General features: G+C 46.1%; 2 protein-coding genes across 2 annotated transcripts; both read right to left on the bottom strand.

Annotated features, from left to right (window-relative positions):
• Nucleotides 1-51,843: 51,843 nt before the first annotated feature.
• DHX35 (DEAH-box helicase 35) lies at nt 51,844-117,822 on the bottom strand. Its single transcript, XM_037498780.2, has 22 exons — nt 117,742-117,822; nt 113,237-113,370; nt 111,304-111,396; nt 104,353-104,430; nt 98,970-99,074; nt 97,201-97,262; nt 96,313-96,382; nt 89,461-89,520; nt 83,808-83,920; nt 82,800-82,896; nt 81,827-81,985; nt 79,405-79,615; nt 77,516-77,640; nt 74,132-74,186; nt 70,811-70,906; nt 69,021-69,115; nt 67,414-67,491; nt 65,843-65,972; nt 65,061-65,142; nt 64,301-64,372; nt 63,834-63,945; nt 51,844-53,065 (listed from the first exon to the last, which is right to left on the bottom strand). Exons 1-22 carry the CDS (start codon nt 117,779-117,781, stop codon nt 53,021-53,023), a joined length of 2,112 nt encoding a protein of 703 aa, XP_037354677.1. The 5' UTR covers nt 117,782-117,822; the 3' UTR covers nt 51,844-53,020.
• Nucleotides 117,823-121,450: 3,628 nt separating this feature from the next.
• FAM83D (family with sequence similarity 83 member D) lies at nt 121,451-142,962 on the bottom strand. The gene is made up of 4 exons (XM_037498767.2): nt 142,486-142,962; nt 129,835-130,002; nt 126,352-126,476; nt 121,451-123,614 (listed from the first exon to the last, which is right to left on the bottom strand). Exons 1-4 carry the CDS (start codon nt 142,960-142,962, stop codon nt 122,627-122,629), a joined length of 1,758 nt encoding a protein of 585 aa, XP_037354664.1. The 3' UTR covers nt 121,451-122,626.
• Between the last annotated feature and the right edge of the window lie 1,217 nt (nt 142,963-144,179).

Raw genomic sequence — 144,179 nt, 5'->3', positions numbered from 1 at the left:
TGCTCAATATTTTCGTGTTGAATACTTGAATGAATTTGACCAAGATTCTAAATCAGGTAACTCAAGATGCCCCACAAACAAGACATTGGTCTCTACTGATCTTGTACCAACTAAAATCAGGGTGTTGTATTAGAAACAAGTGGAGAGAAAGACAAACAGACCACTGAACTCTATTGTAATAATTGCTACCATGGAGGTTGTTCAAAGAAGGTGAGTACATGGGCATGGAGGGGACTTAATTCTGCACAGGCAATCAAGGAAGACTTCCCATAGGAGGCAGAACCCAAGTTGGGTCTTAAAAGGGAAATCTGCTGCACAGATAAGCAGAGGAAGGCAATCCAGGCAGAGGGAGCAGCATGATCAAAGCTATAAAGAGCCAGCACCCAGCATACTCAGAATTCCAAAGCCTCCTAGCATGAAAGTTGCAGTTATGTTGTCTGACCAGGGTGTGGCGTGAGAGGCAGGTATGTATGTGACCAGAGGGCTGGCAAGACTAGTGGGTCAAATTATCAAGCAGACTTGGGCATTTAGATTTTGCCCCCCTTAGCAATGGGGAGCTACTGATGACTTCAAAGCTGGGGAGTGCAATCAGATGGGCTTGCTAGAACTATCCCTTGGGTGGTTAGCCATGCAGGCAACATCTTAGAAAAAAGCAGGAAAGCACAAACTCTGGGATGTTTGGACACACTACCCCACGCAGGGGCACAGGTTGGCAAGCCTTTTTGTTTGTGATAAACTTTACCTGAGATAGCAAAATGATCCATTTGTCTTTCTCCCCACTTGTTTCCAGCATGACACCCCAATTTTAGTTGCTGCAACATCAGTTTGTTGGTTTTCTATGTGGCATTTTGGGTTACCTTTAGAATCTTGGTCAAATTCAGCACAAATGAGCAGCCCAGCCCCTACCCCTACCTAGCACAACAGCCAGAATTGGGTAGAAGCCTAAAGAAAGAGTGAAATGTACAGTTTTCCATGAAGCTCCTCAGCTACCACTCTGGGAAAGATGACACTTGTATCCTGGGTACCATCACAGGACCCACAGTTACCACAGCAGGTCCCAAAAGAATGGCAGGAGACAGTCCATGCTGTCCCCAGCCTACAAGGCTAAAGTTCAGGAAAAGATTGACTCCTCCAAGTGGGTGGGTCTTCAAAAACCCCAGAAGTTCAAGGCTGCAAGTGTATGAGACAGATTGATTAAAAAAAACTATTTCTCCCATCACCTTTGTCATTTCAAACGCTACTGCCCTTTGACCCAGGAAGAGATTCCAAATGCATAAATGTAGAGCAATAATCTCCAGCATCAATGTTTTGATAAAATGAAAGGGGTGGGGGGAACGCACATTATAACCACCACCTCCGGGAAGCACAGTCAGAAAGAGTTATTAAACATTCCGTCACAAGCTCAGAAGACAGCTCTGTCCACCCCACCCGGCCCTGGGTTCCTAATAAAGGCGGCATGTTGGAATTTGTCACTTTTGAATGCATAATTCACTAGTCAAAAAGCAGCGGTAATACATTGCATTTTCATAAGGGGCTCCGAAGCTGTCTAATTTCCCTGAGCCGCAGGACGACAGGAGGCTGTGGCCACTCATGGAGACCCCTTTATGCATTATGGATAGAGACTTTGCAATTCAAAGTGACAGCTCAACCTCCCCATCTCCCGCCCCCTAAAGCCCAGCTACTCTTGGAAAGCCTAGAACTAAAGGAGATGTTTGCCCCCCCAGCCTGTAGTCTTTTGGTGTTTGGGGTGGGGTGGGGGGGGGGAGAAGGGGAAACAAAGAGAGATGGGAAAGGAAGGGAAAGAAGCAGCTGAAAAGGGGGGGCAGGGGAGGGGAGGGGAGGGGTACATGGGGCCAACCAGCCCTGCAGGCATAGCCCCTGTCCTGCTCAGCCCCTGAGGTTAGACAAACACCGGATTCCGAAGTCGGCAGGTATGGAACGCCGCCCGATTGCCTTCCTTGAGGACCTGCTGTCAGCGGACCAGGCCGCAGGAGCCAGAGCTGCGTCTCACACAAGGGGAGCTGGGTCTGCACAGGGACCAGGGCAGTCAATTTAGCCAATATCAAGAGAAGTGGAAAATAGCAACATCCAAGAAGAAGGAAAATATCTCATTTTATCCTATTACCATCCCGGCAACAACAGTTTTCATCCTCGCTGTCCGCCCCGGGTCCCCAGTGCCTTGGTGGTGACAGGCAAGCGTGGAAGCATAACAGCCAGCACCTCTGGGAGCAGGGGCAGACCTCCTCGCTGGAGATAGACAGTGAGGACCCACAGGCACAGCAGGGAGCCAACAAAGGAGAGTAGCTGGACTCCTCTTGTGTGACAAGGAACAGAGTGTTTCTTTTCTTATTATTTTTCCTTTTTTTTCAATTGAGTTAATGTTGACTTAGAATGTTGTTTGTGCCTTAGAGGAATAGGATCTCCCCCTTCAGGTGTTGTTTCCACACCACACCCACCACCATCACACCCGTAGTCCCCCGCCAGACTCCATGGTCTTCCCCCTACTTTGTTCTCTCCCTCCTCCTTCCCCCCCAGTAACCTCTGTTCTACAGTCATATTTCTGGGGTTTGTTATTAGTTTGGTTTTATCTGATCCTTTGTTTTGTTTCTCTATATTCCACATGTAAGTCACACCATCTGGTACTTGTCTTTCACCTTCTGACTTATGCCACTTTGCACGTTCCTCTCCAGATCTATCCATGTTGTCACAAATGGCAAGTTTATCTTTTTGACAGCTGAGTAGTTTTCCATTGCATATATTCCACATCTTTCTGATCCACTCATCTGTCTGGGGGCACTTAAGGTCGTTAGCATAACTTGGTTATTGTAAATAATGCTGCAGTGAACACAGGAGTGCAGATACTCCTTCAAATTAGTGTTTTTGTATTCTGGTAGATACCTAGGAATGTGATTGCTGGGCCATATGGTAGGTCCATTTTTAATATTTTAAGAAACATCCATACTGTTTTCCATAGGGGCTGGACTGGTCTACATTCCCATCAATCTTGTAAGGGGTTTCCTTTTTCTCCACATCCTCACCAACACTTTTTTCTGGTGGGTTTTTTTTTTTTTTTCCAATATGGGCCATTCTCTCAGGTGTAGGTGGTATCTCATTGTGGTTTTGATTTGCATTTCCCTGATGATAAGTGATGATGAACATTTTTCATGTGCCTATGGCCATATATATGTCTTCTTTAGAGAAGTGCCTATTTTTAGCTCTTCTGCCCATTTTTTTCACTATATTATTTGTTTTCTTTTTATTGAGTCATATGAGTTCTTTGTAGACCTTGGATATCTGTCCTTTGTCACATGTATGGCTTATAAATTTTTTCTCACATTCAGTAGAGTATATTTTTATTCAGTGATAGTTTCACTGTGCAGATGTTTTTGAGTTTGATGTAGCACCAATTGTTTATAGTTTCTTTTGTTTTCCTTGTTGCTGGCAATGAATCCACAGACATCTCAGAAACCTATGTCGTGGAGTGTTTTGACAGTGTTTTCTTCTATGTATTTTATATTTCCAGGTCTTATATCCAAGACTTTTATCCATTTTGAGTTGATTTTTGTGTCTTGTATGAGACAGTGGTCTAGTTTCATACTTTTGCAAGTTGTTTCCAGTTATCCCAACACCATATATTGAAGAGACTTTCCTTTCTCTGATATATATTCTTGGGTTCTTTGTGATAGATTAACTGTCCATATATGTGCGAGTTTATTTCTAGACTCTTAATTCTGTTCCATTGTTCTGTGTGTTTGGTTTTGTTCTAGTATTATGCTGTTTTGATTGTCATAGATTTGTAGTATAGTTTGAAGCCTGGATGTGTGATGCCACCATGCTTCTTCTCTTTTGTGAGGATTTCTCTGGCTAATCAGGATTTTTGTGGTTCCATGTGAATCTCAAGGAGAAACAAAGAACTTAGGATTGTTTTGAATAAAATTTAGAAGGAAGTTCTAACTAATCTTATCTAGAACTCAAAGAACCAAAAAAGGCCAGTTGATGTCCCGGGTTGTTCAAATCATCTCCATCCATATGGCCCACCTTGTCAATGGATAAGAAGCAAAGGACATTGGCAGATAAATGAAAGGTTTTCAGGCCACATGGCCGTAAATCTCCAGAAAGGGAAATGGCATGTTCACAGCATACAGTCATAAACAGGCATCATGTTTGAGGGTGGTGGCTGGTCTGCATAAGAGGGCAGACCAGAACAAATTAACACACGCTTCACTAAGTAGTTAGAACTCCAACTAGAAGAAAGTGAGGAGTTCTTAAAAGACTTTCCTGAGTGACCTGTCATGACCAGACCCATGTTATAAGATGTTCAGAAGAGAGAGGATTCTAGAGGTGCAAAGGTAAGCCCAGCATCGAGCATCCTCAGGAACAAACACAACAGAAACAAAAATAGACAAAAGATCTGAACAGTCAATGCAAAAAAGAGAGCATACAAGTGGCTAATCAGCCTCTGAAAATGTACTCAGTGCCATTAGTCATCACAGAAGTGTGAGTGAAAACAACCATATGGATTCAGTGATAGGATCAAAAAACATATGAGTGACAAATACCAACTTCATGCCAGCCTTTGCTCTGGGAAGAAAGGAAGGGGAACTGGCATCTGGGAGAATTCAGTAGCTTTCAAATGTTTAATTGCTGAAATAAATCTAAAGCCAAAAAATGGAAAATGTTAAGAATTGGTAAAGCTGACCAGGTACTAGGTACATGAGCATTCATTTTATTACTCTTCTATCTTTTTGAATTAAGTAACAGCTCATAATAAAGTATCTTTTAAATAAGTGCTTATCTTTCTGCCTTTGTGAAACATTAAAATAAAATAGTTCCTAGAAATGGGAAAGATGTGGGAAAATGGAAATTTTCAAGTCTTCCTGGGGAAACAGAAATGGCTCTATTTCCAAAAGACAATTTAACAATACCTATCAAAATTTTTGAATATTTTTGAAGCCTCTTGTGTATTGATTCCCCAATGGGGATTTTTTGCAAGGAAGTTGCCATGGATGTACCCCAGAGTTATTTATAGTATTAGAAATAATATAAATAAATATAAACGTGTATCATACTCTGTGGCATATAGGCTGTAGAGAGATGTCTATTACATGTTAATAAATAAAAGAAAACATTGATAGATCAGTATGTACATAAGATTCCCTTTTTGTTAAAGCAAGTGGGTACATACACACAGACAGGGCACTGGAAGGACACACAATAAAAATCAAGAACAGCCTTTTCTGGGTGGGGTAATTGTGAGTGGATTATGATTCCCTTGCTTCCACCTATCTTTTTCTTATGCAATTTAACTAATAATAACTGTATAAATTAAAATGGCGCATCACAATTTTTAAACATAGCATCTTTGACCCTGTATCAGTAAGCTTAGACTGCCATAAAGAATATGTTATAAAAAAAAAAAAAGAATATCATAGATTGGGTGACTAAGAAAATAGAAATTTATTTCTCACCTTTCTGGAGACCAAGAAGTCCAAGATAAGGATACCAGTAAATCTGGTTTCTGTGAAAGGCACAATCCCTCTGACTACTCTGGAAACCCAAGGAAACAACGTGAAACAGACTTTCAGCATTATCGTACTAAAGGATGAGAATCTGGGATATTTATCCTCCAATTCCCACAGGGTAGGCTGGATAATAACTCCCAAAGATATCAAGCCCTAATCCCTGGGACCTGCATATGTCATCTTAAATGGCAAAAAAAGAACTTGCAGATAAAGGATTTTGAGATAAGGAGATTAGCCTGTATTATCCAGGTGGCTCTTCAATGTAATCACGTGTGTCTTCATAGCAGGGAGGCAGAAGGAAATGTGACAAAACAGAAGAGAAGACCTTGCAAGCCTGGAGGCAGAGATCCACTGCAAGTGGCCACAAGCCAAGGAATGCCTACAGCCACCAGAGCAGGAAGAGGCAAGGGTCCGGGGAGGTACCAAGAAGCATGGCCCTTCCTACACCTTGATTTCAGCCCACTGATACTGATTTTGGACTTCTGGCCTGCAGAACAGTGAGAGAATAGTTTCTGTGGTTCATCATAAGGTTTATGGTTATTTGTTATAGCAGCCACTAAAAACTAATACTCCCCCATAGAGCATTAATTGTCCACATTTCCTGCTGTCCCCAGAAATGGCAGAGACAACATCATAGATACCAGTTAGCAACTCCTGAAATGATGAATTCCAAGAGCATATGGGCAGGTCACAGAATACATCTGTCTTGGGGCATTGTCTGTATTGGGTGTACCCCTGATTTAACCCTGCAGCGGGAAAGAGCAGGGTCCCCTGAATGGGCTTATCTGGGTGGCTACATGGTTAAATCCTCACTGTTCCCTGCAAGGAGGCAGCCAAAGTGCCCAGATGTCAGATGCTAGAACCACAGAGAATCATGGAGTTAGAAAGCTCAGGGGACAGAAATGGGGGAGAAATCACCTGCATCTTATGAGGGAAAGCTTGCACCCACAAAACAGATCCTCCCTGGGTACCAGACCTGCCCAGGATGCTACTAAATAACCATCGTTTGAGTGATGCCTTCAGAGAAGGAGTTTGTCAGTTGCTCTCACCCCAGTTATTAATAATTATTATAATAAAGAATATTCCATGGTCAAGCAAGTTTGGGTAAGGCAGATGAAGCAAGGTTAAAACGGTGCACTCAGGAGAGGATGGTTATGCAATTTTCCCCAATTTGGTTGTGTGTTTATGTAGACTTTTATTTTTCTTTTTTGCAAATTATCTCATGTCATGGTATTTGCTTCACGAGACACCCTAGGTAAAAAGCACCCAGTTAGTTGATCAGATAGGACACAGCAGAGCCTCGGGGGGGCAGGAGGGAGTGGGCTTAGAAAGAGGCCAAAGTGAAAGACATGGCTGCTGCCCAGCCAGAGTATTTATGGACTAAGGGCTGTGACCCTGGTTTGAGCATTTAGACCACTGTCTCCCGACCCCAAGCCCTACCCCAGGAGCGAGGTGCTGTGCCCTGTTTTATAGGTGAGTAGGTGGAACTTCGGAGAAATAAATGAGATGGTAGGGCTGAGCAGACTGGGTAGGGAACCCGTAGTAGAGGGGGTGGGTGACAACCACCCCTACTGGATGGGGGTCACTGAGGACGATTCAGAGAGTCAGGTGAGCTCAGTAGGGTAATCCATGGGGTTCTCCCAGGCCAGCTGGTGGCTAAGAATCAAGGGTGCAAAGGAGATCCTGGCTGAGTGATGAGAAAAAGCGGGTCAGCCTGATCTGCTCCCTTCCACACTCGTGAGCAAAGCCCATCGGCCCCCACAATGTTGCCTGGCTCCACTAGACCAAAGGACCACGAACCCAAAAAATGGCGGTGGGGACTTCCTGTCTCCACTGGTCTTACCTCTGCTTCATCAGCAGCATGAAGGAGCTGAAGGAGCTGCCAGGTGCCAGGAAGGTACATGTGACCCATGGCCTGGGTGGTGCACCTACATGCCGGCTGCCCAGAGGAGCCCAGAACACTGACCTTCCACCATGGCCCTTGATCCAGCCTCTGGTGAACCCAACAGAGCCGTCACTGCAGCCTGCCTGCCCTCAGCCAGTCACCTGCTGCAGCCGCTTCCTACCTCATTAAAGATCCACTTACCCACCAAGAGGCAACAGGATTTCAAAACGGCACCCACTAAGGCCGCATTCACCGTGTCTGATCCCAAGCACACGTGCTTGCAGGTTTGGGCTGAGGTACCTGGGAATAATTAAGCCTATAGAGTCAGCTGAGGTTGGAGAACCAGATAAGACCAAGTTGCAGAGATGTTAGGAAGGGTGAACTCTGCCCTGCAGCCCCAAACAAGAGCCCCAGAGGAGGGGACATGGTCTGAGCAGACTGGAAACAATGACACTCAACCCACAGAGTCAGAATCTGTGCTGGAACAAGCCGCCCAGGGAATCTGCAAGTGTTCAAGCTCAAGAAAGCTTCCCCTCACACCCACAAGCTTCTCTTTCACAGGAATTGCCAGGAGGCAGGACGGAGAGAATTGCCTCGCCCCCTTCTACACATGGACTTTCTGAGCTGGCTGATGGAGCCTCACCCTTCCTTCTGCACCCCCACTGTAAGCCACTTGCGGGGACCCCTCAAGGGATCACCTGGTAGCCCTCTTCTCCATCACTTGGTTGAAGATCTGGGTGGGAAACCTGCTAGTTCTCATCAGCAGCCCAAGTTCACACCAGCCCCTGGTTGGCTTGTGGGTTTCTCAGGCCCCCTGCCTCTCTCTGTCTGCCAAGAGGGTGGGGGCCATCCCTCCACCCCAAACTTTTGTGTCTTTGTAAAATGTTTAGCAAAAAACTGCCGACTATGTAAATCAGAGATCATTAGAGGTTGGGTTTTTCCTTAAAGAATGGATTCAGCAAAATGCTGTTTTCTCCCCGGCTCTGGGTCTCTATTTAGGGGATTGGAGCTCTGTTTATTTATTTATTTATTTATTCATTAGCTGGGCCCACAGTCAAGGAGAAGGGAGCAGGGCTATTAATCTTTCCTGTCATCCATTCACAGATGTGGAGTTCACACCACAGCAAATGTGAAGTCAGCAGTACACAACCACAAGGTGGAAATTTCAAGAGAAACAAGCTTGGAGGAATAAAAAAAATAAAAATAAAAAGGGAGTGGGGGTGCAGTGGGGGAGGGTGCAGTGCAGAGACAGAGTACATTGAAAATAGGAGCCTGCGCTATCCTGGGAGCCTGTGTGTGCCTGAGAGTAATCTTGTTCCCAGCATGGAGGTGCCATTGATATGTTAATAATAATTTTCTTTTCTCTTCATCCTAAAGAAATGAAGTTTGCAAACTGATTCTGATGAAGTAGATCTCTGTGTGTGTGTGTGTGTGTGTGTGTGCATGAGTGTGTGTACATAGAGCCTGAAACACACACTCCTTCCTCTGCCTCTTTATGGCATCTATTTAGTAGATTCTGGAACTCTCCATGGAAAGGCATGTGGCAGGAAGCTGTGACAGTCTGAGGAGCCATTGGGTGTCCCTTTTGGGAATGACGTGACTGCCTGCTCTTGGAGGTGGGCAGTTGGTGGCTGGGCTGCAGTAGCCAGTGCCATTTGCTGGAGAGACAACCTGGCAGAGGCACAGGCAGTTCCTGGGGAGAGCTCAACACAGAGAGGCGCCACTGTCCAATGTCCCCGAATCAGGGCTGGGCAGGGTGGGGGTAGAAGCATCACCCCAAGCTTTCAAGAGTCTTTCTAAAGCTGGGTGAATCTGCAGGGGCCCACCCTGCCTCAGCTGGACTGGCTGCTCCTCTGACTCAGTTTCCTTCTTGCTCTGCTCCTGTTTTGGGAGCTGAGGCCCTGATACTTTAGCTCTTTGCCCCACTGTGCCTGGAGTGGAACCAGGGCCCTAAAGTACACAACCTAATTAGAACATTCCAGAGAGCCTGGGACTGCTGTACCCACTGTTCTAGCCAGATGCACTGTTCACTGATCCCAGCCTGGCCTGACTTAGACTCCACCTTTTACCTTGAGCTGCTGCCACTCCCCTGGGGTCCACACCTCTCCCCCACTGGACTGAGTTGTGGAGTCCTGGCCATAAAGACACATAGTGGGGGGTTGGGTCTCCAATGGAAAGACTGAGTCTAGAGAAGGGCTGCTGCTGCTGCACAGGTAGCTGAAATCCTCTCCGCTCATCAGCATGGAAGCTCCTTAGGGCATCAAGACCATGCTTATTCATCCCTGTTCCTGACACTGAGTGGATTCTCGGGAACGTTGTAGAATAGTGTTGAATTCTGGGTCAAAAGCAGAATTGACAGAAAGACTGGCTGCCTGGGAAAGAGTGATGGGTTTGCGCTGAAAGTGCTGCAGCAGCTTCTCCCCTGGACTAAGGGCAGAGGAGAAGCACACTGGCAGGTGGGCTGGGTGGTGCAGGGCTACAATGAGCAGGATTCCAGGGCTGTCTGGACTCTGGGAAAGTCTGGAACTCCCATAGCCATTTCACCCTGGGTGCAAGAGCAGGAGTGAGGATGTAGGTGGCTCACATTCAGGCTTTGAAGGGTGCCCTCAGAGTCACTGAGTTTCTTCCCTAGAGTGAATTGCAAGTTGTATTGACTTCAGAAGAGCTAGATCTGGAGGACAAAGGTCAAGGTTTGATGGGAAGTGGGGGGCGGGGAGCAGGGAAGAGGGCAGAGCCCACAGCTCAGGGAGCCCTGTCCCAGGCAGGGGCCGATGGGAAGGCAGAGAGCGGGCACAGGACTCTGTGAAACTGGATTGTCTCGAAACACCTATCACAGGGATCCCCAGTTAATCTTGGTCACTTGGCAGCCCAGAAGCAAAATACAACCCTAACTTTCTAGCCAGAGCCCACTCCCAGTTCTCACAGAAGTGACAAACACACTTGAAGCATCTTTCCATCCAGCCCTGCCTCCATAAATGTCACTTCCTTTCCTGCCACGTCCATTTTCAAATCTGTAAATTGGAAACAATAAAATCCAGTCTGAAAAGGAATAAAGAGCAAAATGCAGTCACATCATTAGCACAGTGAGGAGCACACTCACTGATGATAAAAGCCGACTTCCTCAGCGGTGACCCCAACATGCTACCAGCACTACTTACAGACTCTTCCACCTCACCATTAAAACCTAGCTCTATATTTATCCAGTGCTTGGAAAGGCTCTGAGCTTTGGAAAGCTTTTTCTTCACTTAGTTTTGACTTTCATTCATTTTTAACAGACTATGACTATGGAGCTCTGTGGAGTCTGCCTCAGTTTCCTTCTTGCTCTGCTCCTGTTTTGGGAGCAGAGGTCACTGTAGTTTTGACTTGGAACCTTCCAAGGGTGAAGGAAAAGACAATGGCATGATGGCTCGCATTAAGAAGGCAGGGCTCCAGGATAGAGCTAACCTCGAGTCAACTGCAAATGAATGAGGCATTAATGGCCTTAATTCTGTGATTCCCAGCACAGTCTAGTCCTATAGGTGTGATCCAGAGCCTCTGAAACTTATCAACTGGGTAAGCCCATCAGAATGAATCCTAATGCAAATCTTGTGTCTAATAGGAAAACCTTTCAAAAGTTGTTATGATGGATATTTGGGAAATGGTGCTTATCATTCACTTCCCGATATCTGCAATTTGACTTTGCAGGTCATCCTAGTAAGTTTGGCCAAGACCAGAAGAGCCACCCAGCTGAGCTCAGCCCATTTTGCAAACTCAGAGAATCATCAGCTGAATAAAGGTGGGTGAGGAGCCAAACTGATTTTGGGGTGGTAATTATGCAGTCTAACTGATATAGTTGTCATATTAAAAATACATTAAGACTGGGCCTCCCCGGTGGCGCAGTGGTTGAGCGCAGGGTTGCGAAGCTGCTCGCGGCCTCTGCGGTGCTGGTTCGATCCCCGGCTGCTCCCCGGCCACCAGAGGAGGGTCCCACATGGCGCAGACCTCTCCTGCCGCCCGCTGCTCCCCTCAGCAGTGTACTTCGGTCCCTCTGCCTGCTCTGCTCCCCGCTCTGGCTCTGGTGAATTCACTCACCCTCTCACACTTCTGACTTTACCCAGTGCTTGTATAAATAAACAAACAAACAAATTAATTAATTAATCAATTAATTAATTAATTAAAAAAATACATGCCTCTTTAAAAAAAAAAAATACATTAAGACCACTTAGCACCCAACAGGATGGGTACTACCAAAAAAGAGAGAATAACAAATGTTAGTGAGAATGTAGAAAATTTGGAATCCTTGTGCATTTTGATAAGGATACAAAATAGCGCAGCCACTATGGAAAACAAGATGGTGGTTCCTCAAAAAGTCGAAAGTAGAATTACCATACAACCCATCAATCTCCCTTCTGGATAGACGTGCAGAAGAATTGAAACTAGGGTCTGGAAGAGATGCCTGCACCTTCACCTTCATAGCAGCATTCTTCACAATAGCCAACAGGTGGAAGCACCCTAAGTGTCCCTCCATGGATGAATGAGAAGCAAAGCGTGGTCTGCTCATACAATGGAATCATATTCGGCCTTAAAAGGAAAGGAAATTCTGCATAGGCTACGAGATGGATGAAATTTGAGGACACTCTGGTTAATAGGCACAGAGTTTCAGTTCTACAAGATGAAGAGTTCGGGAAATAGGTGATAGTGATGGTCGCACAATGCACACATATTTAATTTAATACCTCTGACATGTACCCTTAAAATTTAAGATGGTGAATGCTATGTTAGGCCTATTTATCATAATCAAAAATAAAGCTAAAGTCACTAGTTGGGAGCAAGTAGTATTCAGAGAACCTATAGCCACTGTATGAAAAAGCAAGGACTTCAGGGAGAGAGGGAAAGAGGCATAAACACACCCAGGAATGGCAGGGGAGGAGGGCTCATAGGGGCCCCCCTCTATCTAAGGATGGAGGAAGATGATGTTAGCACTGGATGTTGAAATAGTCTAAAGCAAAATATGAAATGTGCTGCCATAGCTGGGAGAGACGTGTGCCTGAGCAGCTCACAGAACTACAGAAGGGCCTCGCCAGCAAGACCAGGCCATGAGGCTGGCTCCCTGCCCCGCATCTGTCTCCACTCTCTCTGGCTGCAGTGGTCCCTCACCTCCCTCCAGCTCAGGGACCCCAGTAGGAAACAACTTGTCCTCCAGCCCAAACTGAAAAATCCTGCGGTATGGACTAGTTCGACATGGGTCCCAGGTCCACCTCTGGACCAAGTGTGGCGTCTGGGGGGGTGGGGAGTTTTCACTGGCTGACCTGGGTCACGTGGCCCTGTGGTCAAGGCTGGGATGACCTTTGCTCCAATGAAGGCAGATGGGGTGGCTGGCTGGGCAAACGCGGTTACTGCTGACCAGCACGGGTGCTGTTATATTAGAGTGGGGTTATTTGAAGATGTCAGCTCACTGCCAGGGGAACCCATACACCCAGTTTCTCCATATGGGGGTGAAAAGCCCAAGATTTTCAATTGCATCACCAACAGCAGTGTGAACTCGGACAAGCCCTTAAATTTCAAAGCCTCCAATCCCCCACTTACAAAACAGGCTTATGACGGGATTGGTGTAGGTTTCAAATATTTGCATGTTTATCTGTTTCCTGCCCCGTCTTATACCTTGTAAGCATCAAAAATTAAATTTAGAGTAAAAGCAGTAGTAAGTATTACTGTTCTCTGCTGTCTGCCCCGTGGGGAGCTGGGAGGCTGCTCCCTGTGGCTGGCCAGTGCGCTGTCATTCATTTGCTCCCCACCTGGCTCACTGTGTACGGGATATCCCTTCAGGGGTCAGGGGAAGGAGGAGCCTGCAGGGTCATATCTAAGGAGGACCTCTCTCAGTCACATGGGGGCAGGCTCAGCCCCCTGAGCATGGGAGGCACCAAGTACTGCCTCAGAGTCATCTGGAGACCTCGTGAACAGTGTCTTCTCGGGCGAGTCCTGGGCTGCAGAATCCGAGTATCCGTGGGCAGGGCCGGGACTTAGAGAAGGTTCCATTCCCAGGGTTTTCTAGTGTGAGCCCAGACCTGGGCTGGAGACTGGCTTTTGGAACAAGGGTCTTTCATGTCAAAACACTGGGGGTTTCAGAACACGAGGATTTCCCAAAGAGGTATCGGGGTGCCCCGGGGTGGGGCAGTGAGGCGGACCCTGCTCCTCAACACTTCAAGTGAGTCTAAGCTTAGTACATATTGACTTTCACAAAGGATGTCATTTGATTAAAGAGTCCAATTGCCCGATGAAAAGAAGGTCGGAAAGGGCCGGGTACCGTGGAACAGGAGAGCTTGGGAAAGCCTCCAATAAACTCTTCCTTTCTCTCCTTTCTGCAGAGGAAGCCTGCTCTGGGGCTGCAGGTTGCCCCCTCCCTGCCTGGCTGCGAAGAGTAGCTGGACTTGGCCTCCCTACCAGGCCCCAGGTCCAGCTGCCCCACTGCCCTCCACCCTGCCCAGCCCAGCCACAGGAGTGGCCCAGGAGAGCCTGAACTCAGCAACCCCAGGGCTGGCTGGCTCACTCGGAGAAATTTCTGGGCTGGGTTGGGGGTCAGGGTGGGGAGAAGTTTTAATTAGCCACACTGGCCTCCTCTCCCACCTGGAAAGTCTGGGCCCCCAGACTCCCTGCGGGGAGTCCTACTTTCTACCAGCCCAGTGATTGTAGTAGAAGCAAGTCAAATTCTGGGGATTAGAGTGGTCCCCTTCCGTGTGCAACAGGGCCCAACCCAGCTGGGATTCCTCCTGTGGTTCCCTTTTCTGGCTTAAAAGGCCAAGAAGATTTATATTTGATCTCATTTTTTATAAATATTTTTCTCATAAATTTTGAAATGTCTCCAAATTTCCTCTGAATTGTCCGTTAAAAGCAGTTAAAACATGTTATTTCCACGCTCCTGAGCTACGTGACCTGGAGACAGGACTTCGTTCCTGGTTTCAAAGCCACTGACTTCAAGGCTGACCTCACAGCTTAGTTTCACTTCTGCAGCTCAATTGTCTGACCCTGGAATAAATACCTAAGGGTTTGTGATGGGATATTGTTTTGGTTTGTTTTGTGTGTTAAGAAATGAACCCCCAAAAGCAAAGAATTGCAATGGAGAAAGGCACCTCCATGAATAAGCAATTGATGAATGACTGCCCCTGTCACATGCTCCAGGGCAAAACACCGCAGGAAAGATGAGTTCTAGAAGTGCTCAAACTCTGCCGAGGCAGTGACCGGCCACAGCCTCTGACAGAAGATGAAATCCTTTCCTAATAATGAAGCAGAAATGGATGAGATTTCCAAAAGAGACAGGAAAATGATTTGACACTATGTATATAAGCTAATTCAAATCATGGGCCCCTAATCGACATTTAATTGATGCAATAATGTTTGTTCATGATGGTAAATAAACAAAATATATAAACAGAAACATCTTCTTTGCTGTTTAATGACTGCTTAGCAGCGATTTGGGTCAGAGCTACTGAGCCCTAATAAACAAATGCTTAATAATCAATTGAAATGCATTTCTCTGGTTATTGCCTTATTAAATCAGGATCCTTCCACCAGGAAAGCGGTTAGAAATGGAAGAGGTTTGCAAAGACAGTCTCGCCTTTGCAGTGAATTAAAAGGAGGGGTTTCTCTCTCCACCCCATGATCAGGGGGCGCGCCATGGAAAGGCTCAGCTTTCCTTGCACGTTCCATGGGCTTTATTGGGCTCAAAATCTATCACCTCTTCAGGCTGATTTTCCTCTGAAATCCTCTCCTACTACCTCCCTCATGGGAGAATCTATCCCAATAAAATAATGCACAGGAAGTGCCTGGAGCAGTGCCTAGCACAGAGAGAATGAGCACAAAAATGGTTACATTATTACTCGCCACCTTCATCATTATTATTCTTCTAACTTATCACTGCTCTCTGAACACCTGCGAAATTCATTCTTGGTCACTTCACATGAGCTTTATTTGTTGTTTTTTTTTGTTTGTTTGTTTTTTTGTTTTTCATAAAAGTTAGCCTCACTTTTCTGTGCCCAAGTTAAGCCACAGCCTGCCGTGCAGGCGGCAGCTCCATCAGCCTCTGAGCCCAGGCCGGGAAGGGCCACAGGGGCTGCGCTCTGGACTCTGGCTCCAGCTCAGACTCCTTGCAGCTGATGTCACCTCTGGGTCACCTTTGACCCTCACGCTTACAGGAGGTGAGGCCTGTGTTGGGGGACCCAAGCTAGGCAGCCACATTCCCCCATGGATGATCGTGCAGTTCCTGTTTCCCAGTCCTAAAGCGCTGGAGCTCAGCTCCGGGGGCTGGGTTTACAGAGGGCAGACCTCACAAGTAGCCCCTTTCTTGTGGCTGCAGCCTCTACCCCTGACGGTCCTCTCCTCTCCCTCCCTCCCTCCTCTCTGCTCCCCTGCTGTCAAGCACAGCCTGCAGTACGGGAGGGAGCCGGAGCCAGGAGCCGGTCTGGCCAGGACAAGCAGGAGACGCAGCAGTCTACTGCCCAGGTGCAGGGATGGGGCGGGGAGGGGGTGTCGGGGGGGAGGGCACTGATGACGCTGGCAGAGACCACTCAGTGCCGTGGAGCATCTCCGGGAGAGATGAGCCACTGGTGACCGTGGCCCAGACGCCCGCAGGAGAAACTGGGCCTGGGCTTGATGGTCCCAGGGTGCCATCGTGTGGCCAGCTCGTGTAATAACCAAAGGGCCCTGTCCAGGGGCCAAGTGTCTCCCTTGATCCGTAGCCAGGAATAAAGTTGTACCCCAGTCCCAGACCTCAAGAGCCTGACTGCTCCCCTCGGGGAGGGAGGAGAATACAGGAAGAGCCGGGAGGGGAAACAGAAGCAGTGGTGGGGCAAGGAAGCAGAAAGGGCGCCCGGAGAGTCTGAAAGGCCTCACAGACAGAAGCGGATCTGAAAAGACCAAAAGCTCCTGGAAGAAAGGATGTCAAGATGGAGCGCCCACGGGGATGGCAGGACAGCGGCAAGGACAGCAGCCCAGAGGGCCTGGGCTGGAGCTCCGGATTCCGGGACACTGGGGGCTGGGATCTGGGGAGAGGAAAGGATGACCCTCCCTCCCCTCCAGGGGTCAGTTGCTCCTCCTCTCTTCCTCTTCCCCTGCCCCCCTGCTCCTCTCCCCACCCAAGCCCACAGGTGATGGGATGGTGAGACACCCACCGTGGAGATAGAAAGAAGATCCACAGCTCTGAAGATCCACCACCCCCGCATTTACCCCCAGGATCCGGCCATGTGTGTTCCACCCCCTTTTACTGTCATTCTCGTTGGTTCCAGGTCAATGTGCTGACCTTGGGGAAGTCACACTCAAACATTCAGCCTTGGGAGTCAGCCTGCCTATGATTCTGTCTCCACTCTGTACCTTTACTGGCTGTGTGACTGTGGACAGGTTGCTCAGCCTCTCTGAGCCTCCATTTACAGATCTGTAAAACGGAGAGAGTGCAGTACCTCCCTTCTAGGTCATCATGAAAGTAAGATGAGATGACATATGTAGTACTAGACACTTTCACAAGCAAGGGTAATTCAGTTCCCCAAATATCCCCCAAAGTACCCATCACGGGCACTACCACCCCCATTTACAAGGGAGAAGCTGACATGACTGGCCAGAGGTCATGCTGGCAGGAAAGAGCAGGTGGGACTGGAGTCTAGGTTTGCCCAATTTTAAAGTCCGAGTGAGTTTCCTGGGGTGTCTCCCCCCACCCTTCCCATCACACCGTGAGCTTGCTGAGGGCAGATACTTCATCGCGACCATCTCTGTCCGCCCCTGAACTCATGCAGGTGACTGGCAAGAGGCAGGGGCTCCATCAACTTATGTTCCTTGATGAGCCACATCAGCACGGACTTGCCAGCACAGCCAGCTCGGATAGCCCTGGACCCTGCAGCAGCCCAATGCACCAAGCGGCCTCCCCTCTCCAGCCTTGCGGGAGCTGTTCCTCTGTGGAGACACGCTTCCCTCTAGATTCTGCCTGGAAAACTGAGGCCCAAGCCCAAATCTCCCTCCTGGAGGGTTTTCTCTGCCCCTCTAGGCACAGGAAGGCTCCAGGGAAACTGGCCCAGAGCTCAGAAGTGTGTGGATCACAGGGCAGCAGGCCCCCTGCCCCCTGCTGGGTGCTTGAGAGCTTGGGGTGAAAGGGAGGGAGGGAGGGAAGAAGTGGAGGGGGACAGCTGCCCTACTTCTTGCAGCCACCTATGGGGGCCCTTCATGGGCAGAGAGGGGGGCCCTCCTGGCCAGGCAGGCAGGCAGCTTGCTCCCTGTCAGCCACCTGGCCGGCTCCCAGCGCTTCCTTCCAGCCAGCTCTGCCCCTTGCGGAGGCCAGTGCCCGCGCCTGACTGGAGATTCTCCGAGTTTGCATTTTCCATCCCATTCTGGAGCCCAGGCGGCTCAGGGAGGGAACACACCTGCCGCCTGTGCTGACGCGCAGCTTTTCAGAAAACGAGAGGAAGGCGGGCAGCCTGGAGGGCGCTGGGGTGGGAGCGAGCCCGCCAGCCCCCAGGCTGCGAAAGCGGGTGCTGGAGCTGCTCTGAGGGGCACCCACGGAGGAGTCGCCCACGCCCCAACCCACACACTGCCCTGCCCCTCCGCGCACTGGGCTGGAAGAGGTGGGCACCTGGTGCAGGGAGGAGCAGAGATTGCACTACCGGAAAGGGGCTTCTGCCCCTCCCCTGGACAAACTGCCATGGCAGCCCCCTCTCATCCCCTGCAGACAAACCCTCCAGAAAGGCTGCAAAGAAATGGCAACCAAAGTTCAGCAGCATTAGAGCAATTTGATGAAATAAAATGCCCTTTTAGGAACATTCTATTAGCCTGCTGCATTCTCCGCAGATGATTTATTTGGATTTTGTTTCTGCTAAAGCAAAGTTGGTGTCATATCTTCCTTGAAATGATGAGAGACAGTTTTGCTCCTATAGGTCTGGGGGAGGGAAAAGGGACTGTACAAATGCCCAAACAGAACCCCAAAGTCTGAGCCTCAAACATCAGGCCCAATCGACAAGCATAAGAGTAACACGAAGCAATAACTTCTTCCACTTATTGAGCTGCTGCTACATGCTCTGTGCGCATTACTGAGCCGAACACTTGAATCATCTAACCCTCCCCCAAATCCCATTTTACAGAGGACAACTCAGAGAAGTGGGAATTAACTTGCCCAAGGTCACACAGCAAGTAAGAGATGACTCAGAACGGAAACTCAGCCCACGCCCTGACAATGAAGGTATTCTATATTTTTCTCTTTTCCTCCATAAAAAAAAAAAGCCAGGCCTCCCCAGTGACGCAGCGGTTGAGCGCTGGGTTGCAAAGCTGCCCGCAGCCTCTGCAGCACCGGTTTGATCCACGGCCACCGGCGAGGGTCCCACATGGCGCGCAGACCTCTCCTGCCACCCGCTGCTCCCCTCAGCAGTGTACTTCAGTCCTTCTGCCTGTTCTGTTCCCCGCTCTGGCTCTGGTGAATTCTCTCACCCTCCTGCGCTTCTGACTGTACCCAGTGCTTGTATAAATACATAAAAAATTTTTTTTTTTTTTAAAAAAAAGAAGCCTACTGGGGAAGGCTGGGAAGATTCTGGTGCAGAAAGAAGCCAAGTTCCTCCACCCGGAGGCCATATTAGGACAGTTAAGTGGCTCCGTAGTCAGAGCCCATGGTGAGGTCAGAGCAAAGCAGGGGCCACAGGCTGGAGATGGAGGCGGGGAGCAAGGCTCCCCAAATGGAGATGGGGTCAGAAGGGCATGAAGCCCACTAGGAACTGTCCTTTCAGATTTCCGTAGGTGGGTCACCCGAGAATCAAAGGCACAGCGGAAACATGGTGGTTATAAGCCTCAGCAGAATCTGGACCCCCAGCATGGGCAACTCTTCACCCCTAGGAATGCAAGCCCGTGTCTGGGCAAGGACAGTGATAATCTCAGCTAAATTACAGAGATATTGCCATGAAACAGGGATCATATTAACCCTGGAAATGTTCTCATCCATGCATCATCTGTGGTCTATTGGCAGTGGCTGCTGGAAACAAGGAAGCTTTCCTGGGGCTCCATGAGGTCATGTACCAGGGATCAGCGAGTGATGGCTGAGGGCCCCATGAGGATGTACACCGAGATCAACTAGTGATGCCTGCCAAGGCCAAGACCAGGGCCTCGCATTTGCCAGCTCTACAGTCAGCTGCCTTGTCCATTATCTCACCAAAAGGATCATAGGAAAGGGACATTTTGAGGTGATGGAATATGGAGCTGTCTAATTTAGCCACCTCCACCAGGGGTCGAGGGAGACTCCTGTGAGTCACAGTGTCACGGGTTTACCCAATACTCACTTAATAAATTCCTTTGCTGGTGGCAGAACCTATTTTCTCCTGCCTGACCCTAAATAAGAGTTCTAGTTGACATTCTTTCTCTTCATTCCTTCAAGACTTCATTAATACAAGATGGCTATATACAGAGTCTTCACAGAGGCATATGGGAAAGAAAACAATTACAGAACTAGGAACAACCTCAAGTTGAATACTGGAATGCCATGATGGTTCCTTAGACTATATTAGCCTGCCTCTCTCTCTCTCTCTCTCTCTCTCTCTCTCTCTCTCTCTCATCTTCTCCTTTAGTCCAAATCCTCTCTGTTCTTGTTAATATCAACATAGACTCTTATTAATATCAACATTGTTGCCCCACAAAAAGTCCCTGAACTCACACATACGCTCTTCCTCTATCCCCCTCCCCGAAACAAGTACCCAGATCCTCTACTTCCTATGCCTGATAACCTACTGCCTATGCCTAACCTCTGCTTCCTGTGCCTGCTAACCCCCTTGGGCCAAGGTCAAGGCCCAAGAACATGACTTGGCCTTGAAGCATCCCCTGCTGTCCACACACAGACAGGGTGAACCCCACCTCTAACTTGCCCCTTCTCTATAATATGAAGTCTTAGACTGGAGTCCAATTTCTGTACTTGTGCAACTTTGGATGAAGTTAAAGAACTTTTATGAATTTTAACTTTCTTTGCCATAAGAAGGTTGTAGTGGGTTGAATGATGGCCCCCAAAGACATGTTCATGTCCAAATCCCTAGAATCTATGAATTGTACTTTATTTAGTACAAGGGTCTTTGCAGATACAATTATGTTGAGGATCTTGAGATTAGATCTTTCTGGACTATTCAGATGGGCTCTAAATCCAAAAACAAGTGTCATTACATGAGACAGAGAAGACAGCAGAGAAGGCGACATGAAGATGAAAGCAGTTATTGGAGAGGTGGAAATCAAGGAATGTCACAGTCACCAAAAGCTAGAAGGGGCAAAGAACTAGTATCCCTTACAGCCTCTGGAGGAAATGTAGTTCAGCCAACAACTTGACTGCAGAACTCTGAGGTAATTAACTTCTGTTGTTTTAAGTCACCCAGATGGTGGAATTTGTAGTAGCAGCTTCAGGAAACTACTATGTAGGATAAGTCACTGCACATCTTAAGTGAGCAAACCCACAGAATGTGCTGAGTACAGCACCTGTCACCCAGTAAGAGCTCAATAAGGGTCAGACATCATCATCACCATCACCTTCATCATCACAATCATCACCACCAGCATCATCACCATCATCATTGTCATTCTCCTTATTGTCATGATTGTTTCTGCACCCGCTGAAAATGTCTTTCTCCATAAATCCTATTTTTAGGGCATCTGAGCTTTCACTATAGAATACCAGTTTCCCATTTGCTCCAATATCTTCTACACGACACAGGTGATGCTCATATGTGTGCACCATTGCCCTCTCTCCTTTCTTGGGAGGGTTCTACTTAATTCTCAAATCATATTCCTCCCTCAGTTTTTGCTATTAAAATATATTTTGTGTGAACTGATAATGGTAATGGTAATAGTTCTTTTACAAATGTCCACATCCAGAAAAGACGTGGCCTCCCCATGCCAGTCTCCCATGGGTGTCCTGCTTGTTTAATTTTCACTGGTCTTGGGAAATAGAAATCTGGAAGCCAGGGCTCTGGCCTCTTTTGATGTCCCCTACACCGCAATGTGGCACATGAGTGTCACTGGGGTACTTGGGGAACTGGGGGCCTAAGAGACAGTGCTTATATCTGCTTGGGATGCACAGAGAGAGGAGATCCCATTTGAAAGCGGCCTCCTAGCCAGAAAGAATTGAGTCAGGGCGGCACCAGGACCAGAGCGAAGGTCTCCATGCCAATGTCCTGCCCGAGCTGCCTAAGAGGAGCTGAGCTCCCAGGAAAGCCCAGGAGAGCTCCCCATGCCCAGGGCCCCACAGCCTCCTGATTTTTTCCCCTCCCCTCCTGCAGAGCAGGGGTCCAGCACTGCTCACCACCTCCATCTCTGAAGTATGTCCTGGAAATCTGGGCGGGGATGATTGCACTGCAAAGCCGCTGCCGTGACAGGTGTGTAATTATGTACTGAATAGCTTAGCAGGCAGAATCCCTTCATCTTCCCTTGGTGCGCGGGGCATCCAAGCTAAGTATGGGAGGAAAAGAGAGAGGATTTTGTGGCTTCTGCTAAAAATTCCTGATGAGAAGCTAGAAAGGCCAATTGGCCATCCCAAGGCCCGCCCAGACCCCAAGGGGAGGAAAGTGGCCACACCCCTGCCCGGCCAGGAGAGACAGCGAGATGTTCGGGGCCCTGAGCCTGCTCCAAGGTGCTCAGGGGACGAGGTGGCAACTGAGCCCGAGGGTTCCAGAGAAGCTTGCCGGAGGGAGAAGAGACCCAGGAAGAGGGGACAACGTCAGCAGCCACCTGGAGGCACGAAAACGCCCTTGGAGCTGTGGGCAGGCCGTGGGCAGGCCAGAGGGGCTGACTTCACAGCCAGCAAAGGCAAGAGCCAGAATGTGCCTTTGAGGGGACGGCCTTGGGAGGATGCTGAGCCCAGGAGGCTGCTCTGCAGAACGAAGACCCTGGGTCCAGACATTAGAAATGAGAAAACAGGGTTCCCCACTGTCCGCGACACTCGGGAACACCTGTGCTCCGACAGGGGAGGCGGCGCCCACCTACATGTCCCGACCGGGTTCCCCAGACCCACAAGCCTGTCCAGCTCAGAATTAGGGCTCCAGGACCCGGCAGGGAGCCGAGTCCACACTCAAGAAAATGTCAAGCCAGAAACTTCTGGATTTGGGTACAGCTTGAGGGGGGCAGGGGGAGGAGGGACCCACTGGCTTCCCGGGTTCTTAATTTGAGGCTCCAAAGGAAGAAATAATAACAACAATAACCATCCGGCTGCAGCCACAGCACTTCCCGCCCGTTAAGGCGTCCGGAAAGTGCTGACGGGGACGGCTGACAAGCCGTGCGCATTGTAATTCACACCCTAACAGCATCTCCAGGGCTCATGGATTTCTCATTGAAAAATTATGTGATGTCTTTTTGGAAACCCAATACTGAGTTATTGATATCGTGAAGGCGGCCGGCTCGCCACTTCCAGCTTATTAACTTTATACTTTCTGAAGGACTTTTACCCCTCCCACAATTTTCAACTTGGTTTTCCCTTTTCGGTTTAAATTGGATCACTGTGCTTGAGTGAGCGTCTGGGGGGTGTTTAGCTGGGGAGGGGGCGTTCCGTGCACCTGGGCGTGAGCAGCCTGATGAGCGTGTCAAGAAGTGGGTGACTGGGGCGGGTGTGCACGCACCCCTGCATACCTAGCTGCGGGGGAGGACGGTCAGCTGTGCGTCCCTGTGGGCATGTCCATGGCAAAGGGGCGCCCGTGTGCATGCCCCATGTCTGATGTGTATGTTGGGGGGGGCAGGTGTGCGTGCAGGTGTGTCTAAGGCTATATATAGGTGCAGGAATGTGTGGGTGTGACCTGTAGTGTGTCTTCAGATCTGCCGTGTGGATGCAGGCTGTGCGCTGCCTGTCTGCACATACACGTGGATCTCTGTGTGTTTCTATGCATGTCTGTGTGTGTACACACGTCCCCGCCTGTCTCGGGGTGTGTACATGTGTGTGGGTGTGAGGCAGAATTGCCGAATGTGGAGAACCTGAGTTCCAGAACCGCACCACCTGGCGACCAATCCTGGTTCGCTGCTTACCGGCTGTGTGATCCTGGCAGCTGTCTTTACCTCTCTGGGACCAAATCCTCATCTGCAAGGGAAGGCACGAGGGGCCTTGTGGAGTATTCGTGAGCACGCGCGTGCCCCAGCGTGCGCGTCAGAGGGCAGCCGGCACCAAGGAATGAAACCCTCTGTTACTCTCTCATCAGCTCGAGCTCGGGATGCCGCTGGAGTCAGCTTCGTGCCCGGTGCCCGCAGCATAGGGCCTTTCCAAGGATTCCGCAGTTCATGCAGAGCCGCACCGCTGGCTGCCGACTCACGGGCTGGGGACGGGTCAGAGCGAGTCAGGCATGTGCTGCGCCCCAGAAGCAGGAGCTAGGAGGGCCCAGTGGGACGATCTGGAGTGGAATATGCAGGGAGGGAAGGTGCTCTGAGGCCCCTCGGAAGAGGCCAAGGAGTGCGGCCCCCAGGGTGAAGAGGGTTGCCATGGAGATCCGGGAAGCCTTGGAGAATGAGGGGGCTGCCTTTCCCCCTCGGTGTCCTCCGGGCTCCCTGGAGGCAGGCAGGTCTGGGGGCCCAAAGGCAAGCGGTCAGCATCCCAGCTGTGGCAGTGTGGTGGGGAGACAGCTGTGTGTGGGAACTTCCCGGATGAGAGGGCAGAGGGCGTCTTTCAGGTGGGCTTCTCCTCAAGAGGTGAGTGCACCCTTGGCACTGAGCACCCAGCTCCTTGCACCCTTGGCAGTGAGTCTTCAAATTCTGGCATATATTTTATACTGACAGGCACGCAATTCACTTCTCAAGGGCTCAGTAGCCACATGCGGCGTGCGCCTTCCTCTGCATGGGCGGCGCAGCAGAGGCCCATTTACCAGGCTGACCTGGCCACTTCTCTAGGCAGCCCCATGCCAGTTCCATAGGCTCAGGCGCAGGCAGCTGAAGGACCAGTCAACCCCAGCCCCCAAAGCCTCCCATCCCCCATCCCCACCCAGAAGCAAGGAGATGGCTCCCCTTCCCTCCCGCCAAGGCTGTAGCAGCCGGGCAAGACCCAAGTTTGTGTCTCAGCGCTGGGCAGGTGGGCAGAGTGGAGGGCAGGTGTTCTGGCTGCAGCCAGGTGAGGGGGGCAGGAGGGCGGGGGAGGGAGGAGGGAGCTGACGGCGGGATCAGGCAGCAGCAAGGTCCGTGCTTGAGATGGTCATTTGGGCAGATTCTCAGGACTGAAGGAAGGAGAGGTGAGGGGAAGGGAGACAGCAAAGTAGGAAAAAACCTACTGTGTGCTAAACTCCATTAAAGTGACGCGGCCCAGCTCACCTCATTTAGTCCTCCCATCGCCCCCAAGGATCTGCTACTTTTAATTCAAAGGCAGTGTTGGGGAGCATGTGGGGGTCTCACCATGCCTAGCAAGGGGCAAAGGAACAGTCACAGATCGTCCCACTCGGATGCCAACAGTGGGCCCTGTTGAGAAACGCTTTGAGGAACGAGCCTTAGTTTACAAATGAGGAAACTGAGGCTCAGAGCAGTCAGGCGAGTTCTAGGCATGTGGTAGAGGCTTAGTAAATAATTGTGGAAAGAATGAGTAAAAATGACTCGGCTACTTACTTCAACCCCAGGGACAATTCTGTACCTTATCTCTGGTCACCTCCCCAGGGACCCCAACATCTGAGGGACACCTGTACCAGGGTGTCCTTTGACCTCCTTTACATTAATGGCCCTCTTCTCTACCCTACCCCATAGTCACCACTGAGCCCCAAAACCTCCTTTTCTATCTGCTGCCTACTGAGGGCAGAGTGGGCAGAGGAGAGAAGTTCTCAACTTGGAATCCAAAAATCTGGGTTCAAATGCCAGCTCCTTAGTTAGGTAGTCTTGGAGAAATCCACCCAGCCTTTCAGTCGTGCAAGCAAGCATTCATTCATTCCTGCATTCGCTGTGTGTGGTAAGGTTAAGGGCCCTGGAGCGAAACAGTCCTTAGTGATAGCTTCACTTGCCACTTACTGGCTGCGTGAACTTGACAAAGTCCCCTAACCTCTCTGAGTCACTAGTCCTCCCTCCTCCCTGCCCTGGAACAATGTTCAAACAAGAGGCTCCAGGTGATGACCAGCCTGCTGGCCAGACATTACCCTGTGCGTGTCTGTGGTGTCCTGCGGGCTGGGGCTCAGCGTGAGCAAGATAGGGGATGGACCCCACTCTCAAGGGGCTGCCATTCTAGGGGGTGGTGGGGAAATAGCAGTTTCCAGGGAGCCCATCCAGTGATAAGAACAAGCGGGGCCTGCCTGCCCTCCCCTCTGACCCCTGAGAACCTCCCCTGCATCCCGTACATTACAAGAGGGGTCTCCATGGCTTTCACCCCAAACTGGGGTAAGTGGTAAGGGGAAGCCAATTTCTTTACCTTGAACATGAGAGAGATGTTTTGGAGGCGAGGGCACCAGCAGCAAGTGTGTTCAGTCCTTGGGGACAGACAGACACCAAGGCCACCTGCTCTGATCCCAGAGGGTCAGACCCTGCCCGGCTCTTCCCACCCAGCCCACACCCTCCAATATTCCAGAATCAACGGCTTCTCCTACCCTGTGAGACATTGCTCCAACACCGATAGGGAAAAAGAAAAATGTCCTTTTTATTGGATTCCCTCTGATACCCCAGATGGGAGCACACGAGTACACACTCACACACACACACACACACACACACACACACACACACAGAGAAAGAGAAAGGCCCCAAGCACTTCGTGGAAAGGTGTTCCATGCTGTGCCCCAGTAGGCCTGTGTGACTGAGTTAAAATGTGTTCCTTTTTTTATTAGATGAATTGCATCATTAAATTACATTATAAAAGCTAAAAATGCACCATTAATTTTCAAAAACAATAGTAAATACATCTCATTTCTAATACATGATTCTGCATTTAATTTTTGCCCGGGGCCTTGCCTTTTTTTTTTCCCAGCCTCACTGTCTCCCTTTATGCCGACTATATAAATGGATCTAAATTGCCAAAGAAATTTTTGCCAAATGTCCGTAATGTGAAAATAAATGAATTTCTAATTGGCTGTTGCAAAAAGAAAAATTACTTTTTGATCTCAGCTCAGCCAAGCAAAAATCTACCTAGCTGGAGTAATAAGATGCAGGCACTGAACGGGGAGACAAAAGGCCCAGCGGTGCCTGGGAATGGCTGTCTTCTCTCTCCTCCCAGCCTCTTGCCAGCCCTGCAGCGAGCCTGGCCTCTGACAAACCCAGGGGAGGGGCCCAGCCTTCCAGAGGGCAGCTCCAACCTCACCGTGACCCCCGGACCACTGGACTGAGCAGATGCAGCCCCCAGCTCACCAGCCTCCCAGCACCCAGCTCACCTGCCTCCCAGCACCCAGCTCACCTGCCTCCCAGCGCCCAGCTCACCTGCCTTCTGCTCCACCAGGCTCAGCGAACCTGAGCAAGTTGCTGACCTCTCTTGACCTCATTTGTAAAATAATAATCGCTTCTACCTTGTGTGGGCTTGTCAGGAGGTGTTATGGGTTGAATTGTGTACCCCCAAGATCTGCATATTGAAATCCTATCCCCCCAGTATCTCAGAATGTGATCTCATCTGAGGATCTGGTCTTGACAGAGGTCCGCAGGTGAACTGAGGCCAGGGGTGGGCCTTCCTCCAGCATGAGCAGTGTCTTTGTGAGAACGGGAAATCTGGACGCACAGAGAGGGCAGGTGATGACCTCCCTCGTGATTTCAGCTTACTCTGTCATTTCGGCCTCTCGATCTGTGGTGCTTTGTGACAGCAAAGAAGCAGAGACCTGACAAACAGTGGGGGCCTCTGGCCATTCCTGCGATTATCCCAGAGCACGCCAAAGCAGGACACTGGATTCTGGGGTCACTGCAAGAGCTTGGAGCTGAACACCCAGTCTTGCCTTTGTGCCCAAGTCAAAAATACCACATGCCCCGGGGACCGAAGTGCACCCCTGGGGCCTACTCCAGGCCCAAGCACCTCGTGGCACCAACCCACCCCTCCCTCGGTCATTCTTGCTAGTAGGTAGCCGGGTGTTTAAGCCCTTCAGAGTCGGGCTGCGGCCACTGTGCCCAGGCGAGCTGTCCCACAGAGGGTCATCCTACAACTGGTACAACTGGTTGATTGCTTTCGAAATTGATTTTTGAGCATGTGCCCTCTTTTCTCTTTCTACCTTCCCTCTTTTTTTTTTTTTTTTTTTTCCTTTCTCCGCATTTTGAGCCTGTACCCAGAGGTTTTTTTTTTGGTCCTCATTCCTGGAATTTTGTAGGAGGAAAAATTCATCCCCGCCCATTGTCTCCTGGCTTTAATGACAAGCTCAGAGCCAAGGGCGAGGTGACCCAGAGAAGGAGGGGCAGGGAGAGCTGCCCACTGGAAGGGAGGAGAGCAGGTCCCCCGGGGCTGCAGAGGAGACTCATCCATAACCACCACACACAGCCATGACCACCAGTGACGGCCCACGGCACCGCGACTTGGTGTGCTGAGCCCCACCACTGGGGCAGGCCCCATGACACCCAGTCAGGACACCGACGGGAGCTCCAGGAGGAGAAAGCCTCTGGTTCACAACCAGAAACTCCCAGGTTCTGAACTCCTGCGAGCTCAGACAAGGACAGAGCGGTGGAAGCCCCCTGGATAGCAGACTGCAGACTCGGCCCCGTTGTCACGGCCTATCCAGCCCCCTGGAGTCTGGTAAGACCCCAGAAGGGACTGGACCCGAGTGCCAACTGGACCTGAATTTCCTGCCAATTCAGAGGACCAGGGATAAGCGTCAGAGCCAGTTGATTAAAAGAAAGATCTAACTCGGTGGTTTCTCCACATCCAAGTATCTGCTGGGAACTTCAAAACAGCACACCCTCCGGGGTCACCGCCCACTCCTGTCCCCTGAGCCCACAGTCAGTGCTTTCCCTCCTACTTGTCATGGGATGTTTTCTCTGCCTCAATTAATGTCCTTTCTTTCTCCCTGGCTTCCCTTGAAGAACTCCTATTCACCCAGAAAACCCCATCTCCAGGGTCCCCTCTGCTAGGAATGCCCCTCTAGCTGCCACAGGCTGGGTCAGCCACTCTCCAGACTTCCCAGGGAGTTTCTAGAAGGCAGGGTGAGTCCAGCGTGCCCAGTTATTGTCTTTCCAAAAGGCTTTGAGGCCGCTTTCTCCCACTGTACACCTTTCCCTCTCATCTGGGCAGAGTCATAAAATCCATCTCATTTACACTTTGGGGGGCAAAAAGGCAGGCAAGTTATCATCCTCATTTCACAATAGAGGAAACTGAGGCTCAGAGCAGGGAGGGGACCTGGCCAGGGCCACACAGCCTGGAAGAGCCGAGCCAGGATCTGGCCAGGCTGTCCCGCTCCAGAGCCGAGCCGCAACAGCTGCACGCCCACCTCACGTGTGTGCTGGGACAGCTCACGCCAACTGCTTTCCCACAGGGTCAGTGAAGGCCCCCTGGGGCCTCCACAGCCCAGGCCAGGCAGGGGAAGGGAGGGAAGAGGACTGAGGCCCAGACAGGACCTAAGCAGCAGAGGCCATCCGAGCAGATCCCAGCTACGAGCCCAGACTCCAAACTCCCCTCAGACAGGCCCCGCCTGGAGTGGCCCAGATCACCAGATTGGGTTGGGTCCACGGAAGCAACAATGCAGGCAGTGGCTGGAGTCAGAGCACCCAGGGAGGGAGCTGCCTGGAACTGGGCAGGGTCCTGGGGCTGGAGAGCTAGACAGGGTCTGTGAGCAGAAGGCAGGCCCTATAGGTGGGGGTTAGGGGGTGAGGTTAGGGGATCAAAATAGCAGAGTGCAGAGGGCCAGTGCACAGTGAACACCCCTGAATATATGCAGACCTCTTCTTGCCAGGATGGACTTAGGTGGGGTCTAGACATGCTAATTCTTCCAAGAAGCCTCGGGGACAACTTACACTACCCCCCACTCCTGCATAGGGGATCCCGAGGAAAGAGCAAATGGGGTTGCACATGGACCTTCCACCTATGAGGACTTGGGCTTCCTTCACAGAAGCCTCTTAGAGGAGCCAAACCTGAGGGAGCAGATCCCAGAGGGAGACAGAAGGACCTGGGGGTCCAGAGTCTCTGTCCCACCCTCGGGCCCCTGCAGAGTGGCCTTCAGTCCTGGGATGCTGTCGTCTTCAGCTTCTGTCACTTGCAACCAAGGGCTTCTGTCCCGTCCTCCACATTGGAGTTACTGGTGTCCTGCTCACCTCCTGCCCTTGTTAGAACCCCTCCCACTCACTCTCACCAGGAGGGTTCTGTGACCTGAAACGCAGAGTTTGGGGTCAGACCCCTACCCCCTGCCTCTACCCTTCTCCTGACGGCGCCCCACCCTCCTGGAACAGGCTGGCTGCCACCTGAGGACCCCCGGGTGACTCTGAATGTTGAGCCACAAGCCAGGCAGTTTGTAAAAGCCACCTCCCCTCCCTTTGGTGTGCATGTTAATTACCCTAAAACAGGTGCAGAATCAACCTCGTTTATTATTATTTCTTTGAGCCCATAATGGCAGTTGCTGTGAATAAATCCCTTAACCCAGGGAAAGGATTTACAGGCCCAAATTTACACCAGCCGCTTAATCATAGCACCTTTGCTGCAGACAGACTTTCTCGAGAACAATTTGCCCCGCGATTTGTCAGTGGGAAAATGGCCTCATATAAACGTTTGGAGGAAATAAATGTTAATCCAAAACTCAGTCTTTCATTCTCCTAATTGCCCAGGGAATTTAAAGAAGACAAACTTATTTACTCACAGCAGGAAGTGAGTTGTAATAAACCATCACGGTGGTGGGCTGAAATCACCCTCTGTCAGGGCGGGGGAGGGGGCCTGGGATTTACACCCCCCTGAATGGGTGGGTGAGACCGTGAGCAGGGAGACAGCCTAGCACAGGACTCAAAGACTCCCACGTTTTAAAGAGGTGAGCTCTTAGGGCCGAGCCCAGCAGAAGCAGGTGAATGGCTGGGCTGACACACCAGCCCCTCCTTCAAGCCACCCTGGCATCCTCTAACCACCAAGTTGGTGGCAGGAAGGGCTCTGGGGAATGGATAGGTTACACCCCCACCACCACCACCACCACCACCACCACCACCACCACCACCACCACCACCACCACCACCACCGCAATGACCCACCCAGCTGTTCTGGGGGAAGTGGAGGGAGACTCAGAAGCCAGCTCCAGGAGAGCTTGCAGGAAGAGGTACCTGCTGGGATGGAGGCGGGGCCCTAACAGCCAGCACTCTCTGCAGGGTTGGCAAGAGAGGCCTCAGCCTCTGGGCAGGAGAGGGGAGCCCACTAGGTTCTCCTGGCAGGCCCTGTGGTGAAGGAGAGCTGCAGATACTTGCTGGGGAGACAGGGGTCACATCTCCAGATCATTCTCCCTGGGAGACTCAATGCTTGCTGTGGGTTCTCCCTTTCCAGTCTCTCTCAGGGACCCAGCCACCCTGTTCCAGGGTGAGAACTCTGCGTGCCCCCCGAGCATCAGAGCCAGGACTGCTGAAAGTCCTCCTGTAACACAATATGTGAGCTCCACATCCCTGCAGGACGCTGCTTCCCCAGACCACAATGTGAACAATGTCATCTGGTGTTGTGCAGTGCACAGCCTGAGCAACTGTTCACAGTGAGTTTCTCACATACTGTCTTGGGACACAAGGCACTAGATGATGGGTGGCTGGTAAAAAGGGAATAAAAGGCCCCTGGATCACAGCAACAGCAACACCCATCCAGACACATATTGCCAATTCTCCCTGCTTCTGCTGACAGAAAAGCAGCCCTTGATTAGAGTCCAATTCTGTTCCCTAGGAATGGTTCCTGAGTCCATTGTTCTCTGGGGCTCTTCACTTTCTTAGCTAATTAGCTATTTTGCTTCTCCTGATTCTCACCTCTTCTTAATCATCCTTTTTTTTCCACAAGAAATGGCTGATATTTGCAACTGAATTGTTTTCTCAGCCTGCTTCCAGCTCATACAAAGTTTGAGACCCAAAGGTGTACTTTCATTTTGAAAGATTATAATCACTTTTAGTCCAAACTTGTAGTGTTTTTCTGATACAATTCGGTTGAAAATTTTATGGGTTTCTTATGCATCTGACTGAGTTCACTCCAACAGAGACAGAAGACAGTTCTCTCTGTCTCTGCTCCTCTCTCTCTCTCTCGCTCACTCTCTCTTGCTCTCTCTCTCTCACACACACACACACACACACACACACACACACACTTTTAGATTCTTCAAAGTCATTTTGTCTAGCTGAGATCTTAGTACTACAATAAATCTTTTTGCAATCTTAAGGGATCTCACAACAACATCATTACATCATTGATTTGATCTTTAACCCCAAGTCTTATCACACTTAAAGATTTTTTTACTGGCTGGGGGGACTAGAGGTAAGAGACAGTTTTGTTTTCCAAACCCCAGCAAGTCCCAGCTTTCTATATTTCTCTAAAATCTGGTTACAAACCATATTTCTCCTTATTTAGTTGATATTTCTCTTCCCACATTTCACCACATGCAGCTAGAAGGCAATGAGTGGTTTTAACATTATGTGTCAAGATGGTCTTAGGTAGAGCCACAGGCTCATGAGAACATTTGCTCTCTTCCAAGTCACCACAGTCATAAATGTGCCAATCTCTCCACCCCTACATCACACGAGATACCCTTTCAGCCCCTCAGCCTCTGTATGTCTCCTCCCCTCCCTCAGCTTCTGCTCACCACCCAGTTCCTCAGCCAAAGCCAAATGTTTCAGGTTTTGTTCCAGCAGGACTTTACTTCCTGTACCAACTTCTTAGCAGTTATCTAAGGTTGCCTAAAAAACCATCTCAAAATTCAGTGGTCTACAATAATGACATAGCTTCCCACTCTTTTAAAGGTTGACAGGTTCTTTTGCTGCCAGTCTTACCTGGGAAAACAGAATCTGACTCTGTAATAACCCTGACAGTTTGGAACTCTAAGCATCAATGTCAGTTTACTGGAGTGACCCGGGTACATGACAAACTATGCCTTTGGGACCCAATATAACACAGCCAGAAAATAAAGGACAAATGCTCAAGTGTCCTCTTTAACGCACTAAGAACCATGGGGCTAATGGGATCTGACATTGGGATTTGTTCACAGAGGGATTTATCAACAGAGGTATAAAACAAGGAGGGGGCAATCTAGCTCCACCCTGCCTTTGTCTTACCTAGAACACGGATTTAACACTTTAAGAGGCACTTGACCAGATCTGAGTATGCTAAGGACTCCATTCAGAGAGAAGAGAAAATATTGCTTAACGAGGCTCAGGCTGGTTGGGAGTAGTTCAACCCAGAGAAAGGTTAGAGGGACAGGATCCCACTGCTCTGGATCTTAATTGCCTTATGTGCTGTCATCTCCATTTTAAGGGGGAAAACTGAGAATCAATACCTTTTTTGTTTGGGTTCCCCTGGGAATTCAAGCGCAAGGAACTTGTGTAAACAGTGATTTCTAGAAACACAGGTGGGCAAGGGAGAAAGTAAGGAGGAAAGGGAGAGAAACCAGCGGAGGAGCATTATCAGGCAGGCCGGAACGTGGGTGCCAGGTCTCTACCCACTGGAGGCCTCTGGGAGACAGTGTAGTGCACACCCCAGAGACACCCCCGCCCCGAAGCCGGGGCAGGGAGGATGTGTAGGGTCTTCAAGGAAAATCATGCGGTGACTTGATTTACCCTGAATGAGAGCAGGGAGAGGGCACGATGATTTCCATGGGATTCCTCTGGGTCTTCCACCTCTTGGTCAGGGCTGGGAGCTCTGGTTTAAGGCAGGAAAGAGCTTCCTCCCAATTCTGCCCCAGCCTAGCCACCCTCACCCCCAACCCCCAGCCCCCCTCAGCTCCAGGTGCTCTCTTCCCACCCTCTGAGCCCATCGACCACCCTCCCCTCGCCTCCTCCCGGAGTCACTCACTTCCCATGACAAATGGCAGCTCCTTCCTGCCCATCCATCACTGCTCCTGGGCCCATCCATTAGCAGCCGCTCCCTGTCCTGCCCCGAGCCCCACCGTCCTTGCTCGGGGACGGGGTCCATTGATCAGAGGCCCATCTGCCGCTTGTCACATCCCGGCAGCCCTGACAGCGGGAGACGGAGCTGGCCAGCCGGCCTGAGGCCTGAGAGATGGCGCTCCTGCCCCCCACCTCCTGGCCCCCACCGGGGCTGTGACAAAAGCCAGGGCCCTGGCTGGGAGAGGGTGGGCTGGGGGTTCAGGGCCCAGGGTCCTCAGAGCCAAGTGGAAGCGAGGCCCCCAGGGCGGTCTTGCCAAGCCTCCCAGGACCCCCGTCCACATCTGTCGGCTCCAGCCTGGGGGTGCAACCTTGAGAGACCCCATCAGAATGTTGAGGGCCCTCCCCGCCTGAATCCAGCGTTCCCCGGACTTCTCCATCTGCCTCAAACCACCAGGCCAAACTTGAACTTGACATGTCCCTTGAAGTTGGCCCTCCTGTGATTTCTCACCAGCAGCCACTTGGCCCAGATATAGTCACTGACCCCCACCCTATCTGGATCCCGAGCCCAAGTCTCCCCTGCGGGAGACCTGAGGCACCACTTGCCCTCTGGCCTCTGGTGGTATTGAGGCCATGGGCACTGGCAGGGGCCCTGCGGAGGGAGGAGGGAGGAGGGAAGAGGGAGGAAGGAAGGATGGGGTGTCCATTCCCTGGCTCCTGCCCTCAGGGCAGGGGGTAATAGTGGACTGGGCGTGTCCCTCTACCCAAGCCCCACTCTCCAGAAGCCTCTCCAGAGGCACCCCCTCTATGAACCACCCCGCCCCTTTGCCTAGAGTGGGTAGAGGCTGCTGGGGTTGGGGGGTTGGGGGGCTGCACATCCCTGAGGCTCACTCAGCCTGCCTCATTCAACTGCCCTTGATCTGTGCCCTGCAGTGTCCTGCTGCTCCTCACCCCCACCCACGCCCTCCACTCCAAGTCCTGTGTCAGGAGCTCAGCTTCCTCCCGATGCCTAACTGTCCCCCAGCCTGCACACCCAGGCCATCCACACCTCCTCTGGGGAGCTTTTGTGAGGTTTAAGTAAGTCCCTAGATTATGTAGGGGTAGCATGCTTGGCATCGTGCCGGAAGTGCAAGTTGTTCAAAACCATGAGAAGATATTAGTATTGCTGCCGTTTGCTGTTTGCCTTTGCTCAGTGGTTTCCAGCTGGGGCGATTATTTCCCTGGAGGGACATTTGGCAACGTCTGGAGACAGTTTTTGGTTATCACACCTGCCCGGAAGGGGGGTTATGCAGTGGCTAGAGGTATGGATGCCACTAACCATCCTGCCTTGCAAAGTAACTCCCCCATCAGGGATCATTTGTCCCAAAGTGGCAAAGCTTGAGAAACCCTGCCCTTCCATCCATCTATCAGGGCGGGGGCACAGGTAAAGAGGGTGTTGAATGGTGACTGGACACTTGAAGTGGGCATGATGTGGTCCTTACAGGTGTTGAGGTGAGAAACTGGGCGCTGAAACCCAGGCGCTGCTCTAAACTGAGGTCACCTCCCGGAAAACATTAAAAAGCTTTCGGCTGCCGCTCCTGCAACTCAGGTTTGCAGCACAAGGTGGCGTCTGGCCTGGTGCCGCGCCCCATTGCAGGAGCCCTCAGAGCCTGGATTAGCAAACTTTTCTCCTGCATGACGTTTTTCTGTCCAAATCCACACCCTGTAAAATAGCAAACCTTGGTCAAGATCTTATATGGGGCCTCCTCCTGATGCAGCATATTACATCCATCGCACCCTGTCTTTGTTCCTCAAAATATTTCTGAGGTTCAGATGAGATTATTCCCACTTTAAGGAGGACGAAACTGGAGCGCACAGAATTTCTCTTCTCCAACAAGAGCCTGGTTATTGGCTGGGGGCCCTACTGGGTTTGGCCTTCTGGTTCCACGTGACTTGAAGTCCTGATTTTGTAAATTCTGAAAGCCCAAAATGCTCTCTGCACTTGGGAGGCCCCGCAGAACCCTGTCTTCATGCCCTGCATTCACCCCCCTATGCAAATGAGCCTGCCCATGGGAGGTGCATCAGAAAGTTGCTGGGCTGGGCCCCACCTCTAGATCTGAGTTAATATGGGGGGTTTTAAAGATCCCCAAGTGATTGCAATGTGCAGTTTAGCCAGGGAAGCCCCACCATTACCAGCATCACCTAAAATTCTCCTCTTTACAAGCATTCACCACTTTAGCCATCATTTTTTCTGAAGACCTGAGGGAAGGACTAGGGGTCTCCCTCCTGGACCCCAACTGCTTACACCTGTTTCTGCATTCCCCCACCCAGGATAGCAGCCCATCTTTTGGGTGCTGCTGTGACTCAGGGTCTGTCACAAACAGGCTTGTTAAGAACATTTTTTTATCCCCATAAAAATGTAGTGCTCTTCCTGAAAAGGAACCTAACACCAATGTCTTCCTTCTATGCGGTCACTTACAGAGCCCACTGCTGCCCTGGGCAGGGGTCCTCAGCCTCTGTGCCCCATCACCTGGTTATAAGAAAACCTAATACCCAGCCACGCCAGTCCAATCCACCAGAACCTCCAGGTATTGTCACAGCCCCCAGGTGGTTCAGTGTGCAGCCAAGTCTGAGGACCGGTGCTGGGGACCTTGCTAGTGTGAGCTGGCCTGGGGCCAACCGCGGCAGCGCCAGCTGGGAGCTGCTCGGAAAAGAAGTGTTCTGGTCCTGTGGCATCAGAGTCTGCAGTTTAACAGGACTCCTGTGCACATCAGCATTCCAGAAGCATCGCTAGAACCCAGAGCAAGTCCACATACACCCCCAGTGCCAGCTGCCCTGAGATCCCCCGCAGCCCACCCTCGCCTGGACCCAGCGCTGTGTGCGGACTCTTAGTTCACAGGAGCTCACTGTCCAGCCATTTTATCTCTGTCATTTATTCTCGGTCACTCGGTTCATCAAGAAACTCACCTTGGGCCTCCCCGGTGGCGCAGCGGTTGAGCACTGAGTTGCGAAGCTGCCCGCAGCCTCTGCAGTGACGGTTCAATCCCCGGCTGCATCCTGGCCACCGGAGGAGGGTCCCACATGGCGCGCAGACCTCTCCTGCCGCCTGCTGCTCCCCTCAGCAGTGTACTTCGGTCCTTCTGCCTGCTCTGCTCCCCGCTCTGGCTCTGGTGAATTCTCTCACCCTCCCGTGCTTCTGACTGTACCCAGTGCTTATATAAATAAATAAAAATAAATAAATAAATAAATCTTAAAAAAAAAAAAACAACAACTCATCTTGAGTGTCTTCTAGTGCTGGGTGCTGGGTGCTGGGCCTGCCACGGGGCGTAAGAGACACTCAACCTCTGTCCTCGGGGCACTGACCTTCTCCTGGACAAGATGGGCAAAGCAAGAACCAAATCAACTTCCTGAAAATCAAAAGCTATGCTGAGCGCTGAGCAGGAGGCCAACAATAGGCAGAGCTAGTGATAACAAGGCACTCGCGTCGGCTGCTCTGAGGGGTGTACTCTGGAGCCCCCGAAGCATCGGGGGCCAACAGTGGGGACAGAAACACAGCTGTGGCCAAGGCCCCGACACCCATGAGTGTGGGGTGCACCAGAGGCAGGGAAGCCAGCGGTAGTGGGTGTCGATGGGATCGCACAGAAATGAGATGCACCTGGGGAGGCAGACTGAGGAAACTGGACTGCAAGATCGGCCAGAGGGGCAAGTTGTCTGAGAGGGTTGTGGGAGTGGAGGGAAGGGTTGTTTAAGCTGGGAGAGCCTTGAGGATATCTTGTTGCTGATAAGGAGGAGCCAAGAGGATCCTTAGTAGATCAAGAGGCATGAGAAAAACTAGCATAGCATCAGGGCTGTATTTTGTATTTCTTAGATGACCAATTTATTGGTCACTTGCTAGGGTGCTCCAGAGAAACAGAACCAACAGGATTTGGAGATCGATATAGATGATAGAGGTAGAGAGAAAGATAGAGAAATGGCTATGGACCTAGGGGTGTGTGTGTGTGTGTGTGTGCGTGTTCGCGCGCACGCACATGTGCGCACAAGATTTATTATAAGGAATGGATCATGAAGGCTGTTAAGCTCCAAGCTCTTCAGTCAGCAAGAGACCCAAGAGGGCCAATGGTAGGGTTCCCATCCAAAAGTCGACAGACTCATAACTCAAGAAGGGCCACTAGTTCAGTTCAAGTCCAAAGGCAGGGAAAAAATGTATGTCAACTCAAAGGCAGGCAGGCAGGAGGCTCCCCAACTCGCGGGAGGCACCATCATTTTAGTCTATTTGTGCCTTTGACTGTGTGAGCCCCACCTGTATGTGGGGAGGGCAACCCGCTTTCTTCAGCCCACCCATTCAGTGTGAGTGTCCACCAGAAGCACCCTCACCAGCACACCCAGTATAATGCTTGACCATGTCTGGGCGCCCCAGGGCCCAGCCAAGTTGACAAACAAAATCAACCATCACAACTAGTAGCACAGAGATGGCTTCCTGAGTAAGGAGATAGAGCTGTCCATTCTTCAGTGAACGATGGGGTTTTCTCCTTTGCCCATTCTATTTAGTGCCAGTGATTTTCTTTATCAATTTACAGACATGAACCTCTTTTGCCATCATCTGTGTCAAAAGGTTTTGTCAGTTTGACTTTTGGTCTTTACCTGGAGGATATGTCTTAAATACAGGCATGTGAACATCTTGGAAGCTAAATCTGCCCATCTTTTCTCTTGTCACTTACATCCAAGCTCATGGATAAAACCTTCCCCATCTAGACATCAAATTACTCTGTATTACTTTTGGTCGTGCCTTTTATTGTTTCATTTTTTACTTTCAACTGTTCCACCCATCTAGTTTTCAGTTTGGGGACTCCAGAATGAGATGAAGATCTAAATTGACTATTTTCCAAGTAACTGGATTTACAGAGAGCATTTACTGAATAATCCATCGTCCTTCTATGGATGTGTGATCCTTCATTTTTCACGGACCCACTTCTTAATCAGGACTATCTGTTTCATTCCATTGATTGGCCTGTCTCGTCTTATATGGGCAACAGACTGGTTTTATTATTGTAGCTTTATAATGCATTTTAATAGATGGTACGACAAGCCTTTCTCCAAATCGATTTAGCTATTCTCATCTTGTTTTGCTGGATTTCTTTTTTCACATGTGATTTAGAATCAATTTTTATTCCCTTTTTCACTTGCTAGCCCAGGAATATGACTGGAACATTCACGGAGAGCTTGTGTTCTGTGTGAGTATCCCAGACACACTCAGCTCCCCTGAGCTGGCCCCTCTGTGGTCATTCTCCCCAGCAGTGAGCAGCTGGTGTTTGGCTCACAGACTCGGAGGGAAATTCAGGCCACGATGGTGGAGAACACAGGCATAGAACTATGTGCTCTCTCCCTCCAACTACTTTAGCGTTTCTGCTAAAGAAAAGTCCATTTTTATTCTTATAGGAGCTGAGCAGGGAGATGTTTTACACACCAGTTTTCACCCGCCATGATCTATGTCCCTTTTACAAACTTATCTCTGGGTTTTTGCTCAGTTTATAAGCTAGGGGCAATCTTTCTTCCCTAAAGCCTCCTTCCACCACAGTCTGGAGGAACCTTGAGATTTCCTGCTGATGATTTAAAGGGCTATAACACTCGCAGGCTAGATTTGTTTTAGTGTCCATAAAACTCAAAAATTTCATAAAACAATTGGTGAAAATAAAATTACCAAAAAATGATATAGTGCCAGCAGACTGTATAATAGTTACGGGAGAAATGGAGACTATGATTCACTGGGGGATAAAAATGACAATGTATTTATTGCAGTGCACTGACAAGAAACTAATTTGTCCCTTTTACTTTTGAGACAGGGCAAGAATTCCGATTTTTCTCTTCTTGCTCTGACTCTGACAAGGGAGCAGGAGGTGGTAGCAAATGGTCCTTGGCTTCTGTGTGTGTGTGTGTACGTGTGTGTGTGTGTTTTGTGCACTAACATGAAGGGCTTTGATAAAAAGTATTTTTCCTTACCTTGGCTTATATCTTTTTGAGCCTCAAAAAAGTTTCTTTAACCTAAATGTGTATCTGTTTAAGTTTGTGTGTTGAGTGATGTGTGTCTGTAAACGTGTGTGTACATCTGTTGTAACTGGCTGTCATCAACCCTGTTAAAGACAGAGGGTAGAAAAATGAACATCAATTAACCAAGGAGACGAGTGCTTTAAAGACAAAGGAACGTGTCAGTTGAAAATAAGAGTAAGTGAGAAATCGGAGGGATAATGATAGAATTCAGATCATCAGTGTTTGATGGTGAGGAACAGATGGGAGAGTAACTTCAAGGGGACACGAGGGAGCCTTCCCAAGTCTCGGAACTATCCTATGTCTTGATGGGTTACATAGGTGAATATGTTGGTCAAGAATCATTGACCAAGGAGTAGTGAGAAGCAATGAGGAGGAGGGAGTCAGTCCTGCGAGATGCTCTCGAATGATCTCCAAGCAGGGGCTTGGAGGGAAGGGGTGAACATGGGCCAGCCTCTAAGAGTCTCAGAATATCCGACAGCCAACTTCCTAGAGTGTCCAGGGGACACACTCTGCCACTGGTCCTGAAAGTCACTTTGCAGCCAAGGTTCTGCCTGACCTTCTGGAAGATCAGATCACAGGTATCATTAGCACCCTGAGCCAACCCCACTCTGAGGATGAACGCCCTGCCTTTGTTAGTCAAATGCCAGGGCCGCTCATTATCTCAGTGAACTTTGCAGGAAAGATGTGTGTCTCCTTCTCCCTCTTCCACCTCCCCCTACTGCCTCCTGCACTGGCTCCTCCCCCAGCCCTACATCTAATCCCTCCAAGCTTTATCAACTTCCTAACTATCCCTGAAATCCACCTACACTTCTCCATACCGCCCCCCGCCCCCATCCCCCATAAAGCCTCCTTTGAGCCCACACCTCCATCATCTTTTCCTGGACTTTGTCAAGAACCTTCCAACCCATCCCAAAAGGGTCCTTTCTCCAGGGCAGGCTTTTTGAAATGAAAGTGTACATTAGGATCCACCGTGTCCCTCCACTGCTCACAGAAGTAGGTTGGGCTTCTTTAAAAGCATCTGGTTGACCCAATGCGATCCCATTCCTGTGATGGACCAGCTCTGTCACCTTTTGACTTCCCCCCAATCCAAGTCTCAGGCACCCCAATGTTTCATTTTATCTAGGATGCCTTTTTGTTTGGTACACACTCTATTCTAGTTGAGCATATACCAGAAAAGAGCAAAAGCTTCAAGGCTAGAGTTTTACAAAGTGAACACAACAGTAGAACCAGCACCTAGATTTTACAAAGGGAAAGAAAGCATTCCCAGTACCCCTAAGCCCCTCCAACCTTCTTCTTGTCATTACCCCACTAAACTAAACACTTCCCCACTTTCTGGTCACAGATTACCTTGCCTGACTTGGGAAGCTGACAAAGTGAACTCACACAGTACAGAATCTTGTTTCTCGCTAGTTAGGTTCACTCTGTGTCCATGAGATTCATTCAGTGTGTTGCTACTCCTTTTTCATGGCTGTGTAGTATTCCTGTGAATGAATATTCCACCGCTTATTTGTCCATTCTACAGTTGATAGACACTTGGCTTGTTTTCAGTCTGGGTTATCATGAATACAACTGCTATGGCCACCCATGTGTGTTGTATGATTTCTGATAGACATGAGCATTCATTCCTCCTGAGTCCTGATCCTGGCATTGGAATCAAGGCCATCCTGTCTAGATGGGAAGCTTCTCTACAGGTCTTCCCACAAGGATTCCATACAGTATATACTGAAGCTCAAGGAGAGTCAGGAATTCTCAGGTTCCAGGGAGGGGAACCCAATGTGAGCCCACAGCCCCAACAACCCCCAATAATGAGGTCCCTGATTGTCAGAGACCCTGGATCACAGGCACCCAGCTAACCAATGTCCTAATTTCTGACCCACGGGAACTGAGAAAAATGTTTATTGTGTTGAGCTTCCAATTTGGGGGGTAATTTGTTATGCAGCAACAGACAACTAACCAATCATTTCAGGGTCCAGAGAAACTCATCCTACGTGCATATCTGCAGTACATACAGTTACCATTACCATGTCTTGCTTGGATGTGTTCATGCAAGTTTTTAGTTATTGTCAGCTATGTATTGACACAATAAAGCTGCACAACAAAGCACCCCAAGACCCAGAGACTTCAAATAGCTCAAGGCCTGTCAACGGCTGCAAGGTGAGCAGCTCTGCTGCCCCTGGCTGGACTCTCAGTCTTTGAGGTCTTGGCTCTGAGATGCTCTGGGGCAGCATCAGCTGGAGCAAGTGGGCTCTGTGCCCCGATCCTTTGTGGGCCCTAGTGGTCCAGCACACGCTGCTTCATGCGGCAGCTGGACTGATTGCTAAGTCCTCAGACAGCTGGCGGGAGCCACAGGTGTGTGGAGGCCCAGGCCCAGCATGGGTTCACCATGCCCCCACCTTGGTCCATTATCCAAGTTCAGACCCATTCCAGGAGGCGGGGAAATAGACTTCGCCTCCTACTAGGAGCAAGGACAGAATCTCATTAAGAGCATGTGGCTTCAGACAGGATCAAAGGAGTATTGTCACCATTCATTCAGCCCAGCTACCAAATGTGCATGCAACAAACCTCTGAACGTATCCAACCCCTGTGTTTTCATCTTGGGGGGTCACTGACAAAGTGGCAGCACCCTGATGTAGGGCGGCATTTTGGTTTTCATCACCATGTGTGCATGGTGATGTCCCAGGAGGACAAGTTCCCGGGGAGACAGAATGCAGTCTGTGTACCCGCAGAGACGTTTGCCAGCCACGTGTCCAGCATGCACACGCGCAGAGGGGCATACATAGGGCCTCCTGGCTTTGTTTACAACGTCTACACCCACAGGTTATCATAGGCACGCAGGCCAGCGGGCACAGCTGGGTGAGAGAGCTCAGCAGACAGCGCACGAGAGCACACACACACGCATACACGCAGGTGCGCTGGACATGGCTTTAGGGGCTGTAAACGATCACCACACCCATCCACATGCTTCCTGCTCTGAGGCCTGCTGCCCCCATACTCTTGCACATGCCCCCACACTCTTGCACATGCATTCCAGGTGTGCAGCTCCCGACCAGGGTGTGAACACACGATCCCATCCACATAGGAACTGTTGAATTCGTCTCCACTGGGCTCTTTCCTGCTTCTGGAAAGATAAATGTCCTCCTCTCAAAGATGAGCTGCCGACCCCACAAATCACTACTCCTGGGCTCCTGGGCCCTCCTACCCCTCGACCCTCCCCCATTACTCATCGGAAGGGGAAATGCAAAGAGTAATAATAATTAGACAAGGACAAATCACAGGGCTGGGCTGGGGATTGCTCCACTCAATAAAGGCCCGTTTCCCTGGCAACCAGGGCAGGTGGGGGGCGGGGAGTGGGGGCGCAGGGAGGCCCCAGTGAGGGGAGTGGGGCGCGACAGACCAGGGTTCAGCCCCTGTGCTATGCACAGCAGAAGTTTAGGGAACTGGGATCCAGGCAAGTCCAACCCCAATCCCAGACACACACAGACCTTTTGCTGGCAAAGCACACACGCGCCGCGCGGAAGATGGATGACAGCCTGCCACGCCTGTGCGCCACGGTAAATGGGGCGAATCTTATTTTATTCCAAAGCTTATCTTTTGCTTCTATAAGAGTTAAAATTTCTAACAATTTTTTTACTTTAAAATTTGTACTAGATGCTTATTTTTTTTCTTAAATAGTAGGAAAGTATATAAAGTCAAAAGTGAAAGTCCCTCTCCCATAAGCCCAGCTTTGCTCCCTGAAGTGGCCTCATTACCCATTTCTAGTTCTTCCAATGGGCACAGATATAGACACACCCAGCAGGGTAAGAAGAGATTTAACATTGGATTCAACGCTGCACTTACTACTCCGGGACATGCACGTTGTAAGCCCTGACTGTCCCCTGGCTCACCTGACACTCCTAATAGCCCCATAAGGTAGGCATTATTAAATCTCCATTTTTTCAAAACCAGGATCCAAACCCTGGTAATCTGGCCCAGAATCCAAACTCTTACCTCCATACTCTATAGCCACTTATAATCCCTGAAATGTTAATCTCCATCTTTATCTTTTGGATAGAACCCTTAATTCCCCAAGATGATGGAGCCGGAGGTTCTGGCAAAGAAAGGTTTCAGGTCTGTTCAGAGAAGGGAGCAGGGGAAAGAGAGGAGTGAGAGGACAGGATGCTGGGCGTGCTCCTCTGCAGTTTGGGGGGGGGGGTTAGGGGGGTGTGCCAAGCACAGTCACTGGCATTCACAGCCACAAATCCCAAGGCTTCTTAAGAGGCCCTCTTCCTGGCTCGGCACAGAGGTACCAACAAGATGACTACGTGCCAGGGCCTCCCTGGTGGCGCAGCGGTTGAGCGCTGGGTTGCAAAGCTGCCCGCAGCCTCTGCAGCGACGGTTCGATCCCCGACCACTGGGGAGGGTCCCGCATGGCGCGCAGACCTCTCCTGCCGCCCGCTGCTCCCCTCAGCAGTGTACTTCGGTCCTTCTGCCTGCTCTGCTCCCCACTCTGGCTCTGGTGAATTCTCTCACCCTCCCGCGCTTCTGACTGTACCCAGTGCTTGTATAAATAAATAAATAAATCTTAAAAAAAAAAAAAAAGATGACTACGTGCCATGTGGGAGCCTAGATTGGGTCCTGGAACTAAAAAAAAAAAAAAAAAATCAGGAAAGAAGATTGATAGAAAAGCTGGTGAGGTTCAAATAAAGTCAGTAGTTGAGTTAATAGTATTGCACCAACGTGAATTTCTTAGTGTGATAAATGTGCTCTGGTTATGGAAGAGGTTTTCATGAGTGGAAGCTGGGTGAAGCACTCTGGGAGTTCTTTTCGCAACTTTCCTGCCAATGTAAGATGATTTCACAAGGAAAAGATGGTTTTGAGAGCCATGACTGTCGCCCAGCAGGTTGGGCTCACTACCCAAATTACACAGAAACTGATCCCAGGACCCCAGGTTCTGAGAAGAAAACGAGGTTTTGTTGCAAACTGGCAGAGAGGTAGGAGAGACAGCCAAGTCTCCCCTGCTCGAGAAAGGGGATGAGATTCTATAGGTCTGGGGAAGTGGGACTGAGAACAAAAGAGTTAAATTTATTGGCTAAGGAGCAGGTTAGGGACAAAGAAATGTGCCCTTGGCTGAAGTTCACTGGCTAATGACAGAGCAGCTGACACCTGGAGAGGTAGGAAGAGGCTTTTTTTCAGCTAACTGGAGGAATCTAGGTAGCCCCAGCTTCTGCACTTGTGTCTCCCACCTCCAACCAGCCTTGGAGTTCAACTCAAGGTTAGTCGATAACCCTTCAGGCTCTGCTGTGTCTATAAAAGCAAGACTTTGAGAACAATTAGGTAAGTTTTTTCTTCTCTTTTTTTGGCTCTTCGGGTCTGAGGCCAATTTAACCATTTAGCGTAGGCTACATATGATGACTATAAAAGGAAGAATAGTTACCTCGTGGGGGATTGACTGAGGAACAGAGCTTGGGGAGACGCTCCTGTTGCATTTCTGGACCTGGGGCTGGGGCGGGCGGGGGGGAGGGGTTGGTACCTGGGTATTTGCTTTCACTGTCTGCTTCAAAGTGGACATTTGTGCTTTATGCACCTTTCTGTATATTGGGTACTTCTCACAATTTTTAAATGTTAAAAAAGACTAAAAAGATTATCATGCATAGCAGAGATGTCGAGCAGAAACCTCCAGCTAGGAGGTTTTCTCCTTCCTCCAACTAGGAGGAAGGAGTAGGATGGAAGCAAAGAAAATCAGGGCTGGCAGGAGATGGCACACCGAAAGCTCCCATAAAATGTAACCCTTAACAGGAATGATGTTATCTTGTGAGTTAAAGCCACTCGGTGTACCCACAAGCCAGCCTCGATACGGCGGCACATTTAGCAAAATGCCATCCAACCACGCCAGCATCGCTGGAAGTCTTTCTCTTCTTCAGCTTGGGTTCCTCAGAGGATGCCAGAGGGTGCAAAGTCATGGCTGCCCACACGGCTTCCTGGTCTCCCAGCTGCACAGTCTCCTCCCCCCATATCTCACCTGGCACACGTCCGCACCCAGGTCTGTGTCCCTCCTGGCCAGAGCGCTCCAACTCCCTCCCACAACGATCCTTCTCTCTGCCTCCTCTCCTCCTTCCCTTCATGTCTACACTTTTTCTCTACTTACATCTTAGCCTCATAGGTACGGTTTTCCTGCCCCGACTTTCTTATTCACCCTGCCCCCAATCACGACTCTCATTCTGAATACAGCACCTCCAGCAGAGGAAGTCACGAGATTAGTGAAAAAAGAATGAAGAAGAAATTAAACTACACGCACAAGTGCCCAGAAGCGAGTGGTGTGCAAGCAGCTCATGCACACACACACAGAGACATGGACAGACGTGCAAAATTGTGCGTGCGCACATGTGCACCCATGCCCTTGTGCAATCAGTGTGTGCAGGCTGCAGGGGGGTGGCTGCAGGCCCCCCACGCACATGCCAGGAGGGCTCCAAGTCTCCGAGGTCCGGGCCTGCAGCAGGCCAAACAGCAGCCAAGCCAGAATCCCTCCAGCACCCTCCCCCCGACACAGCGCGCACTGGCCTCAAGAAACAAAGACAGTTTAGCAAGAACTCCCCAGCTAAGCGGTTTTTTTAAGACCTTCAGCCGGCAGCTGCCCGGCTGAGCTGAACGTCTCACTTTATTAGTGAGTTTGGCCTTGGGTGTCTGGCTGTTTGATCAATCCTGCCGGGGGTCAGTGATATTTCCTCCCGGCCCCCGCCCGCACCCCCCTCTCGTGCACCTGATGAACAGCGCGCCCCTGGAACGCTGATCACCTATTGATTTTCCAGTCGAGGCGGCATCAGCGCCAGCTGCCATCTCCAGCCCTGTCACCGGGGCCACTTGGTGACTAACTGGTCCCCTGGGCTTCTCCCAAGCCCCCTCACCTGAGGCCCTGCTCCCCACCCCACTGGCCTATCCTTTCTGGCTTATGCTGTTCACGTCCAGTGCCTGACCTGCTTCCCAGGCTGAGTACTAGGGTCACGCACCCCAAAGTCAAGTCTTTTCCCAGAGACCAGGGCTCCAGACAGCCTGGCTTCGACTCCCAGTTGTGTGACTTTGGGCAAGTCCTGCCCCTCCTGTGCCTCAGTTTCCTCGTTTGTAAAACTGGGGCATAGCAGAACCTACCCATCATGGACACAAGGCAGCAGCTTCTAAGGTATGCTTTGGGGCCCTCAGGGGACCCTGAGATCCTCCTCGAGGGTCAGCAGTGGTCATAACTATGTTCACGACAATACCAAGATGTTCTCTGTCTCTCTCAATGAAAGATCTCTCTTACTCTCAGTGGAACATTTCAGAGACTACAAGACATGTGACAGCTCATATAGAAGTAATAGGAAAAGCCAGCAGTTTTCTGCTAAGCCTGACAATAGAACGATGTGCACAAATGCAAACAATGCCTCACCTCCTCCTCCCTCAATTTTTTTGTGCTGGGAAATAGTTACTTTTCATAAAATATGGTATTTCCGCTAACATTAGGTATGTGTTTGTTGTTGCAACTTTTTAAAAATGATACACCAAAATTATTAGTTTCTCAGTTTTAACTCCTCAAATGGTGACCAGCAACAGACAGGACCCACCTTGACAAGAACTCCTGAGAGCCTCCATCGGCTTAAGTGCAAGGAGGTCCTGAGACCAGGAAGTTTGAGAACTGCTGGGCCAAGATGCTAGCACAGGCCGGGTCTCTGTAAAGCCTTCTGCACATCCCATTATTATTAGGAGGAACAACCAATCGATCAGGGGAATAATTGTCAATAGGCGATTTCCCCTCTGGCCTAGGGGGTCCCGGGGTGTGGTCTGGGGAAGGGGAGCTGATTAGGGACTAGTCCCTGCAGCCAGATGTGCTCTGCTCCTGGAAGCCCCTCCCCTGACCCCCCCCCCTCTGCTTGGGGCCCAGCAGCACAGAGGGAAGGGAGCCCTGGGCTGACCTTCCCCCAGGCACCTGGTGCTGACTGCACTTCCCGCTGCTTAGAGCTCAGACTCTCCAGGGAGGCAGCTGGCACACACAAGGTGGAGGAGTTATAATAATGGCTCCTCCTTGCTTAGCATCCACCCTGTGCCCAGCGCTGCTGTAGGCACTTTTGAAAAGTAAGTCACTTGATCCCTGCAACAACTGAAGGTGGGTATCAGCAGGAGCAGCATCCGGGCACTTGACCAAAAAGTCCAAGGCCCTAACCGTCATACCCCACTGCCTCGTGCTGGGGCCGACTCCAGCTGGAGCTGACCACCAGCTGTCTCTGATTCTGGACTGCAAAGGGGTCAGGCCCTGGGAGCCCTTGGCTGTGCTGTGGCCTCAAACGTCTGGCCTGGGCACACCTCCAGGATCAGGCTGTGACTCTGAGCTCCACGTCCTTGGGCAAAGTTTTCTGGTAGGTGCTATTCTTCCTGTGCCTGCGACACTACCTGGGCACTTCAGCAAGTCCTGCTGCAAGTGTCAGCAGAGGGCAGAAATGCAGATATGAGGTGGCCTAAGATGGTCTGCAGGCCCTAGCTGCTCCTCACCTCTGGTCTGCAGGGACCCTGATGCCGCAGCCAGGCTTATGAGCGTGGCCAGCACCCAGGGGCTAGCCTACCACCCATAGCTCCCTCCCCCACTCCACCCTGAAGGACCAGGCTGGCCAAGTCAATAATTAGGACTCCATAAATGTCACCTAGTAACTTGATTTTTGTTATTGCTTATTATTATCATAAACTGTACCTATAAACCAGGGAGATCTGCGCTTTCCTCTGGCGGGTGGTCAAGATGTAAGGACCCGCGGGTCAAATCCACCTTTGAGTAAAGGGAACTGTGCCTGGTGGACAGGCGACCGGAGCGCACGGGGCAGGCAGGAGGCTCCGGTGCGCAGCCTGCAGGCCCTGGAGAGCGCCCTGGAGTCCTGGCGCCGCAAACGCGAGACGCCAGCGCCCCCTGCTGGGTGCCGCGCGCAGCACCGGCCCAAACGTCCAGCCATCTGGCCTCGTGCTACACCAGCCTGGACTGGGGTGTGGGCCTGGCGCGGGGAGCACAGGTTTGGAGGCCGCCTACTATCCAGAGCAGAGACAAGTTCGTGGGTGGGCACGCAGCGCGAGCAGCATCCGCCTTAGGCAAGGCCTTTGGCCGCGGTTAGAGGCAGTTCCATGCAGGGGACAACCAGCTGGGGTTTCTTCTACTCCAGGGGAGGTATCTCTGCAACTCGAACCCCAGGGGGTCCCTGCTTCCCAGCACCAGCTCCCCCACCTCACTTGCAGGACACTTTATGAAACTCCAAATCCCAGCACACCTTTCCTCCACCTAAGACCCGTCAGAGAAACGGTTGTGCACAAAATCTTCCATATTAGAATAAACATGGTCCAGTCAGGCCCCAGGGGAGGGAAAGGGGAACTGAGCAGGTCAGAGCCGCAGCCCACCAGGGGTCTCTGGAGCCCCAGGGGCAGTGCCAGAAGGGCCCAGCCTCCACCACAGCAGCAGCACTGGGGCGGCCCAGAAGGTCACCAAGCCTGGCAGGGTCTGTATCCGATGTGGTAGCCAGGGATGGTGTGCCAGGGGCTGCATAGCCATGCACCCGAAAAGTGGATGGCACAAAAGCGACCATTTTGCTATGCCCCCAAACTTGCATGCATCCTGGCCCTGGGCTGGGACGGCCAGAGACGGGGCATGGCCTCTCAGACTCCTGCCTCAGGTAGCTGGCCTCTTTTCATGTCACCTGGATTCCATTCCAAATTCAGCATGTGGGTCCCTCCCTCCCTACTTGGAAAGATGACTGAGAAGGGGTCCCCTGAACCAGTTGCAGCAGCTGGGGGGCATGAGGCTGGTGGGGTGGGAAGGGGGTACTGCAAAGAGCGGCTCAAAAGAACATGATTTGGCTCAACTCCCACTTTCCAAGTCCAGCTATAGTGGGACGGGAAGAGAGATGTGCAGGAAACAAAAAGGAGGTTGGGACCCTGGAGAAGAGCTCTTCCCACTGCTCCTGCCCCTTCTATCTGCTGTGCAGGTTGCCAAAAGCCCCACCCTCTTCTCAGCCCGTTGCCAGGCCAGGACCGCTGAGCCTGGGAGCGGCTGCCTCCCTGTGGCCAGCAGAGGGCAGCACAGCCCCACCGTGTTGCTCATGCACGGAGCAGATGGGCAGGACAATTCCAGGGGACAAAACTCAGGGCCACCCTGTGTACCCTCCACATCCTGGGCTAATGACAGGACGCACCCTAGCGTGGGCATCTTCTAGCATGTCATCTCCTGGGGAGCAGGGACTTTGCTGCGTTCACTGCCATAGCTCCCAGGGCCTGGTGTGCAGAAGACAATACGTATTTGAGTGTTGGGGCGAGTGTAACTGCAACTCTCTGATCTAATAGTGCTTCTGAGTGTGTCAAATGTCAGTGAGTCCTTATCCGACCATGGAGGGTCTGGGGGTGTCCATCAGGCTTGTTGCTGTGTGGGTCTGAGCAGGTCTGTCCCTGCTGCCTCCACCCTGGAGTGCCCAGAGGCCTCCCCACTTGCCCCCAACCCCAGCCCCTGGAAGCCCAGTGTTCCCACATCAGGACCTGAGACACCCCTTTGCTTGGACCCTAGCCATCTCTGCCCACTTGGGGGGGCCCTCATTATTGCATCCTGTTCTTTCCAAGTGTGCTTTTGTATTTTGTTAAAATGAGTCCTCCCGGAAAGGAGGGTGAGGGTGGAGACCTGCAGGCCGCAGCACCAGGCAGGCTGGGATAGGAATGGAGGGGGTGGCAAGAACCTCTGTCACCCCATCGGGCTGCAAAGAGAAGAGGCCCTGGTGACTGAGTGACCCGGCTGCCTTTCTGGAATCCCAGGGAGCCGTGTCCAGCACCGTGGCCTCGTGGGTGGGAGTTGTGACCTAACATCCTGTTCACAAATAAGGAAACCGAGATGAAGATGGAAGATGCACCTTACCAGGGGTCCCAGCGTAATCTGATGGTGAGACTGGAGCTAGACCCAGATCTTCTCCACACACAGGGGAATGTGGCATGTTCTGAATGATTTCAGCTGCATGAAATCCCAGAGAAGCCGAGCCTGATTCTCGGCAATGGGAAGCAGCATCTGGACGCCTAAGTGGGTGGGGAAAGGCCTGTATAAAAGTTCATAAGGGTAGGATTTTGGATGGAAATGTTCTGTACCTGACGGGTGCTCATTTGTGGTGTATATATTTGTCAACAGTCATGGAACAATCCAGTTAAAATGAGTGCATTCATTACAATTAAATTATACCTCAATATTGTGCTTTTTTAGAAAACTGGGGTTTTCTGACTCATTTCAGTGCTCTTGCCTGCCCAACTGCCCCAACTCTAGTGACATGCAGCGTGGTGTCCACCATAGGTGTCCTAGAGGCTTATAAGTGTAGCTCCTGCACCCAGAGGTGATCAAGTCCCCTCTCCCCAAGTGGACAGAGGTGGCTAGGGTCCAAGCAAAGGGGGTGTCTCTGAGGTCCTGATGTGGGAACACTGGGCTTCCAGGGACTGGGGGAGGAAGCTGGGGCAGGGGGAGGCCTCCATCTGTGTCGGAGAGTCAGGCCCCTTAACCTGCATTCTGGCAGGAACCATGTTCCAGTCAGCTGGCAAACATGGAGGTAAGAACCGGGTTTCATCTGGGGCTGCACAGAACCGGGCCAGGCATGAGCTGACCTCAGTCTAAAAGTCTGGAGCAGGAGACCTGCCCTGGTTCCCGGGACGCTGGACTTCCTGAGCCACTCACCACTGGAACAATTAACTGTCCCCAAACCTGCCATCCTTCTGAGTCTGCAGCCCAGTGAGGGACACCCAGGGTTACTTCTAGCACTCTTTCTCCCAGCAATAAATAGCTGAGAATGTAGGGAGTTCCCAGCGGCCTCTTCCAATGTGCATGTTGCCTCACTAGCCCGTGCAGGGTTTCCCCCACCATGAGACCCCCATGTTGATTAAACTGCTGCCAAGTGGCCAGCAAGCCCTGATAGGGAGCCCATAAGGAGAGCCAGGACCACCCCCCAGGGCACTCAGCTGAAGTCTACACAGTCCTCCCCTCGGGTGATAAAAGATTAAGGAGGAATTTTCAAAGCCTCAGCATGTCCTGCTCCTTTTCAGTCTAATGATCCAGGCTAGCTCTGGGGGCAAGAAGGCTCTGGAAGCACAGAGAAAAGCTGTGGCACAATACATTCACATTAGAATAAACATGGGCCAGACAGGCCCCCATGAAGGGAAGGGGGAGGGGTGGGCAGACATGCTCTGGAATCGGGCCCCAGAGGAGGGCAGTGGGTGGGCGAGGCTCGTTCCATCTGCACCCCCTGACATGGTTGATCTCCCCTTCTGGAAAAGTCCAGCCTCAACCCAGGGGGTGTGGACCCTTCCACCCCAGCAGGAGCTTACCAGGATCAGCCTTGGTCCTATGTTTAGATTTTAAAAATAAATATTTCAGACATTTCTGCAGAAAGATCCCAACTGGAAACTGGCAAGAACCAGCACCTCTGGCCACAGTTGTTCTAGTAAATTCTGGAGGCATCTGGACATCGTGGGGCTTCCCGACTTCATGAGAGCCCACACTGCTGTGTGCCCCGGCTCAGGTTTCTCAGGTCAGGTCCTCACACGGAACAACTGGATTATCTTAAAACACCGACCACAGGAGCCACGGGTGGGAGGGAACAGGTTTACTTTAGGTATAAAGGTTTACTACTATTTACACGTTATCACTATCATTATTTACATGTTTATAAAATGGAAATAAAAATGACGTATGTTTGGTGCCAAAAGTGGCCCATCCAAAGTAACGTCAGTACAAAAATAAATTTTCAAGCTAAGTGTCTTTAAAATAAATGTTATTGAAACAGGAAGGGAAAAGAAAACTTGGTCAGTCATGGGTTGAAACACAAATATCGTCACAGCGAAGAAGCCCTGGGGCAGCCACGAAGCCAGTGCCTGCTGGCGGAGCCGCCCCACGCTCTCCAGAGAACACGCGCGAACGAACAAAAAAAGATACACGAGTATGTTCCTGAGCTACAGAAGCTTAGAGCCTCTAAACATTGTGAATTCCTGCTGCAGAGGGTCCTGGGGTCTGAGCGACGGGCGCTCTCTTGTGCTCAGCTGGTGTTCAGGACGTGCCACATACGCCGCAGGAAAGCTAAGCCCACTTGGGAACCGGAAACCCTTGGGCGAATGAAGAACAGCGCACACCAGCCCTCTCTGTGGGTCAGTCATCCCAGAAGTCTCCGGGCCGCAGACAAACAGTGACACGGGCAAGGACGGGCGAAGCCGCTTGTTTGTGGAGCCCTAATGCCCGCCAGACATGCCCCTGGTGCTGGCAGAACTCCTGGCGCTACAGGGTCTCGTCCCTTTATGGATACACGCTTGTGCACACCAGGCAGCAGACTTCACAGCCAGTATAGCCGTGGCCCTGGCAGGGAAAGCAAAGCCAGCCTTGCAAAGCCTTTGCCAGCCCCAGGTGGGGCCTCTGCCTGCAGGGCTGGCTTTCCTACTCAGGGCCCAGAGCTGGGCCAGGAGTGCACCTGCCAGAGGTGGCATGCTGGGATAGGGAGAGTGCTGCATGAGCAAAGAGCATGGCCCTGCCAACTCCTGCTCTGCCTGGGGGCAGCTCAGCAGGTGCCTGCCATGCACAGGCTCCTCCAGTCCCAGCAAGGGATGCAGAGGCCGAGGGGAGCAGGAAGGAAGGAAGGAGCGAAGGAACAGGCTGCAGCTCCCTCAGAGCAGCTGGAGGTTCCGCAAGAGCCAGGCCGGCGCGCCTGGGCACCCAGGGAGGGCACCGGCAGGCCCTGAAGCTGCAGCCTGGCTCTGTTCACGGGTCCTGGACCTTGGCCCTTTTGGCTTTTAGAGACAGGTGCTGCAAGAGAAGAGAAAATGTCACAGTTGGCTTGGCTCGACAAAGAACCCAAAATTAAATGTGATTTCCCCATAATGACCAAATCAGAGTTTGCACCTGATCCACGCCTTCCCAAGGAAGGACGTGCCCCTCAGGAAGTGGTCTGGAGGGAAAGTCCAAGTGACCAGCACAGGAAATGGGCCTTCAGTCAGCCAGGCCCAACCCCAAGGGCTGGAGCTGGTCACGTGGGCCCTGTGGGAAGCTGTGTGTGAAGACACAGCTGGGCTCTGCCAAGCACACAAACACCTAGCTCCGGGTACCGGGCTTAGCTGGGACGTCACCTGGAGATCCCAAGAACTGCTCAAGACCTGCCAGGGCCAGGTAGCCTCCTGGAGCACAAGACAATCCGGCAGCTTAGCAAGTGCCCTGTGGGCCGTGCCTGTGCCCACTGCCATCCTCACAGAATGCCTGCAGTGCAAGTGCAGGGAGGCAGAAAAAGCACACACCTGGGACCCTGCCTTCCTTCCAGAAACGTCCCTCTCCACAGCAGAGGAACGTGAAGGCCCACATGATAATCACGCACATTGGAAATAGGATATTCACCAACTTTAACTCAAAGGTGAGGCCAAAAGGGCTAGAAATCCTGAAACTTGAGGCAGCGGGAGCACATGCATTTAACAAAGGACCTCTGCTCACCAGCTGAGGTGTCCCTGACACCCCTTAATGACCACAGACCGACAAGCAGGGCAGGCCCCCTCAGCGCAGTGGGGTCTTCACCCGAGGAACGCCCACTTCCCCGAGCGCTGGCAGAGCAGGCCACCGGCCCCCAGGGGTCCCGTGACTGAACCCCGGTCTCAGCACACCCGGGCACCCCGCACAGTGATGCCGCCGCGGGCAGAGCTGCAGGCCCCAAAGCTCGCAAGGAGTGAAGGAGCAAGAGGATCAACACGGCGGGGCGAAGCGCCACGAGCACGTCCTCCCGTAAGAACAGTTAACAGGGAGGAAAAGCGGCGGTCCTTGGAGCGGGCACGGACAGACGGACGGACGATAAACGGGAGACTCTGGTAACGGCCCAACGAGGAAAGGAGCCATGAAAGGGGACGAGAAAGAGAGGAAAGCGCAGAACCCCGCTACCTCCCCCGCCACAGAGCCGGCACATCCGCCAACAGACAGAAGAAGGGAAACAAGAACAAAGTAGAGGCCGAGCAGGACAGGAAAGGAACCACTGCGGGCAGCGCACCCGCAGGACTGGGGGGGGGGGGGGCGCGGCTGGGGCAGAAAGGCGCAAAGTGCACGGATGTGGCTGCCCAGGCCCCGCGCCCGCGACCTGGGTTTGCGGGGACACCCGCGGGAATCCAGAGGTGAATGACCCTCACGGAGTAATCAAAAACCGGGCGCCCTGCACGGAGCGGGGTGCAAAAGGCGCCATTTCTGCGGAGGCTGAACTGGGCCACCGCCCGTGTCCTGGACCCGCGGGCTTCGGAACTGAGAGCCCGGCTCGGAATTCGGGCATCCCCATGGCGGCGGGGCAGAGGGCAGACACAGCACCCCACACAGCTGAGTCACCGCATGCCACCCCCACTCCGTTCCCCGGAGACCACGGGGGCAAAAAGCACAGCTCCGGAAGGACGCCAGGAAGGCACTCTGGCGCCCCCGCGTGACCAGAACAAAATCACCAGCTTCCTGAGGGCCGGAAGCCAGAGAGCCCAAAACCACCCAGGCTCTGAGAGGGGGTGGGCGACGCAAAAGGGGCTAAGAAAGGAAACAAGGCGTGGGGCAAGACCCCATCCTGGAACTGAGAGCCAGGCCAGGATCCGGGCGTGGGACGCGCCCCAGCAGCGGGCACTGCACAGGGTGACAGCCAGCGTCTTGGCTCTGACAGCCCTGGAACTGAGGCCTGGAGTGCAGAATTCAGGGCGCAGGACCCATGAGGCTGCGGGCACAGTACCATATGAACACGGGGCAGACACAGCACCCAGCTTGAACAATAGCCCCGTGTTGACGTGCTCCCCTCCCCACCCCTCTGTTTCACAGAGAACCACAGGGAAAAAGCACAGGTCAGCAAGTACAGGTCTCTGGCGCCACCTAGAGACCAGAACAAATCACCAACTAGCTGACTCCCTGCTGTTACTGAGTAAATACAGAGGGAGGGAACTGTAAGGGACAATGCCCAGCAACACAGCATCAACACCCAGGTGGAGTTTTGGCATACAGTGCTGGACTGGGTCTGGTAAACAGTTTCCAGCACCACTGAAGGAGAACCCCAAAGAGATACCCGCCAACACCAGTGGCACAACGTCCCAACGCATAGAACTAATGAGAAAACAAATAGCAGGGAGAAGGAAAAATATAAATAACCAAGCAAGCCCACAGGAGAAGGACACACCACAAAAAGAAAAACAGTCACCAGCGCTCAAAAATGACATGGGAGAACTTCTCAGCCTGTCAAATAGAGAATTAATGATCATCATGATTAAAAAGCAGAAAGAAAACGAAAAGGAAAAAAAATTATTTGAGACAAATAATTGCTAAACTGAAGAATGAAATTGAGACCTCAAGAAAGGAAAGAAAAGGAATGCAGGAGACTAAAAGATTACTGGAGGAGATAAAGAACTCTGGGAAAAGCAATGAAAACAGAATCAATGAAATAGAAGAATGGATCAGTACTCTCGAAGATACAGAAATAAAAACAGCCCAAAGAGAAAAGGAGAGAGAAGTGCAAAGGAAGAAGTATGAAGACATTCTTCGACAATCATCAGACTCCATGAAGAGAGGAAAAATAAGAGTTACAGGCATTCCAGAAGGTGAGGAGAGAAACAAAGGAACTGAGAAATTATTCAAGGAGATAACTGAAGAAAACTCCCCAAGCATGAAAAAGGAGATGAATATAGACATACAAGAAGCAAGAAGAACACCCAACTACCACAATGAAAAGAAAACTACAGCAAGACACATAATAGTAAAGCTTGCAAGAGTCCAAGACAAGGAAAAATAATGAAATTGGCAAGTGGGAAGAAACAGATAACTTAGAAGGGAAAACCAATCAGGTTAACTTCAGACTCCTCTGAAGAAACACTACAGGCAAGAAGAGAATGGAGTAACATATTCGACAAACTTCACCACAGCAAATGCCAACCAAGAATACCCTGCAAAGCTCTCCTTCCACTATGAAGAAAAAATATGGACCTTCTCAGACAAATAGAAACTCCAGAAATTCATTACAACTAAACCCCCACTCCAAAAAATTCTACAAGAAGTCCTAAAGCCAAAACCAACAGAGGAATGAAGAACAGAATAAACCAAGGAATAAAATCACAAAGAAGACAAACAAAATGGCAAATACAGATGCCAACATATTAGTATTAACTCTAAATGTAAATGGATTAAACTCATCAATAAAAAGACAGTAGCAGGCTAGATTAAAAAACAAAATCCAACCTTTTGCTGTCTCCAGGAAACACATTTAACCACAAAAGATAAACACAGACTGAAAGTAAAAGATTGGAAAACAATCCTACAAGCAAATGGGCCAAAAAAGAGGGCAGGAACAGCTATACTTATATCAGATGAAATAGATTTCAAATTTAAAAAGGTAAAAAGAGACAAAGACAGACACTACATTATGATCAAGGGACAATACACCAGGAAGAAATAACACTCATCAACATATACTCACCGAATGAAGGAGTACCAAAATATATTAGACAATTATTATCAGCTCTGAAAACAGACATTAAAGAAAATACATATATAGTGGGAGACTTCAACACCCCACTCTCACCAATGGACAGATCAACAACACAATAAATAAACAAAGACACTAGAGCCCTAAATAAAGACATAGAACTCATGGATTTAACAGACATCTATAGGACATGCACCCCCAAAAATCCTAGTACACCTTTTTCTCAAGCACGCACGGATCATTATCCAGAATTGATCACATTCTGGGCCACAGACATACATCAACAGATACGTGAAGATCAAAATCATTTCAACTATGTTCTCCAATCATAAAGGCATCAAACTAGAAATAAATCATGAAAAGAAAACAAGGAACCCTCCCATGTCATGGAGATTAAAATCCACACTACTGGAAGACTATTGGTCAATGAGGATATCAAAGAAAAAATTAAAAAATACTTTGAGTTGAATAACAAGGAGGACACCACTTTCCAGAATGTATGGGATGCAGCAAAAGCAGTAATAAGAGGAAAATATATAGCAATACAGGCTCACATCAAGAAACAAGAAAGAACTCAAAGAAACAACCTAATCTCACATCTCAAAGAGCTAGAAAAAGAACAACAAAGAAAACCTAAAGCCAGTAGAAGAAAGGAAATAATAAAAAAGCAGAAATAAATGAAATGGAAATTAAAAAAAAAAAATCTAAAAGATCAATGAAACCAAAAGCTGGTTTTTTGAAAAAATAAACAAAATAGACAAACCTCTAGCCAGGCTCACAAAGAAAAAACTGGAGAAAACACATATATATAGGATTACAAATGAAAGAGGAGAAATCAGAACAGACTCAGTAGAAATCAAAAGAATAATCAGAGATTACGATGAACACTTATATGCAAACAAATTCAACAACCTAGAAAAGATGGGCAAATTCCTACAATGATATAATCATTCCAAGTTGGACAAAGAAGAAATTGAACAACTAAACAGACCAATTACAAGCAGCAAAATTGAGACAGTAATCAAAGCACTCCCCAAAAGCAAAAACCCAGGTCCAGATGGCTTCACAAATGAATTCTACCAAACACTCAGCAGTGTATTAGTGGCTATCCTACACAAACTCTTTCAAAAAATTGAAAAAGAAGGAATACTACCAAATACATTCTTCAAAGCCTACATTACACTAATACCAAAACCAAACAAAGACAGCACAAAAAAAGAAAATTACAGGCCAATCTCCTAATGAACACTGATGCAAAAATCCTCAACAAAATCCTTGCCAACAGAATCCAACAATGCATCAAAGAGATAATACACCATGATCAAGTGGGATTCATGCCAAGGGCAAAAGGATGGCTCAACATATGAAAATCGATCAGTGTAATCCAACACATCAACAAAAAGAAAAATAAAAACCCTGTGATCATATCAATAGATGCTGAGAAAGCATTTGACAAAGTCCAACATCCGTTTATGATAAAGGCCCTTGAAATTCTTGGGATAGAAGGAACATACCTTAACATGATAAAAGCCATATATGACAAACCCACTGCCAATATTATTCTCAATGGCAAAAAGCTGAAGGCCTTTCCTTTAAGATCAGCAACAAGACAATCTCACCACTGCTCTTCAATATAATACTGGAGGCCCTAACCAGGGCAATAAGACAAGAGAAAGACATACAAGGAACCCAAATAGGGAAAGAAGAAGTAAAACTATCACTGTTTGCAGATGATATGATATACATAGAGAACCCTAAAAACTCCACAGAAAAACTACTCAAAATAGTCAGCCAGTTCAGTAAAGTAGAAGGATATAAAAATCAACACACAAAGTTAGTAGCCTTCCTATACACAAACAATCAATCTGAAGAAAAAGAAATCAAGAAAACCATCCCTTTTATGATTGAAACAGAAAAAATAAAATACTTGGGAATAAACCTAACAAAAGAGGTGAAGGACCTATACAAAGAAAATTATAAAACACTGTTAAAAGAAATAGAAGAAGACACAAAGAAATGGAAAGACATCCCCTGCTCATGGATTGAAGAAATTAACATGATTAAAATGGCCATCCTACCAAAAGCAATATACAGATTCAACACTATTCCAATAAAAATCTCAATCACATTCTTCAAAGAAATAGAACAAATACTAATGAAATTCATACAGAACCACAAAAAAAAAAAAAAAAAAAAAAACACAAATTGCCAAAGCCCTACTGATGAAAACAAAGGAGAAAGATATCACACTTCCAAACTTCAAGCTACCCTACAAAGCCATAATAATTAAAGCAGTTTGATATTGGAACAAAAACAGACACACAGACCAATGGAACCGAATAGAGAGCCCTGAAATAAACCCACACTTAAATGGATAGCTGATCTTTGACAAAGGAGCAAAGAATATGCAATGGAACATGGACAGTTTGTTCAATAAATGGTGCTGGGAAAACTGGACCACCACATACAAAAAAATGAAACTAGACCACTACCTCTCACCGTGCACAAAAACCAACTCAAAGTGGATAAAAGAACTGGACATAAGCCTGAAACCATAAAATATATAGAAGAAAATATAGGTAAAACACTACAAGACATACATCTCAAAAATATATTTAAAGAATATGAAAGCAAAGAAAGTCAAGGAAAAGATAAACATTACATTACATTGAAACTGGGATTACATTAAAACTGAAAAGCTTCTGTACAGCAAAAGAGACATCAACCAAAACAAAGAGACACCCCACTGATTTGGGAAAAAATCTTTGCACTCCATACAACTGATAAGGGACTGAAGATATACAAAGAACTCACATGACTCAACAAAAACAAAGTAAACAATCCAGCCAAGAAATGGGCAGAAAAAAAGACATTTCTCCAAAGAGGAAATGCAAGTGGCCAACAGGCATATGAAAAAATGTTTAACATCCCTAATCATCAGGGAGATGCAAATCAAAACCACACTGAGATACCACCTTACACCTGTAAGAATGGCACATATTAAAAAAAAATAGCAATAAATAACAAATGTTGGCAAGGATGTGGTGAAAAGGAACTCTCCTACATTGCTGGTGGGAGTGCAAACTGGTCCAACCACTATGGAAAGCTGTCTGGAGGTTCCTCAGTCTACTAAAAATGGAGCTACCATACATATGACCCAGCAATTCCACTCCTAGGGATCTACCCAAAGGACACAAAAACACTGATTCAAAAGACCACCTGTACACCTATGTTTATTGCAGCACCATTTACAATAGGTAAAACCTGGAAACAACCCAAATGTCCAAAATAGATGACTGGATCAAGAAGATGTGTTATATATACACAATGGAATATTATTCAGCAATCAAAAAAGATAAACTCATGCCATTCGCAGCAACGTCGATGGAGCTAGAAGGGATTATGCTCAGTGAAATAAGTCAGCAGGAAAAATAAAAGTATCGGATGGTTTCACTTACAGCAGGAATATAGGGGAACCAAATAAGACATCAGTGTAAAAAAAATAACAACAGTACAAAACACAACAAAGCAAAAACAGACAATTATAAATCAGAGAATCCTACAGGGGAGGAGGCTGGAGAGGGAACAGAGGGAGGGAGGGAGGAGCACAGGGGACTGAGGTGATGGTGCACGGGTGCATTGGGGAAGGAAACTCTATGGGACTACACCTGAGGGAGTGGGGAGAAGCAAATATTGTTTAAAAATGAACAATGATGTAAAAAATTAAAAAAATAATAATTAAAAAAATAAAAATTTAAACAAGGAACAAAAAAAATGAAAGGGCAAAAGAAGACAACATCACCATGTGCGACCCCAGAGGGGGCTGCATGGACGGCACAGTCTCGAGGTGCCTCAAGAGGGCACTTCCTACTGTTTACACCCAAGAAAAGGCAGCAGAGGTTCTTGCAAAGGACCTAGTTAGGAGGGAGCGCCCGGATTTCAAAGACAGCTTGAGAACAAGGGAAAAAGTTAAGGACAGGAAGGCCAGCTTCTAAACAGGTGCTCCTGCGCTTCCCCCTCCAACCACTGGTCTTGGTGACTTTCTCCTGTGTTTTCTCCTCCCTGCACTTCACCTGATGTGACCCTACAGCTAATGTCAGGCACCCACAGCCTTGGCTTGGGAAGGGGAGATGATGTCATCATGCCTGTGGGACCATTTTTGGGGCTCAGCTCTGGGAAGAATGTTGAGTGTAAACACAGCAGATTGTAGACCATGTCAGGCCTCTTCACAGGGGGAGAGGACACTGAAAAACAGAGGTAATGGAAAGTCACCCGGGTTGAGGAGCACAGAGGACAGGCCTTCTGGCCTTCACAGAGGGTCCCCTGAACAGCTTCATCAGGGGGTTCAGGACCCTCACCTACACAATGAGGTTGCTGCACTATTTGACTTCTAAAGGTGCCTCCAAAATACTCTGATCCCAGGCAGTGATCAAAGTGGACCTGAGGAGCCAACAAAAGCAGGCCTCTGGAGAGGAGACAAAAGGAAATTTGGGGTTGTCATTTTCTCCCAACTTTTGGGGCTATTTACCCTTCAACTGTGTGCTTGACCTAAAGAAGCTAAAATATTGGAGAAGAGCTGTAAATGTTATGAGAATTTCAAAAAGATAATTCCCTTAATGTTGCTGGAGAGGGATAAATGAGAAGATACTTCCACTTATAGGGTCACAGACACAAATGCTTCCAGGAGCTGAGCAGGTAAGGCGGTGGCCCAGTGCCAGCAGACTCAACAGTTCTTTCACGGGTAATCTGAAATCCATATTTAATGTGAGACCTCACAATTTTTAAATGCCGTGATTAATACAAGTTTTGGTTTGAAAATCCTGGACTCTGGTTCTAGCCCTGCTGAAAGAACAGCATTTGGACTTTCCCTTCTGTGGGACTTATGGTAAAAAGGGACAAGATAGCCAAAGCAAGTGTTTGGGGGCATTGAGTAACGGACAGCAAAAGGCTGTGTCCTTGAGGAAAAGGACATGGTCAAGAGGAGCCTGCACTCACCTGGGTCTCTGGCAGCTGCCCAAACCTGAGCATCAGGAAGTAAATCCTAAATAGAGAACAGTGTGTCTGGGCAGAGGAGACAGAGATCAGGTGCAGGGCTGCTGAGACTGGAATTTGCAGGTCAGGGCATCAGGAGAAGTTCCAGAACCCACACAGGGCTACTCCCAAGTCTCTGGGCGGGCACCAACCGGCTCCTGTGCAAGCCTGCACTCACCAAGGCTGGCAGCGCAGTTACTGGGGAGTCCTAAGCTGATGCAGACATTCTGGAGTGTGAGCAATGCTGGCATTCTCACGAGCCAGGGTGCAAAGACCTCACAGAGCACAATAGACGTTCAGTCAAGACAGCAAAAGGCCAGGCCTGAGGGTCAGGGCTAATCTAGACCTGGCCTATTAAAGACTAACTCAAACAGTGAAATTAAGTATTAACCGTTCACCAATTCAAGGCATAACAGTCTAGCAAAAAAAATCCCAATTCTTCATAGCACAGCATCAATAATGCCTAGCATACGATAAAGAATTAGTAAACAATAGAAGCAGAAAAATGCAACCTGTAACGAAGAGGAAAGACAATCTAAAGAGAGAAAATAGACCAGAAATGACAGAAGCCCTTTAAAAGAGCTATCACAAAGTTCAAAGATTTAAAGAAAATACTTTTTTCTTGTTTCCTAATCGCTTTAAATGACAATCATTTCAAGCAAACATAGTAACAATGTGTGTAGAAATAAAATACATATAAAAATAAAATGTAGAATTATGTAGAAATAAAATATGTAACGTGAAGAAATAAAACACATAACCAAATACTCAAATAAAGCATATGAGAATATGTAGAAATAACATACTAACACAAACATATGTAGAAATAAAATATATGACAACACTAACATAAAGAATGGGTTGGGGAAATGAAATCTACTGGCTTAAGTCTCTTACGTTATCAATTAGATAGTGTAATATAATTGAAGGTCAATTGTGATGAATTAAGGATGTGTATATAATTCCTAGAGCAACCACAAGAAGTATAAAAAGCCACTGGAAGACACAATATGGAATACTAAAAAATATTTGATTAATTCAAAGGCAGACAATAAAAAAAGGAACAAAGACTAAGGCTCTGGGCACTGGGAAATAGAAGATAACACACTTAAACCTGACCACACAGCATCACATCAGATGTAACAGGCCCAAACACTCCAGTTAAAACAGTACAGAGCAGAGAGAGCAAGACCACGGGCTGTGGTAGGCCAGGAAGTTCATGGACGCTGTTTACCTGTATCATGACAGACTGCCATACAGAGCCATCCCTCCATTAAAAATTTTGTTGGGGATGGGCCTCCCTGGTGGCACAGCGGGTTAAGACGCAGCCTATGAAGCTGTCCACAGCCAGTGCAGCAGGAGTTCGATCCCTGGCCAGGGAGCTACCCACATGGAGCAGCAGACCTCTCCTGACTCGCCCACTGCTCCCCTCAGCAGTGTATTTCACTCAGTCTGCCTGTTCTGTTCCCCCACATCTCTGGCCTGTACCCCAATTCTTGTTTAAAAAAAAAAAAAAGAGAGGTGGAAGAAGTGAAGGGAAATATAGCACGAAAAAAAAAAATAAGCTTGTTGGGGGAGACAATGAATGGCCCATTTTTCCTGACAGCGAAGAACGCAAATCTCTGACCGTCTCGTCCTGTGCATGGCAAAGCGGGCACACAGCTTCACCTCCACAACCTGGGGTTGCCGGGTTAACCTTATCTAAGGCAACCTGTGTTTACGGTGTGTGCAGGGCAACCTCGGCAGAGGACGGGCGCCACTCCCGGGGAAGGTGGCCCGAGAGTGATGGTTTAGAAGATGGTTTGGAAGAGGAGGACACATAAGCAGGAGCTGGAGACACACTCTCATTTTTGGCTTGAGTCACAGAAGCTTATTTTTAAATGTGCTTCATTATGAGCAAATGATACAGTGTTTGTACCCAGATTGTTTTGGGGATAGGTGATTGGCCTCACCATGAGCTACTGTGGATGAGAACACAAATTTAGGGCATTCAATTGGAGAATAAATGTGTATTTAAATTATGAAGAGATAGGCAGGTAAGAGGCGGTTAGGATAGATTCTGTTCATTCTTACCGTTCCTTGTTGATAAAAGTGTGGAGCCAGCTCCAACAGCCAAGCAGATTCAACAGCAGTCACGTCTCTCATGTAATACTTGGAGGTCTGTATGACCTCATTGTAGATAACCCTGAAACCAGACGGAAGCATTAGTAGGTATCTTGCGATGAGAGTCAAGAAGCCACAATTAGAAATGAGCTTTTCCCCTTCACCTTCCACAGGGCTGGGTTCTGGCTACAGGGGTGATCCTAAACAAATGCATTTATGTGGCTCAGTTAGTCTGGAGTGAAATGAATGTTCACTGAGGGAATAAGGGAGTAGAGGAATATCACCGCTTTCTTAAGGAGATCTGTGGCAGGGCAAGAACCCTGGAGATGACTCAGGGTAACGCAGTCAGCAAAGGCACACTGGGGCCCAGAGGCAATCCAGGCCTGGCCTGGCCTGCAAGGCAGCTCCCAGACTAAGCAGGAGCAAGTGGGACATACCAGCGAGGCGGCTTCTCCGCATAGAGGACAGACGCAGGGTGGATATGTAGCTCATGATCATCACGGATAGTCCTTGAAAAACACAAGAATTTTGTCTGAAGAACATTTTAAATACTTACAGCAAGACCTTGCCACAGATGTGTTTAATAGCATCAAAAATGCACGCAGATGGTACTTCACGCAAACGAGATTATTGTCACCCTCTCCCCCTGGGCCAGTAGCCCCCTCCCCTGCTACCACCCCAGATATCAAGAATAAATCATGCAAAAAAGGGAAGAGAAGGTGGATGTTCAGAAAATAATTTAGAAAAATACTACTCTGCGCAGGCCTATGTTTCTTTGCTGTACATTCTCTTTCAAACACTATCCTTGGGGACAGAAATAAGATAGACAGCAAATGTGGCCACAATGTATCAGGACAGGAGGTAGCCTGTCCTGCAGGGCTCCAGAAACATAACAACTACTCAATGGCAGAAGTAACCTCACCAGAAAAGATCATCTTTGGCGGCTCCCTCTATCATTCTGCTATTAGAACAGAACTGTCATCCTTCTACAACATACGCAAAGGGTGAAGACGGGAGAACTAGGTCCACAAAGTGAATATACTTGGCTGAAAGCTATGAAGCTAACCTCCACTCACTTTTGGAAGGAAGCATGATATTTATTTAATTTCTCTACTGCCCCTGCACATCAGCTCTGTGAAGGCTGGGACATTTTTAGGATATCTGCTTTAACAAATGTCTTTACAAAGGATCAAATACCTGTAAGCGCCAGTAGAATGAAACCTCGCTGCATTGGCAAAGAACCCCGCAACGATGCACCTCAGAACTGGGTCCGGGTCACCTACACAGGGCAGCAAACAGTGCTGGATGAGATCCCTGCCTGTCTGTGCCGGGATACACAGGGCCCAGTGCCAAACCCACTGCCGGCTGCTTCAAGCCACCTTACAACCACCTCCTGCCCCAACCCCCTCTGCTTCCAGAGCTGGAGGCCTGCCCCAGGCCATCTATGGAGGTCACCACCTTCCCTCCATGGCTGCTCAGGGGAACCTGCTGGACTGTTCCTCTCACTGTTTGCTACTATAGTCATCCACCTAACAGTTATTTTTCTTGCAAAGACTTGATGGGAAAACTAATTATCTAATGTGCAATGAAGTGGACGCTAACCATTCTTAAGTGTTGTCAGGGGGCATCAATTTTTTTTTTTTAGTAAGAATCACCTTCAGAGATAAAAGTGAACCTCCTTGGAAGAAACGCCCCACTTTTATTTATTTTTTTTTAAATAATAAATTTTATTTTTATATTCCCCCATACAACTGCACATGCCCCATTCTGACCCCAATCCCTCCCCTCCCGGCCCCCACCCCCCAAAAAGTGTCTCTGGTTCATAGTTTTGGCTTTTCATGAACACAGGCAGTTCCGACCAGAGCTTGGGGTGGGTACAGAGCACACAGGCCTGCCTCACACCAGGCGGCAGGAGAAGGCGAAGAACACAAGTGAGTGGAGCGAGGCAAGCGCATCCCCGCGGGGCACCGTGTTCTTACCTTCACTAGATTTCTTGGGCACTTGAAACTTGACAAGCAGCTTTTTCAATTGTTCTCTCACAGTCGCAGCTCGGACAAGACCCTTGTAATTCAGGAAGTGCTCCTGACACCACTGAGAGTTCTTGTTGTGCTACAGAACAGCCCAGACAAAGGGAGAGGAAGGGAAACAGAAATGCTCTTGACTGAGGCTGTCTGTGAAGACAGCTGCTTTCTCATCCCTGTGCGCCTACCTGGGACCAGCTCTTCAGAGGGTGACCAGTCCTGCATCGGGTGGACCACCTGACAGTTCTTCAATCTCACCCTCACCACAGAGGGGAAATGACACTTCACAACAAGCAGAATCGTTTGCGATCTTAAATGCCCCTGAGTGGCTAGTTATTAGAAAGAACCACTTCCCTACGGGTCTTTGTAAATGAATTTGCCTTCTTTGACAGGCTTGAGTTTATCACTTTTTTACTTTTTTACTATAGCAATACGACTTGCCAAGTCAAAAATGATTTTTAAATTACTATTGCAAATTTTCTGTCCCCAAAGTATGATTCCTATCAACAATGTTTAATTTTGTTCTGCACTCTTAAATGTGATCATTTTGTCTAAAGTTATTGCTGTGGGAATGTAGCTCTGAAATTATACTCTAAGTCAGGGACAAAGTGTTTTCAATAAGAAAATGTAAATCACACAGGAATCTCTGAGAAGGCAACCTTAAACGACTGTGCTTCCATGGGCGCGGAGGCTGCAGGTCGGAGAAGGTGCCCTGTGCTCATAAAAATGAAATTTAACTGATTTAATCGATGATCAATAACCTCAGGAAGAGGGAAATTTTTTCTGAAAACTGTTTATCAAAGGAATTATCTCCCATTCAAATGTCTAGCAAAACAAACACTAGTTCTCCTCTTCTAAGCGAAGTATTTAATAAATGAAAACAAGATGCCAAACATCTGAAATATCTATTTTCCCTTCTTTCCTCCTCTTTACATGACAGGGGTCTGTTCCCATCATCCTTACAGATCTCATTTTTCAGCAATTTTTAATGAGAGTACTAAGTGGTTACTATTAGACCTTAGGCTGACAGACTACTAAGAACAACAAAAATTCCTATTACCTAAGGCTGGATATGGACAGATGTGAATGTCCACTAAATGTCTCCTCAAGCTCAACTGGCAGATGGAGGAGAGGTGGGGACGTGCAGCATCAGGCTCATCGAGATGGCTTTGAAGATTCAACTTCAGACTATAAGTTACTCCTTACTTGGCTAGAAATAGACAGAACTTCCTACTCAGGTATTAGACAGTGTTGTCCAACAACACTGGGTGGTTAAGCGCGCCAGCTGGGGAAGGCTGATGAAGCCCACAGATAGTGGCCACACCTCTAGGCAGGGAAAAGCAAGAAATAATTCCGTGTTCAGGCAAAACCACCACAAACACAGGCAGGGGGCCTAGAACTAGCAACAAACACAAGAATAAAGAGGCATCTTGGTCATTCCTCTGTAAACTGAATTTCTAGAAGCCTCATCCCAAAACACCTTCCCTGGGGAGTACATGTTGGGGACTTCTAGCGCTGTCTGTGCTTACTTTGATAAATGCTTCATACACGTTCAGCATGGTGAGATGGTCACCCTCCTCCACAGCAAATTTTCGGTGCATTCGAATCTAGAGGGAACAAAGCCACATTTAGAAGGCCCTTTTCATGACCCTTTGGTATTGGGAGGTGACACCACACACACATGAATAGCTCCTGGCTCAGAGTGGAAAGGACCAGGTTGGCACCAGCTCTAACTCTGCTATTTCCTGCAAGACCTGGGATTGGTTACTTAACCTACCTCAGCCTCAACTTCCTTATCTGTCAAATGAAGAAATTAGACCTATCACCACTACTGTGGGAGTAGGATAATTCCCTATAAAGTACCTGGCACAGGTATTAGATAAACATCAGTGTTCTTCCTCTCTCCTCCTCTACCCAGTCACTATCATCTCAGAACTCCCAGCCCTGACCTGGAGATAAGCCCCAGAGGCAGGGGCTAAGTGTCTGGCACGTGGTAGACACTTAGTCCTGGGACACCATGAGCTGCACAATCCTTTCAGATGCCGCCCCTGAATTCTGTTTTCAGTAAGACCCTGGGCAATGCCATATGCTCCCCTGCGTTCAAGGGGCAGCACATACAATATACACACAAGTGTGCAAACATGATGATCAGCATCAGGACTTTCTCCTTGAATCAAATACCTCATAAATCACCAACCTACCTTCCCTGCATTCACTCAGTAACAGATATTGACTGACCACCTACCATGGCCAGGCACCATGAGAAGCATTTGGGATACAACAGTGAATAAAACCGTGGTAGGAGAAACACACCAACAAAATAAATAAGCAAAATAGACAGCAACTAGGTGGTAAGAAGTTCTACAGACAAAGACAAAACCAGGGGTGGGTATGCTGTAATTTTAGACAGTGGTCAGAACTTCAGTTTCCTCATCTTAAAAATGAGCTTGCCTGTCTTGAGGAAAGACAGTTAAGAAGGTTAAAACAGAAAACAGAGGCATGGAGGCAGGCAAGTCTGTCCCCCGACCGCACACCCTCTTCTGACCCTACCCACAGGAAGGGACCCTCAGCTCATCTGTGACCTGTCTCAATCACACGCCTCGCCTCCATGGAGCTCTTCAACATCATAACTTTTCCCTTGGTCTCTCCAATGTTCCACCTTCCGGTCGTCGCTGACACCCGAGCCTTGCGTACAGCCTGTCCCTGAGTTGGCTTGACCCTGACCACCACCAGAACCACAGCACCCGGGCACCGGACTCCTGATGTCACTAACGTGCCCACCAGATCACAACCAGAGCAGCCAATTTCCTCACAGGAAACTGCAGCAGGATAATGGTAAAGTCGGGGCTATGGACAGTGAAGGCAACCACTGATTCTGACTGCGACCATGAGTGAGCTGGCTAACCTTCCTGCGCCTGCATCTCTGAATGTGCGTACACAGCCCCATCTACCCAGGATGCTGTGAAAACAAAGTGAAACGTCCATTAAGCGTGAGGTGCAGCAGCAGCCCCAGACAGCACTCAGTGTGCGCTGATACCACTTCACAGCTGTCATCAGCAGGTCCTGGGGAGCTTTAACAAGGAAAACCCAAAGTTGGAGACTAGTATGAAGAGCTTGAGGGAAAGGCGGGACTTACTGCCTGGGACTTCTGATTTGAGGGGACCACAAAGATATTCTGGATCTGCATCATGGCAGCAATGCTTAGAATTTCCTGCGAACAGCCAAAATTTCCTATGAAGCAAAAAAGCACACTTGATTACAAACTTAAATATGTCAATGAGACAAATGATGTCAGCGAGAACTGAGAGACACCGTCCGATATTTTCCTTGCACCATACTAAGATCATATTTATATACAGCCTGATTTTTAAAGTTCGTAAGCACTTCACCCTGTCAAATGCTACATCCTATACGTGGCCCAGATGAAAGGAGGCCCTGAGGCTGGAGCTGCTGTCACCCTCTGCACCATACACACCACAGGACTCTGGCTGGGAGTCAGGGTGGGGCCAGGGTGGCCCGTCACTAAGGCAGGTCAGCTCCAGGCCTGCTCCTTTCTCTTACATGGATACTTAGAATTCTGGAATAAAGTCTGAGAGGGAAAGAAGGGCAAGAAACACGTGGGTTGTGACCTTTGGCTACTTCTCTGCCCTTGGACCATTCACATAGGGAGTGTACCTCTCAGAAGGGTTCAACTCACCTGTCAAGTGCGAGGCATAACTAGACCAGGGAAGCACCCTGTGTGGCTGCTGCTGGTCCTGAGGGCAGAGTCTGCCATGATCAGCCCTGGGCATCAGACCGAGAGAGCCCATTTGAGTTCCTCACGACTTCCAGACTCGTGAATGTCTGTTCCCCCACCCCAAACTTGGAATCCAGCTTCTCAATGTAAGATGCTAAGATCATTTTCTTGGTTGTTCCAAAATACATTATAGCCATCACCATATTAGTCTGAAATACAGCTTTGCAGACTGGCAATTAATGCGAAAGTTAAAAAAGCAAGGAAAATATTTTGGGGGTGCAGGACACACACAAACTACACTCTATGTGATTTTGATTTCTAAGAGCTCCAGGGTGTACACTTTTATCTCTTGACTCATACCCGCACAAAACTTGGAAGGTAGTGGAAAAGTTGGAACCCTTGTACATTAGTGTAGCCACTGTGAAAAATGGTATGGTGATTTCTCAGAAACTTACATAGAATTAGCACAAGATCCAGTAATTCTACTCTAAGTACATACCCCAAAAAAGTGAAAGCAGGGACTCACATACTTGTATGCCAAGGTTCATAATAGCACTAGTCACAATAGCCAAAATGTGGGGGCTCTATAAGTGTCCACCAACAGATGAACAATATGCACACACAATGGAATATTATTCAGCCTTAAAAAGGAAGAATATTTTGACACATGCTACAACATTATACCAAGTGAAATCAGACAAAAAAAGACAAATATTATGATTCTACTTATATGAGATCCTTAGAACAGTCAAATTCAGAGAGACAGAAAGTAGAATGGTGACTGCAGGGGCTGGAGGAGGAGAAAATTAGTATTTCATGGGGATAGGGTTTTAGTGTGAAAAGATGAAATTCGTGTTCTAGAGGGGGATGGTGGTGATGGTTGAAGAACAATGTGAATGCACTTAATGCCACAAAACTGTACACTTAAAAATTGTTACAAGGGTCAATTTTAACTTCCCTGATTAAAAAAAAGTGTCAGGACTAGGCCCGAGGGAAACAAACAGGTATGAGCTGAGTTAGCGATGACGGGCACTGAACCAAAGTAAGAAACATGCCCCAAACCAGGCAGCTAGAGCAGCAGATCTCACTACTCCAACTACACCGTGCCCTCTCCCCCAGGGGGAACAGAACTTGGGGAGATAAGTTCTCTGACAAAATCAAATCAATGAAAACCATAGGTCTTCACCCACCTGATTCGAGCAGCATTTTTGCAAACATGGGGTTCAAAGGGAACTCGGCTATCCTTGTGCCCAGTGGCTCAGTCAGGCGACAGTCTTTGTCCAGACCTGCAAAGAGAGCAACAAGAATCAGGAGGCGTGCACTGCTGCATTAGAAGATGCACAATTGTTGAGCGAATCAACAATGACGGAGCTTAAAGAAAGGTATCCAAAAGATGAATCGTGCACGACCAAACTCAATCTGGCACCAGAGAGCCATTACATGACAAAGGATCTCCTCTGAGCACTAAAATACTGATATTTCTAATGGCTTCCTTTCAAGGATTTACTTACACAGAAATGGTCCTGCAGCCTCCAGTGGCTCCCACTCTCTCTTCCCTCACAATAGCCCCCTGGTCTCACAATTCACTGGGGCCCAGCAACCAACTACATCTTTTCCTTGGGGTCCCAGCAGCTTTTGACTCTGCAGACACACAGCTGTTGGAGAAACTCCTCCCCAGCTTCTGTGACCCCCACTCTCCTAGTTTTCTGCCATCTCTGCTGCTGCTCCCCCTGTCACCTCTGGATCTCTCCCAAGTCCAGTCTCTTAGATGCCACACCTGTCCAGGATAGCATTCTGTGCCCTCTGTTCTCATACCATGCAAGTGATAACAAGGCCAGTGACTATGAAGCTAAACACTTGCCCAGATCACTCTTTGGTGCCAACACCATAGCTGTTTATCCAGCTGCCTCCTGGGCAGTTTACTGGATGGGGTGGGGCAGTCTCCTCCAGTTCCCCACAATGCCTCTTTACCACTGGCCAATATCCAGGTATTGGATTCCAAGGTGTAGACTATTATTTTACTATTACTCAAACTATTCCCAGGACGTAGTATTAAAACAAACACTGCACAGCTCAAAGACAGAAAGGTAATTTCTCTTTTGTTTCCACATAATCATCTCTTTAAAGGTGATAATTTAGCTTCTAACCAAATTAAGTTGGGTGTTTTTCTCTACTTTTCCCAGCTTATTTAGAGTAGTGAAGAAATAGAAAATATTTTAATGTCATTCTGACTAGGGGAAATCACTCCAAATAAAAACAACGCCTACACAGTCAATAATCTCTCATTCTTGTTACAGATGACACCAGAAAACCTTTCAAGTCCCTATTACATGCCTGAGAGGAGGGGGTAGAAACCTATTCTAGCACATAATTACTTTGGACTGACTTCGTGGAGACCCACCTAAAGGCCTTTTAAATCACTGAAGATCTTTTAAACCAGTTAACTGGTTATTCCTTTACAGAGAAGTACCATAAATATAATGAATGTAGATGGACTCCTACCTCATTGCATACAAAAAAGGAACTCAAAATGATCACAGCCCTACTAAATATAAGATCTATAAAAAAAACTCTTTAAAGATAACCTAGCAGAAAAAAAAAAAAAAAAATAACCTAGCAGAAAATCTTCAGGCCTGTGGGTCTGGCGATGGTTTATTAGATACTACACCACAAGCAACAGAAGAAAAAAATAAGTGAGTTGAGCATCATAAAAATCTAAAACTTTTGCACTGTAAATGATGCCATCAAGAAAGTGAAAAGCCAATGGCAGAATGGGAGAAACATTTATAAATCATCCCAGGTCAGATAAGAAACTTGTATCCAGAATAAAGAACTCTTCCAACTCAAAAATAAAAAGATAACACCCTGGGTAAAAATGGGGAAAGGATTTGAAAAGACATTTCTCCAAACAAGACACGCAAGTGGACATAAGCATATGGAAAAATGCCCAATACCATTTATTATAAGAGAACTGCAAATCAAAGATACTGCTGCATACCTACAAGGATGGTTAGAATATAAAAAAGGCAAACAATAACAAGTATGGAGAACTTGGAACCCACACACTATACTGGTGAGAATGTCTACCAAAAACTTGGACATGGACATTTATAGCAGCATTATTTATATTAATAATATAAATATAATAAAATAAAATAAATTTATTATATAAATATAATATAATATAATATAATATAATATAATATAATATAATATAATAAAGCCCAAGAGGCGGGAACACGCCAAGGGTCCATCAACTGATGAATGGAGAGAATAAGATGGTATAGCCACACAATGGGATACTAAAGAAATGTGCTAGCACAGGCATGTGCTATCACACCAATGAATCTTGAAAACACCAAGCTGAATGAAAGAAGCCAGTCACCAAAGGCCATGTATTACGGGTCCATTTATATGAAATGTTCAGAATGGGCACATGCAGAGATTAGAAAGTAGACAAGAGTTGGGAGTTGGGAGGAGGAGGAGAGAGGAAATGGGGAGAGGGTGGTAATGGGGCTCTCTTTATTGGGTGATGAAAATGTTCTAAATTTGTGATGATGGATGCATAACCCTGTGAATTAACTAAAAACCACTCAATTGCACCTTTCAGATAAGTGAACTGTACAAAAACAAACAAACAAAAAAATCTGAAGGGACAAAACCACCACTGACACTTATTAGCAAGCTGGTATTCTATGATATTCACTTGGGGCAATCTTCACAGAAAAGACATGTACTTCCTGAATAAGTGAATCCAGGCTGTAATTTTCTAAATACCATATTTCTAAACAAGAGAAGAGAGATTCTTCTATAACAAAGTGTTTCCTCTGGTAAACTACCCAATTCTCCACAGGAAACTCCAGGAATGTAATGAAGAGGAGTCAGGGAGAGAACAGAGCCACAAATTTCAGGATGGGGTGGGAGACAGAGAAAAAGGTCTGGAGGGATAACATCAGAAACACTGATAGGAATCTTCTAAATGTCTCTTGGGAATGTGGCTCTGGTGATGATTACAAATAGTTTTTGAGGTACTGACAAGCTATTATATACTCACTGGGGTAATTGGACTCCTGTACTATTAATCTAATTATGGTCCCACCTTATTTAGACAAAGTTTAAATGTTGTTAAGAGGATTACATATGGGGCCTCCCTTGTGGCACAGGTGGTTGAGAGCTGTGAAGCTGTCCGCAGCCTCTGCAGTGCCGGTTCACTCCCCACCAGCCTCGGAGACACCCACATGGTGGGACAGACCTCTCCAGCTGCTCCCATCAGCAATGTATTTCAGTCAATCTGCCTGTTCTGTTCCCCGCTCTATCTCTGGTGAATCCTCTCACCCTCCCGCACATCTGATCTGTACCCTGGTTCTTGTATAAATAAATAAATCTTTTTAAAAAAAAAGAGGATTACATATGGGGAGAAGAAATCCCATTCCTGGAAAACCCTTAAGTGGAAGACCCCTCTCTAATGCCAGTAAACAGATTAGAGAACATGGCACCAGACATGGGCATACCTCCCAGGGCGTAGAGCAACTCCAACGCTTGAACCATCGACTGTGCTGGAGGGGGCTGGAAAAAAGAGAAAATCCTCAATTTATTTATTCTGGTAACACACACAAAAATGTGACAGTTTCCTGTTCAAATCCACTCGTCCCTCCAACATGCCCAAACTTCCCAACGTCCATGCTCCACTCACGTGAGTGCCCCTCCACTGGGCCTCTCTCGTCGGCGTCCTCAGGGCTACTTGGTCTTTTATCTCAGCTAATCAAACATTTCCCTTTGAAGTCCCTCCTCAGACTCCCCTATATCTGAAGTTATGCTCCTTACCTTAAACTACTATACACATTGAATTTGGATTTCTAAAAGTAACAGAGAATTCCAGATATCTGAAATTAAGCAAAATTGACACTGTTGCTAGTGTCTGATTCTCTGGACCCTACCTCCTTCTTTCCTTCTGCAAATCTTTACTGAGCATCTACTAAGCACCAAGCCTTATTACCATGTTCTTCTAAATGATTTCATTTAAGATTACAGTACTTTGCAGCGTCCTAAGTGCATTCATGTAACAAATGTGTTTTAAGTACCACAACTGCTTTAGCCCAATTTCACAGATGAGGAAAGTGAGCAACATTAAGGTACAGACATTTGAACAAGGCCATTCAAACAGGTGGTTGGTGGCAAAGGCAGAAACCAAACTCGGTTTTCATTTTTTCTACTCTACCCAACCCACTGACTGCCGAGGACCAAAACGGCACTTTTCAAAGCTGTGAGGACTGCATGCACATACTTATGAACAAGACCTGATTCACTGCATACAGCATATCCAGCAAACCACTGCTGACTAAATCACGTCACTGATTCACCAGCCTTTCCTCAGAGCTTATGACATCCCCTTTACAAAGAGGCAAAACACACAGCACCTAAATGGAGGAACTTACCCTCCCAAGTATATTTCCCACCAAGGTTACATGAGATAATAGGAAAAGCAAAACAATGAATTAAGTATTGAATAATTGCACAACAAAATTAATTAGGTCCTCTGATTCCTTTCAATCTTTGATACAACTTCGAGTGAATCACCAAGCCCTAAAAAATTTTGTTCTCAGTATTAAAAAAAACTCTACTCACACCCCCACACCTAAACACACACTTACTAGCACTTCCCTATGGCAGAATTCAGAGTTATGTGCAACACTGTTTAACAAGTTGGAAGGGCAATATATGTACAATTTAGTTTTTCTATACATTTTATGGTTTTTCTCACTGTGTGGTTTTCTGTTTTCATTGTTTCTTGCACCCACAGAAAGGTCACAGTGATCACTTAACTTGGAACAGCAACAGAACATTCCAGTACGGTGAGACTTTATAAAGTAAGCAAGTTCCTTACTATTTAGAAATTAAGTTATTTTCAGTTCTTTCTTACTATAAACAATACTGCCAAATACACAGAATTATATGTGCCCTATGATTTCTTTTTTTTTTTTTTTTTACTGTTTGTCATTTATTTATTTTTTTTTTTTTACCCTCTTGAGAGTACCTTTATTCAATTAAAAATTTTTAACAAGAAACTGGCAGTGAATGATTCAATCAGTGTGCCCTATGATTTCAACTGAAAAAAAAAACCACAATTTCGGGAGAAAATAATCAGAAGGAACTATATGAGGACAAATTTATGTATATTTTCCTAGTTTTTCAGTGGTCCAAAAGTTTACAACGGTCATCATTTATATCTTTAATGTAATATAAAATAAACAACAAACATTCTCACAAATGTAATTTTTTCTTCCCTTGAATTAATTTTCAGGAAAAATTTCCCTGAGAAGGAATACCAGGCATTTCTATATCTAATAAAATAATGTCAGAAAACCTTCCATTAGGACTTAGAAACAGAGTATAAAACCACTTTCTCAAATTGCGTCAGCTTTAGATTTTATCATTTTTCTTTGTCTGATCATTTAGTGGAAAGAGGAACTTTCCAGCTATTCCAGTTTGTGCTCCTCTTTCTTACAGAGAAAATAAAACATGTGCCAATGTTAGCTTACTATCTGTGTGCTTCCCTCCGCTGTAGCTTTTTCTTTAATGGGTATTTGATTTGATTTAATGGGTATTTATTTTGATACTCGAAAATGTTTTCGCAGTTTCTCTGATGATGATGCGTCATTTCTACCACTATATGTTTTCTTTTGATCTTGCACGTGGAGCTTTGCACAGGCTTTAATTTGCATATACTCTTTGTCCTTCTTTATAACTTCTTGTACTATGTACCAATAACCAAAGGGTCCATTTTCTCCATACTTACAATAACCACGATTGCTTTCTTTGAGAGGGAGCCTGATATTTTTCTATTCCTTCGTTTGCTAAGTTTATCACGATACATGCTAAAGGACTTTACAATCCAAGAATAAAGATTTGCCATACCATATGCCAAAAACAGTAGGGGTAGCACAGAGAGGTAAAATCCAAGTCTTCAGATCAGAAAAATCCAAGAAGAAAATATGAGTGAACACTTACTGACTGACCTGGATATAGGATAGTGCTTCAGAAGCACAAGAATAACAGAAGAAATCACAGTGGCAAAGAACAGAAAGATTCTTCTGTGAAAATGTTTACATGGATAAATTTTACCGTGGAAATGTACACATGACTGCACATTAAAAATAAATAGTAAAGTTCAACAGTTGAAGAACTCTGGAAAATCACTAATCAATACCAATTCTAACAGATAAATGGCTTAACAACTCAGAAGAAACAAAATATTTTTCTTCCCTCCACCCCCACCAATCAAATTAGCCAAACTCTGAAAGAAAATAACCTGGCCTGACAGGGCACAATGGTACTCACACACTGTTATAAAGCTACAAAGCAATTTGGTCATGATCAAGGGCTAGGACCAACAAAACGACAATGGCCCTTCGACCCAATAATTCCACTCCTGGAAATCTGCCTTAGGAAACCATCAGAAATGCAATCAGACATAAAGACCTTCCTGCGGTTCTACCAACACCCTCTCAGCTCCCCCAGTTACGGCACCTGCATCCAGGCCTACACACAGGCTTGCTGCCCTGATCTCTCCAACCACAACCTGATGAACCCCTACTAGGGTTTCAGGTCTCTTTGGAGACATGACTAACTGAGCCAGAGGCCTTTACTTCATCTCCCGGAGCACTGGGCACACAGAATGTGATCACCCACTCACTTGTGACTATCCCCAGCAGATGAGAGTAAGAATTGTGTCTGCTCATCTGCTCTACTCATCTACACCCCACACAGAGCCCTGGCACACAACACGTGAGCTAAGTGGAACAAACAGAAAGGTGCCAAGCCCTCTAGCCAAGTCCTGACACTTCCCTGCGAGCGCTCCAGCCACCCTAGGGTCCCAGAGAGAAGGCAGGACTTACCGACATGAAGTGAAATCTGAGGACATTGTCAATTCCTAGTGCTTTCAGCTGCAGGATGACAGGTGCCAAATTACTACGTTGCATCTCAGGAACCGTGGATTGAGGCAGCTTGTCAAAGGCTTCCTCTGAGGATAGGAAATCAGAACTGTTTGGGATCAAATGTCACAATCAAATGCAATCTTTACGCCAAAGGGACAGCCTTCCTTCTCTAACAAGAGGCTCGAGGATCTAGGACCAGATGCAACTGATACAAAATAAAGTTGTTTCATATAAAGACCATTCCACTTAAGAAATATTTCAGTAATTTATATTGGGTTGTCGGAAAAGTCATGATGCATTTTTGCAACAAAAAACAGAAAAAATACATTGACTTTTCCAACAACCCAATCTTTACACACAATTTATCTTTATAAAAAGTTTGTACTCTTACTTTAGAATGCTTTTCCCAGTGTGCTTTTTGTCAACAAAACATTAAATGAAAGCCAATAAGTATTTGCTGAATCACACCTCCACTTGGGATAGTGTGAGTCAAGAAGGCAAGAATTATGCATATAAGCAAAGAATAATTTCAAAGTAAATCATCGGAATGATTGTCAGAACATAACAAATGACCAAATCCTACAAAAAACAGTGTCCAAATTTAACTGCTAAAAGCAATCGGCCAGGCATACACGTCACACCCAGAATCTGAAGCTGTTGCAAACAGATGAATGAAAGCCTACAGGGCCCATTGGGAACACAAGGTGACCCTGACCTCCAAGAGGAAGCAGCACAAGGCACAAGGGTGCAAAGGGGTGGGGTGGCAGAGAAGAGACTTTGGGTGTCTTTTCGTAAAACCTAGACAAAAGGGGTGGGGGGGAAGGAAGAAAGGATGAAATAATTTTTGCGTATATTCAGGAAGCTTATGGATTACATAGACAACACTCCACCCACAAAAATCCTCCCACATCAGTCGACATTTTAACTGTACACACCCTCCTTGACACAAGGGTGACCCAACTTCCCCTGAGATAATAAAGCTTTAGTTAACCAGAGAAAAAGCAAAAAACAGAAACAAGAAACAAAAGATGTCATGAAGAAATAGCACTACCACTGAACAACTTCAAGGTTTTCTTTAAAGAAACAGACAACCAGTATTCTGTGGACTGATTGATACAAACTGCCAAGTGCCTGGGTCTAACTGGAGGGCTCTAGATTATAGGCAACAGCAGAAAGTTCCAAATGGGATACTACCTTTGAGTTTCAAGAGCATTTGGCGAATAGCTTTTTCTAGGATAACTGTATCTTCCAAGCACCCTGCTGACCAATGGAAAAGAAAGTTATCAAATAAGAGGTTAGTCCCGCCAAGAAGGTGCTTCCTGAGAGTTCAACGGCACACAAGTAAACTCTGTTAAGGACTCGAGTGTTTGAGGCATTGGACCGGGGGATGTAGGAGCCATAGACAATGACTTCGAGAAGCTTCAATGATATGAAAGGGCCTGGGACCAAGACAGGAAACAGCGACCTCCGAGGAGGAACAGACTGTGTCCCAGTGAGTGGTTCCCCAAGGGGAAATGGAGGCTCGGGCTCGGGGAGCAGGAAGCACAGCCGCTGGAGAAGACATCTGAGGTCGCTCATGAGGGAACTGCCACTTGGGAGAAGACCTGAAGGATAAGAAGCTGCTGGGCAAAGAGGAAACAACTGCCCAAGGGAAAGCAGGAAAGATATGAAAGGTGGATGTGGCAAAGTAGAAGAATGAGGTCCAGCTGGGCCGCAGTGCAGGGTGAGTACAGGTGGAGAGCAGGACAAAATACGCTGAGAAAAAAATCTGCCTGTTTTCTGAAGGCCATTCTCTGAAAGCCAGGATGACTATGAGAAAGTAAAAGACCCTTAAGGAAAATCATAATAACCTGTATAAAGGCGATAACATTTTCCAGAGCGGTTGCGGCCACCACGCCCTGCTCGCTGGTTGGCTGATGCCTGGGACACTGGAACCACCACCAGGCACTCGATGGCCGTCCTGGGATTGTAGGCTCGGAGTTTCATGAAGCCACAGTCGATCACAAACACAATCCCGCTGATTGTTATGGAAGTTTCTGCCACATTGGTGGCCACAATCACCTAAGATCCCCATCAGAATAATAGTTAGAAAAAAGTTATTTGATCTTTTCATCTTTAATAAACTATCCAAAATCCTAAAAGGCTTATAGAATCTCTAGAATCAACATTATAGCACCACTGAGAGGCAGTTCAGTACAGTGGAAAAGAGTGTGAATTGTAGCATCAGAGTGCCCTGGGCTTGAATTTTCTCTACCCTTGTGACTTAGACATAGCAATTTACCACCTAAGCATGGTGCCTCATCTGCATAATCCCCCTCTCAGGGCTGGTGAGGGGATTATATATGAAATAAACATAGAGCAAGGAGAGCCTGGTGCTTGGTCCAAAGCTAGTATTCAACAAATGTTAGCTTTTATCTTTTGCACACAAAAATAAATCACCATTTTGGATATGTTTACTCATTTATTCATTCACATTCTTGACTATTTTTTGAGTGTCTGCTGCTTGCCAGGCACTATTCAAGGTGCAGGGGGTATATGATGAATAAGAAAAACAAGAACCTGCTCTCCTGGAGTCTACAATTCTCCTGTGAATGTGGGGAATAGTGAACACAAACAAGTGGACCATTTCAGAGAGTGACAGACACTATAAAGAAAATGGAACAGGTAATAACATAATAGTACGTAGTAGTCAAGGGCTGTACTGTGTATGGTAACATGACAATAACGAGGCATGCTACTTTAGATTGGATGGCCAGGGAAGGCCTCTCTAAAAGATGATTTTGAACTGAGACCTGAGTAACAAGAAGCAGCTAACCCTATAGAGAGCCAGGCAGAAAAAACAGTTCAAAGAAGGAGGAAAAGCTGGTGTGGCCAGAGTCCAGAGTAAGTACAAGATGAAGCTAGGAGGGAGGCAGGGACCAGAAGGTGAGGAGTCTTGGGGCCACCGTGAGGGATCCTTCTACTCCATGCACCCTGGGCTGCCCTAAAGAGTTTGAAGCAGCAGGGGTCATGTACAGGTGGCAATTAGAACTTTCATCTTTTCATTTCACTCTTGGAGGCTAACTATATCATAGTGTGACGTTTAGTCACATACAGAGACACAGGCTGTGGAGGACAAGTCCCACATCCTTCATGAAAACATGTCTACTCACAAATAAAACTCCTTAAGCAGTTTGCTTTTTTGAACCTGGGAAACAGCTTTATATTTTAAATCCTTTTCTTTGTTCCTTTAAAATAAGATTTTAAGTCTGTCTCATATTCCAAAACAGGATCCCGAAGCACTTGTATCTTGATGAAACATCCTTGGTTGCTTTGGGGCAATTAGAACTTTCTTCAGGCACTTTTACAGCTCTCATTTCCTAAAAACCTTCCTACCATTTTTATGTAGCAGAAAGCCAGAATATCCTTCTATATGACCACCTATCAAAGGCTTATTATTATTTGTGCTTTACCACTGAGCAGGCCTGGAGGTTGAGTAGCTCATCCCCGGACACACAGAAATCCCAAGGCCTCCTGACAGGTCGGCTGCAGTTCACTTTTGACAGGGAGGACTTGAGTCGTTCCGATACAACAGCCGGAAGGCTGCACACCCTATTCCAAGATGTCTGACATTGGGAGTGGAGCAATTAAGAGAGCTTCCCTTAACTACCATATTCTCTGCCCCTGCTGAGAAAGAAGTACTACTGTAGCCAACTTTGGCCAGTTCTGTGCATTCCTGGTAAGGAAAGAGAAAGCAGAGGAAGGTCTGGGGGATGATGAGCAGGACACAGACTAGCTGCCTGCTGGCTCCTTTAAATCAGGCTTCCCTCCACACCCTTCTCCACCCCAATTCCAAGACTAAATATTTGTAAGCCACACCTTGAATTAATTACCTTAACCTTGGCTCTACAGGCAAATTGATGCTTAAAACAAATAATTTAGAAGCCATTTGTAATGACTTATCTATTGTTACTGATGGATTACAATCTACCAAGCCAGTCCTTTAAGCCAAGGTCATGGGGAAATTCTAAGCAGGCAGAAAAGATGCAAAGAAAAGCCACCTGATCTGATAATTACTGTCAGAGTGACCCCTATACAGGGCAGGCTTAGAAATCTTTGCAACACATTACTTATTGTGTGCTGCATGGATGCATGGACCTAAAATTCTTAAATCAACCTGTTCAGCAAGTTTCACTTCAATTAAAAAAAATCCTTCCAATGCATTATTATTGCAAAGGGGTACGACAGGCTTATAGATGGCTGCACACATGCTGGTCATGGGGTCGGTCTCACCTTTCTGACACTGCGGGACACCCTCTCAAACACTTTCATTTGCTCAAAGGAAGGCAGTCCTGCATACATGGGGAGAACCCGGAGGTGTCTCTTCATCCCACTTCGGCCTAAGGCTCGAGCCTGCTCAATCAGCATAGACACAACAGTTTCCACCTCTTCCTAAAAAGCAGAAGGAAAGAAATCGAGCATGCCGTGTTACCATACCAAGAGAAAATAAGTCGAAATCAACATTTTAATTTTGGTGAGATCCATGAATTTCTACTCAGGTGGCATTCTGTCAAATGCCACCAAATAAAAGTGCCTACAGGGTGAGAAATTTCAACTGTCAAATTAATTACTGAAGCCTGTACTATCTGCCATGAATAGAAATGGTCCCGATAAATAAAAATATTGAGTGTTTTACTCAGGTTTTATGGACTATGTCAAACAAAGCATTTCATACAGAGGGACAAGTCGTGGCACATGAAATCGCTATCAGCTTTCCCCAGAAAGGATTACCAGGCTGTGGAAAGTGTTCACCAGTGGAAAAGATGACAGCTGGAGGGAGTTCTGAGCAGCGCTACACCTAGAGAAGGCACTCAGGCTTGCTCGGTGGTTTTTTCCAGCAATGCGCCCACTCACCACCTTCAGGATGTGCTGTGAACATGCCCCGGAAGAGGGGTGCAGCAGCAGCACCTGTGCAGCGGGACACACCTGCTCTGCTCTGCTCCATTCTGGTATATAACAGGGCCCGCAGAGTGAAGTATAGACTTTGCTTTGGAATCAGCTATTAAATTTAGAATAGATATAACCCTCTGTAGACAGAACTCCCTGACAATTCCGTCAGTGGACGAACATATCCAACCAATCTTTATGTAATTAAGTAACCACAAAATATAATAAAACATGAGACAAATAGCTCACTAATATAACAGGCCTGTGGTACTGCCTGAACAAGTCTGTTCATCACAGAAAAAAAGTCCACAGGAATTACCTGGCCAGTAAGAAATGCTAATATGTCTCCATCTCCCTCTGTCTGGTGAATTTTCATCACAGTCTCTACAGTTGATTTAATATAATCTGGAACAGGACTGAAAAGATATATGAGATAAGATCATCACCAGAATATGCTTGTTAATTATGCATCGACTACTCAATAACCTGGCAGCAATGCTTTGTGGAAGTTACTTTGGGTCTGCATGGCAGGAAATCATATGAAGAAAGAAGATACATATTCTTTTTTTTCTTTTTTTAAATGTAGCATTCAAAACTTATTCACAATTGCATATAAACTATGATGATTTTTTGTTTATTTGTAAAGAAGTAAAAGCACAAACTTATGCAAACAGGTGTGCTATCACTAGCATGCAGAGACGCCTGGCCAGTGAAACTGGGGGGCCATGGTGCTGAAGCTGTGCCCAATTCCTTCCTGATCACACAGCATGTGTGAGCTGGAAGATTGGACTGCTAGGTGTGCTCCCCAGCTACGACTCAGAAGCCAGGCCCACAACCCTCTGAATTTACCAGGCATTGGACCAGGATATTGGTCTTTTATTTGACCAGTGACTAGGATGGGGGTGACCCTTCCTGTCCAAAAGGGTTGGTCGTAAATAAGCCAACCAGGTCTTCCTTCTTGCTAAGAAGAGGAGCTCAGTACCAAATGATTCAGTAACTCACCAATACCGCCCACCAACTGACAGTCTTGTAAAACCTGATTTCTGAAACCTGTCAAGCCCTCCTCCCCATAGCCTGTTATCATGTGGTTTTTTTCCATCTGTGTGGCTGACCAGATATACATAGAAACCTGCACCTCAGTGGCAAGAATATAAACTGAACTCAGCAGGGATACCAAGCAGAGTTCCAGAACATCCTACCAGTGACAGGAAACGTAAAGTTGCTCCTCACCAGCTGGGTCCTCGGGCTGTGAACAGGTGCAGTCACTTCTCATTCTACAGGACAGGCCTAGTTTCTAATTGTGACCATTAAAAATGTATCATCAAACCTTTGTAGATAAAAGATATCCACTGGAAATGTCCGCCCTTCCACAGTAAGGATCACACATGTATCCCTGACGGGGTCGCTGGTGTCATTTTGATTAAAGAAATCCCGGAATTTCTAGGGAGAAAAAAAAAAATCAGTTCTTCATTGCTTTTTAAAAAATGGCTCATAATAATTCATGGAAAGGTAGTAAATAAAATGAAACTGGCAAAGCAAAGATGGGCAGGAGGGGTTGGTTATATACAGATTATAGGTTGCAACGTTATTATTAAAAGTCACATTCTTACTAATTGCATTTTGGGGAAATCACATTTTAATGACAGACCCTACTAGAGGTTTGACAAAAACAATAAAAGATTAGACTTCCAAACTACAACCATTAGTATATTTGAGTCAATAAGTAGGTACGGTAACATTTAGTTTATTCTTACTCCGCTGTCTTTATTTAACCAAAAATTACGTTCCAGTTAAATATTCTAGTTTTTACAATTCAAGCTACATTTAGGCTGATGCATAGGTCTAATGTGGAAAGAGCAGATCTGCTCACAGATGGTTATCAATACATAAAGGTAATATGTACATCTATGACTAGCAGATATGTGCCTGGCCCCACAGCTCCAGATTCATATTTACTATCCCCTCCCCAGGAGACTTCAATCTGCACGAGAGCATGTCAGTGTCTTCTCCACCTTTATCTGCCCTACAGGCATTAGTTAGCTGGGGTAGGACATCATTAGACACTGCTCCAACACTCCCACAGCCCCCTGCTGAGAGAAGGGACTCTTGGCACTTCTTCCCAAATAGGTACCCCCTTCTCTTCAATGCACTTGACCACCAGACATGCAGAGCACAGGGAAGCCGGGCATGAGAGCTCGGGCCAATGATGGGGCAGGGAGATCTACCAAAGATCCTCCTCTCTCGGGAAATGTAACCCAAGATACACAGAGAAGCAGAGACCGAAAAGAGCTGAGAAGAACCCAAACCGGCCAGTGAGTGCTGACCAGGGTGCGGCTGTGCAGTGGATGGGGAGGCAGAGATGTGCCGCCTGATGCAGCTGCCATTATCTGACATGTATGGCCTTCCTGTTCCCCAATTACATCCCAGTTCCCCTGGGTCCTCGCTGGGCATTAGTTTCTATTCTCCTAGGAGGCCTGGCTATGTAGTTCCAAGTCCTGTCTTCTTTGTTCCCCACGTATCTCTACAAAGCACATCATGCCTGCTCTGAGGAACAGGGAGTCCAGGGATGCCCGGAACACATGTGAATGCATCCAACACAAAGCCAAGGGCTGGAGGTTCACTGCTGAAAGCACCAACTGAACTGAACAAAGCATTTGGGTGCCATACCTCAACCTCAAAATTGTGTTGGAGAAGAGCAAGCACAAGCATTAAAGCGCCTCGTGCCAACAAGACCCTTGCTGTGTCATGAGGAACACATGGCATTGTGCGTCACTTTCCTCTGGGGCAAATACCCTTCAAGTGGCTTCAGCCTTTCCATGCCCTATGATGGGCACAGCACACACACACTAGAGGCAAGGCACAAATAAATGAGGAGAAACAGGCTGGGTAATCCAGAGACATGTGCAAAGAGCCAGTCATGAAGCAGGCAGAATGACTAAGTGACCAGAAAAGAGCTGCACATTACACCCTCAAAGAAGAAAAGGTACATAATTACTGGGTTTTGGGGAAGGCTTCCTGGAAGTGGCATAACCCTCAGCTAAGGAAACGAGACAGCCCTTCCCAGAATGACAGCAGATGCATACTAAGGCAGAAAGGGGCCCCTGACAGAGGTGAGAGCCCAAGATCAAGGGAGGGCCAGTCTCGCCTCTGGGTTATCCCCATTGGATACAAAATGGACAAACTGCTGTCTACTCCCTGCGATACGGCAACGGCCACAGGCCTGGCCTCGCAGTACTTGAGGGACTTCAGTTATCACTCTGAAGCAGCCAAATGGCATGCTACGTGAACACTGTATTCCATGGGCAAGACAAGGGCATGCTATCATAAGACCTTCTTCTGGGTGCCTAACTCTGGTCGCCATTTTGGAAAACAAGAGGGGCAGGAGTCAGAAGGCAAGCAGGCTGATGAAAGAAGCTATTATGATAGCTCAGGGGAGAGAGAATGAGAGCATGAACAAGGCAGGAGCTTGTGAAAATAGAGCATTCCAGAGGTTCAGCTGGCAGGACCTGGCCGTCAGTGACAAGGGCACACACATGAATGTTGGGGAGAAGGATGGAATTACTTAGTTTTCAACCTGAGATAAAAACTTCCTCAAGTCATGGAAGTTCTGAGCCTGACTGATTAGGATGAGAAGGAACTATCATCCAGATCTGTAGGAGTGTCAGGTCTATGACTTTCGGTGGCCTGTGACTAGCCAGCTCAGGCTGGAGCCGGGAGCACAGTCAAGATGACACAGCACCAAGTGTCCACAAAACCAGAGGGGTGGGCGGTCATGGAGAGGAAGAGCAGTCAGCAAAGAAGCCTGAGGGAAAGCTACAGGGAGGGAGGAGAGGTTGCCAGGCTCCAGGGTCTGTGGGAGGAGGAAGAGGAAGATGTTCAGAAGGGCTTGGGGATCACAGTTGAATGTCACCAAAAGCCAAGCAGATCAGGGAGGAAGACGGTACCATGATGATTTGGTTGGAGTGGATGGCCACACCTTAGCTGCTGAAGGAGTACATGGTGCTGAAGAGTAAAGACAGGGAGTTACTCTTCCCAGAAATGACATTCAGCATTTACAGAGAAGGCAAAAGATCTTTATCCTAAAGGTTTTTGTCTTTTATCCTTATTTGGAAATACAAAATACATATAGAGAAACCACAGGCTAGAAAGTAGATATCCTATCAACAGCACCTGCATCTCGAAGCAGAATGGGGAACAGGAAGAGGGAAGGGGGTGAAGGCCCCTGGAAAGGAAGACCTTCAGTCAGGCAGAAAGAAGCAGGATCCCCCCCCGACACAGACACACACAAGAAATTTAAAATCTTGTAAAGGAAGAGAATTGTCTATGAAATGGGGTAAGAGAATATGGACGTGTGCTGGGACATCTTCCCACTTCACCACAGCTTCTCTCCCCAATGGCTGCTCCCACCTGGCCCACAGGAGTGGGCTGTCAGCAGCTGTGCCTGCATAGCTCACCTACCCCTGGCCCACAGTCCTTAGCTTGTGCAGACCAGACCCGAGTGGGCAACTGACCCCAGTTCCTTCTCTAGGAATCTGGAAAGAGAAATTGGTTTCTCTCCTAGCTGGACCTATGACAAAAAGCTGTGGGAGTTGCCAGCAATCCTATTTTCTACCATGTGGATGGAAGCAAGTAAAAGAAAAACAATAGCATATGATACAATGGGCAATAAATATTTCATAACCATACCTGGTCATAGTCTATAATTGCTTGTTTAATTAGATACATCAACAAAGCAGCTAAACCAATCAAGGCAATGACTAGACCACCCCCGCCATACTCCCTCGCCTTTGCCTCCAGCTACAGTCACCGTGTCCTAGATGGCAGGCTGGGCCACCCAGGGCTCTAAGTGAAACCAGAGTAGGTGGCATCTAGTCCCCTAGGCAGTGGGGCCTGGAATTGGTCTATGGCTCACAGAACCAGCAGCTGGGAGGCTGGAAATGAGAGTTCTAGCACCCCTGAGCCTCTAGTCCAAATACCATGGAAGCCATACCCTGTCCAATCCCACATGCACCAGCTCGCCCACTTCAGCCCACAATTTCCCTCTTCCCAACTCTCTTACCCTCACTTGGGAACCAAATGCTCCACTCCCACCCACACCCACCCACCCCATACCCTCCCTCACACAGGCCTGAATCCCCCCAGAAATCCCCCCTATAGACACAGACCTCACCTTCCACTCACTGGGTGAGGGGAGGCACTGGGTGAGGAGGCAAGGAAGAGACGAAGATGAAAGAATGGCTCAGCTCACTAAAGGCCCCACTGCCAGTGACCTGGCAATCCTTGCATCGCAGCACACATAGACAAGATGAACTTCCTACATTTTACCTTCCTGCTTAAAAACACTACTTCCAGTAAAGCTGATCTATATCAATTACTATAGTAAGAACTGCAAGATTTTTTTTCTGGGCATATTTAAAATATTTCTTTAAATTTATTTTTAATTGAGGTAATCTTGGAATACCCCATCAGGGATTGCCAACATAGCGCACCTACCATGATAGTGCCCCTGCCACCAATGCACCCAAAGCCCACCACCACAGACCATGTGCGCTTCTGACTTACTTCACTTATTATCATCCCTTCAAGCTCCATCCATGTTGCTGCAAATGGCAAGAGTTTATCTTTTTTGTTCGCTAAATGGTATCCCACTATGTATATATACCACATCTTCTTGATCTACTCACCTGTTCTGGGGCACTTACTTTGTTGCCATAATTTAGCTATAGTAAATAGCACTGCAATAAACATGGGAGTGCAAGTTTCCTTCTGAATTAATAACTGAAAGATTTAAATCTCCGTGTCACACCAAGAGTTAATGAGAGGCAATTACAGGCAATAAACATTGACAATAATTCTAAGAAAAGATTTGGATATTATACTTTCAAACATAATAAAAACTACTGGAAAAAAAAAACTTTAAGGGGGAAGAGGGTGACAAAGATAAGTAAGCAGAGGACAAAGTTCAGCACAACTTAGCCATCCAGATGATGGGAGGTGAGGCCAGGTGGGGGTTCGTGGGCAGAGCATTCCGGGTTCAATAGCATTCTGGTGGGCATCATGGGCAGAGGGGGTAAGAATTCAAGAACAGAGGACCCTTCACCCAAAACTTGCAATGAGCAGGCCTAAGTCAACAGACTTCTATAGCTGCAACAGAGTTGAAGACGCAAGCCTAGTGACACAGGCAGACATGTCTAAACCAGGCTGTTTTCCCCCTCTCGGGGTTGTCTGGCATCCCTGAAACCACAGGGAGATGGGAAGCTGGCCCTTTTCATACCTCAGCTGGATTACAGCACTGGCCTCCTGACTGGTATCTCCACATCTACTCTGCCCTCTTCTACGCACTAGCCAGAGTGCTCTTTCTAGAACCCAAATACAAGCAAGTATGCTTCCCCGGGAAGTCAGAGAGTGTATAAATCAACTGCAGTCAGCATCATGATTAGTAAATATTATATACATTTGTAATATGTGTGTATGTATATATATATATATATATAGCAAATATATATATATATATATATATCTCAAATGGCCAAAATTATTTGTTGAGTTGAATTACATGTTGAGTTGAATTGAAAGAATATAGTCATTAAGAGAGAAAAATATGTTTAACCTTAAAAACAGAAATGATTGTATACACACAAAAAAATCTAAATATAAATGTTAATAGTCTTAAATTCAAGAAGTACAGTGTCAAGTTGAAAAAAGTTAAAAAAAAAAAAAGCTGCTACCTGTACAAGGAGAAACACGTATGTGGAGAAACAAGACAAGTAGGTAATTATGAACTCAATTAATTACAGACTAATTTCCACCCACAAGCTAGAGATGAGTATCCTCTGATCCCATGGAATCTAGGACATCAGATGGCCCCACAGGGGAGGTAGGCCATTCTGCCAAAGATAAGCTCTGCCAAAGGAAACTTCTCAAGGGCATGTCCAACAATTCCAGGACTGGGGGCGGGGGGAGGCAGAAAAAGCTCATACCTCAGCATCCAGAGTAGCTGAAGCTACAATCAATCGAAGATCCCCCCGCTTTTTCTGAATCTAAAAGAGAAGGCATCAGGAAGCCATGTGAATAATGAAATATTTATAGATGAAATAATTTGCTTATCAGAAATACACTTCACAACAGTTCAGTGTGTATTTTTGGGCTGTGGGGGGGGTTACTGATAAAATAAGACTGACCACAGTGGGTAACTGTTAAGGTCACAGGTAAAAGGGATTCATTATGCTGGCCTTTTTTTTTTTTTTTTAAATAACAAGTTAATTTTATTTTTTATTTAAATTTTATTTTTATATTCCCCATACAATTACAACCCCCTTATTTTGACCCCAATCCCTCCTTTCCCTGCCCCCCACCCCCCATAGAGTGTCTCTGGTTCATAGTTGTTTGTTGGTTTTGACATTTTCTTTCTTATAGTTATTCTTTTTTCCTGGTCCCCTATTTAAGTTTTCTAGATTCCTGCTGTGAGTGAGACCATCCGGTATTTTTCTTTTTCTTTCTGTCTTATTTCGCTGAGCATGATCCCTTCCAGCACCATCCATGTTGCTGCAAATTGCATGTGTTTATCTTTTTTGAATGCTGAGTAATATTCCATGGTGTATATGTACCACATCTTCTTGATCCAGTCATCTATTTTTGGGCATTTGGGTTGTTTCCAAAGCTTAGCTATTGTAAATAGTGCTGCTATAAACATAGGGGTGCAGGTGCTCTTTGGAATGGATGTTTCTGTTTCCTTTGGGTAAATACCTAGGAGTGGAATTGCTGGATCATATGGAAGCTCTATGTTTAGTAGGTCAAGAAATCTCCACACAGCTCTCCATAGTGGTTGGACCAGTTTGCACTCCCACCTACAGTGCAGGAGAGTTCCTTTTTCTCCACAACCTCGCCAACATTTGTTGTTGCTATTTTTTTTAATATGTGCCATTCTCACTGGTGTGAGATGGTATCTCATGGTAGTTTTGATTTGCATTTCCCTGATTTAAGTGATGTTAAACATTTTTTCATATGCCAGTTGGTCATTTGCATTTCTTCAGAGAAGTTTCTTTTTAGCTCTTCTGCCCATTTTTTGACTGGATTATTTTCTTTGTTTTTGTTGAGTCTCATCAGCTCTTTGTAGATTTTTGTGATCAGTCCTTTATCATTAGTGTTGTGTGCAAAAATGTTCTCCCAGTCAGTGGGGTTTCTCTTTGTTTTTGTTATTGTCTCTTTTGCTGTGCAGAAGCTCTTTAATTTGATGTAATCCCAGCTGTTTATCTTTGCCTTCACTATCACTGCTTTGGATGATGTGTCTGTAAAGATGTCTTAGAGGCGCATGTCATGTAGTGTTTCGCCTATATTTCCTTCTATGTATTTTATGGTTTCAGGTCTTATGTCTAGTTCTTTAATACACTTTGAGTTGCTTTTTGTGCATGGTGTTAGGTAGTAGTCAAGCTTCATTCTTTTGCATGTAGCAACCCAGTTTTCCCAGCACCATTTATTGAACAAACTTTCTTTGCTCCAGTGCATATTCTTTGCTCCTTTGTCAAAGATTAGTTGACCATAAATCTGTGGGTTTATTTCTGGATTTTCTATTCGATTCCATTGGTCTGTGTGTCTGTTCTTGTTCCAGTACCATGCAGTTTTGATGATTATGACTTTGTGGTATAGTTTGAAGTCTGGGAGTGTGATGCCTCCATTTCTTTCTTTTTTTTTTCAGGAGAGCTTTGGCTACTTGGGGTTTTTGGTGATTCCATATGAATTTCATCAATAACTGTTCTATTTCTTTGAAGAATGACATTGAAATTTTTATTGGAATAGCATTGAATCTGTATATTACTTTTGGTAGGATGGCCATTTTAATAACGTTTATTCTTCCATCCATGAGCGGGGGATGTCTTTCCATTTCTTTGTGTCTTCTTCTATTTCTTTTAAGAGTGTTTTATAGTTTTCTTTGTATAGGTCCGTTACCTCTTTTGTTAGATTTATTCCCAAGTATTTGATATTTTTTTTGTTTTGATAATAAAAGGGATAGTTTTTTTAATTTCTTCTTCTTCAGATTTATTGTTTGTGTATAGGAAGGCTACTGACTTTTACGTGTTGATTTTGTATCCTGCCACTTTACTGAACTGATTGATTAGTTGAATTAGCTTTTCTGTGAAGTTTTTGGGGTTCTCTATGTATCCTATCATATCATCTGCAAATAATGATAGTTTGACTTCCTCTTTTCCTATTTGGATTCCTTGTATGTCTTTCTCTTGTCTTATTGCTCTGGCTAGGACTTCCAGCATTATATTGAAAAGCAGTGGTGAGAGTGGACATCCTTGTCTTGTTCCAGATCTTAATGGAAATGCTTTCAGCTTTTCACCATTGAGAATGATACTGGCTGTTGGCTTGTCATAGATGGCCTTTATGATGTTGAGGTATGTTCCTTGTATCCCAAGAATTTCAAGGGCTTTTATCATGAATGGGTGTTGCACTTTGTTGAAAGCTTTCTCAGCATCTATTGATATTATCATATGGTTTTTATATTTCTTTTTGTTGATGTGTTGGATAACATTGATTGATTTTCGGATGTTGAACCATCCTTGTGTCCCTGGAATGAATCCTACTTGGTCGTGGCGAATTATCTTATGGATACATTGTTGGATTCTGATAGCTAAAATTTTATTGAGGATTTTTGCATTGGTGTTCATTAGCGAGATTGGCCTGTAGTTTTCTTTTTTTGTGTTGTCCTTGTTCGGTTTTGGTACTAGTGTAATGTTTGCTTCATAGAACATGTTTGGTATTATCCCTTCCTTCTCAATTTTTTGGAAGAGTTTGTGAAGGACAGGCACTAATTCGTTTCTGAAAGTTTGGTAGAATTCATTTGTAAATCCATGAGGTCCTGGCCTTTTGTTTTTGGGAAGGTTTTTGATTACCATTTCAATTTCACTGCTTGTAATTGGTCTGTTTAGGTGTTCTATTTCTTCTTTATCTAGTTTTGGATGATTGTAGAGCTGTAGGAATTTGTCCATCTCCTCTAGATTGTTGAACTTGTTTCCATATAACTGTTCATAGTAGTTTCTGATTATTCTTTTGATTTCTGCTGTGTCCATTGTGATTTCTCCTCTTTCATTTGTGATCCTGTTTATTTGTGCTTTCTCCCTTTTTTCCTTTGTGAGCCTGGCTAAGGGTTTGTCTATTTTATTTATTTTTTTGAAGAACCAGCTGTTGGTTTCCTTGATCTTTTGGATTATTTTTTTAGTTTCGATTTCATTTATTTCTGCATTGGTTTTTTTTTTTTTTTTTCTGCTTTGGTTTTAATTATTTCTTTTCTTCTACTGGTTTTGGGGTTTTTTTGTTCTTTTTCTAGTTCTTTGAGCTTCGAGATTAGGTTGTTTCTTTGAGTTCTTTCTTGTTTCTTGATGTGAGCCTCTATTGTTATATATTTTCCTCTTATTACTGCTTTTGCTGCATCCCATACATTTAGGAAACTGGTGTCCTCCTTGTCATTCAATTCAAAGAATTTTTTAATTTCTTCTTTGATCTCCTCATTAGTCCAGTGGTCTTCCAGTAGTGTGGGTTTCAATCTGTTTTCTGTTTCTTTCTTCATAGAGGAAGGAAAGCTTGGCAGGATAGAGTATTCTTGGTTCGCATCTGTTGTCTTGAAGTCTGTTGACTATGTCCCTCCACTCTCTCCTTGTCCATAGTGTATTTTCGGAGAAATCTGATGTCAGTCTGATTGGTTTTCCTTTGTATGTTATCTGTTTCTTCTCTCTTGTCAGCTTCATTATTTTTGCCTTGTCTTGGATTCTTGGGAGCTTTACTATTATGTGTCTTGCTGTATTTTTCTTTTCATCATGGAAGTTTGGTGTTCTTCTTGCTTCTTGTGTATCAATTTTCAGCTCCTTCTTCATGTTTGGGAAGTTCTCTTCAATTATTTCCTTGAATATTTTCTCTGTTCCTAGGTCTCTCTCCTCTCCTTCTGGGATTCCTATAACTCTTATATTTCCTTTCCTCATGGAGTCAGATAGTTCCCGAAGTCTTTCTTCAGTCTTTTTCATTCGTACTTCTCTTTCCTTTTCTGTTTTGGTTCTTTTTATTTCTGTGTCTTCGAGAGTGCTTATTCGTTCTTCCATTTCCTCTATTCTGTTATCACTGCTTTTCCCAGCATTCTTTACCTCTTCTGTTAATCCTTTGATCTCCCGCATTTCCTTCATTTCCCTCTTTAGGGACTCAATTTCATTCTTCTGAGTGTTGTTTTCCTTGATGACTTCCATCAGTTTTTTCGTCACGGCAATTTTAAATTCTTTTTCTGGAAGGCTCAGAAGTTCTTCCAAGTCACCGTAGTTGCAAGCTGGTGGGTGGGATTTTTTTTGTGGTGTGTCTTTTTTTCTGAGGCATTGCTACTTTGCTTGTAGTTTTTCGTTTCCCTGCTGTCTGTCTTCTAATTTGCCTTACGCGTTGGGACACTGTGCCGCTGGTACCGGCTGGCATCTTTTTGGTGTGTTCTTTCGGGAGTTTCAGAAATTGGCAATCCAAACAAGTCAAGAACTGTTATGCCAGAAGTCTAGTGAGGCAGTGGTACTTTGAGTATGTTAATGGTCACTGTCACAGAATCTCTCCTCCTTCTGTGTTTAGTTACAAAGGTTCATCTTGAAGTCCCACAGACTTCCCTGGAGGTGGGGCAGCTGGATTGCACTCTGGCTTCCAAATCTCTGGCTCCTCCTCTGGGCTCTGACTTCCTGCCAGGTGCTTATGGGGGCTTTCAGCTCACCTCTGACTGCACAGGGAACCTTCTCCCTCTGGCTCCACGGGGAGCCTTCTGCCAGATTTAAGCAGTCTTTATTGAAGAAAGGTCCCTGTTCTTATGCTGGCCTTTCTAATTCTGTAAATATATAAAAGTTTCCAAAATAAAAAGCTAAAATAATGTTTTTTAGAAAGTATAAAGGAGATTTTAAGGCCTGAATTTGAAGCTACCATGAATAAAACCAATTTTTTTCTTGACTTCTGGGTCTCTGTATCACCAGAATATCAACGTATATATATATATATATATAGTTAAAGTATATACAAAAATATGAAATACAATATATAAAATAGTATATCAGTTTCATACAGAATACATGAAAAAGTACATGAGAAGCAAAAAATTAATGATAAAATCAAAACAGACATATAGACAAAAGAAAGAAACAGGTAATAGATAAAGTAAATGTAACAGGTGAAGTAGATTAGAAACAAAATATAAATGATAAAATCAAGACAAATACACAAAAAAGAAAGAAATCAAAGAAACTGGCATAAGAAAAATGATCAAATAAACTATAGCAAAAATACATAGCAATAATAAGATTTTTCTTTTTATCTATCACATCAGCAAATATTTATTGTTTTAAGGCTAATACTCAGTGTTATCGAAGATTCAGTAAAGTCCTCTTCTTAAACTGTTCCTGAGAAAGTAATAGCATGGTGGGATAACCCTCACTGATATCAAAAAGTCTTAATCTTTGGCCAAGGAATAATGAAAATAACAGTAATAACAACAGCTAACATATACTTAGTCAAGTGCTGTCCTGGGGACTAGTGGCTACCAAATAGGACAGTGTACCAGTGCACATGTAAAGATTTATATTATCCCCATTGTAGAATGAACACAGTAAAGTCAAAATTTTAACCCAGGGAGTATGACCTATCTACACTCTTAATCAGCCTGCTCTGCTACCTCTTTTTAACTGCTTGTGATGGGGAGTTTGTATTAAAAAAAAAAAAAATACAGGAAGGATGGGAGGTAAAGTTGAAACAAGACTGGCCACAAGTTTAAACTGTTGAAGCCAAATAATGGGTGTAGGGGAGGAGGGAGTCCTTAAACCTTTCACTCTACTCTGGGGTATGCCTGAAACTTTGCATTAAAAAAGTTTAAGCAAAATAAGAAAGGAAGAAACAAACATGTAACAGATTTAATCATAAAGGTCCTCACTGCAACATGGCTTAAAATCCTTGGAATCAAGAAGCTGTAAAATGCCCAACAATAGGGGGAGAGTCAAACACTTTCTGGTAAAGATATTAAAAATAATGTCTTCAAAAATTATGGTACACACACAACACAAAAATGAAGAAAACATACCAACATTCCCCCTTTTTTAAAAAAACAATGTATTTATTTATGCATACAAGAACTGGGGTACAGGCCAGAGGTGTAGGGGGTAAGAGGATTCACCAAAGACAGAGTGGGGAACAGAACTGGAGGATTAACCAAAGTGCACTGCTGAGGGGAACAGCAGGCAAGTCAGGAAAGGTCTGCTGCACCATGTGGGTTGCTCCCTGGCCAGCTGGGGATCAAACTCGTGCTGCAGTGGCTGCAGATAGCCTCATAGGTTGTGTCCTAACCCCTTGTGCCACCAGAGAGGCCCTCCCTTTTTTTTTTTTTTTTTTTTTTTAAGATTTATTTATACATACAAGAACTGAGTGTAGGCCAGAGGTAGGGGGCGGGGGGGTGGGCGGTGAGAGGATTCATTATAGACAGAGTAGGGAGCAGAACAGGCAGATCTACTGAAATACACTGCTGAGGGGAGCAGCGGGTGAGACTGGAGAGGTCTGCTGTGCCATGTGGGTCAGCTCCCTGGCCAAGAATCGAACTCATGCTGCAGTGGCTCACAATAGCTTCATAGCACTGAGACCTAACCGCAGCACCACCAGGGAGGCCCAATATATCAACATTCTATCTATGATTTTCTCTAAGTGGGCAGGAGCATAGACGATTTTAATTTTTATCTTTCCTATTTTATTGGACTTTCCAAATTGCTAAAATTACATTCCTAATCATACAACAAAACAAAACAAGAAAACAAAAATGTCTGGCAGCAAAATCATACCTTTTTCAGCAAGCCAATGGCAATATCAGTGTACAAGGTCCGCTCGTGGGCTTCATCCAGCATAATGACACTAAGAATCAAAGGGAAGAGCTCAGTGAACATTAAACAAACCACCCAAATCATCCCATCCAGGTCATAGAAGGGACTTCTGGGTAGTTATTCCCCATGCAATCAATCACCTGTACCACAGATAAAGTTTTAACTCTTCTCTGACAAGGATATAACTCCTCAGCTAATAAGAATGGTGACATCAACACATCTTGGTAAAGAAAATGATGTATTTAATTGCTACCTTTAAAGAGTCTTTCCCAAAAGGCTCTAATACCTGACTTAAATTACAATAGAACACAAAGCCCCACAGAACACATACAATTTAGAACAAGGACCAGCCTCCCAAAGATTGAGCTGCAGAAAACAGCACAAAGAGGCACGTGGTCACAGCTATGTCTCCTGTGCATCAGCAAGTCAAATCTGACATCCTTTCTCAGAACACCACAGAGACTGGGTGGGGCAACACTAATGCCTCAAGTGATGGGACAAAGACAATCAAGGAGAGAGAGTGTAAATAATTATTTGGATCCTACATACTACAGTCAACAAAATGCTGACCAGGTCTGTGCTGTGAGTACAGTCTCCATCAAGCCTGAGCTAGAAAGGGAAAAAGAAGAAAATGACAAGCCATCATGTCTCAAATAATAACTGGCATCTTATGTGCCTGTTTTTGACTCTGTAAATACTGAGAAAAAAATTGATAGTTGGAATAGACAAAATAAGGAGAAAAGGTTTGGGGCAGCTGAGCGCAGAGACAAATCCCAGCTACTACCCTGCTCAATCTACTTGGACACTTTTGAAACATTAGGAAAGTACCCATAGGAACAACATGTTTACCTGTATTTTGTTAACAGTGGATCAACCATCATTTCCCTGACCAGCATTCCATCAGTCAGAAACTATAAAACAAAACCACAAAGTTTTAGAAATAACTCACTTACAGTTAGATAGTTGTTTTTTTTAAACCTTCAGGTGCAACCAAGCCCATACAACCTCTGTACGGGTCGGTATACAAGACAATTCCCACAAAGGACCAGGAGGAAATGCCCTAGTATTTTAGTTCTCGAGCAATGGAATTGACAAACAAGATTCCAAAGAGGGGAGCCTCAGCAAGGGTGGGCAAATTTTTCAGCAAAATTTCACCTGCATTGACTATCTGAACATCAGCTCTGGCCCATTTCCATGGTACTCCTGATGAACACTATGACCAAATGGAACACAAAAGCTTTTCATGTACGACTCAAAAATAACATGCGGTTACACTTGCTGAGTGGGAATGTCGGGACTCTCTTGTCACTGATTTCTACTTTTCTCTATCATCCGTGGACTCCGAGGGTGCTCAGAACGACCAAGCTGTGACCCTTGGAACCCTGGACACCCAGGAGATCCGATGGCTCAGACAAGGCGTTCTGCTAGGTCGGCACCTAGGCGAGAGTCACGGAGGCCAAACAGCAAAAAAAAAAAAAAAATAAAAAAAATAACATGCGGTTATGTAATCCACTGAAATTTGTCTAAAAATTAGCGAGGTTCCTTTATCCTATAAAACTGATGTCAAAGGTAATAAAATACAGAAATTTGGAAAATGAAGTCTCTCTTTTCACAAATCACTACATTGCTCATTTAGCTCATCTGATTAGTTTCAATTTCTTCTGTTGCAAATTGAAAGGTGAAATCTAATAACCAATTTTCATTTCACCAGAGCATTTTTATTCAGTGCCTTAGAGTACTAACTGATTCGACTGATTTCAGCCTAGCAGTACACAGTACACACTTGTTGACTGCACATTGATTACTACTGTCACTATTTTAATATTGGCAACTAGGTCAAAGAATATGTACGTAAAATCCATCATCATGGAAAAATTCTAGTGAGTAGGGCCTCCCTGGTGGCACAAGGGTTAAGACGCAACCTATGAAGCTGTCCGCAGCCTCTGCAGCATGAGTTCGATCCCCCTAGCCGGCTAGGGAGCAACTCACATGGCGCAGCAGACTTGCCCTCTGCTTCCCTCAGCAGTGCACTGTGGTCAATCTGCCTGTTCTGTTCCCCACTGTCTCTGGTGAATCCTCTCAACCCCACACACATACCTGTGGCCTGTACCCCAGCTCTTCTATGTATAAATAATAAATAAAACTTTAAAAAAAAATTCTAGTGAGTAAAAATGACATTTGTGAATTCTCTATTTTATCAATCCATACTGTCCCTGTTTTTAAGACTTCTACAGGGAATTTCTATATTTAGACTTCAGCATACAGTTTGGTGGGGAAACAGTCAAACATACATGAGACAGAACAGCTTTGAGTCCTGGTTCTATTACTTGCAGGCACAACCAGGAATTCATTCAACCCCCAGTCCTCAACCCCTTTATATGTAGAACCAAAGATCTAAACTTATTCCAAGATCCTTTCTGGGCTAAGATTCAAAGACTCTTTGAAAGAGCTCTAGACCTCCCAGCAGACTTACTTCCCCAAGGGCCAGGGTGATTCTATACACTTTCTGCTATGGTACCACCAGTGGCAGTGGTCCGGCCAAGCAGCAGGTGCATGTTTTAACTGCCCCCAAATAATCTCCCTTATTTTCAACAGGAAAAGCAGCCTGAGCACCTCACCTTTATGCGCGTAGCTAGCGGGTCAGTGCAGTCATCAAAGCGTATGCAGTAACCCACCTCGTGACCCAGCACCGCACCCCGTTCCTCAGCTACTCTCCCTGCAACCTTTGGGAAGAAAGATCATGCTGAAAATAGAGACACAGAAATTACTGCACAGAGCACATACTATGGAAAATCTAAAGGTCACTTATTTTTAAATAGTAGGTGAACACAGTGGAGAATGAGAAGGGGCAGGTTATTAGAAAACAAGTGTGATGTCCTTTGCAATTTGTTAACTTTATATATCTCACCTCATTCTATAAATGACCTGAGACCACTTATAATAACATATGAAATAAAAATGGAATCAAGTAAAAATGTTACAGATCACGATGCAAGAAATTACAAATAAAGTCCAAATGATCAAAGCCAATGAGAGACAGCCAAAAACAAAGATATGCCAAAGTTATTTAAATTGAGTCACAAATTCAGCTCTAAATTTCCTGGTGACCAAAACAGAAAATATGACAAGATTCATCCTGTTCCTAAAGCAGCACACCAATTGGAGCCACGTTTTCATTTTTCCATGCCTTGAAAGAAAGCATTTTCCACTGGACCATGAAGACAGGAAAACAGGAATGATTAAATTCAATACCGAGCCAAGTTAATTTTCTCTTTGGAGACAAAAGGTACAACTTTTCAAAAGTCAGATAACCGAAAACAATTTGGAAGAGTTGCAGTTGCCAAAACCAGTGAAGGGGAAATAAAGACAAGAATACAGATTTAACAAAAAAATAAATAAGGCAACGAGCAGATAAGAACATTAACTAAGGGGCCTCCCCGGTGGCGCAGCGGTTGAGCGCTGGGTTGCGAAGCTGCCGGCGACCTCTGCGGCGCTGGTTCGATCCCCAGCTGCTCCCCGGCCACCGGAGGAGGGTCCCACATGGCGCCCAGACCTCTCCTGCCGCCCGCTGCTCCCCTCAGCAGTGTACTTTGGTCCTTCTGCCTGCTCTGCTCCCCGCTCTGGCTCTGGTGAATTCTCTCACCCTCCCGCGCTTCTGACTGTACCCAGTGCATGTATAAACAAAGAAACAAACAAACAAACAAATAAATAAAACATGCCTCTATTTAAAAAAAAAAAAAAAGAACATTAACTAAGGATCCAAGTTACACAGCACAGTTAAAAAAAAAAAAAACTACATTATGAAGCCATAAACCCACCAGTGTATACAAAAGGTGAGCATAGGAAAGTGGAGCCAACAGCAACATCCTCTATTGCCCCCCTAGAAGTCTATTCAAAGGTTATTATTACCTTACTAACAGAAAATATTTGAAATAATAAAAAATATTAACATAGAACAGCAATAACGCTTATAATTCAGTTATATTTAAAAGAAAATAAGGAGTTTAACATTGATTATATGAACTATCTAAACTGGCAAAAACCAAAGGGAAGCAATACTAGAGGTTTTCTGGGGACTGGTCCACCCACCCCCTTGTGAAGCAGGCATTTCTCCCTCTTTCATGGGTGAGCATCTCGTGGCAGCATCCCCAAGCTCAGGAGCCCAGGGCGCCCAGCCCTCTGCTCTCAGAGTCGAGCGCTACGGAGTAATCTGGCCATCAGCGTTTAAGAAACTGAGGAGCAGATGAACATCAGAAGTGACTCTGCTTAATGACTTGCTATTACAAACTTCATAGGCCAAAACAGAATCAATCATTGAGCAGCTGGTCTATACTACGCAGTCTTTCAAAACATCTTATGAAACCAGAAATTCATAGCACATTGCTTTACTCTGGAGGTTATTATATTCCCAATAACCAGCATTTCACCAGGAGTGTTTGTCACTGTTATTGTTTCAAGTTCAACCCTACAGATCCTTATACTGTAAGTCTTGGAGAACAGCACAAACAGAGGATGTGTGCATAGAGTGATACTAGGAGTTTATGGGGAAAACAGGCTTTGAGAGCACAAGTGAAGCAGCCCTCCCTCTCCATGACAATGTAATCATTTTATGGGTCTAAAAAGTAAGAATCCAGGGGCCTCCCTGGTGGCGCAAGGGGTTAAGAGGCAACCTATGAAGCTATCTGCAGCCACTGCAACACGAGTTCAATCCCCTGGGCCGCCAGGGAGCAACCCATATGGCGCAGCACACCTTCTGACTCGCCCTCACCCGCTGCTCTCCTCAGCAGTGTACTTCGGTCAATCGCCTGTTCTGTTCCTCACTCTGTCTCTGGCAAATCCTCTCATCCCCCCGCACCTCTGGCCTGTACCCCAGCTCTTGTATGCATAAATAAATCAATCTTAAAAAAAAAATAATAAAAAGTAAGAACCCAACAGATTTATTCTTATTATTCCACTATTTGTATACGTTTGCATAGAATATGTATTGTTTCCAAACTCTTTATCATTCATGATCATACCACTTGACATTGGAGAGGTCATATTCTACTGAGTGTTTAACAGATCTTTACCACTATTGTTTAAGTTCTACTCCCAAGAACATCAGCAACTAGATTGGATAAATAAGATTTTTTTGACAGAAACAAATAAAAGAAAGGGAGGTAAAAAAGAAAGAAAAACCAATCACTGAACCCTTCCTAAGTGGCACGTGCTGTGCTGCAAGTCTCTACTAGTCTATCTCATTAAACATATGCACAGGCCCTGAGGTGGGCAAGACACCCCCCTTTTAACAAAGAAATTGAAATAAGACAGGCGTCAGAGCTTACCCTGAGTCACAGGTCAAGGCAGAGGCTAGACCAAAGAGGTCCAATGAGCACGCCTCTCACGGAGCTCAAGCAACAGCTTATGTAATCTGTTCTTAGTTTCTGACATTGTTTTCAGATTTTGGTCTGTACACAAAGTACTTTTTGAGATGTAGCATTTTAAACTTGACAGCTCTATTAATACTACATGGTTAATTTATAAACTCTTTGTTCTTTCAAGAGAAAGTATGTGGTTTCATGGAAATTATCCATGGGTACAAATTTGGAGTTAAAATCCAAACTGAGTAAGAGCTGGGATTCCGAACCCTAACTGGGAAAAATTGTTCTAATTGTTAAGTAACTGAGTCATCATTCAGTGGCATAAAAGGTTAGCCCCATTTTTTACCCATACATGAAAAACAAGACTTGGAAAGTCTTCATCAATAATTTCAGTGGGCAGTGTGTTCAGGCCAGAAGACAGAGTAAATGTCTCAGTGAAGAGCCATTCTGACAACAAAGAATCCAGAAGTTGAAGGAGAAAGCAGGCAGGAAGGCAAAGTATCAAATCCCTAGTCAGAGCGGCCACAGATTTTTATTATGAGCCAAACAGACCTCTCAAATAACTGAAGAGCACACTACAGATCCCACCCAGCAAGGAGTTAAGAAAGATGAGGAGAGGCCATGCATTATCCAGACCAACATAACCTCACAATTCTGCAGCAATCAGAGGTCCCACTCAACGGTGAGTAATTACCATAAAAGTACTTACATAAGATTAAATCACCATTAAAGCTCATGGATACAGAAGGAAAAAGGGAAGAAACGAATATAAGTGAAAAAGCAGTTTAAAAAGAAACTGTAAAAGTGTTACCCAGAAACAGCAGAATTCAGCCAAAGACATCCACTTTCAGAGTAATTACAAGCTTAAGCTAAAAAGAACTTGGGGAGAGACACAAAATCAAAGGAAAGTTGAAGACACATGAGGTCTCAAATGTGTCAGTCTGCAGAAGTCCTCCAAATCTCACAGCTTGGAAATGAAAGAGCTAGAGCCATTTTCCAATTTGAGAACCATGTCACAAGTAGCCAGTTACAAAGATAAAGCAACTTTTTCACAGTGCCACTAATAAGCAAATTTGAATCAATCATGCTAGAGAAATAATTAAAATATCGCTCCATTCTCTCTGTAGGAAAACAATAGAAAAATCACTGTCATGTGAAGAGGTGATCAACTGGAATACAACCAAAAATTACAGAAAAAAAGAATTTACAGAAATGTGTTATACAGTTAATAAAAACACTTTCAATTTTTAAAAAATTTTTGTATTATCAGCCGTTAAAATTTATATTATAATATCATCTCCCATTCTACACATGCACTTCTCTACCTAGTAAAGAAAAAAAAAAAGCATTCGAAGATGTAATGCTAGAGATATAATGGAACCAAAATAGAATAAATTTGACTAAAAACAATCATGAACATTGTGGGCAGGCTTGAAGAAAATCCACAAAACAAAATACAAAAGAATAGATGACTCCAGAGATGTGATATATGCTAATAATAAGACAAAGAAAATCTAATATACACTTAATTGATGCTAAAATAAATGGAACAGAAAAGCATGCTGAGATATCATAAAAGAAAACTTGCCTGATATAAAGAGACTTGAACCTGAAAGTTCTCCCATATTTAGGAAAACAGAAAACAAGACATAAATCAAGACATCAAGACATATCCTGACACAAAAACAATCTCACGAGCATTCAAGGAGAAAAAGCAAGCCAGAAAATGGGGGGGGGAGAAACCCACTAGATTTCTGTACAGTGATCCTCCATGTTAAGAGGCAATGGAGCAAGGTCTGCACAGTTCCTGGGGAAAGAGAGCATGAATCAAGAATCTTTTATCAACAAAGACCACAATCAGTCTCAGGGATATAAAATGCAAGCAATCAAGAAATAAAGGGAAATGAATAAGTCAGGATCAGCAAAAACATGGAAAACAAATAGTGATGAACATTACATCTATTTAAACTAGTATTAGAGTTAAACCTCTTGGGAGTTTAAGTTGAAAGAACTTAAGTTATAAATCTTGAAATAAACATTACAGGGCTGGATCTATAGCAAGTGGCAAGGAAAGGTAAGTAGAATAAATGTACTATACTACTCTTCTTTTACAACAGGAAATACAGCATAGTTCAAAAATAAGTAACATCCTAAAGTTTTTTGTATTTTTTTCCTTAGTTTTCAAACTTTAATAAAGGCTCTATGGTGAACAAATATCTATCCAAAGTTCAGTAACTACACTTATTTCACTTGGTTCCTCTTTCACTAAATACAACAAAAGTAAACACACCAAGCTGCAATCCCTTTTTTATAAAATAATTTCTATCCATCCAGCCAAACATTCCTCTTTATGTAAAAATAAGCTTAGAATGATGCCACAAATGTTCACAATGTTTTTCCTGGGTGGTGAGATCTGCCTTTTTCGCTGCTGCTGTTTTGTTTAACTTTATTACTATTTAAAATTTTAATGTACAGTATCAATTTTGCAAAAGTAGTAAGATCACAGTTAATTTTTAAATAACTTGAAAAATTAATTTCATAAGGAGCAACATCATACTTATTTTGAGTGTTTAGGAAATGAAGAAAAAATTAGTGAAACAGAAGAACAGAGAGTCTTTGCAATATCAAAAAAGTAACTCACAGTAACAGCAGCCACTCTTCGAGGCTGGGTCACTCCTACAACTCTTCCTTCCGCTGTCCAGCCAGCCTCTGCAAGATACTACAAATAAAATGACATCTAAGTATGCATCTGACACCACTGCTCCAGAACAATCCCCCCCAAAATGCCCTGCATTGTGTTAAAACCATTGAGAAAATAAACAACAGATGGTTCTTGTACTAGCAGACATTTTGGAGATTGTTTTGAAATAAGAGATATGAAGCTTACAACTGTGAGGTAATTTGCTTAAATTCATATCAGAGCTGATAAACAGAAGAACCAAGGCACACATTCAACATTCTGAATCCCCAGTCCTACAAAATGTCTACGGACTACAACTATCTCGGAAAATAAAACTACCCATGGATCTCTCCCAATCTCTAAATCTGTAGAACAAAGAATTTTAGGTACACTGAGAGAGTGTGTGCCAATAACATATGTACCAATATAAATGCCAATCATTCAAGATATTTTATCATTTCAAGTAAAAATAATTAGATATTACACACATACTACCTGCCATTAGATCTGTTAGTATACTTAACGCTAGCTTATATGTATTTATCTGATTTGTTTATCTGACATACTTGTATTTCTTTGTTATATAGTGAGTTGATTACATGCATTTTTAAAAACCAAAATGAGTAGCAGTGACTACCACAGTTACATGTTCCTGTAATGTCTCATTTTACAAAGATGTATACATTACTTCTTACAGTGGGGGAAAAAGATTTAAAATGGTATTACATCTATCTGCTTATTTATTCAAAGAAACAAAGGAAAGATAAACCAGAAACTAAAGAGAATGGGTGTCTCTGGAGGCAGGGGAGGAAAAAACAGGAGGGGGCAGTGGAAACAGGGCAGTAGGGAAGAGGGAGGGCCAACACTCTGAGTACATGGTTTTTATGCGGCTCCAACTCTCAGAACCACAGTCAAGTTCCACATAATCTTCAAACACTCCAAAATAAATAGAACCAACCAGGGTGTGGAGGGAAATCAAAAGGAAACGCAAACACTAACAAATCACCCTTCAGTATTACAAATGAACCACATTAACTGAGGGGGCGGGGGAGATAGGAGCCAATCTAAGTATGTGGGAAACAGGATCTTGACTAGATGCTGTATAAAGTTAATGACAAAAATAACTGCACTTAAACGCTGTGATCTAGTTAGTAACCAAGCAGGGGCATTGTTTAGCAATTCTGAAACTATTTTATGAATATACTAGAATTTAACGAGTAAGTACATATTATAGAGAACGAGGACTGAGTTTCTCACAGCTGGAGAGAAGTTACAAGTAAGGAAAGGCTAAAATAAGCCCTATGGTGTTGGACTGGAATCAGAAGTATCAGCATAAATGGATGATTTTTAATATACGGAGATATTTAGATTTTTTTATGTGTGGGTTAATATTAACACATATATTTCCTAAGTTGCCCATTGAGACTTAGAGAAATGACAACTCATTAGCAATGAGCACCCTAGAATCCAAATTTCGATTTCAAAGACCATTCTCCAATAAAAGGATCCAGGATTTCTTGGAGAAGCAGGTGACCCAAGGCAGTGCAGGAAAGTAGAAGACAAGCCTGAAATGTCTGTTGTACCAGCAAGGAAGGACACATTCAAGGAAAGGATAAAAGCTTTTAGAAAGAACAAGGAGTCAAACCGAAGGCGTTCCTAATGATGAAAACCAGACCATCCTGAGCAACAAAATATATGATGATAGTATATGATGATATGATGATAGAACAAAATAAATATCCATTAAGCTATGCCAATATGTATAAATAAGTGGATATATAAGAAGATTCCACTAAATAAAGGTAGAAGGAGAAAGGAAAAGAAAATCATCACAAGACAAAACACTTGAGTTACTGCTGCAGACAGTATCTATCTAAAATATATGGCAAGTTTGAAGAGAAGCAGAGTATTTGCGATCTGGAAATATCTTCCCCAAGACACAGATGGTTCTCAAATAACCTTCTTTCAATCAACGTTATTTCCCTCAATAGTTTGTAATTTCATTGTAAAGTTTGTGAGAGGAAAACAACAAACAATCCTAGCCAAGAATGAATAAAATGTTATTCAAGGGTCTAGTTTCTTTATTATATAGTTTTGCTTAAGATGCAGTTTCCAAGTACCCACTGACAGTGTTAAGTGAGGACTTAGTTACTGACTACAATGGGAAGAATGACCACTTTGTAAAGTGAGACCTGGCACCTTCAACAAGTGATCGAGACTCACCTCAACAGTTATAAGACGCCAGCATCTCCAGCTTCTTGATACTATGCACTAAGGACGCATTATTTGTGTAACTTTGACAAAAAGCATCAGTTTGTCCTACTCATGAGAAAACACCACATAAACCCAAATCAAGAGTCATCTATAAAAATAAATGCCCAGTACTCATCAAAAACATCAAGGTCATGAGGAAAGACTGAGGAAGTCTCACCAATGGGAGGAAACTAGAAAGAAATAACACCCAAATGTAATAGAGGACCTTGGGTCTCAGAACCAAAAAAGAACACTGGTGGGGGAAGTGATGAGATTTAAATAAAATCTGTAGTCTAGCAACATTATAGCAACATTAACATCTGCCTTTGATTACTGTACTAGGGGTAGTAGTGGGAGGGGCATAAAGGGATTCTGTATTATTTTTGCAACTCTGTGTTAATCTAAAATTAGTTGAAACATGATAGTTTTTAAAAAATGAGTGGAAGGAACAAAATGTTTTTTTGCTATAAAAAACTTGTGTGTAGTAAACTTGTGTGTGAACTTGTATTAAACATATATACATATTACCATTCATCCCAATGCACACAAATGAGCACCTTCACATAGCTCAGATTCACCAAGTACATCACCAGGTGCCAGGAAGTGTGCTAAGCTCCCTGCACACATAACCCTGCTTAATCCTCACAACAAATCCTATGCGGAAGGTAATCACATGATTAACAATTTAGAGATGAGGAAATCAAGAAGTCAAAGAACTTGTCCAAGGACAGTGATAAAAATCTAGAGCTGGGGGCCTCCCTGGTGGTGCAGTGGTTGAGTGCTGGGTTGCAAAGCTGCCCACAGCCTCTGCAGCGCTGGTTCAATCCCCGGCTGCCAGCAAGGGTCCCACATGGCACGCAGACCTCTCCTGCCGCCCACTGCGCCCCTCAGCAGTGTACTTCAGTCCTTCTGCCTGTTCTGCTCCCTGCTCTGGCTCTGGTGAATTCTCTCACCCTCCCGCGCTTCTGACTGTACCCAGTGCTTGTATTTTAAAAAAAAAAAAAAAACACTAGAGCTGGGATTCAGGCTCAGGAAACCAAAGCCCTGACACATAACCAGAATCAAACACACTCAGTCTCTCAGGAGCAGGATTAAGGAAAAGAAAAATAATCTCCATGATAATAAACAACCTGTCCATGAAGCCAGACTCCTCAATGCGCCTGTGATTCAAATTTTCACCCCGCTTACGATGACCACCAGGCAGAAATTTCAAGATACTGCAAGAGCAGGCCTAGTGTTGACATCAAGAGTGGTAGGATGTCATGGAAGGAGGTGGCTGAATTCCATCTCAGTTCTCTCCACTCTATGTAAGGGTCACCTGACCTGGTCTTCTAATTAGTGGGTGGGGTGAGGAGGAACTCTACCAAACACAGTACAAATAAAAATTGTAGTGAAGAGCTGGTTTGCAGAGTCCATTGTTTCAACAGAGTTCTAGTAAAAAAAAGTCACAAAATTCTAGTTTATGGAATTTCAAAACTGGTGGCTGGTGCTTCATTATGCTGTGTTTGTTCCAAGGAAAGATATTACATAAATCTAGCAAGTCAGTTTGCAAAGAAAAACTTGCTCTGTATCTTTGCCATGACCTTCAGTTCCTCAGCTTTTCCAATTTCCTAGGCCATCACTCAAGAAATTGGAAACAGTGACTATCTCATAGAAGGGGAAATGAAGGGTGAAGAAAAAGGGAATGACCCTTCTACGGGAGGAGTGGCAGATATTTGGACCAGTAATATAATCTATCACAACGATCCAGTCGTTCTTACCAGCACCGCTTAGGAGTTTCACTTTGTCGCATTTATTCCTTTGTGCTTTTTGAATTCTGCACCACGTGATAGTGTTCCCTATTTAAAAAACACAGCGCTTATAATAAAAGCAAGTTCCTAAAAATAATTAAATTCAAATGCAAACGGTCCTTGACCCAGCAACTCCATAACTATCATAATTATTCTGAGTGCTATATCAGTTCGTGTGCAGAACTATATATATATATGCAAATTGACTCGCTGAATCATTGTGATGATGCAAACCTGGACACAAGCTACATGTCTATCCACAGGGAATTGGTAAAATGTAAAATCTCTTCTGTAAAAAGGACACATTAAAAACAGACAAGTTGTGTTAAAGAATGTATAGATAGCAACCATTCAAATCTTTTAAAAGGGGTGGGAGAATATATATTTATACACACACATTTCTCTGTCAATGTAATAAAAAATTGTTACCTAAGAAACTGACAACAGTGACACCTGCCTAAAGCAAGTAAACAGAAGAAGAGAGGGCAGAGGGAAACCTTTTCATGTCTTTCTTGCCTTTTGAATTTTAAACCACCTGCATCTACTAAATATTACCAAAAAATTTAAATAAATTTTAAAATTAAAGAAAAAAAAACAAAACCTACCTTCATTTCCTACCATACTGCCCAGGCTCTCAGACCCTAATCCTCAGACCCTATTCCTGTCTCTCCTTCAGGCCATTCTCTCCCTGGACTCAGTTCCTCAGCAGGCCCTCTCTGGTCTAAACAGTGAAACTGTCCTGGCAGAAATGACCAGATCGTTGTGCTGTATTGTTTTATTGATCCAAAAATGAGACAAAGGGAATCCTACCCTCTAGGAGGATTCTATATACACTACCACTCTACTGCTATCAGGCCTGGCCATGTCACTTGCTTTGACCAACAAGATGTGCCACTTCCAGTGAGAAGTTTTCAGTGCCACCCGGGGGTTCTGCCATCTCTTCCACAAGGTCCACAAGTTCCAGGAAGGGCTGTACCATCAGTTTAGGTTTCAGAGATGAGGTGGAACAGCCCACATCTTGGGTCATCAACCCAAGATGACCACATAGTATGAGGAAGACACAAGTTTTTGTGTTTTTAAGCCACTGAGATTTTCTGGTTCTTTATTATCATAACATAGTCTATCCTAAACTGACCAAATAGCTATATAACTAATTCCAAAACAAACTAAAATCATCTCATCTTAAGTGGCCTATCTTTTAACCTCTGTTCTATATTCTGCCACCTCCCTGCTCTCTATAGGGCCCCCATCTGTAAAATAAGGATAATAATAGTCTGTACCTCATAGACTAGGTCACTGGGGATTAAATACATCAACATGTGTAAAGTGATCACTTTATGGGCACTAACCCTTATGTAGCACTTACTATAATTATTACTTATTACAACTTTTATTATTATAATTATTACTACTAACTGATAATCTCTCAAAAATTTAACGTGTCCCTTTGTAAGAAACAAGTCATTTGCTAGGCTCCTGATACCATTTGCACGTTTTTCCTCCATCTTCTCTGCTGTCTACATTTCCAACAGTCCTTTCTCTGCTACATCAATCTCCTCTACCTGCCTTTTCCCTAGCTGCACATGAGATCATGTGGAAAACTTTTAAGAGACACCAATGTCTGGGTCCCATTCTAAACCCATTACTCATTATTGGGCCAGAGCGGTGCAGACAAGATATTGACAACTATAGAGAGATGTTGGCATGCCCATACATCCTCATCAGGCAGTCAATAACATATCATCAACATGTGCAAAACTACAAAGGGTTTTTCATCACCTGCACAAGAATTCCCGTTTGCTGACCCCTGCTATACAGCAATGAGAATGAACACATACTATATGCAACATCAGGGAAGCATCTCACATATATGTTGGGAAAAGGAGTTATATTATGTAAGCATAAAAGTCCAAAAGTTGGCAGAACTCATTATGGTGTTAGAAACCAGAAACCCTCATGTGTATGTTTGCTGGGAGAACTGAAGTTAGAAACCAGAAGGGGACAAAACAAGTCTTCTGGGGTTCTGGTAATGCTCTGTTTCTTTATCTGGGTGCTGGTAACACAAGTGGGTTCACTCGTAAAAATGATCAAATTGTGCAATTATGACATAAATACTTACATAAATACTTTTTATACTTCAATAAAAATCTACATTAAGAAAGGAAAGAAAAACTTGCAACATTATCACTATTCACCCCCAAGTCAGGGTTCTGATGACACACACTGAAAGTATACTATCTTTCCATTCCTAAGGTCTGGCAGCCCCGGACACAATACCCCACTATCTCTAACCACAATATTCACTGGATTAGAACATCTTCACAACCAGCTCCCACTAACTGTTCGGGGTCTATTTCAAACATCATTTCTTCTTCAAGGCCTTTCCTGATCCTTCTTTCCAACACTAGCCATGCCAGATATGATTTTGCCTAGTAAAAGAGGTTTCTTAAATAGTGCTGCATAGTTCTGCAATAGTCAATTTTTATGTATAAATGCAGCAATATCCATTTTACCCCACCTCTTCAACTGTGATTATTTGAGGAAAAAACTATGCATTACACATCTCTGAATGAGTCCCCATTATTCTTGTCAGAGCATAATTATTCAATTACTACTTTGTAATTATAATAAATCAAAGATAAACATTACTTCAGTACTAATCAAAGACACTATAATGTAAGCACCAAAAGTTTAATAAAAATATGCAGTAGGAAAAAAAATAAAAATAAAAAAAAATATGCAGTGGGCTTGAATATCACCTCTCTGAGAGGAGATTTTAAAAATGCAAATGACACAAGGACAATTCTCTAGTTACAAAATCCTCCCAATCAAATCAAAGTGCAAAGACACATTTAAATTACAAACTCACCTGTGGAATCTGTGTGCTTTTCCCACATCCTGTTTCTCCAACAATCACCACTGTCTGATAGTTTTCTATCAAGTATAATATATGATTCCTAAGCTGAAAAACATAACCATTAATTATAAATAGCCATGCATGAATCAAAAGACCTAAACAGCTAAATATTATGAATGTAGTATTTGCTAAACAAAAGTAAATTTTTTTAGAAATTATAGAAATGCACATCTAACTTTCAGGTACTATTAGTATTAAAATAAGCTAATACAGTTACAATTGAGCAATAGCAACTTAGCAAAATATATAATAAACATACCTTTGATTCAAAATTTTCTCTTACAAGAAGTTACACTACAGACATACTAATACATGTGAACAAAGATGTACAGAATATACACATATACTCATTGCAGAATTATTTATAATAGCCAAAAACTCAAATAGCCTAAATGTTCATCAATAGGGGATTCGTTAAATCTGCTATGAAACACTCCAGTGATGGAATAACTTGCAGTTGTTAAAATGAACTAAATGTCTACATGTATGGAAATGACCTGAAAGATAAGAGAAGCTAGGTGCTAAACAGTGTGAATAACACACTAGAATGTATGATTTTATGAACACATATATATATATACTTATATATGTATATGTTATCTTTGGAAAAAACAAAACAAGAAACTGGTATTTGCGCCACTTCCAAGGAGCAGAAGAGGGTGGATGGGAAGCAGGGGTGTGAAGACCTGAATGTTGTACAACATGCATGTACTCGTAATTTAATTTTCTTTTTAATTTATTAAATTCTAAAAAAGTTCCTCTACCTCTAAGTTCAAAGTCACAATAGAGGTGCCATGGGTCTATCTATATTTCAACTGAGGCTTCCTTGACCCATTCAGTGTGAGCAGAGATACTGGTTTGGGCACTGAAAATTCACAGATAACTCCAACATCCTTTCTATTTAGCTTCATAATGTATTTTTGGGTACACATTTGATTACAGATACACCCAATGGTCTGGAAGGTCATAAGATGTTCCATAAATACCTGGTTAGGAATGAAATAAAATACTGTCAAATTCCCCCACTCTGATCACTGCTCAGAGCATCTGATTCCACAACAAGGAGTGTTTGGTGACGATTAGAAGAGCCAGGAGGGTTGCTGCCTCCTGGGAAATCAAGTATTGGCTGTTTGGAGTTTGGGGACTTGGGGTTGTCATTATTTGGGATCCAGATTTGTAGTTACCAAATCTTGGTGTGAAATCTCTTAAGATATTTATTAGAAATGAAGATCTCTCAGCCTGCCCTTAGGGTTTGTGACTCAGTAGGGCTAGGGTAGAGTCCAAGACAATTTCTACAAGCACCCAAAGGAGATTCTGCTGCAGTGGTCTAGTGACTGTTATCTAGATACTTTCTTGTCAGTTGCTGATTTTGTACTTTCTTGTTCTGGATGGGGGAAGTAGAAATATGCAAAAGGTACAAATTCAAAAACAAAGATATACAACACAGGCAATGCATTGGATCTGAAACTACTAAGAGCTACTTTAGGAAGTATAGAGAAATATGCCTTAAAAAAGAAAGCTAAAATTGACCACATGTTTGTAATATGTTGTAGCAGCATGCACAAATGTTCACTCTGCTACTTTCTCTACATTTCTGTATATTTGAAATTGTCCATAATTGAAGAGAGGAAAAAAGAAAGCCACTCCTTTTCTATCCATTTTTCAATATGTAAGACCTAACTGAAAAAAACCCTGAGAACTTTCAAAATTTATATGGTTAACTGACACACATATTTGAATAGTTAATCCCTTCAGATTAGACAACCCCTGAGCTCACTGGGCTTGAAAGAATCATTAAGATTAAGAAGACACGACTCCCTTCAGTGCCAAATATAAAGCTACTGTCCCAGAGATCCCAGACTGCCGAGCACGCTTCTCCACGTACCCTAAATACGGGCAGCTTCTGCCTCTGTTGCTCTATAGAAAGGGCGGCGTACGGATTATACACGACGGTTGTGGCAGAGTTTTCAGCTAGACTCTGTCTCTCTTCAGAGATGCTGACGCCTGGTCCCTCTGTACCTGTAGCAGAAATGTTTTTTCAGATTCTCTGAGACAATGGCAGAAGAAATGTGCAAATGGTACAAATTCAAAAACAAAGATATACAACAGAGGCAGCGCATTTTATCTGAAACTGCTAAGAGCTATTAAACTTTAACTTTAAGGGGCATATAGGAAAGTATCGGTCAGAATACAAAAATCTTCCCCAAAATTTTTACTGCAGTGTCAAGTCCACTAGGCTCCAAAGTGACTATGTTACAGAGCCCAGCCACGAGTGACTATGTTACAGAGTCCCCTGTGTTACTGTTGGCATCCAGGTCCTCATTGTTACCAAACTCAAGTGACAGAAACCCAGTGGAAGGGAGCTAAAATAAAGGACACATTCCATTATTGCAGGATGGCATCCTTTCAGGGATGAAAGGAACAGGATGCTCAAAATCTGCCTCAGTTTTCTCCCTCTCTCATCTCAACCAATTCCTTTCAGTCCTGAAGCCAACTTCTCTGCAGGAGCTGCACAGCCTTCTATTGGCGGGTGCTGGAGATGTTCATCCAAAACTACCATCTCTCAGGTCTCTGAACACACAATCTGTGATGCTAAGGAAAGTACAGCAATTTCTGTGATCAGAATATTTAACCCAGTGACTTATTTTCACATTTGAGGGAAGAGAGGGTGTCCCAGACTCCTTCAATCATCTGAATAAAGATATGAACTCCCTTTCCTGAAAAACATATCACAACACAAAATGCTGGAGGCCCATAAACCCCATAGAGTTAAGTTTAGATCTCTGTTCTCTTTTCCATTTATTTCTAGGAATACTGTTGTGTCCCAGAGGTCCCAGAAAGCCATAAGTCAGGTACTGCTGCATGGTTTTTGCCAAAATGTTGACCTTTCCTTTCAACACGATAAAAGAACAGGGCCTGGAACAAAGCCTGTGCTTAAAGACTTCCTTTCCTTTTCCCCTTATTATTGCTGCATCTCAATCACTTCTTGTACCTTTTTTTCCTAAGATATATTTATTTATACAAGAACCAGGGTACAGGCCAGATGTGCGGGAGGGTGAGAGGATTCACCAGAGACAGAGTGGGGAACAGAACAGGCAGACTGACAAATACACCGCTGAGGGGAGCAGCAGCGAGCTAGGAGAGGTCTGCCGTGCCATGTGGGTATCTCTGCGGTCGGCCAGGATCAAACCTGCACTGCAGGGGCTGTGGACAGCTTCACAGCCCTGCGCTCAACCACCTGTGCCACCAGGGAGACCCCACTTCTTGTACCTTTATCCTAGAAAACTATTGCAAGGACTACCTTATCCTCAATAGCTGTTTTTTTCCAGAATTCCCTTCTTTTCAAAACATTGTCTAAACCTTAACAGCGAGGCTGTTAAGAACCCTTGTCTCCTGCAAGGGTTCTTCCTCCCACACCAGGATTTAATCCGCCCAGGTGTTTTCTTCACTACCCCACCCTAATTTGTCTCTAACCTACAGCCAATTCTACCCCAGTAAATTCTGTTATGAGATCGTTTACAAGAACAGCTGCTGTTAGTCAATAAAGAAGATGTGTACTCCTTACAAAAGACTTCATTCAACCAAGCTAGGCTACTTCCCCTCTTTATATCCCCATGGCCCATTCTGGATGTCTATGGTTGTTTTTCCCTTGGGAACATTCTCTATACTTAAGGGAGTAACACATTTGTAATTCTTGCAAACCATAAATGCCTTCATTTCTCCATCTATAAAACAGCGCACCCCCAACCCATCATTATCTCTAAACTAGCTTTTCAAAACCCGATGGTGAGCCACTAGTTGGTTATGAAATTAAAATACTAGGACATGACCAGCATTCTTTAATAATGAACTAGAAACAGAATGGAAAATATCAGGGGGCATACCAGAAAACAACACTGTTTTTGTAAAACTTTTCTCAGGGCGTGCGTGCGTGCGAGCGTGTGTGTGTGCATGCACACGCTGGATCACAACACAATACTTCCTACTGTATAATTTCAGTCAAAAAATCTTCAAAGCTGTTGCTATAAAGTATTTACCAAGCACATGGTTAACACTCATTGAATATTTGTTGAGTGAATGAAGGAAAATGGCCAGGCCCTTTTGATCCACTTGTGGTAGCAAATTAATTCAAACTTTTCTACAAAAATTTCAGGCAGGTCATATAAGGCTCTTAGGACAGAGATTACAAATTGGTAGAGACCACAGATTAGTGACTCAGGATATGCCAAATATGCTATAGTTAAAATGTTTGCAGTTAATATAAAGTAACATGTAAAAACTTCCCATTCAAATCTGGATATTAGGTTTCCTTAAAATACAAAAAAAATCTCACAACTCTGAGCCCATAGGACAAGGATGTAGAATGGAGCATAGTTTCCTGCTTTAGATAGCAAATGTAAGTTCCAGTGTATCTCTGCATTGTTTATTTCTATCAGTGTATGTACACTCTAGTTTGCCATAGTTCATGCAACTCCCTATTAACTCCCACCCAGCAGTGAGACTGTTGGAAAGGCCCCTTAAGCTACCTGGGCTTGTAACTTACCATCTACAGGATATGTTCATAATTCCAACACCTAGTCTTATATCCAATCTCAACCACTTCCCTAACCTTCACCATGTACTTCCAACATCCTATTTTCATACCTTTAACTTCACTTTCTTCATCAGTAAAATAAGAGTAATAACTCCATCACAGAGATAGTGTGAATCTCTGTACTAGTAAGAAAGATGGCAGTAAAAGTGGCTTGCACATAAAATCTTTCCCACTTTTCTATACTTCTACATAATTATAATCATTTGTAGGGCTAAAGCTTTATATGTACTTCATATAGCCCTCAAAACAATTCTATGGATAGGTTTTATGCTCAATATACAGATAACTGAAACTTTGAGCATTTAAGTGATTTTGCCAAGTCACAAAGTTAGTCAAAGGAAGTCAGGATGGGCTCCATGGTCTGATTCTACAGGGCTTCTTCCTTACCCCCAACCTCTTCTAACTGATTTTAAAATCTCCCCTAAAGGATATCTAACTTCATAGTGAGAGAGAAGAGCGAAAAGAAACAATGAATCTTGAGAGCAGAGTTCCGTCATCTACATTCACCACCTGATCACAGGATTGGGTGTTCAGTAAGTGTACCCTCAATGAATGAACTAAATAATGGAATAGAAATCTTAGAGTAATCCCATGTTCTATAGTATTATGGTCTGATATCCAACAATTCATTCAGCCCTTAATTATATTTAACACTTTGACCGTATTAAATAATTTAATAAATAAAATAGTATCTCATTATTTAATGGGATCTTAGCTTTGGCTATAAATAAAACTCAAGATAGGTAAATGGCTAATGACTTGAAATGCTGAATCATAAAACTGTATGATTTTACTTTTAAGGAATGAACATGTCCCTTGCTTGGGTTTACTTCTCACAAACTTTATATGCATGGTCAGAAGTACAGGGAGCCATGCTTAAATAGCCTTTAAAAGCTTTCCTTGTAATGCCTTTCTTGTCTCATTTCATTTTTGCTGCAATATATTTTCAAATGCAGACCTGCAGAGGTGCACATGGTAGGAAAAAGCAGCTGATAACTATTAAGAAACTTGTTTTTCACAAGAAACTGAAAGAAGTAAAGGAACTACTCCCTCTAGCAGGATCCGGCACGTACACATTCAACATAAACCTGATTGATGAGTAAATTAAAGCAATTACAAGCAAAGCATTTTGTGAGTTGAAATGCAAGTCTGTAAGAGGGGAAGTGGATGGCAGCTAATATGAAGGAGGATGATCCTCTCTGGCAGACACTCGGGATAGCAAGAATTTCCCTAAAAGAAATTAAAACACTTTCCCTTTTGTAATCACTTTACGTCAAGCAAGGCGTTGTGGTCGTCAATCAAGTTCACAGGATAGACATTATTCTGCCAATCTCACAGGTGAGGAGGCTCAGACTCAGAGGGGTTAAGTGACTATTACCTTATGGCAAAGCCGAAAATTGGAACCCAGGTAGTGACTCCACTGATGGAACTCCCAGACCCAGAACAGCCCCAACGTTACCCCAGGGTGCTAATAGGGCACGCGTGGGCGCTTCAGCATTTCCCCATCTCACGGGTTGGGCAGGACAGGCATCTGGAGTGAGGAAACCGAGGCCCGGGGAGGCTGAGGGACTAGAACAAGGTCACACAGAGAGTTTCTGCCCAGACTCGAGGAAGACCCCCAAATTATCGGTACCACGGTAAGCGCCTGAGCCGCAGTCCACCAGCACCAAGGCAGTGGTGGCAAGCCCGCCGAGGTCAGGCCTGAAAGCAGGGCCGCGGGCCCCCGAGCGCCGGCCGCAGGGCTAAAACGAAAGTCAGGCTGCCGCATCTGCTCAGCGTTCAGCCAAGGACCTTACCTGGACGCCAGAATTTCACCGGTCCCACGGGCGCAGCCATGCTGGGGTGAAAGGTCACGAGGAGACTCCACCCCTTCGTTGCGCGCGAGCTCCCGGCCGCGCCGGGGGGCGTGGCCCGCGGGAGCCTGGGCCTTGGCTGTTCCGGCCTGTTACGGCCACGCCCCCAAGGCCACCGCCCTCCTAACCACGTGACCGACCGCGGCTCTCTGGCTTGCGTTGTGGCCCCGCCCCGGGACCGCCCGATCCCGCCCCGCCATATTGGAGGGAAGGGCGCGTACTTCTGCCTGATTTAGCTGCCCTGATCACGGTTTCAGGTGGCTTGGCCTGGATGATGGCCCTCGGAAGGTCAAACTTTGGGAAAGGACTGCTCGCAGGAGCATGTTGCCGCCAGTAGACACGGTGGCACTGAGGCGATGCCTCCCGTAGTAACTGCTAAATGCTGATTATTTTGCAAGCTGTCGCAACGTTGCTACTTCTCTTTTAGTCTCATTTTCAAATTAAAGGGTAATAAAAATAACAGTAACTACCTCAAGGACTTGTTGGTTCACTAAATATTTATTGGGCGCCTCCTGTGCGACCAGATACTGCAGTTGGGCCCCTTCATGGAACTTCTCTCCAAGGCTGGAATCAGGGTGATTAGTAAATGCTGTGTAAAGAGTTGTGTTTATTATCCGTTAATAAAACAATGGGGAATGATATGGAAGTCTTCAGGGACTTAAGTAATGCTGAAGAAAACTGGCAGGGCGCTGGGGCGGGTATGTGGAAAGGACTGGGTCTTAGATTGGAGTAAGACTAGAAATGGGTGAAACATTTGGGCTAGGATTCTAACCTAAGTGTTTCCTCCAATTTCACTGCTTAGGATCCAAATGCTTGTCAAAAATAGGGATTCTAGAGCCAGATTCAATCCTGATTCAGAATCTCCAGAGGCATGACCAGGGAAAGTGCCTTGGAAGAAACTTCAGATGACTGTTTCCATCAATAAGCTTGAGAAACAGTCCACTAATCCAAAGGAGAGCTGATGAGAGATAAGCTCCAGTAGTGAAAATATTTTATTCAAAATAATTTCAAGGAAGTGAGAGGCTTCTGACTATCCTTTTTTAAACCTGTGAAGACAAGTCTGCATTCTTTGAGATATATGACAGTTAATGGGAAGATCTAGAGCTTTAGAGACAAGTAGCCATAACTTGGAATCCTAACTTTGCCCTTTCCTAACTCCTAGCTGTTGTCCAAGCTGTTGCCCTGTCCTATAACAAAGTGAGGTGTTAAGAAAAGGTTGTATTAAATAAGTTACCACAGTATAAAGCAGTGGGCATTCAATCAGCATTAACTCTTGTAGTAATTCAAATACAGCAAAACTACCAGGAGAAAAAAAATCTGAATTTACATGGGTATGTTCATTTTCTAAATATTCCTTTTACTTGCTTCCATAATAATTGAAATAGGGTTAAAGATGATAATCCCTCCTCCTAGAATTCTCCATCCTTCCTCCTTTGCACACTTTAGAAACTGTGTGCTCATTTTTGTGATAACCCTTGAATTTAGTTGACCTATGGTTAGTCTGCCTCCACTATTACACTGGGAGCTTCTTGAAGAAAGCATCATATCACTTTCATATTCCTAGCCCACTAACAAAGTACCTACTTTGTATATGCAAAAAAGATGCTCTATACTTAGTTTTAGTTCTTCACAATATTATCCTTGTTTTATTTTTGTCTTATCTTCACTAAAGGCCCAAGTATAGGCAACAAGGTTTATATGTGATCACAGAGGAAAATATATATATATATACACTATTTTTTAATTTTATTTTGTAAATTACTCATATGCCTTATACGAAGTCTTCTGCTGTGAGACAGATTGGTCATGCCCAAATTACTGAGTCATAATTTTAAAGCTGAAGGAGGATTTAATCATGATCGAGCCTAAATTCTTTGTTTTATAGAAGGAAAACTGGCTCGTGGAAGTTAAAAGGACTTGATCAGGATCAGTGATCTAATTCACAATCAGACCTGGAACTAGAACTCAGGCTTCCCAATATTCAGGTCAGTGTTTTTTCAAGACATGAGCCATTTAAAACCATTAGAACTTAGTCCTTCTCAATGATAATTGGTTCATCTGTCCCAGAAAGTTCTCCAGCTCAAGTGTCTCTAAGGGGTGGTTTTGCTTATACTGACATTTACCAGAAAATGCACCTAAGTAGTAAATAACCTAGATATGTGGTTTTATTGTCACAAACTAGGAATGTTCTCAATAGACTATCTTATTCTTCCTAATTATTTTCAGGAAGAAAATACACTGCTGAGGGGAGCTGCAGCAGAGACAGGAGAGGTCTGCTGTGCCATGTGGGTCAGCTCCCTGGTCAGGAATTGAACTCATGCTACAGTGGCTCAGTGGCTGGCAACAGCTTGATAGTGCTGAGATTTTAACCCCTGCACCACCAGGGAGGCCCCAGAGACCAGACCATTTTCTTGAGATTGCCTATCCCTCTTGCTCTTATTTCTAACCCTTGGCGATGCTTTCAGAGAATGGTTGAGTCCTGCTCCATAAAAAGGACTCTATGTTCAGGTAAGTCTGTAATAGGCACTCCTCTGAGAAAGTCACCCTGATCATTACCTCATTTGAAAATCTGAGTAATATGTCAGTAAAAATTCCTCTTCAAATTTATTTGATTCGTCATTTCCCTAGCGGAACAGTCTTTTTTATGGATGTGTACTAATAGGCATTGTTCCATGACCTGAGCTGAAATTTCAGGTATGCCTACACTTTCCATGAAGTTTTTTGTTTCAATTCACCATTGCATTAACTGCCATTTCTCAAGGTATACCCTCTAATGAATCCAGTACTCCCTGGGCATACAATAGCGTTGAACTTGGAATTTCAAAATTTGTGTTTAAGTGCTCATGTCACCCTTTTCCAGACATGTGGTCTTGAATATGCTACTTAACCTCAGCTTCAGTTCCTCCAGCTGTGCTATCACTACATGGTTATGATGGTACAAAAGAGCACACGGGGAATTATCTAAATCTGTGAATGATTTCAAGTAACCGTGTTTATGCCAGGCTGGGGCTGGACGTGAACCCGCTGCCTGTGTGCTGCACAGCCCAGACTGCAGCACTAACCCAGCAGCTCCCTGGTGACCACAGGGAGCCCAGGTGCGCTCAAACCTGCAGGCGAGTGCATGAGCTGAACGTCACAGCACATGTGTATGTGGCAGACAGCACCTCTCCTATTATAGATCTGGTCAAATCAGGAGAAGGAAGAGGCCCTTGTTTAACTCTCTTCCCTTTGTCCACACAAAAGAGATTAGACAAAAACAGGATTCCACAACCATACCAATCCTGATTAGCAGGATGTAGAAACCAGCTGCATTGCCTGCCACTGGACTAGGAATCTGGAATAATAATCAGTGTCCTCTTTTGCCCCTACTCCAGGATATTAGGTTGCTAAATCATTGTCAATACACCCATCTGATGCAATTAGGCCCATGGAGACAGCGGAGTTAATATCTGTGAGGAATCCAGGAATGTACATGAAGGCCTTTTTTGTCAGAGGAGAAGAGAATTAAGGTCCTTGTCTAAAGAGCTTAAGCTGCTTCTTTGAAAAGACAAGCTAGAGTACATGAGAAGACCTGCAATTTCCGCCAACTTTCCTCATCCAAACTACAGGCAGTAACATCAAAATTCCTATTGCTAAGGAACGTCTGATCCTGACACTTGCTTTATGTTTTCTAAATTTTATGTGGATATTTTCTCTTTTACAAGTTTGATTATCCGCTTCTTCTCCACCCCAACATCATTTAAAAAAACAAATGCATAAACATCTATTAGGTGCATTTACTCTGTGAAAATCCTAAAATTAAAGATAAAAAGCGCTACCAACGGAAAATGAAGCACCAAACAATAGTCATTTATATTTATTCAATGCTACAAATGTAGATATCCTAAAGAAGAGGCTGGCAAAAGTTTTTTCTAAACACGACCTTTCAGGAGGGTAACACTGGTTTACAACACCACACAGGTCTCACATGTACAGCTTTCTTCTTTGACATCTGTATAAATGGCATCACGACCCCACAAAAAGTCTAGTTTCCATCCACCACCATACAGTTGACACCTTTCACCCATTTTACTCAATGGCTTCCCTTCTGGAAACCAAGACTCCAGTGGTCAGAATCTAAGAGTTTGTTTGTTCATTTGCTCCCTTTCTTTATCTCTAAACAGGATTTTTTTTTAAAGATTTATTTATTTATGCATACAAGAAATGGGGTGCAGGCCAGAGATGCAGGGGGTGAGAGGATTCACAAGAGAGAGTGAAGAGCAGAACAAGTGGATCTACTGAAATACACCGCTGAGGGGAGCAGCAGGTGAGTCAGGAGAGCTCTGCTGCGCCCTGTGGGTCACCTCCCTGGCCAGGGATCAAACTTGTGCTGTAGTGGCTGCGGACAGCTTCATAGTGTTGTGTCTTAACCCCTTGTGCCACCAGGGAGGCCCCTCTAAACAGGATTTTGATCACAAAAATACTAGTGATTCAAACTGCTAAAACAGAAGAGTACACAAATCAAAAAAAATGCAAAACATATTTTATCTCTCACCTGAATTACTCTGAGAACACCTAAGCATTCTCTTTAAGTGATACGACTATTACAACCATGCTAAGAAACTATCCGTAGTGTTTAAAACATGAAACCAATACCTGGTTTATACAAGACAAAAATAAAATTAAAACATACAAAATAATGTGCAAGTTACAGAGTTCAAAGAGAATCAAGATGATTACATGTCAGGTGAAACAAAGGTCCCTGGGGATGAGAGACAGTGTGTAAAGCAGACGTTCTGGCGATACCTGCAGCAGCCCAGATGGAAACAGGAGGCTGGAGGTGGAGCAGTCACTGGTAGGAGGGATACAGCGGGATATCTCTAATAGTCAGCAGATTAACTGACCCTCTGGTAACATTTCCAGAATTAAAACTGAGGTAGTTTTCAGTAAAGAATGTTCTCCTGGACAGCATGGACAGCATGTGGTTGAGCCGGGATCTGATGCCAGCAAGGTGAAACTGCCGTTCTTTATTCAGGTTTCTGAATGAGTCTCTCAAGCACAGATCCAGGTGGGGGGTGCTCCAGTACTTGGGGTGCCCAGGAGTGATGAAATCAGTGGTTCTGAGGGAGGTCTGGGAGCTGATGGAGCTTGCTACAGAACCTTGGGAAGACAGAGAAGAGGAAGATTTCAAGCTGGAAGATCTCGACACAGACATCCTTGATACTGGGGACCCTTCTTTAGATTGGGTTTCCTGAGAAGAGAGAACATTCTCGTCCACATTGGTCTGGGTGGTGGCCGACATGGACTGAACCACAGTCTGGGAGCTCGCCTCCCTGGTGGTGACTATGGTTTGGGTCCCAGCACAGGCAGTGGTGGTGCTGGTTTGTGTCCCTGTGTCACTCAGGCTCACCACTGGCGTTTCCTCTCCAATGTCTGTTTGGGTGGCAGCATCGGTCACCTTTCCGCTCGCTGGTTCTTCCTTGTGGCTGCTGATATAGTCTTCCTCACTAATGGTGGAAGACTCGGAGTCGTGGCGCCGGGCATCTGCCCTGCCCTCAGCACGCGCCTGGCACTCCAGTTCCGCCTTCTTGGGAGTGCTGGAGAGCCTGGCCAGCCGCAGCCGCAGCAGGTTGCCCAATGTGAGCTCCTTGGACAGTGGTTTCCAGTCAACTAGATGATCAAACTTGCCGCTGATCCTGAAGTTGGAAAGGAGTTTGGAGCTAATGGGCTTTGACTGTGCATATAGGATGCGGAACTCCAGGTCAAAATGTTCAACCACTTGGCCAGACAGAATGACCAAGTTACTGCTATTCAGTTTGCCATCCGTCCATGTGAAGCTTAAGGAATAAAAACAAACAGAAGCTGGTGACAATATAGCTACTCCTTAATGTGAATTCAACTACTCCTTTTTTTAAAAAGATTTATTTTATTTATTTATGCATACAAGTACTGGGTATAGGCCAGAGGTATCGGGGGGTAAGAGGGTTCACGAGAGACAGAGTGGGGAGCAGAACAAGCGGATCTCATGAAATACACTGCTGAGGGGAGCAGCAGGCGAGATAGGAGAGGTCAGCTGTACCATGTGGGTCAGCTCCCTGACCAGGGATCAAACTGATGCCGGGGTAGCTGGTGATAGCTTCGTAGTGCTGAGACTTTAACCCCTGTGCCACCAGGAAGGCCCTGAATTCAACTATTCTTTTTTTTTTTTAAGATTTATTTATTTATTTATACAAGCACTGGGTACAGTCAGAAGCGCAGGAGGGCGAGAGAATTCACCAGAGCCAGAGCGGGGAGCAGAGCAGGCAGAAGGACCGAAGTACACTGCTGAGGGGAGCAGCGGGCGGCAGGAGAGGTCTGTGCGCCATGTGGGACCCTCACCCGGTGGCCGGGGATCGAACCGGCACTGTAGAGGCTGCGGGCAGCTTCGCAACCCAGCGCTCAACCACTGCGCCACCGGGGAGGCCCTGAATTCAACTACTCTTAATGCTGTATATAACATGACTATGTCAACAGAAAGGTAAAAATGTTGCTTAATCAACACACTAAAACCTACATATTTTCAGCCTCAGGGTTTTCAAAAATAAGAAAAGGCTTTTTAAATTTAGGCCAGGGCCTCCCCTGGTGGCGCAGCGGTTGAGCGCTGGGTTGCCTAGCTGCCTGCAGCCTCTACAGCGTGGGTTCGATCCCCAGCCGCCGGGTGAGGGTCCCACATGGTGCGCAGACCTCTCTTGCCGCCCGCTGCTCCCCTCAGCAGTGTTTCGTCAGTCTGCCTGTTCTGTTCCCCGCTCTGGTGAATTCTCTCACCCTCCCGCATTTCTGACTGTACCCAGTGCTTATATAAATAAATCTTTTAAAAAACTAATAAAAAATTAATAAATTTAGGCCAGTGAGAAGTGGGCTAGCAGTTTAGGCCAGTGAGAAGTGGGCTAATAGTATCACAGTGGGAAGCTGGCTAGAGTAGACCCTAGATGACACCAGTCTTTAAGAACTGCCACTACCCCCTCCAGTGCTATCATCCTCACATAGGTGCCCACATGGCCACTCTATGATGCTGCTGTTGCCCAAGCACCTGTCGAGCTGACTAGAGAGAGGCATGTGCTCCTGCTGCACCCATCCCCCTCCTCTGGTAATAGCACCCCACTCATCCAGTCAAGTTTTTCATTTTTGAGTCTTCTCCAGTCACAACAGAGGTGGACATGTGGCCCAGCCTGGCCAGAGTATCCTATCCTCTTGGATATGGGCATCTATCCAGAGTGGGCATGTGACCCTCCAGGGCCAAATACTTCTTCAAGGTCTGGTGCCTGCGCCAAAAGAAAGGAAGCCTCTCTCTTTGACAGCTAGCCACGAAGCCCATGTGAGTCCGGATCTTTGCCTTCGAATAAAGTGCAGATGTCAATACAGATCAAGGAGAAGCAGAAGCAGGAGACCCTGCTCTGGTCCATGTCTGGCCTCTAGATCAAGGTGGTCTGGAAACCAAATGCACCTTTCTGCACTGCCAACTTACGAGTCACTAGAACCCATTCCTCATAAAGCGGTCTGACTTAGCTTTCTACATTTGCAATCACCCCAGTTGATAAAATTTTTATCAAGAGTAGGTGCTTTCAAATCAGAAGTCAATAAAAATAGTATCAACTGTCACTCGCATCCAAGAATTCCAGCTCAAGCAAATTGCACCCTGAGAACTGACTTCAAAGTCTGAGAAGGAAGATTCTTGTGGAAACCCTCAACGAGGTCATATAAACAAAACACCCATCAATGTCAGGATTATTAAATGCCCTCAACAAATGGAAGCCCTCATCTTCATCACCATCCTCCTCCTCGATGGCAGCACATGCACAGGTAAAGGGTGGGTTTTGTACTTCATATTTACAATAATCAAAACCATTTGGAGCTAAGTTTAGTTAATATAGATAAACCCAACATTGGTTCTAGTTTTTTGTTTCTTACCAACTTTTTACGAAAGGAAGCCTCAAGGAAGACTGCTAAGTGTGTTCTACGCAATGTGTTGAAAAGAAAGGAGTCGAGTTTTTTGGTGTGACCTCCTCATCTTCCACAAACCTTTGCATGTCTGACTTTACTCAGGGCTGACACATAATTATTATTCAGGGATGCATTTCTTCAAAAATGAATTTTTCTTTTTTAAACTCCAGAGACACACCTCATGCATACCATCGGATAATCTAATGCCAAGGTGGCAGACATGCTGCTGTAGGAGTGACAGAAGTAAAAATGGCACATTTTAACCTCTAGAGATTAGTGTTAACCACTCATTATCTCCACCCTCTATTCAGCTTCCCTGCACTCTACCTTAAGACGCTTTTGCCAAAATGAGATTTCAAAGGTGGAGCCAGAAACATTCATCAGTATTTTCTAGACCAAAGTACTAAATTACAAGGCTGGAGAAGGTGGAGGATCTAAGTGGAAGGTCCCAGCTTCAGCTCTGCAACCGCTCTTTACCTTCAAGTGAGGATCTTCAAGGATGCAGGGCAGGGGCGGGTGGGGGGGGGGGATGGAGGAGGGTGGTGGGAAGCAGCGGGGGCGCCAAGGCAGGCCTGGAACAGGTTAGAAACATACCTGTAGGAGCCTGTAGCGACCCGAATGCCATCAATCAGGGTGAACTTTTCATGAACTTTCCCAACAATTTTAGTTCCTGACCTTGCGTAGTAAATATTTCCTGTAATAGTTCGAACTGTCATCAGCTGTTGATAGGAGAAAAAGAAATGAACACTTCATCAAGCAAATGATATAGAGGGCTTAGTTTACAATTCCCAACCAGACAAACTTATTGGTCAAGGAGAGGCTCACAGTCACCACCCAGTAGCCACACGCGTAGCTCAGCAGACAGGTGATTCTCAGGACTCATGTAATGAAGCTTCATGTGCGGTCCATCTTCTCATTTGCCCTTTTCTTATATTTAATTTTTAGACCCTTAGTTCATGTATATATGTGCTGTAAAAGAAGACTCACTTTGGGGGGAATACTAAACCACAAAATCTGAGAAACAATTTGAAATAAAATGTGGGCAATAAAATCATCAAATAAAACATGCTAATAATAAGTAACATTTTAACATTTAAAAAAGATAAGCTGATATTTCTCCTGTCTTGTTAATAGCTTCACTTATGACCAATAGTTATTTTCACTTACTAACCATAATGGGCAGAGAATGGGACTAGGGCAAGCCCTCTCTAGCACAGGTCTACTAAGGCAGACACATTCATGCACTATGTGTTTTAATCAGCAACATCACCTCTCCTACAAGTATATATTTACAAAAAATGATGCAATGGTAATACATTACTCATTTAAATTAACTGCTTAAGATTTTTGTTAAGTTCTCTCATTCTACAAAGAAAGCCCCTACTATGTTCTAAGTCATGTATCACTATAGACAATAGAGACATAAAGCACACTCCTGGTTTGCCTGGACTAGGAGAGAGAGAAAAGTCCCAAATGATTGAAAATCAACAGCAAGACATATCATTCAAAGAAGTAAAAACATGTACATGAATAGTCTTAGCAACTTTATTCATAAATTAAAAAGAACAAACTACTGATACACACAATTTGTATGGATCGAGAGCATCATGCTAAGTAAAAAAAAGCCAATCTCACAAGATCATATATTCTATGATTCCTGAATGATAATATTATAGTGGTGGGGAATGAATCAGTGGTTACCAGGGGTTAAAGGTTGGGGGAAGGGTCTAGAAGGAAGCAGACATGAAGCAGGAGGGAGATCTTTGTGGAAAAGTTCTGTATATGGAGAAGGATGCACAGGTTCATACATGCTCAAATGGCAGAGAACTACAGACACATGTTGTTTCAAAATCGATTCCAAGGTTTTGATGTGAAGATATGATCACTGGAAGGAAACAGGTGAAAGCTGCCTGGAAACCTTGGTACTCTCTTTGCAACTTCAGTAAAGAACTTCTAGCATTATTTCAGAATAAAAACAACAGACAAAAACAAAAAACGATGGCAGACGTAACATCACTGCTGTGGTATTCTTCCCAAGATACATAATCTGAATTTAACCATAGGGCAAACACCAGACAAACCCAAATTCTACAGGAAGCTGTCTAATCTTCTTCAAAAAGATCAAGACCCTACAAGACACAGACAGACAGAGCAACAGTTCCAGATGAGGAGAGAAGGCAGCTAACACAAGGTATAGTCCTGAACTCGATCCAGAATGTGGAAAGGGGCATTTTTGGAGCTATTAGTGTAATTTGTAACCCTGTGGTTACATGATAGTATTGTATCAAGTTATTTCTTGATTTTGAAAATTGTACTGAATTTCGCTAGATGTTGATATTTAGAGAATTTGTACAAAAAATATTCAGGAATTCCTTATATTGTTTTTGAAATGTATTTGCAAATTTTTAATTATTTCAAAATGAAAATTAATTTAAAAAACAAACAAGGAGCTTCCATGGAGGTACACATGGACCTGGCTGGAGAAGGCTTCCTGAGAGAAGTGGTGATTCCTGCCTCAGCCAAGTTTCAAAGGATCAGCAGATAATAACAAGCATAAAAAACAGCACTATAGGCAGATTCAGACATGATTTTGTGTATCTTTCCCCTTGGCACTTATCTGAATATTGGACACACCTCTGCGGTTGTGGCCAAAGCACTTTTCCAGGCCTGCGTACAAATGTGTGAACAAGTTCCTACAGACAGGACATCCAAGATCCTCAACCAGCCAAGGAGCAGGCGCCTTGGGAGGCGAAGGCAGCCCCCACTCCGGGAAGGCCCAGACCTGCCAGCACAGACAGACACTGAGTAGCAGAGTCAGAGAAGGTGCTGTGCTTCCCGAGGAAGACATTGTGACAGTATGAAAACAGCTGAGGCCAGAGTTACAGACCCCCTGTCAAGCCCTCCTAGAGGATCTGGATGCCTGTGAAGGCAGAAGTGTGGTTCACTGAGTCGGTAAATACTTCCAGATTTCTACAGAGTAGATGAATCAGAGGCAATCATTTGCTCAAAGTTTCTGCCAGAACTATTCTGATTTTCCTGCTACGAACATACAGCCTTGAATTACAGAAAGAGTACTTTGAAACTAAACTCTCACACTGATTTTCCTCACCCGACTCTACAAGAGCAGTTGCAGACTGAACGTCTGGCTAGCTGATGACATGCTTCCCCTCCCCTGAGCTCACTTTTTAATTGGCCGGTGGGTCACATGGCCGGCTTGTTTCATTCTGTCTCCAAGCTCCAATCCTACCTCCATCATGAGTTTGCCTTGTGGCACAACTGATAAGGTAGTAGTACCCAAAAAAACCCAATCCTAAGTTTCCTCACCAGGGAAAACAAACAGCAGTAATTCTGGGCAAAGGTAAATCACTAAAAATTTGTGAACCTAATTGCTGGATAATAACAAGAAGATAAGTTTATGTCTCCTGTGTAATAACCTAGGGAACCAAATTCTCTGTATCTTATGCTTACTGCTTTCTTTCCAGCACCAGGAACAGCGTGTGGCTCACAGGAGGTGCTCACATAGGCAATAAGCAAGTTCATGAATTAAGGTCTGAAGTACACAGGTTAAATAGCTTTTAAAAATAAAGAGTATCACAAAGATGAATTTTTTTTCTTGCCTCTTTCCTCTAAAAAGAACAAGCAACCTAAGTTGTATAACCTTACATTTAAAGATTTAATCTCTGATTACTTTCAGGCTAAGAGTAAAAGACATAAAAAGTCTAATTTTCTAAGAGTAAGAAATGGGAGGCAGCATGTGACCATGAGTAGGATCACTGGGGACAAATGCAGGAGGCCAGTGCCCCATCCTCCTACTTTCTACTTGGAGACACTGGGCTCTCTGTGGCATGACTGCCTGATCTAAAACAAAGGTAAAACGCCACGCACCTGATAGAGCTGTTGTGAGAATCAAGTCACGAAACACCTGCTCACAGCCTAGGGCAGTGCCAAGGACAGAGCTGGCTTCCATAACGGGCAGTCATTGCCACTAGAAGGGGACACTGCCACCCACCAGCCCCAGCCCGTCACTCACAGTATCTGTTGGTTGCCCCAACTAGAAACAGTATATATAACACACACCTTTTCCTGTTCAGGATTCACTTTCAGATCCATGCACATATCCAAAAACTGAGAGAGCAGGGCCTGGTCCAGAAGGATGTATACAGCAACTCCCTGTTTCCGACATATTTCCTGCAGGTCTCGGAAGATGTCGATGTCTGTGAAAATATCCATCACCACGGCGATCACCTACAGGCAAGCAGACGGAAGAACAAGTCAGCTCACAAGAACAGCACCAAAAAGCTGAACCCCACCTCAGAACTGGAAAAGAAGTACCAGCCTATAATAGCTTCCTTCCTTCTCCTTCTGAAGTATGGGCTTTCCCCTCACCATGGACTCCTCCATTGCCAAAAAAGCTCAGGCCATCTCACCCTGAAGATCTTGACTTGGCCCAGCTAACTCTCCCAACTGCCTACAGGCCACTCTCCTTCACACTGACCAAGTTCTCTAAAATATAAACGAATCCAGTGGCCTGTCCTCCTATGAGTCTGCCCATTCTACTTTTCCTTTCTCTAAAACTGCGTCTTACAGACTCAGCTCACACCAGCAATCCATCTAGGTTCTGGGGCTAACACACTGTGCCCAAGGCATGCTGCCAGCCCACCAGCCTTCAGTTTTCTGTATCTGTAAAAAGAAGTAAATCGAACCTTAGATTCTCTCTAAGGTTCCTTCTGGGTATAACATTCTCCAAGTCTATGGTTTTGATTACTGTCTGATTCAGATCATAATCTGTTTTTTATTATGCTTGATAAAGACCCACCCCTTGACCACCAACTCATGGCTTGAAACCAAGCAACCACGTGAGCAGATTCCTGCATCTTCTGCCTAATGCTACACACCACATCTACGTGATGGTGGCCTCCTCCCACTAGTCCAGATCCAACCAAATGGCTTCCATGGCACCAGCTTCTCCTCTCTCAAAGATGGTCCCCATAGTTCTGTATCTGCCTACCGTGCAAATCTGCGACAGGAACATGGAGACACACACTAAGTCCTTGCTGCTCCCCGACACCAAGGCTCCACTGCACCTCCTAATCCATTTTCCACACTCAGCATTAGACTACAAAAAAGAGCTGCTGCTGCCACATATCCTTGGGCGAATTACATTTGTTTGGAATGCCCATTTCCTTAGCTGCAAAATAGGTTTGTAGTGAGAACTAAATGGCTAAGCTACAGGAACTGCAGGCACAAAGGCCTCTTAAAAGTATCTGCTCATTGATTCAGTCCAGGGTTCAAGTTGTCCAGACAGTTTAACACAGGGAGACATTGTCAGCTCCAGCCAGAGACACTAATCACACCTTTTGTAGGCAGAAAACCGTGGCCCTCAGCTAACCTGGCAGGGCTGCAGTGGTGTTAAAACATCCATGCTTAGGAACAAGCTCCTGCAAACAAGTCAGCACGAGGGGGAAGGGGTGGTAGCCAAGGAAACTGCTCCCCAGAGGCAGGTTTTGGAGCGCTTTCGCAGTCAGGAGCTGGAAGCATTGCTCCCTTCTCCCACCTTCAACAGTGAAAACTCTTGGGTCTCTTCTTCTGAAGATGAAGGTAATTTGTTTATGGCAAAGTCCTCCAATCAGGACTGGTCCATCTCTGTGGCCCCAAAGGACTCAGGACAGCACCTGAGTCATTACCCCTTAGGTATTTTGAGGTTAAAAAAGAAATGCAAAGACAAAGGGGCAATTTTGCCGTCTTTCTCCAATACCCCACATCTCCCCTACCAGGATGACAGAACTTGAGACACCAGCTCCTAGGAGATCTTGGCTGGGAGAGAGTCTCGGAAAACCTTCTCTCTCTGGCTGCCTCTCCCCTTCCCAGTGTTGCTGGAGCCCCAGATGTGACTGAGAGCTCACAGCTTTGGCAAAGAGTACAGTTGTAATCCACGGTGATTTAAAAAATAACAAGTATTGGTTCTGAATTGATGGTATCCTCACAAGTTTATATCTGGTGTATTTTTACATGCCCTATTTTAAGTTTCATCAATCCCATTCATTCAGGGGGTTAAATGGGCATGGAGGTTAAAAGGCAGAAGGCCCGAACACAGATAGAGCTCAGCTCTGTAGCTTACTGGCTATGAAACTCTGGGCAAAGGGCTTAATCTCTCTGAGTTCCTTCCTTTGAACAATATGAATAACAGCACGTGTCAAAGGGCTGTTGTGAAGATTAAATGAGACAAAGCATGGAAAGGGCTTAGCTCAAGCATGTAGGAGGAGTACAATTATGCAGCCAGCCCCTCCTTGGAGTCAACTGTGAGCTGATCCCTGTATAGGCAGAAAGAGGGCTCTAAAGAATATGACGCAGAACCAACTTACCCACAATGACAGGACAAGGGCTGCAGGGAAGCAAAATAATACATATTGAAAAAGAGGCAATTAAACTGGAGGGGAGGGGGGTGGGAGTAAAGCACAACAGGCACTCGAATGTTTATCAAAGAGGAGGAGCGAAGGACTCCTGGAGATGGACTTGAGCTGAATCACAAATAAGGACGAGATTTGGACAGAGAGCAGTGAAGGGGAGGGCATGCAGATAGGAAGCCACATAATGACAGTCTAGAGGTAGGAAATGATGGGGTATGTACCAGTTCGGCTGGAACGTGAGTATGTGTGAAAAGGAATGACAGGACATGACTGGGAGACAGACAAATGAATGAGCAAGGTCATCAAAGGCCGTGAATGCCAACCAAGGAATCAATATTACACAGGCCGTGGGGGAAAGGAGGTTTCAGTGGAGTAATTAGTTCAAAGTGATAAATCCAACAGGACAGAAGAAACTGGTGCTGGCAGAGGGAGTAGTCCTTTGGCGATCTGGCTCCACCTCCTCCAACACAGGGCCACATGCTTAAGTGCCTGCATCACAGCAGGCAATCAGATTTTTTTTTTAGGTTCAGCAAATGTTTAGAACTAAAGACCAAAAGAAGAAGAAAAGCCAGTGACAGAGGTTTCCATGACGGCCAGGCAGAAAGCAACAAGAGCGCTGGGCGGGACAGGGGCTCATGGGAGAGCTAAGCGCTGGCAGTGGCTATGCGAGGATGGAAGCGCCAAGATGGGGGTGGGAAGGGTTGAGGGAGATTTAGTTCCACACAAACAGGAAAACAAGCATGAGAGACAGAGGCTTCAGAAATGATTTTGAGGTCACAGTAAAATCTTCCCAAAGGGTCCTGATGCACAGGTTAAGTGTGAGAGTGGAGCTGAGGGGAGATAACAAAGGTCAGATCCCTGCTTACCGCCCTCACTTCCCACTGTTCTTTCGGACATTCAGCGAGTCCCCGTGAGCCAGGCACGGAGAGCCAAACCTGACCTCAAGAAACCAGTCTGATGAGGAGACAGGAGATGAGCCAGGGTTAACACAGTGTGATAGGGTGATGGACGAGTATCCAGACTGCCACCCGAACAGAGACTAAGCAACCCAGTGGGCTGGGTTAGAGAGGGCTGAGGGCAGCTGGAGGCAGACCCTGGGAGCAGGGTCCAGAGAATAAGGCACATTCCATGCTGAATTTTGATTCACCATTAACGAAACAACTGTACAAGCAACACCTTCACTAACTAGTCAGCATTTAATTTGCTTTTAGTTTCATGGTTTTTGTTTTTGTTTTTTAAGATTTATTTATGCATACAAGAACTGGGGTACAGTCCAGAGATGCGGGGGGTGAGAGGATTTACCAGAGACAGAGTGGGGAACAGAACAGGCAGATCTACTGAAATACACTGCTGAGGGGAGCAGCGGGCGAGATAGAAGAGGTCCGCTGTGCCATGTGGGTCAGCTCCCTGGCCAGGGATCAAACTCGCGCCGCAGAGGCTGCAGATTGCTTCATAGTGCATTGCTTAAGCCCTTGCGCCACCAGGGAGGCCCCCATGGTTTGATTTTAAAGCATCAACCTTTCTGTGTGTGTTGAAAATAATTTTTATTAGAACACAGGCCTCCTAACACCCACAGGGTACATAGAGAGCCAATGGATGTGTTTTCTCACACTCCCCTGGTACCCAACATCCCCTCCCTTTTTTTTTTTCCCTTCCATTATTTTATTTTATTTTTTTCTATTTTATTTTATATATTTTTTACATCATTTTTCATTTTTGCACAATGTATGCTTTTTCATCTTGGCTATAGTCCCCATACAATTCCCACCCCCCCTTATTTTGACCGTAATCCCTCCTATCCTCCCCCCTTCCCATAGTGTGTCTCTGGCTTAGAGTTGCTTATTGATTTTGATTTTTCCTTAATTATTATTAGTCTTTTTCCTGGTCCCTTATTTAGGTTTTTCTAAATTCCTGCTATGAGTGAGACCATCCGGTATTTTTCTTTTTCTTTCTGGCTTATTTCACTGAGCATGATCCTTGCCAGTTCCATCCATGTTGCTGCAAATTGCATCAGTTTATCTTTTCAGATTGTTGTAGAGCAAGACTCGCCAAGAAACTTCCTCAGGAGGAGCAGCCCAACTAGTGGAAGCAGCAAGCAGCAGGGCTTCCTTTCCCAGCAGGCTTCCACACAACCAAGCCTGCAGAGGTGAGCCAGGCCAGCAGCTTCTCAAAGCTCTGAGATTGACGTGTCCCCGCTTAGCTGAGCAACGATCCGGCCTCCTCCACTAGTCAGTCGGGTGTCTGCTTGCCAAGGCCGCAGCCATCTGCTATGTGTATTGGTGAACATGCTGCAGGCTGCTGGGCCCTAGAAGTACACCTGGACTGGAACAGCAACCTAGTAACCAAAAATTGCTCCCACTCTCAGGGCATAAGATGGGATGGACAGACTCATTGAAAGGTGGGCATCCACACCAACCAAATGTCCACATGGTCCCTGTGGGCACAGCCCTCTCCCAGCCAAGGTTGCACAGAGCCTGCCCATTCTCTTAAGGCCAAGAGGCTATGCAGTGGTGACTTTTGAAGACTTTTGCAAGGTCAACACCCATGGTCACTTCAATGCAAATCAGTGGCTGCACTTCTCTAGTCACATCTGGAACAGCCACACCTGTTTCAAGTTCCATGTCATCATCACAGGTGACAAAACTCCAAACCTTACCCCCCAGTCACTCCAACATCCCTTGATGATTTATGCCAAGGAACCCCGTGATCCAGGTATTAGCAGAGTGACACTCACCGGGTATGGTTCTAGGGGAGGGCACAAACCCTGCTCATGTTACTTTTTCATGTAGAGCTAGAATCGTTTCCTTGCTTTCTTGTTCTGGAATGAGGTACCTACTGATTTCAAAACATATTAATTGCTATCTCTGAATTACAGATCAGAAGCCTAAAGTTTTACAAAGTTACTGAATTTGTTCAAAGAGACACACTCAAGCAAATGCAGGAGCTGGAATTTCAACCCAGGTCTTGTGACTCCAGAACTACATGCAAAGGTGTTAGACTAAATATTACTCCAAACAAGTCTACTGTTCAGTCTTCAAATGAGTGAGAGCTTGGAATAAATCCTGAAAAAATCAGTAGTAGGTATTCGCTAAAGTACATGAGGTGATAGAACAAAGGTTAAGGAATCAAAACACCCTAGGATATCGCTCCCCTTCTCTCCATCGGTGGAACTACTGACTAATTCAGAATTTCCTAAATCAGGAAGACTTGAGAAGTAAGATGTCAAGTGAAAAGGCTATAGAATTAGACCTGGAAAGGGGCCTGGCTCCTTCACGTTCAAGTACCATGTGCCTCTATCTCTAGCAAGTTACTTCAGTTCTACTGGCTTCTGTAACACACAAATACTATTGCTTATCTTATAGCATTTGGGGGTTCAGTCCATGACAGAATCCAGGTGTACACCCGACAGCTCCCAGCATACACAGAGCCCTCATCTGGCAGCGATGCACAGGCTTAGTCCCAGTTCTGCCAGTGTGCCTGGTCAGGTCATTCTACCGGAGCTGGGTATTCTTAAACAAGAGGCCACACGCTCTCAAAGTCTGACTCAGGCAGCTCCAGGGGCTGGTCTGGGCTCTGACCAGCACATGAGCAGCCTCCAGGGGCCACTGAGAATCAGCCACTCCTGTTCTCATTCCAGCCCTTCCTGTGTGTGAAGCAGGAAGCTCGTGTCAATCACCCCTCCCCACTGCACCTCAGTTTCCCTCTCCCCACCCAGAGTTACAAAGCCAGGACACGTGGGCAACACATTTGGAATTCCACCAAAGGCCCACGCACATGCAAAGCCATGTCAGCTTGTCCATAGGTCAGCAGCCCTGTGTGCTCCCCTCCTGGCACTGATCACATGACCCCGAACTTGATTCCCTTCACTTCTCCCACTCAAGCTGCTTGTTTTGGAAACCCTCTTGCTAAAAAAAAAAAAAAAAACACAAAAGGTATATTTTCTCCCCATATTACCTCCTTGGAATTTCTTTCAAAATCTTTATCTTGATATCATTTTCAGGGTTTAAAAAACACAAAGAATGTAAATTTCCACAACAAAATCTAAACTTGCTTGGTATGTTATTTTCTCTAGATTTCATAAACTTTATTATAAAAATTAATAAGGTAGGGCCTCCCTGGTGGCGCAGTGGTTGAGCGCAGGGTCGCCCACAGCCTCTGCAGCACCAGTTTGATCCCCAGCCACCATGGTGCACAGATCTCTCCTGCCGCCTGCTGCTCCCCTCAGCAGTGTACTTCGTCAGTCTGCCTGTTCTACTCTCCGCTCTGGTGAATTCTCTCACCCTACCGCACCTCTGACTGTACTGTGCTTGTATAAATAAATAAATAAATAAATCTTTAAAAAAAAATTAACAAGGCAAATAGCAATGTGCCGGTGGAGCCTTAGTCAGCTGGCAGCAAGGGGCCCCATCCCAAGGCGGACATACATAGCTGCGTTCCCTCTACTGTGCAGCATGAAATAGACTGAGCTTTTAGAAAGGAGGGAAAACATCAAGAATTGTTTTGAGGGGGAAAGACTTATCATTTTGAGCTATTTCTACTTTATAATTATGTAAAATGCTTGCCAGTCTCCAAAACCCAATCCACAATCTAGGTGTTCAGTGACACCTCATTCCGATCTTGTGTCGCTTCCCTCCTTTTCCCTCTCCATTAAGATAGTAATTTCAATTACTTTTTGGCTTACTCTTTCATTTTTTAAATATAAATAAGTGTAGATGTCTGTGTATAATCATACTTGTTACTAACTTGATATAAACAAGTGTGTTTGTTATGCACTCCACGTGTGCACATTCACGTCCTCTGCAGAGGAACGGAAGCCCAGGTGCACACTGCACTAGGCGAGTGCTATACACAGAACCATCCAGGTAATGGGAAGGTTCTGAGTCTCCACTGTCCAATATGGTAGCCACTAGCCACAGTGGTGGCTGAACACTTGAATATGGCTAGTGTGATAGAGGAACTGAAATTTTAAATGTATTTCATGCTAATTCTTGCACATTTAAATAGCCCCATTTGGCGAACAGCAACTTCATGACAGAAGCAGAGTGAGTCCTGCTTCCATTCAGAGCTGTGGGTTCTCCCCTGGCAGAAGGGTGGGCTCACTCACCAGTCCTCCCCAGACCAGTCTGAATATCTACGGGGGGGTTGGGGAGAGGAATCACTGTTGGCTTCTAGTGAGTGGAGGCCAGGGATGCTGCTCAGTATTCCACAGTGCACAGCCCCCCAGGACTAGGAATGATCAAGCCTAAAATATCAGTAGAAGTGAGGTTGAGAAACCTGCCCTGGGTGGATATGGGCATCTGGAACAGGAACTGACCACACTGCATAGGTTCTATTGCAACTCAGAGGAGAGTTGAGCAAGCCCAGTTGGGCCTCCATTCAGATCCATCCACATGCACACCATTGGCCTCTGACAGATTCCTTAGCAGCTTTTTCATCAACACAATGATAACTTCTACTAATGCTCCGGTTATCAGAAGGATGTCCAGGGCGAGGTCATAGAACGTCTCTTTGGAACAAAAGCACATGTGGAATAGGCAACTGGTGAGAGCAACGAGAATCACCCTGACAGCCAAAACAGAAGCGCATCGCCAACTGAGGGCACGCCACACTCCAGGCAAAGTCTCCACTTCCATCTGCCTGTGCCACAGCCCAGCCAAACACTGATTCACATGGCAACCAAGACAAAGAACCGAATGACTCATCAACATACACGGTGGTATAGGAGTAGTTTCTAGAATAGGTGTGTACACAAAAAGCCTGTATAACTCAAAAACCAACCTAGAAATAAATGCCTTTAGGAAGCAAACATCGCAGCTACCCAAAATCCGAAGCAGTCAGTATTCCCTCCAGCTTTGATAAAGCTCAACTGAGCACCAGGTCAGCAGTCTGCTTGCATTCAGTACATAAAGTGTGTTTTTTGTTTTTTTTTTTTTTTCCCATGTTTATTTGTATTTGTATTTTTTTTTAAAAGATTTATTTATTTATTTATACAAGCACTGGGTACAGTCAGAAGCGCAGGAGGGTGAGAGAATTCACCAGAGCCAGAGCGGGGAGCAGAGCAGGCAGAAGGACCGAAGTACACTGCTGAGGGGCATAAAGTGTGTTTTTTAAACACTCAGTGTGGCAGAAAGCCCACACCTTGAAGGGTACACAGAAACTTCAGAGCCAACAAGGCACAGGCAGATTCTCAACTCCTAGTCAGACCTACTCTGGGACAATTACTGGCTGAGTAGAAAGCCAGGTAGAATAAACTGAACTATTTTGTTATTTTCCTTCCTTTCACACTGCTCTCCAAATCACATAGGTGCATAATCAAAGGGGCACAGAACAAGTGTTCACAGTATCTACTGAACGTCTGTTGGGAGCGCTGCAAGCCTAAGTGGCTCAAAAGCAAGGATCCTGGGAGTCTGCAGGTCAGAGAGCTCCTGGATGAAACAAGCCCCAGAACTATCCATTCAGGCCGCAACGCCAGGAGAAGACACTACCAGTTACTAAGTAACTTTGGCTTCTTGGGCCCGCACCCGATAAAGATGCATGTTGGGCTCAGACCTCCTCAGTCAGGGCACATAAAGCTGCATGTGGCAGACACCCAGCCCGACCCTGCTCCAGCACAGCCTGGTGCCACCTCTGCAGTCATCTACCTGCACCCCTTCACATGGGATTCTGAGTTAGGAACTAATAAACACCCACCAAAAGATTTCAGTACTCCCTCTGGTCTGGGTACCATAAGTATCTCTCCGGCTGCACCTGTCCCAGGGAGGGGAAAATGCAGTACAAGTCACAAGACCTAAACCTCAGTGGCCTCTGGTCCCCTGGTGTCAGGAAAATTTCCTACTGCCAACTTCAGGCCTCCCCTCCACAGCAGTCTTCTTCCTAAAAGGGGAGGTCTAGCGCTATCACTGCCATTTTCCTGTTTATAGGATACGTGCATGGAAATGAAAAGTCCAGATCTTAAGGAACCATTAAACCTTGTGCTTTCAGGAAGCTACCAGAGTGCCACGCCTTCCTCCCTCAGGGCGGCCACGGGGACACTAAGAGCAGGGTCTCAACAGCCAGGCAACCTTGGGCTGGAGCCCAGCTCTGTCCCACAGAACGGTGGGATCACGGGCAAGTTAAACTCTGTGTGCCTGCTCTCTTAACTGTGGCCTCCTCCCAGGGCGAGGAAGGTAAAATGAGAGAACCCACCTAGAAGGCTTGGCATAGAAACTGTGCCACTGAAAATGCCCCATCATGCCATCAAAGACACAGACACAGACCAGCTTCTCAGCTCAACCTGAACTGGCCTGAGATCTGTACTGTCCAGTCCTCACTGTCACAGGTACTAGACTTCATAGGATGGACAGAGTAACAGACACTGCTGTGTACACAAAGCCTCCTCTTCCCAGTACCTGGAAGCACCAGAGGAGCCTGCTCTAGGAGTCCGGCCCACCTGAGCACAGACAGGCTCCTTAGGCGCATGTGGGCCCACGCATAGGTGGAGATGCGGGATGACTGTTTACAAGAAGTTGTGCCCGTCTGAGTCCTGGCCCTGTCACTCCCTAGCTGTGTGACCGGGGGCAACTTAATTTCTCTAGGTGCCAATTCCATCACCTGCAACACAGAGATCATAATTACAGCTATCTTGGGATTACTGAGAATGGTGCCTGGCAGAGAAAAATTATTATGTTATTTAAATATAAGAGATGGCCTCTGAGACCCCAAGTTTAGCATGTCTCAAATCTAACTCATCTCCACAACCCACCCTCAGTCTTATTCTCCTTCCTGTACTCTAATTTGGCAGCATCTCCACCCACTCAAGCAAAAACTGTCTGTTCCTTAGCTCTTCCTAGACCTTCTACTCCCTGGCCTTGCCTACAATTCAGTCTTGCCAATTCTACCTAAATCTCTTCCCTGTCCCCTCTGCCCAGCACCGCCTCTTCTCTTCTCTTCTCTTCTCCATAGATACCTGAGGCCTCCTCCTCATGATCATCCCAGGTCACCCGTCTCGCCCCTCTGATCCCAACAGCCTGACTGCTCAGGAACACCAGTCTGATTGTGCTCCTCTCCTCCCTCGAAGCCTTTCGTGCCTCCCCACTGCTTATTCAAGTAGTGTGCAAAGCCCTCCAGAGTCTGCCCAAATCTCTTCCAGCTTCCTCTTCTATAAGACCCTCACTCACAGTCTCTGCTGAGTTGTGCCTCCAAACCTACCAGGTGCTTTCATACTTCGGGGCTGGGCCCTTTCTGCTAACATGGCAAGCCCCACCTACCCACCTTCTAGGATCTAGCTCCAAGTCACCACCACTCCAAAGGATTCCTTTCCTCAGTCTCTCGCCCACTGCCAACAGCATCCCACCAGCAGACAACCCTCAAAAGCAGGCAAGGGTTATGCCCTTTACCTGTAGCCCCAGTCCCTGGCACCTTGTCTGATACAAAACTACGCATTTAATAAGCAAGTAATTTGGTATCTGGCAGAGATACTGAAAATACTCATGATTTTTTTTTAAAGATTTATTTATTTATGCATGCAAGAACCGGGGTACAGGTCAGATGTGCGGGAAGGTGAGAGAATTCACCAGAGACAGAGTGGGGAACAGAACAGGCAGATCTACTGAAATACACTGCTGAGGGGAGCAGCGGACCAGACAGGAGAGGTCTGCTGCGCCATGTGGGTATCTTGCCTGCCAGCTGGGATTGAACCCGCGCTGCGGAGGCTGTGGACAGCGTCACAGCTCTGCGCTCAACCTGCTGCGTCACCAGGGAGGCCCTGAAAATACTCATGATTTAAAGGTACCACCTTTCTCTTTAAAATAGCCCAGGTTGGGCCTCCCTGGTGGCACAGGGGCTAAAGTCTCAGTACCATCAAGCTATAAGCCACTGCTGTCTGAATCCCCGGACAGGGAGCTGACCCACATGGTGCAGCAGACCTCTCCTGTCTCACCTGCTGCTCCCCTCAGCAGTGTATTTCAGCAGATCCGCCTGTTCTGCTCCCCACTCTGTTTCTGGTAAATCCTCTCACACACCACATCTCTGGCCTTCACCCCAGTTCTTGTATGGAGAAATAAATAAAATAAATCTAAAATAGTCCAGGTCCCAAATACAGAATCTGAAAGAACTGAGTGTGTAGCTGGACTGGAGAACAGGACAGGGCAGGAGGTTCTGCCCTGGAAAGTCAGTATTACAGAACGCCACCCGGCAAATAAGAGCCCCTTGGAAGGCAGGTACATGAGCTGACCGTTCTCCTTCCAGGCTTAGCGCTCGTGTCCCTTCACTACCACTAAAAACTGAAGCTGGGCAAGACAGTAGTGCAATTCCTCCTTCCCAAGAGACCAGTTCATTAGTTTTCCAAGCGTCCAAGTTCACCTCCTGGAGGTGAGTTTTGGGAATGCATACCTGGACTTGCTCCTGGACTTGGCCTTTCAACTAGACGTGATGCAGATAGTTACCTATAGTCAGACAAACTCAGGTACCAGCCCAACCAAGTCTTACCATGGCACAGTACCATCTGACCATGGCATTTACCTGCCATGTCCCTGACACCTGCAGACAGCCAGCAAACTGGGCACTGGGAGTCAGCAAGCAAGGTTGCAGCAACCACGGCTCCGGGCGCAGGTGTCTGTTGCCACACCCTACCTGCCCTACCCACTATGCGCGCACTTTTCCTTCCTGACCCTCAGACACCAACACCCTGCTGCAGTCTCATCCTGGCTGGCAAGGAAACACGCCAGGAGGCCCAACGCACCCAATACTCTGCCACACTAAGTCAGACAACACCAGAACCCACTGTGAATGGAGAAGTCACCTAAAGCAGGGCTATCTGCATTTCAGGGGGGCCCCTGTTAAAATGTGAGTGATCTCCAGCCTATAGAAAAGTAGACCCCCCCATTCACAAAAGGAGCACATTCTCCAGTCTGTGGCAGAGCACAGAAGCCACAAGCCTCTCACTTTGCCACTCCTGCATCCGCTACAACATCCACACGTGGAGATGGCGAGCACGCCCCACGGCTGTCTCAGGAGCTCTTCCCTGCGCGACACGTTTCTTCTCCAAGAAGCCCCTGAATGTGGGGTCGCGTGAGTGGCTGGCGGCCAGGACCACTGGCAGTTTGGTTAACTGGCATCGGGAACGAGCAGGACCACGGGTCCCCACTCCTAGGGAGGGTGCGGGATGTGAAGAGCTGAGCTCGGGCCCAGCGCGCACCCTCCAACACGGCGCCTCCTCCCACTCGGGGGGCCAGGGACGTGGTGGGGGGCGGGGAGGCCCGCAGACCCGGGGCGCGGCGGGGACCCCAGGGCCGCGCGGCCGGGTCTGACCCCGCGGAGGCCCCCGCGGGCGGGGCGCCCTCACCTCTCGCGCCGAGCGGAGCTGCTGGCGCAGCGCGTCCTTGCAGCCGTAGGGGCCGCCGGCGCCCGCGCCGCGGGGCTGGAAGTGCGCCTCGACGCGCGTGGCGCCGCGGTAGGCGCCCTGGTAGAAGGCGGGCCAGCCGAGCTCCAGCAGCGGGGGCTCCAGGTCCGACTGCTCCGGGAAGTAGGTGCCGGACGAGCAGTCGTGCGCGGAGCCGAACGAGTCCTCGGGCCCCGCGGCCGCGCCCTCGTCGCCCGGCCGCTCGGCCGCCCGCAGGATGGCGCGCACCTCGCGGGGGTTCAGGAAGCGGCCCAGGCGCTCGCGCCGCAGGAAGGCCGCGAAGGCGTCGGGGCCGCCGGCCACCAGCTCCTCGAGCGCCAGGCGCCGCGCCTCGCTGTACAGCTCGGCCGGGTTGGGCGGCCCGCACGGCGACAGGCAGGCGGCGGGCAGCTCGTCCAGGCCCTCGGGCAGCAGCGCCATGGCGGCGATCGCGAGCGGCCGGGTCTGGCCGGCGCGGGCGTGCGAGCCGCTTTATAAGCACCTTTGAATCTAACCGGCCCGCGCCCCGGCTCTCCCATTGGCTGCCTTCGCCTAACGGCCGCGCAGGACGCTGCGCACGCCGCTTGGGCCACGCCCCTAGAGTGCTATTGGCTGCCGCGCCGCCCTGCCCCGCCCCACTTGACAACCGGAACCTTGCGCGGTGCGGAACCCGCCCTCTACCTGCGGGTTCTTCGCGGAGCTTAAACTTGGTGACACCTCGCCGGGTGCGACGGGGCCGTGCCCGCCCCTGCCCTCCGGCCGGCCGAGCCCCGCACGTCGGCTGGAGAGCGGGTGCCCGGCCGGAGTGACCGTGCGGCCAGGGCGACGGGCCTCGGAGTCCGAGAGTCCGGCCCCCGCAGCCGCGTTCGCCGCCTGTCGGCCCTGCCCGCGCTCGCTCCGGGCCCCGAACGCGCCGGTCCTGCGCTCTCAGCTTGCGGGAGGGCAGCCATGTCACCTGCAGTCAGTCACTCATTCGTTCGTTCGAAATTGCCCGTCGTCATAGTAGCCAATCCTTTGATTACACCCGCAGGTCGTGTTTTGGTCTCTCATTCATCTGTTTTTGCAAGACAGAACCTAGCCCTGGCTGAACACGCCGCTCCCCACCCACTTTCCGCTTGCCCCCCGCGTGCGCCCGTCCGGAGTGCAGGACTGGAGAAGAGAAAATGCAACCGAGCTGACTGGTTGTGCTCTAAACCCCTGACCTTGAGTGGGCCCTTGGGTTGCCCCCTCGCCTACGATTCCCTCATTCGCGCTACCTTCTCCCCTCTGCTTATCTTGGAGGTCCCCCACTAGTGCGCGGGAAAACAACAGTCAGAGAGATCATGGACACCTGCCCGGCACATCTGCTGGGCCTGCGGGACCACCCTGTTACATCCGCACCTCTGCTCAGTAGAGGCCCAGCAAACGCCAGCCCTTCCCCTGAGGCGCTGGGATCCAGCTCCTCCACCACTAACGGTAACTCTCCAGCGGCTCTCCCCTCCCTCAAGGGTCATAGGTCTCCCTTCTTGACTAGTCTATTCCTACCAGCATAGGAACATGCTGAAATCCTTTTCCTTAAAGCAACCCTGTCTGGACCCTACACTCCTCTAGAGCCTCCTCCCCTTTTCTCTGTTCGCTTTGATAGCATCACACCTAGGAGGAGTTGTCTACACTGCCTC

The sequence above is a fragment of the Talpa occidentalis genome, unplaced genomic scaffold (genome assembly GCF_014898055.3).
Source record: "Talpa occidentalis isolate TD23 unplaced genomic scaffold, MPIMG_talOcc4v2.1 talOcc4.10, whole genome shotgun sequence".
In the NCBI taxonomy this organism is placed as follows: Eukaryota; Metazoa; Chordata; class Mammalia; order Eulipotyphla; family Talpidae; genus Talpa; species Talpa occidentalis.
Note: the sequence above shows the minus strand (reverse complement) of the source record. Positions and strands in the feature narration are given on the sequence as shown.

Coding starts and splice junctions, on each gene's coding strand:
- DHX35 (XM_037498780.2), bottom strand. CDS start 117,781: ATGGCTGCGCCCGTGGGACCGGTGAAATTCTGGCGTCCAG. Junction 79,616..81,826: donor TGTCCCGCAGTGTCAGAAAG/GTGAGACCGACC, acceptor TGGGGATCTTAG/GTGATTGTGGCCACCAATGT. Junction 65,973..67,413: donor TGTATGAAGCATTTATCAAA/GTAAGCACAGAC, acceptor GCTGTTCTGTAG/CACAACAAGAACTCTCAGTG.
- FAM83D (XM_037498767.2), bottom strand. CDS start 142,962: ATGGCGCTGCTGCCCGAGGGCCTGGACGAGCTGCCCGCCGCCTGCCTG. Junction 130,003..142,485: donor AGCTCCGCTCGGCGCGAGAG/GTGAGGGCGCCC, acceptor GCTTGCCTGTAG/GTGATCGCCGTGGTGATGGA. Junction 126,477..129,834: donor TGAATCCTGAACAGGAAAAG/GTGTGTGTTATA, acceptor TCCTATCAACAG/CTGATGACAGTTCGAACTAT.